We start from the raw sequence: 121,505 nt of genomic DNA on the forward strand, positions 1-121,505 counted from the left end.
ACTTTGACTGTGGTGATGGTTTTATGGGTATATACATAGGTCAAAACTTCGCAAATTGTCCTTTTCAATATGTACGATTTATTGTATGTCTAGTACACCTCAACAAAGCAGTTGCAATTTTTAAAATTAAGATTTGTGTATTGTGCAGTTTTTTTAAATTAATTAATTAATTTGTTTATATTTTTGGCTGCGTTGGGTCTTCGTTGCTGCTCACGGGCTTTCTCTAGATGCGGTGAGCGGGGACTACTCATCTTTGTGGTGCGCAGGCTTCTCCTTGCAGTGGCTTCTCTTGTTGCAGAGCACGGGCTCTAGGTGCGTGGGCTTCAGTAGTTGTGGCACGTGGGCTCAGTAGTTGTGGCTCACAGGCTCTAGAGCGCAGGCTCAGTAGTTGTGGCACACAGGCTTAGTTGCTCCGTGGCATGTGGGATCTTCCTGGACCAGGGCTCGAACCCGTGTCCCCTGCACTGGCAGGCGGATTCTTAACTACTGCGCCACGAGGGAAGTCCCTGTACTGTGTATTGAGAATATTTTTCCCTGGCCCAATTTTCTATGTGAGGATTATAACCATAGTCATGCTTGACCAGGCACTCGCCATTTATTAGTTATCAGAGGCAGAAAAACAGGGATTCAAAGGCTAAGATATTTTTCTCCTCTTTGAAAATTATTCATCTTTTATTTGCAGAATTAAACTTCTTCAATCAATGCACTTCAACATTTGGCTAAAATGTGAAACATTTTAGTAAAGTCAGGAAGGAAATAAATGAAAGATAAAACTTAAATTTGAAAAATTTTACCATACTGCTTTGTCCATTATCACTGTTGATCTCTCATCTCAATCTGACCAAAATACTATTAAAGTATTATTAATTTCACTAGCATGGAGCTTCAAGTCTAGAATCAAATGATAGAAAAAAATAGAGTTCTGTCAGAAAAGGAATGTGACGCTATAATTCAGCCCCTGTTCCAGTTATTCTTCATGTGCAAAGGCAAACATTTCAGACATTTAAGGAGTCATGTCCCTTTCTGAAAAGACAACTGGAAGCAATAATACTGGCATATGAAAAATTAATCAGAGTAAAGCAAGCTCGAAATATGGGAAACATTGATGTGAGGTTCAAGTTAACGTTCTTCTATTTTTGCTTATGGATGTCCAATTGTTCAAGCACCATTTGTTGAGATGACTATTCTTCCTCTATTGAATTGCTTTTGCATGTTCGTAAAAAATCAATTTGTGTATTTATTTTTGTTTATTTCTGGGTTCTATTTTGTTCTATTGATCTATGTGTCTTTTCCTTCACCAATATCACACTGCCTTGATTACTGTAGCTATATAGTATGTTAACATCAGGTAGAGTGATTATTGCCACTTTATACCTGTTTTTCAAAATGTCGTAGCTATTTCAGTTCCTTTGCCTTTCCATATAACTTTTATTTTTATTTTTTTAAAAATAAATTTATTTATTTATTTTTGGCTGCATTGGGTCTTCGTTGCTGCGCGCAGGCTTTCTCTAGTTGCGGCGAGCGGGGGCTACTCTTCGTTGGGGTGCGCGGGCTTCTCACTGCGGTGGCTTCTCTTGTTGCGGAGCACAGGCTTTAGAGCACAGCCTCAGTAGTTGTGGCGCACGGGCTTAGTTGCTCCGAGGCATGTGGGATCTTCCCGGACCAGAGCTCGAACCCACGTCCCCTGCGTTGGCAGACGGATTCTTAACCACTGTGCCACCAGGGAAGTCCCATATAACTTTTAGAATAAGCTTTTCCATATCTACAAAAAAGTCTTACTGGGAGTTTGACAGGAATTGTGTTAAATCTGTATATCAATTTAGAGATAATTAACACCTTTACTATATTGTCTGCCCATTCATGAACACAGTATGTCTCTCCATTTATTTAAATCTTTGGTTTCTTTCATCCATATTTAAAAATTTTCAGCATACATATGTTTTACATGATTGTTTAGATTTGCACCTGGGTGGGGGTGTTTTCGGTAATGATATGAGACGGTATTCTTTTTCAGTTTCCACATGTTTCTTGCTAGTATATAGGAATAGATTGATTTCAGGGTATTTACCTTGTACTCTGCAACCTTGTTGAACTCATTATTTCTATAAGTTTTTGTGGTAGATTCCTTGGGATTTTTTATGTAGACAATCAAGCCATCTGCAAATAGGAATAGTTTTCAGTCTTTCTTTCTGATATGTATGCATCTTATTTCCTTTTATCGTTTTATTGCACTGGCTGGGACTCACAGTGCTGCGTTGAATGAGAGTGGTGAGAGTGGACATCCTTGCCTTGTTCCTGATCCTAGGGAGAAAGCACTCAGTTTTTTACTGTTATGTATGAAAAAAACCCTTTAGGGGTTTTTTTCAATGCTCTTTATCAGGTGAGGAAGTTCCCCTATATTCCTAATTTGCTGAGTGTTTATTATGAATGAGTGTTTAATTTTGTTAAATGATTTTTCTGCATCAGTTATATTATCATGTGATTATTCTACTTTAGCCTGTTCATATGATTTTTTAATATTTGACCTTTACATCCTGGAATAAACCCCACTTGATTATGGTGTATATACTTCTTTTTATGTATTGCAGGATTTGATTTGCTAAAAAATTTTTTTGAGAATTTTTGTGTCTAAGTTCATGCGTGATATTATTCAATAGTTTTCTTTTTGCGCTGCTTTTATCTGGTTTGGGTATTATTATATTGTCCTCAAAACGAGCTGGGAAGCATTCCATCCTCTTCAACTTTGTGGAAGAGTTTCTGTAGAATTGGTGCTAAAACTCACAGAATTTTAAAGCTGGAAGGCACCTTTGAAATCGAGTACTGACTAGGACCTTGATTTGACTATAGGGACACCAGAGACCCCATTTTTTCTCTCCAGGTAGCCAAATTTAATTGTAGATTTCTATACCTTGGAGGATTAGCAAAGGAATTAAAATGACTATTCTTGACACAGAATAGAAAGAAGATAGTATGTTCAGAAGGAGCTGAAAAGTCATTTCCTAACAAAGGTGATATTTGTTCTCTTCATTGCACTATAAAACCAGGAAATGACAAATAAATTCAAATGTTGAGGAAAGAATGAACCAAAGCAGTAAGGGCTGGTCTTTCGTTGGTTTTCCCCAGAAGCTGACTCTGAGGCAAGGATTCCAGCGCAGGTAGCTTATTTAGAAGGTAGAAAAACAAACAAACAAACACCTCAGTAGGAGAATGAGGAAGTTATTGGGAAAGTAAGACAAGGAAGGCAGGGCAGCCAATAGAGTGAATTATTAAGTCCATTGCCACTATGGGTGACTGGAAATTAATCGTGCTGGTGAAATTCTGAGAACCAGTGTAAGGCACACACACACCTCAGTTACTCCACCAAAGACAGAAGGAGCTGGGATAATTATACACCAAGTTCTTTCAGGCATTGCATTAGAGTCACTCTTGAGGGGCATTAATTCCCTGGCACTTTTGGCCTGCTATGTAAAAACCAGCAGCAGAATGCCCTAAACAAAGATCAGTCTGCTTACCAAACAAAAAGCCAAGCACACACAAAACAAAAACAAAAGCAACGGTTTTACCTGCTGGTCCCAATATTTATTATTGTTCCAGGTTTTGCATTCCTTTCTTAATCCACTCCTCTTCTTTTTGTGGTTCTTCATCTCTCTATACTGACAATTCTCAAATACATTCTCCCAGGCTTAAATTTAAAAAGTTGTTTACCATTAGTACATTGCAGTGGTCTTCCTAATGATGATATTAAATATGAATACAGAATTTTATGAATAAGAGGAAAAAAGGTGATCAGGGGTTGGTAAGTTGGAAGTTAGGCTGTGTGCACGGAAGTGGAAAAGGGGAAGGGATACACACAACACATCTACAGCATCTGCCATAGCTGGGAAGGGGAATCGCATTTTGGAGACAGTGAAATTACCTTGCAGAGAAAGATTTGTGTGATTTTAGAAGGAAAATATGAATATCATGATTTAATTTATTCCAAAATTACTCAAACTATAGGAACATATTCCTGGGTGTGACACTATAAAATTTTTGTCAAAAATAATAGCCCTTTGATGCTATGCCTTCAGAAATAATCTGTGAAGGCAATAAGGGACTGGCAATGCATAGTCTTTGCATAGAGCATTTTTATTCACTTTAAATTAATGCAAACCTGAATATCATCATCTGATCCTATTTAGCATGTTAAAAGAATTACATCAACTGATGTGCACTAAATGAGAAAGTACTCTGAATGAGGAAAAAAAGTAATGGATTCCATGCTGAGAATAACCTATAGATTAATATTTAAAGTTTCTCAAGAGATGATGTCATAATAAAACTCCCTGGGACAGATAGTATAATGGCATTAGTCATAGATGTCCAGAAATGCTGATCCAACGTCTTTTAACACTGGAGGATTTTTATTTATAGAAACTTGTAATAATTATTGATCCAAAATAAGCTCAGGTTGTGTTTGATTCTTTCTTAATGTTTCATGACGGAATGGTATAATTTTTGGTATTTATTTTTTTAGTCTGGTCCATAACCATCATGGATATTTTCACTTTTAGAAGTTTCTCATATCTCTGCAAATGTTGGAGAGTATAATTTGACAGGTTAATTTTAATGCCAAAGATTGTCAAAATTTAATATTACCATGGAGAAATGAATATTCACTTTTCCAAAAATACAGAAGGAATGACTTACTCTTGGAGAACTTTAAAAAATGATACACATGAATATTTTAAACTTAATGTCATTCCTATGAATCATAGCTGAATATAATACTGTAAATTTACAGAATAGGGTTGAAATTTTTTGGTATTTGGGCAATCTTCATTCTTTCTTATCTTTCTGGTCCACAAATCTGAGCATCTCACCTTACTTCCAAGCAAAGATTGAATAGTAGAGGTGAAGTAAATTCTTCTTACTAAAACTTCATTAATTTTATCAGCATAATATACATATGTAAAACATTCACTAGTACACTATGAAAATAAGCCACAAAACTATTCTAAATTAAACCACACTTTAAATAATTTAGCCTAGTACTGTTTATGAACAGGAAGCCTTGATGTTTGATTTAAAGCAAATCAACAGTTCTTCAAATTTCAACATTATTCTAGAAATAATTAGTATTAGTTAAGGAGACTGTATTTTGGTTCATCATGGGAAAAAGTTACAGAGAGCATCAAGTTATAGAATCTTACTGTTCTGTGTCCTATTTTAAACTTAAGGTTCTGATTTTTTATTTTATTTTATTTTTTGGCCATGCCGCACTGCTTGCAGGGTCTTAGTTCCCCGACCAGGGATCGAACCTGGGCCCTGGCAGTGAAAGGTCCGAGTCCTAACCACTGGACCGCCAGGGAATTCCCAGGTTCTGATTACTTAGAACTATGTAAACAAATTTCCTCCTTTTCTTTTAAAAAGTCCTTTACTGCTGAGTTCCTACAAACTTGTTTCTATAAAATTTGCAGTCATTGTCAGTGGTGTCTGGTAAATGTACTAGCCTTGAAAAAACAGACAGAGGTTTCTATACAAGTGGTTATGCAGTTAATAATTTCTTCAGGAAGGCATTGTTGCACTACTGCTATGCTATTATCAGGAGTCCCTCTGTCAGTTAATAAACATTTCACATATAAAGCCTCACACTTTTGGAGATGCATCCTGAGCTGACGACCAAGCTAATGCTATAGAGTGAAGTATAACAACTTGTCCCTCAAGAAGATTCTGTCAGTTACCTGAAAATAATGAAAGTCCTTAAAAATTACTTCGTATTTTTATAGCATCCCATTAAGGCATGTAATAAATGTTCAATATATATTTACTGAATTACTATTTTTGTTGTTGTCATTGTTGTTAATAATAAAGAGTGAGTCTCTAGATCCACCTACCAATTTATAGGAAATACACAGAACAGAAGAACATGTTAAGCTACCCCATGGGAATTCAATCAGCAAAATCCAGATCATGGGAGATGCTAGAGATAAATGATCCAGTTTTATCAACAAATTGGAAGGGGGAGAAAAAGAGGTGGATGGGGAACCTACAGGTTAAAAAGAGGTAAAAGCCATATAAAAATAATAGTTGAAACTAAACCGTAGTGTTTATGGATGCATGCTTAGGTGATGAAACTATAAAGTAATAAAGTGACTAACGTAAAAGTCAGAAGTATGGTTACTCTTAGAAGGGGAGCAGCTGGAGAGCTTCTGGGGTGGTTAGCCATGGTTCCTTTTCTGACATGGATCGTAGTCACAAAGGTGTTTTGGCTTCCAATAATTCATTAAACTATATATTAGTCTTATATAGTTTTCTATAGATGTGTTATATTTAACAATAAAAAAGTTTAAGAAGTAAACAAGAAATACATATATTTTCAAGTTACTGTCCAACATGATACGACAACACGGAGTTCAGAAGAGATGTCCAGTAGCACAACATTATATAGCATTTCTACCAGACAAAGTAGATATAAATAACAGCAAGGTCATAGATCATAGTAAAATGTAGTAAGATAAATAGGAAGTGATGAGTTTCGAGTAACTAACTGTGCTTTTAATATAATAGTCTATTTAATTGTAAGCATATCTAATTTAATTTTTAATAATAGCTATATTCAACAACTGGTTTATGAAATTCCTGGAAATTTAACAACCAGCTTGAGCAAGATAAGTATGAGCTGCTCTGACACACTACTGTCTGCATCCCAACAATTCTCTTGCTTTCTTGTATCTTTTAAAAATTTTAGTTTTTAAAGTCAAATGCGTACTTGCACAGAGTCTTAAAAGTCAAAGAGTTCTACAATGATTGCTCTAAAATCCACTAGACTGCTCCTCTTTCTTCCATTTTCTCATCCTTACAGGCAACCATTTCAATTCTTTTAACTGATTCTGTCTTCACATGGCTGTCTTCCTATAAAGACACCCCGTCTTATTGGATTAGGGGCCCACCCTATTCTAGGATGACCTCATCTTAAATAATTACATCTGCAACAACTCTGTTTCCAAATAAGGTCACATTCTGAGGTACTAGGGGTTAGGACTTCAACATATATTTTCTGTGGAAGAGGATGGGACACAATTCAACGCATAACAGTGGGAAAGGGATTTGGTGTTTTAATTGCTTCTTTAACAGATTTTCAGCCAGTTCTTTCTCGTTCACTTCACCCCTCACTTCCAAAAATAACCTGTTAGTTGTTGCCAATTCCTGAGTCTTCTGGGGGGGGGGGGTCACACGGTGTAAATTGGTTTGCTTCTTAGCTTTCCTTAGCCAGTTTCAGATACAGTTTTCTCAGACATGCTACATCAACTATGCCAAAAACTTGTAAGTTTCCCAACTGACAAAATTTTGCCACTGTTTTCTCTGAAATCTCTTTATCATTGAAAGTTTATGCTTTAAAAAAATCTTTTTACTGTTATTTTAGTGGGTTTTGGCGGGGGAGAAGAGACTACGATAGATATTCAAGCCAGCATTTTTAGTCAGAAGCTCTTCTACACATATCTTAATTCTCTCCTTTTCAAAGGGAAGAATTAATTAATTCTTTCTTAATTCTCTTGCATCTCAAACCACAACAAAACTTTTTAGGGAAAGAGTTTCTCTAATCTGTATATGTGTGAATAGTGCCAGGATAGAGAGAGATGGGGTAGGGAGAGAGAAGCAGATTTGGGTGATTTAAACCAATACTCTGTGATACTACTCTGCCTCCATGAAGTGGATAAACAAACATCAATATAGTACTCACCACTCAAAATATGAACAGCTATAAAAATATTTAAAATCTCTGACGCAGTAAGTAGTACCACTCTCAACATTTTATCCTAAGGATGTAATTCAACAGAATTAAATGACAATGTGAACTTTCACTTATGAGAAAATGGTAGACTAAATATTCTGAAAAAACATCCCACTGCAAAAGCCACAGAAACCATAGATAAAATAAAATTTAAAATCTTTCAAAAGGTATAGTTGAGGAACTTCCCTGGTGGTCCAGTGGTTAAGACTCTGAGCTTCCACTGCTGGGGTGGGGGGCGCAGGTTTGATCCCTGGTGGAGGAACTAAGATCCCACATGCCGCGTGGTACGGCCAAAAAAAAAAAAAAGAAAAGAGAAAAAAAAGGTATAGTTGAGCTTGTAAGAATGAAAATCCTCAGGAGTGAAAAATAAAGAGGGAGCTACACACTAGCACATTTGTCACTCCCTGGAACCTAAAGTCTCAGGTTTTAATTTTATTTGTTTACTTATTTATTTTTTGCCACATCTCATGGCATGTGGGATCAAACCCCCTGCAGTGGAAGTGGGGAGTCTTAACCACTGGACCACCGGGGAAGTCCCTGAAGTCTCAGGTTTTAATGATCTCATGTATGTGAGAGACAAAATCGTGGGCTCAGGTAAGGTTGGAACTGAGACCTCCGCATAAAGCCAGACTCTCAAATAACAGTGAGGTGAAACAAAACGGAGATGGAAGAGAGAGAATGTGGGACAATCTTCTTCAGTACAACTGAAGAGCACAAAATACAAAGAGAAAAGAGAGAGCATCTAAAAGGCACAACATAGGCACAAATAGACTGGCAGCAACAGGGGAACAATAACTTCAGATTGCTGAGAGAAAACCATTGTCAATGTAGAATTTGATACCTACTGAAATTATGTATTTAAGAATAAGGGTGAAACAAAGACATTTTCAGAAAACCAAAAACAGAGTTCTCACCAAATGATGCTCATTAAAGAAGTTTTCAAGCTTGTTCATCAGGATAAAGAAAAATAATCTTAGAAAAAAGTCTGAGATTTATAAAACAACAATAATGTCTAATTTGGAGGTTGAAAAAAGGTGGTGCTAAAATATTGGATAACAATAACTTTTAAGACAAGGGGATGGTGATTAGCATTCTAAGACCCTTGGATAAATTTGGAGGGGGGGAACTATTGATTTAGATTTCAAGTACACATGCTAAACTTTAAGAGTAATCACTAAGAAAAAAATAGAGTTATAACTTCCAAAATAATAGAGGGAAAAATGTGGAATCAAAAGAACAATCTGAAAGAAAACAGGAAATGGGAGAAAAGACAGAAAAAATCAGGACAGATAGCACAAAATAAAATGGTAAAGATAATTGAACACATCAACAATTAATTAAAATCACAATAAAGTGTAAATGGTCTAAACTCACCAGTTAAAAGAAAGATATCCTCAGCCTGGACTAAAACAAAACAAAACAAAACAATCCAGATATTTCCTGTTATCCTAGAGAAAACCTAAAACACAAAGACATGATATATCAGAATAATTAATGTTAGCTGCTGTAACAAACCACCCCTAAGATCCCTGGGGCTTAACACAACAAAGTTTATTTCTTGCTCACATCACAGTTCATCAGGTCAGGGTGCTGCTTCGACTGTTGCGCCTTCAATCGGTGACATAGGAATCTAAGATCTTTCAATCCTAGTTCTACCATTTTGGAGTTTTTTTGCCTTGAGCCATGTGAGCAGCTGAAAGAGTACATCAAAGACCATGTATAACGTTTTAGGGGTCAAGCCTAGAAGGGGTATACATCACTTCTGCCCACATTCCTCTGGTGGTCCCAACATAACTGCAAAAAGAGCTGGGAAATGTAGTCTTGTGTTCCCAGGAAGAGGAAATGGAATTAGTGAACATCTAGCCAGTCTCTGGCACATAAAAATGTTGCAAATAAGAAAAGATGCAAAAGGATATGCCAGGCAGACACTAACCAGAAGAATGCTAGAGTAGCTCTGTTCATAATGGACAAGTCTTCAAAGAAAAATGTACTATTAGGAATAAAGATAGTAACTATAATACATAATGATAACAGATTCAATTCGCCAGGAAGAGATGCAGTTTCTGAAATTATATATGTACCTAATGATATTTTCAAATAACATAAAGCAAAAATTCACAGACTTATGAGGAGAAACCAACAAGTCCACCACCATCATAGGATATAACATATATCTTTCTCAGTAACTGATAGCATACAGACCAAAAATTAGTAGCATAGTATAGAAAATATAAATAATAAAATTAACAAGCTTGATCTAAAGGACATGTACAGAATGTTGGACCTAACTATAGAGAATGTACATTTTTCTTAAGAGTACAAGAAAGACTTATAAAAACTGACCATATACTTGGCTATAAAGTCAGTCTCAACAAGTTTCCCAGGATCAGTATCATACAAATCATATTCTCTGATTACAGTGCAATTGGGTTAAAAATAAATAACAGAAAGATAACCAAAAGGGAGAAGACTGTGTATGAAGATGTTCACTCTAGTGTTAATTACCTACAATAGTGAAAAATTAGAATCACTGAAATATCCAGTGATATGGATATGGTTAAGTAAATTATGCCTCATCAACCCAATGGGGTATCATGTGGCTATTAAAAATTATTTTTTTAAAATAGACTATCTTCAAGATGTAATATTAAGTGAAAATTTAGAATCTATATGTTACTTATGATTACAACCATGTGAAAATGTGTGTATTTAGACACATTAGAACAATATGAGCAAATGGAAACAGTTGTTATATTAGAGTAATGAGATTATATGTAATTCTACTTTCTAATTTTTTTTTCCATGTGGCTTGCAGAATCTTAGTTCCCCAAGAAGGGATTGAACCCGTGCTCTCAGCAGTGAAAGCACGGAGTCCTAACCACTGGACCACCAGTGAATTCCCAAAATTTTTTTATTTTTTATTTTTTGTGTTAGTTTCAGGTGTACAGCAAAGTGATTCAGTTATCCATTATAGGTTATTACAAGATATTGAATATAGTTCCCTGTGCTATACAGTAGGTCCTTGTTGTTTATTTTATATATAGTAGTGTGTATATGTTAATTCCAAACTCCTAATTTATTTTAAAATAGACTATATTTAAGATAGAGTCTAAATTTTCACTTAATATTATATGATTACAACTACAGTAAGTTCCCTACATACGAACGAGTTCTGTTCCGAGAGCACGTTCATAAGTTCAATTTGTTTATAAGTCCAACAAAGTTAGCCTAGGTACCCAACTAACCCAATCGGCTATATAGTACTGTACTGTAACAGGTTTATAATACTTTTCTCACAAATAATACATAAAAAACAAACACACAAAATAAAGAAAACATTTTTAATCTTACAGCACAGTACCTTGAAAAGTACAGTAGTACAGTACAACAGCTGGCATACAGGGGCTGGCATTGAGTGAACAGGCAAGAAGAGTTACTGACTGGAGGAGGGAGAGGAGGTGGGAGATGGTAGAGCTGAAGGATCGTCAGTAATAGAAGATGAAGGGCAAGCTGCAGTTTCACTCATGCCTGACGTTTGTGGCACAGGTTCTGGTTCCTTGCTGGACTCAATTCTATCTACCCTCTTGAAAAAACGATCCAGTGATGTCTGGGTAGTAGCTCTTTTTTTCTCATCACAGATGACACGGTAGCACCGGATTGCATTCTGAATGGCTGCTGCGACCTTCATGTACTGTTCTACATTCAGGTCCTATGCCTCAAAAACTAACAGTGCCTCCTCAGATAAAGAAAATCCCCTTGCTATTTCCTGTGTCATGAATATCTTCGGTTCTTCAGTTACTTCTTTTTTTTTTTTTTTTTTTTTTTTTAACATCTTTATTGGAGTATAATTGCTTTACAATGGTATGTTAGTTTCAGCTTCACAACAAAATGAATCAGTTATATATATACATATATTCCCATATCTCTTCCCGCTTGCATCTCCCTCCCTCCCACCCTCCCTATCCCACCCCTCCAGGCGGTCACAAAGCACCGAGCTGATCTCCCTGCGCTATGCGGCTGCTTCCCACTAGCTATCTACCTTACGTTTGGTAGTGTATATATGTCCATGCCTCTCTATCGCTTTGTCACCGTTTACACTTCCCCTCCCCATAGCCTCAAGTCCATTCTCTACTAAGTCTGTGTCTTTATTCCTGTTTCACCCCTAGGTTTTTCATGACATTTTTTTTTTTAAATTCCATATATATGTGTTAGCATACGGTATTTGTCTCTCTCTTTCTGACTTACTTCACTCTGTATGACAGACTCTAGGTCTATCCACCTCATTACAAATAGCTCAATTTCATCTCTTTTTATGGCTGAGTAATATTCCATTGTATATATGTGCCACATCTTCTTTATCCATTCATCCGATGATGGACACTTAGGTTGTTTCCATCTCTGGGCTATTGTAAATAGAGCTGCAATGAACATTTTGGTACATGACTCTTTTTGAATTATGGTTTTCTCAGGGTATATGCCCAGTAGTGGGATTGCTGGGTCATATGGTAGTTCTATTTGTAGCTTTTTAAGGAACCTCCATACTGTTCTCCACAGTGGCTGTATCAATTTACATTCCCACCAACAGTGTAAGAGGGTTCCCTTTTCTCCACACCCTCTCCAGCATTTATTGTTTCTAGATTTTTTGATGATAGCCATTCTGACTGGTGTGAGATGATATCTCATTGTAGTTTTGATTTGCATTTCTCTCATGATTAGTGATGTTGAGCATACTTTCATGTGTTTGTTGGCACTCTGTATATCTTCTTTGGAGAAATGTCTATTTAGGTCTTCTGCCCATTTTTGGATTGGGTTGTTTGTTTTTTTGTTATTAAGCTGCATGAGCTGCTTATAAATTTTGGAGATCAATCCTTTGTCAGTTGCTTCATTTGCAAATATTTTCTCCCATTCTGAGGGTTGTCTTTTGGTCTTCTTTATGGTTTCCTTTGCTGCGCAAAAGCTTTTAAGTTTCATTAGGTCCCATTTGTTTACTCTTGTTTTTATTTCCATTACTCTAGGAGGTGGGTCAGAAAGAATCTTGCTGTGATTTATGTCATAGAGTGTTCTGCCTATGTTTTCCTCTAAGAGTTTGATAGTTTCTGGCCTTACATTTAGGTCTTTAATCCATTTTGAGCTTATTTTTGTGTATGGTGTTAGGGAGTGATCTAACTTCATACTTTTACATGTAGCTGTCCAGTTTTCCCAGCACCACTTATTGAATAGGCTGTCCTTTCTCCACGGTACATTTCTGCCTCCTTTGTCAAAGATAAGGTGACCATATGTGCGTGGGTTTATCTCTGGGCTTTCTATCCTGTTCCATTGATCTATCTTTCTGTTTTCGTGCCAGTACCATACCGTTTTGATAACTGTAGCTTTGTAGTATAGTCTGAAGTCTGGGAGCCTGATTCCTCCAGTTCCTTCTTTCGTTCTCAAGATTGCTTTGGCTATTCGGGGTCTTTTGTGTTTCCATACAAATTGCAAAATTTTTTGTTCTAGTTCTGTGAAAAATGCCAGTGGTAGTTTGATAGGGATTGCATTGAATTTATAGATTGCTTTCGGTAGTAGAGTCATTTTCACAATGTTGATTCTTCCAATCCAAGAACATGGTATATGTCTCCATCTATTTGTATCATCTTTAATTTCTTTCATCAGTGTCTTATAATTTTCTGCATACAGATCTTTTGTCTCCTTAGGTAGGTTTATTCCTAGATATTTTATTCTTTTTGTTGCAATGGTAAATGGGAGTGTTTTCTTGATTTCACTTTCAGATTTTTCATCATTAGTATATAGGAATGCCAGAGATTTCTGTGCATTAATTTTGTATCCTGCCACTTTACCAAATTCATTGATTAGCTCTAGTAGTTTTCTGGTAGCATCTTTAGGGTTCTCTATGTATAGGATCATGTCATCTGCAAACAGTGACAGCTTTACTTCTTCTTTTCCGATTTGGATTCCTTTTATTTCCTTTTCTTCTCTGATTGCTGTGGCTAAAACTTCCAAAACTATGTTGAATAAGAGTGGTGAGAGTGGGCAACCTTGTCTTGTTCCTGATCTTAGTGGAAATGCTTTCAGTTTTTCACCATTGAGGATGATGTTTGCTGTGGGCTTGTCATATATGGCCTTTATTATGTTGAGGAAAGTTCCCTCTATGCCTACTTTCTGCAGGGTTTTTATCATAAATGGGTGTTGAATTTTGTCAAAAGCTTTCTCTGCATCTATTGAGATGATCATATGGTTTTTCTCCTTCAGTTTGTTAATATGGTTTATCACATTGATAGATTTGCGTATATTGAAGAATCCTTGCATTCCTGGAATAAACCCCACTTGATCATGGTGTATGATCCTTTTAATGTGCTGTTGGATTCTGTTTGCTAGTATTTTGTTGAGGATTTTTGCATCTATGTTCATCAGTGATATTGGCCTGTAGTTTTCTTTCTTTGTGACATCCTTGTCTGGTTTTGGTATCAAGGTGATGGTGGCCTCGTAGAAGGAGTTTGGGAGTGTTCCTCCCTCTGCTATATTTTGGAAGAGTTTGAGAAGGATAGGTGTTAGCTCTTCTCTAAATGTTTGATAGAATTCGCCTGTGAAGCCATCTGGTCCTGGGCTTTTCTTTGTTGGAAGATTTTTAATCACAGTTTCAATTTCAGTGCTTGTGATTGGTCTGTTCATATTTTCTATTTCTTCCTGATTCAGTCTTGGCAGGTTGTGCATTTCTAAGAATTTGTCCATTTCTTCCAGATTGTCCATTTTATTGGCATAGAGTTGCTTGTAGTAATCTCTCATGATCTCTTTTATTTCTGCAGTGTCAGTTGTTACCTCTCCTTTTTCATTTCTAATTCTATTGATTTGAGTCTTCTCCCTTTTTTTCTTAATGAGTCTGGCTAGTGGTTTATCTATTTTGTTTATCTTCTCAAAGAACCAGCTTTTAGTTTTATTGATCTTTGCTATTGTTTCCTTCATTTCTTTTTCATTTATTTCTGATCTGATTTTTATGATTTCTTTCCTTCTGCTAGCTTTGGGGTTTTCTTGTTCTTCTTTCTCTAATTGCTTGAGGTGCAAGGTTAGGTTGTTTATTCGAGATGTTTCCTGCTTCTTAAGGTGGGCTTGTATTGCTATAAACTTCCCCCTTAGAACTGCTTTTGCTGCATCCCACAGGTTTTGGGTCGTTGTGTCTCCATTGTCATTTGTTTCTAGGTATTTTTTGATTTCCTCTTTGATTTCTTCAGTGATCACTTCATTATTAAGTAGTGTATTGTTTAGCCTCCATGTGTTTGTATTTTTTACAGATCTTTTCCTGTAATTGATATGTAGTCTCATGGCGTTGTGGTCAGAAAAGATACTTGATACAATTTCAATTTTCTTAAATTTACCAAGGCTTGATTTGTGACCCAAGATATGATCTATCCTGGAGAATGTTCCATGAGCACTTGAGAAAAATGTGTATTCTGTTGTTTTTGGATGGAATGTCCTATAAATATCAATTAACTCCATCTCGTTTAATGTATCATTTAAAGCTTGTATTTCCTTATTTATTTTCATTTTGGATGATCTGTCCATTGGTGAAAGTGGGGTGTTAAAGTCCCCTACTATGAATGTGTTACTGTCGATTTCCCCTTTTATGGTTGTCAGTATTTGCCTTATGTATTGAGGTGCACCTATGTTGGGTGCATAAATATTTACAATTGTTATATCTTCCTCTTGGATCGATCCCTTGATCATTATGTAGTGTCCTTCTTTGTCTCTTCTAATAGTCTTTGTTTTAAAGTCTATTTTGTCTGATATGAGAATTGCTACTCCAGCTTTCTTTTGGTTTCCATTTGCATGAAATACCTTTTTCCATCCCCTTACTTTCAGTCTGTATGTGTCTCTAGGTCTGAAGTGGGTCTCTTGTAGACAGCAAATATATGGGTCTTGTTTTTGTATCCATTCAGCCAATCTGTGTCTTTTGGTTGGAGCATTTAGTCCATTTACATTTAAGGTAATTATCGATATGTGTGTTCCTATTCCCATTTTCTTAATTGTTTTGGGTTCGTTATTGTAGGTCCTTTCCTTCTTTTGTGTTTCTTGCCTAGAGAAGTTCCTTTAGCAGTTGTTGTAGAGCTGGTTTGGTGGTGCTGAACTCTCTCAGCTTTTGCTTGTCTGTAAAGGTTTTAATTTCTCCATCAAATCTGAATGAGATCCTTGCTGGGTAGAGTAATCTTGGTTGCAGGTTTTTCTCCTTCAACACTTTCAATATGTCCTGCCACTCCCTTCTGGCTTGCAGAGTTTCTGCTGAAAGATCAGCTGTTAACCTTATGGGGATTCCCTTGTGTGTTATTTGTTGTTTTTCCCTTGCTGCTTTTAATATGTTTTCTTTGTATTTAATTTTTGACAATTTGATTAATATGTGTCTTGGCGTATTTCTCCTTGGATTTATCCTGTATGGGACTCTCTGTGCTTCCTGGACTTGATTAACGATTTCTTTTCCCATATTAGGGAAGTTTTCAACTATAATCTCTTCAAATATTTTCTCAGTCCCTTTCTTTTTCTCTTCTTCTTCTGGAACCCCTATAATTCGAATGTTGGTGCGTTTAATGTTGTCCCAGAGGTCTCTGAGACTGTCCTCAGTTCTTTTCATTCTTTTTTCTTTATTCTGCTCTGCAGTAGTTATTTCCACTATTTTATCTTCCAGGTCACTTATCCGTTCTTCTGCCTCAGTTATTCTGCTATTGATCCCATCTAGAGTACTTTTAATTTCATTTATTGTGTTGTTCATCGTTGCTTGCTTCATCTTTAGTTCTTCTAGGTCCTTGTTAACTGATTCTTGCAATTTGTCCATTCTATTGTCCATTCTATCTCCAAGATTTCGGATCAACCTTACTATCATTATTCTGAATTCTTTTTCAGGTAGACTGCCTATTTCCTCTTCATTTGTTAGGTCTGGTGGGTTTTTATCTTGCTCCTTCATCTGCTGTGTGTTTTTCTGTCTTTTCATTTTGCTTATCTTACTGTGTTTGGGGTCTCCTTTTTTGCAGGCTGAAGGTTCGTAGTTCCTGTTGTTTTTTGTGTCTGTCCCCAGTGGCTAATGTTGGTTCAGTGGGTTGTGTAGGCTTCCTGGTGGAGGGTACTAGTGCCTGTGTTCTGGTGTATGAGGCTGGATCTTGTCTTTCTGGTGGGCAGGTCCACGTCTGGTGGTGTGTTTTGGGGTGTCTGTAGACTTACTATGATTTTGGGCAGCCTCTCTGCTAATGGGTGGGGTTGTGTTCCTGTCTTGCTAGTTGTTTGGCATAGGATGTCCAGCACTGTAGCTTGCTGGTCGTTGAGTGAAGCTGGGTGCTGGCGTTGAGATGGAGATCTCTCGGAGATTTTTGCTGTTTGATATTATGTGGAGCTGGGAGGCCTCTTGTGGACCAGTGTCCTGAAGTTGGCTCTCCCACCTCAGAGGCACAGCACTGACTCCTGGCTGCAGCACCAAGAGCCTTTCATCCACAGGGCTCCTTAATTTGGGATGATTCGTTGTCTATTCAGGTATTCCACAGATGCAGGGTATATCAAGTTGATTGTGGAGCTTTAATCCGCTGCTTCTGAGGCTGCTGGGAGAGATTTCCCTTTCTCTTCTTTGTTCTGACAGATCCCAGGGGCTCAGCTTTGGATTTGGCCCCGCCTGTGCGTGTAGGTCGCCGGAGGGCGTCTGTTCTTTGCTCAGACAGGACGAGGTTAAAGGAGCCGCTGATTCGGAGGCTCTGGCTCACCCAGGCCGGGGGGTAGGGAGGGTCACGGAGTGCGGGGGCGGGCCTGCAGCGGCAGAGGCCGGCGTGACGCTGCAGTCTGAGGCGCACCGTGCGCTCTCCCGGGGAGCCGTCCCTGGATCCCGGGACCCTGGCAGTGGCGGGCTGCACAGGCTCCCCGGAAGGGCGTGTGGCTAGTGACCCGTGTTCGCACACAGGCCTCCTGGCGGCGGCAGCAGCGGCCTTAGCGTCCCATGTCCGTCTCTGGGCTCCGCACTCTTAGCCGCGGCTCGCGCCCGTCCCTGGAGCTCTCTCAAGCAGTGTTCTTAATCCCCTCTCCTCGTGCACCAGGAAACAAAGAGGGATGTAAAAGTCTCTTGCCTCTTCGGCAGGTCCAGACCCCTCCCCGGACTTTCTCCCGGCCAGCCGCGGCGCACCAACGCCCTGCAGGCTGTGTTCACGCCGCCAACCTCAGTCCTCTCCCGGCGCTCCGACAAAAGCCGGAGCCTCAGCTCCCAGTCCCGCCTGCCCCGCGGGCGAGCAGACAAGCCTCTCGGCTGGTGAGTGCCGGTCGGCCCGATCCTCTGCGCTGGAGTCTGTCCGCTTTGCCCTCCGCACCCCTGTTGCTGTGCTCTCCTCCGCGGCTCCCAAGCTCCCCCACTCCGCCTCCCGAAGTCTCCACCCGCGAAGGGGCTTCCTAGTGTGTGGACACTTTTCCTCCTTCACAGCTCTCTCCCGCTGATGCAGGACCCGTCCCTATCCTTTTGTCTCTGTTTAGTTTTTTCTTTTGCCCTAACCAGGTACGTGGGGGGTTCCTTGCCTTTTGGGAGGTCTGAGGTCTTCTGCCAGCGTTCAGTAGGTGTTCTGTAGGAGTTGTTCCACGCGTAGATGTATTTCTGGTGTATCTGTGGAGAGGAAGGTGATCTCCGCGTCTTACTCCTTCAGTTACTTCTTCTTCCTCTTGTCTCTCTTCGTCCTTTCTCTGGGCCTCCAATTCCATCAGGTCTTCATTAGTAAGCTCCTCGTGTTGCACAGCCAGGAGTTCAATGAAGTTGCCTTCTTGCAGATCTAGCTCCAGCTTCTCGCTGAGGGTCACTAAGTTGTTGAAGACCTCTTTGGGCTCCTCATCCACCTTCTCAAATCCATGAAAATCATGAACAAACTTTGGGCAAAGTTTCCTCCAAACCCTATTCATGGTGACAGCCATAACCTCACACCAAGCAAAGTCTATTTTTTATGGCCTTGTAGATGTTATAGACCTTCCAAAATTGTCACAAGGTTGTTCTTGATTTGTCACTCGCCTTTACTACCTGACGAAAAGTGTGATGTAAATAATATTTCTTGACAGTCGCTATAACTCCCTGGTCCATATGTAAAGGATGTACACACGTGACAAAGTACGCCAGACACGTGAACTAACTTATGTGATTGGACATCTGAATGCACATTTGCATCTTTGAAAGTTCGCAACTTGGACGTTCATATGTAGAGGACTTACTGTATGTGAAAATATGTGTGCATTTAGACAGATCAGAAAGATATGAGGGACTTCCCTGGTGGTGCAGTGGTTAAGAATCCACCTGCCAATGCAAGGGACATGGGTTCGAGCCCTGGTCCAGGAAGATCCCACATGCCGTGGAGCAACAAAGTCCGTGCACCACAACTACTGAGCCTGCGCTCTAGAGCCCACGAGCCACAACTACTGAGCACGCACGCCACAACTACTGAGGCCTGCGTGCCTAGAGCCCGTGCTCCAAAACAAGAGGAGCCACTGCAATGAGAAGACCACCACCGCAATGAAGAGTAGCCCCCGATTGCTGCAACTAGAGAAAGCCCATGTGCAGCAACGAAGACCCAACACAGCCAAAAAAAAAAGAAAGAAAGAAAGAAAGAAAAATATGAGCAAATGAAAACAGTTACTATATTATAGTGATGGGATTATATGTAATTCTACTTTTTTAAAAAAATTTTATTTATTTATTTTTGGCTGCGTTCGGTCTTCCTTGCGCACATGGTCTCTCTATTTGCGGTGAGCGGGGGTTACTCTTTGTTGCTGTGCACGGGCTTCTCAATGTGTTGGCTTTTCTTGTGGAGCACGGGCTCTAGTCACGCGGGCTTCAGTAGTTGTGGTTTGCGGGCTCTAGAGTGCAGGCTCAGTAGTTGTGGCACATGGGCTTAGTTGCTTTGCACCATGTGGGATCTTCCTGGACCAGGGCTTGAACCCATCTCCCCTGCATTGGCAGGCGGATTCTTAACCACTGAGCCACCAGGGAAACCCCGTAATTCTACTTTTAAAAGGTACTTTTTTTTTGCGGTAAGCGGGCCTCTCACCGTTGTGGCCTCTCCCGTTGCAGAGCACAGGCTCCGGATGCTCAGGCTCAGCGGCCATGGCTCACAGGCCCAGCCGCTCCGCGGCATGTGGGATCTTCCCGAACCGGGGCACGAACCCATGTCCCCTGCATCGGCAGGCGGACTCTCAACCACTGCGCCACCAGGGAAGCCCGAAAAGGTACTTTTTTTGTGATGTGGTTTCATTGTTTAATGTGAGTTAAAAGAATAATAGAAGGCACATTTCTGTCTGGCAGCTGATGTTAGTTATGCCTTTTTTTTAAAAAAATTATTTATTTTATTGATTGATTTTTGCCTGCATTGGGTCTTCGTTGCTGTGTGCAGGCTTTCTCTAGTTGCAGCGAGCAGGGGCTGCTCTTCGTTGCAGTGCGCGGGCTTCTCATTGCGGTGGCTTCTCTTGTTGCAGAGCACAGGCTCTAGGCACTCGGGCTTCAGTATTTGTAGCATGCGGGCTCAGTAGTTGTGGCTCACGGGCTCTAGAGCACAGGCTCAGTAGTTGTGGTGCACGGGCTTAGTTGCTCTGCAGCATGTGGGATCTTCCCAGACCAGGGCTCGAACCCGCGTCCCCTGCATTGGCAGGCAGATTCTTAACCACTGCGCCACCAGGGAAGCCCCTAGTTATGCCTTAATATCCATTATCCCTTTCTTTTATAACAGCAGAATTTTAGTTGGGTACATAACTGCCCAAAACAGGAGTACATTTCTCAGCCTCCCCTGTAGTCAGGCATTATGATGGGACAAAGTCATAGCTAATAAAATATGAGAAGTGTGTGCCCTTAAACGTAAAGAGTCTATCCTTTCTTTGACCTTCTCCTTCATCTCGTTACCTGAAATCTTCCTTAGTTTTGTTATTGCACATACTATGGGTGGACTAGATCTGATATGCATTTGATTAGATGAGGGACTGCTTCCCAACTTAATGAATGAGAATATGTGTGACTCATGAGGACAAATATGTATTTTCTATTCAACCGGTGTCCAGTACAAGCTCTGAAAACAACAGGATTATCCATCCTATTTTTGGAAATCTAATGAGGATATATTAATATTGAAGAGTACACATTTATGTAAAATATATTCTAGTGGGAATTATGTACATTTACTCCAATATTCTTTATCATTTAAGACAATGTTTTAGCAGAGGATGAGATCCATTTATAGGCTGCTTTGCCTAAGTTAAATCAGGAATCAACCTCTACATTTTAAATGTCAAGCAAAATCAAAAAAAGAAAGCCCAGAGATAAATCCACGCACCTATGGTCAACTAATCTATGACAAAGGAGGCAAGGATATACAATGGAGAAAAGAATGTCTCTTCAATAAGTGGTGCTGGGAAAACTGGACAGCTACATGTAAAAGAATGAAATTAGAACACTCCCTAACACCATACTCAAAAATAAACTCAAAATGGGTTAAAGACCTAAATGTAAGGCTAGACACTATAAAACTCTTAGAGGAAAACACAGGAAGAACACTCTTTGACATAAATCACAGCAAGATCTTTTTTGATCCACCTCCTAGAGTAATGGAAATAAAAACAAAAATAAACAAATGGAACCTAATGCAACTTAAAAGCTTTTGCACAGCAAAGGAAACTACAAACAAGACGAAAAGACAACCCTCAGAATGGGAGAAAATATTTGCCAATGAATCAACGGACAAAGGATTAATCTCCAAAATACATAAACAGCTCATGCAGCTCAATATTAATAAAACAAACAACCCAATCCAAAAATGGGCAGAAGACCTAAATAGACATTTCTCCAAAGAAGACATACAGATGGCCAAGAAGCACATGAAAAGCTGCTCAACATCTCTAATCATTAGGGAAATGCAAATCAAAACTACAATGAGGTATCATCTCATACCAGTCAGAATGGCCATCATCAAAAATCTACAAACAACAAATGCTGGAGAGGGTGTGGAGAAAAGGGAACCCTCTTGCAGTGTTGATGGGAATGTAAATTGATACAGCCACTATGGAGAACAGTAAGGAGGCTCCTTAAAAAACTAAAAATAGAATTACCATATGACCCAGCAATCCCACTACTGGGCATATACCCAGAGAAAACCATAGTTCAAAAAGACACATGCACCCCAATGTTCACTGCAGCACTGTTTACAATAGCCAGGTCATGGCTAAATAGCAACCTAAATGCCCATCAACAGATGAATGGATAAAGAAGATGTGGTACATATATACAATGGAATATTACTCAGCCATAAAAAGGAATGAAATTGGGTCATTTGTAGAGACGTGGATGGATCTAGAGACTGTCATACAGAGTGTAGTAAGTCAGAAAGAGAAAAACAAATATTGTATATTATCACATATATGTGGAATCTAGAAAAATGGTACAGATGAACCAGTTTGCAAGGCAGAAATAGAGACACAGATATAGAGAACAAATGCATGGACACCAAGGGGGGAAAGTGGCAGGGGCAGATGGTGGTGGTGAGATGAATTGGGAGATTGGGATTGACATATATACACTAATATGCATAAAATAGATAATTAATAAGAACCTGCTGTATAAAAATAAAATAAAGTAAAATTCAAAAAAATTGTATTTTTAAAGTTCAATAAATAATGTACTTTGTTTAATTATCACAGCCTCAAGTAAGGTTTGATATAATCTAATAGCCTGGATCAAAAAAAATATCAATAATTTGTACTACATCAGGAATGAGAATTTATCAATTTAAAAGGAAATTGATAAATATTACTCAAAACAGTCTTTACACTTAAAAAAGTACAACATTGAAGCAGATGCAACATTCTGCCCCAGGTGCTTACAATGCTCAGTAATGACTAGGTATGCTATGTCATGCCTACTGTAGCAACAAATTCATTATTATTTTTATTATAACTCAGAATAGGTCAATCACAAGCTGTTCTGTAAAAAACAACATGCTACAAAAAAAAAAAAGACACTGGAGGCTGACTCAAGAGCAGCCTTTTATTCTGTGAATTCTAATATTTATGCTAAGCATGGCCTGTTCGATACTTTTTTTAAATGAAGGAAAATCACAATTGAATAAAAGTTCCAGGGACGAAATACCATTTCTTGAACAAAACCATATACAGCTAGTTTGAGGGCATCTAGTTGATTTAATTTAATTTATTTAGATTAAAATTCTGTTAGTAAAAAATACTTGTACCTATGGTAATACTAAAAGGGCTTTAAAATCTGTCACACATTTGGTTAAGAGAGCATACTGAGTGCTTGTTTATGTTTTGTTTTCCTTTAACGCATACACTCATCATTTATAGACAGACAAGCAGGTTGTTGAATAACCTGGTTTTCTGTCAATTAGCCGTGCTTTAACATGATGGAGAATTATTAATATACAAGTCTTGACACCAGGCAAATAATTCCTTTTCCTCTTCTTCCAATTCGTCATCTGACATGAGCTCATTAACTTTTACAATGTCAAAGAATGGGGTGGAGAAGACCATCGTCTCGTTTTGCTTTGTACCCGGTGTGTCCATTTTCAGTTGCTAGGTAGAATTATAAATAAAAGCGAAAAGTGTTTTATATTTGGCTTTTACTATTTTATGTTTTTTATATTTGACTGTTCACACTTAGCCTCATCTCAAAAAATATATAGCAGATTTTTTAAAAATTACAAAGTAAAACATGAATACATGTTCATTGTAAATATTCCTGCAATGTAGTATACTGAAGCCGACTTTCCACACTACAGGTCTTAATAAGTGTAAATAGAAATGACTTCCACTTTGAGAAAAGCACTATTAGCGATGTGCTGAATCAACAGTGCCAATATACAGAAACAATAGGGTTTTTGCCAACTCATGCTCATGTGGAGTCAAAATGGCTGGTATTTATCAGAATAGCTACTCATATTGTTTAAGAATGTTTAAAATATGCGTTACCAAGAGGAATGTAGCTTTATACTATCCAAGGTATATACCAAATGTATGTGTTTCATCCTTGAACTTGTAGATTAGGAAAATTCTACTTAAGGAAGTAGAATTACTTACAGTTTGAATATTGTCCAAAACAATGAATTCAGTACAAGTTAAACTTACAGTTCCCGCAGAAGCAATTTTTTCTTTAGCCATCTTATAAGCTTTTTTCATTTTTTCAACTTTCATTTGAGCTTGCTCGGATCGACGTCCCAGGTGTTTAATTTGACTTTGCTGTTGGTAGGGCCGATATAAAGGTTGAAGATTTGGTAAGGATGAAGGGCACCTAGAAAATATTTGTAGTATAGACAGAAAAATTGTACAAAATAAAATTTTAAATTTAAGCAAGTTCCAAATTTTATTAAAGCATCCTCTGGTAAATATATCCTAGACCTCAGTGCTTGGAGCAATACTGCACGTAAGTTTTTAGGCCAAAGTTATCATTTCTGCTTGAGTTACATAGCATAGTTCTTTGCCACTTATGAAGGTGTATAGATGATGTTTACAACAATGATAGTGAAAATTATAAAATGTTATATCAATTTAAAATCAGTCTTCCGGGAAAATACCGTGTAGTAGCCATTTGAATCTTTTTAAAAGATATACTATATACTAACACCAACAAGTATTAAATTTCATAATGGCTGAAACAGGTTGTTTTTATCAGTGTTGGGACCAGACACAGTTGGTGCCATGCTCATAGTCCCCTTGGGCCATAGCGCACACTGGCCTCACTTAGCCTGAGAGCTTTCTTATGAAAACAAGAGCCCTTGTGCAGGGAAAGGGCCCCAGAATTAATACCTCCCCTCCTAAGCTACCCTTAACCAGTGACTGATGGGTGTTGGTGTATAAATATCCCAACTCCCTTCCCCTCTGTGGGATAGCTTGAGTTGTGTGTTCTACACTGGCCAGGACATTCCCAGGAGAGATTAAGCTCCAGTTACCCACAGTGACAACCTGCTTGCTAACATACACTGTTCTGGCTGCCTGCTCTTCCCTGTTTCACTTCTCTACCCCTCTCATCAGTGGTTCCTGGGATCACCTCCCAAATAAACTACTCATACTCAAATACTTACCTCAGGGTTTGCTTCTGAGAGATCCCAAACTTTGAACTGCCTTCAAAGGAGCCGTTAAGAAAGTACTTTTCCCTCTTCAGTTGATTTAGAATTTGGCTACTTATTTGGTTCTTTAAGTGACTCATTCTAGGATAATCAGTAGCATGAGTCTAAATAGCAGGGAGCCTACAGTTATATATGGTGGCAGAGAAAATTACATCATTTATTTGACCTTGGTGGTAACAGAGTTAAGTTCCATATTCAGTGCTTAGACGGATGAGTTAGAGAAAATCTATTTCATGATGACAGACTGCGCCCTACACTAGGCCATCTGTCTGGCAAATGTATAGCCTTGATCATAAAATAAATGGGCTAAATTATGTTATTGGGTCAGCACCCACTCATCTCTACTCCTGAAAAAAAAACAACCAGTGTGTTTGCCTGACAGTGGGTCACCAGTGTCTTTTCATGTACTAAAGGAGTATTTTTCATTTCAAATATGACTGTGTGAAAATAGACTACCAACAGGTCCTCTTCAGTCTTATTATCTCTTTCTTTTTCTTAAGAAAAAAAGCTTAATTTGTAAATAAGATGGGCTAGGTGAGACTTGGTAATGGAAAGAAAAAAGGAAGATAACTGGTGCAGTCATAGTCTGTCCATGTTGTTTCAAATCATAATACAGTCTATTTTGCTACAACATGTTCTTTTATAATGTGAAATGGCACACATGTTATTGGTAAAGAAGGGAATAATGTCACTGTAATTTATATGCAATTTATCCTCTGCAAAGGGAGCCAGAATATCAAGACTAGAATTATAACCTTCAGCAGAAAAGGAAAAAGTTCTCCTCTGTGCAGCATGGGCAAAGGGAGCCCTTTTGGCTGCATTCATGAAAACAAGAATGAGCACCGGCACCTAGGGCTCTCTCCGCAGAGAGGCACTCCCCCGCACACACACACGATCCACCCTTACTGCCCTCTTCCCTACTCCCTGCCTTGAGCGGTTCATGGTTCCTGGCAGGTCACACTGCCTCTCATGTCCACTTAAAAGGCCACCACATTGGCCCAGGGCTCCACTTCCATCTGCACTGTCTCGGTGCCCACTACCTGCTCTAATGAAAGAGCCGCCAGCATTTTCACTCTATTGTACATTTTTTATATTTGCTGTGGCGGCCTGTCTGGTGGTACAAGGTATCTTCCCAGGTACCAATTGTCCTTTTCGTTAGTGCTCTGTTTGCAAAGTTGCATAAGTCTTGAGCAATCTGCCCCAACCCCTTTTTCCCCATATGCTCTGTTATTATTTTTCATGAGCTATTTGGCAGAATGTGAACATTTCCAGAAATGCCCCTAGTATTGTAACCCCAGTGAAGGATCACTTTTTACCTAACTTGAGAAACAATCTGTAGCTGGTGCTGACGCATCTCTTCTGTTTTTGGTCTTTGTAATAGATACTTCATTTCTTTTTTTAGACGGTTTGAGATTATTCCAGACTCCGCATAATAAACTATGTCATACATTATCATTGTCCTAGGAATGTTTTCGAGATTTAATCTTCGCCAGTAGTTATTTCTGCCACCAGAAGATGCAGGGATCTTATCCAGAAGACTGGAATACTATATAGAAAAAATAACTAAGCATGATTGGCTGTGGTGTTCTCGAATGTTTTTGACACATTTCCCAAGGATCCACTCAAATATTACTTCATGCAAAAGCATTCCTTGATCCCATCTCTGAACTGTATTGGTATCTCACTTCTATGACTCTTATTACTGACTACTTGATGTTCTAGCTATCTGTGTATGTTTTAGCTCCCCTACTGTGACAAGGCAGGATCCTTATCACACAGTATCATGCACATAGTACCACGCTCATTAAATATTTATTTAATGCATAAACACTACATCTTTAAGGCAAATATAACTCAGATAAATTAAACTCAGGATGGGCCTGAAAATTGAAAATAGCTATGTGATCTACATACCTGGCAATACTTATTCATGACATGCTTGCATTGAAAGGACATTTGCACAAACCTTTTTAGAAATAATTAGTTCACCTCTGGTGCTAAGTGGCAAATTTCACTATTTTCATTTGGAGTATTTGTAGAAATCCCACCTTTTTTTTTTTTTTTTTTTTTTTTTTTTGCAGTACGCAGGCCTCTCATTGCTGTGGCCTCTCCTGCTGCGGAGCACAGGCTCGGGATGCACAGGCTCAGCGGCCATGGCTCACGGGCCCAGCCGCTCCGTGGCATGCGGGATCCTCCCGGACCAGGGCACAAACCTGTGTCCCCTGCGTCAGCAGGCGGACTCTCAACCACTGCGCCACCAGGGAAGCCCTCTTTTTGTTTTCAATTTAAAATATCAAATTAGGAATTTAAAAATATAAATATATATAATCAGTTCAACCTTATAAATGTTCAATTAAGAGATAGGAATAGGGCAGGAGGAGCTACAATCCTGGCATTTAGGGTATAACACACGTACACTCTCTCTCTCTCCCTCTTGTGCTCTCGCACTCACACACATACAGGCAGTGCTCCCTTTGTATCATTTAGGCATGCACGAATTTCAATCAATCACCACCATTTAGTCAAATAAGCTCAGTCCTTCAATAACACAGTTCAAATTTCAGTTACCACAGTAAAACTGAGTTAAATGCATAAAGTACAAACTCTGCTGCTAGCTCTTCAGTCCATAGATTACTACATAAATAACAGATGTGCATGGTGATAAATGACAAATCACGTCAGTTCTTTCGAAGTGTGTCAGTGATTGGTCACTGTAGATCTGCTTTTTAGTTCACTCACAGACAGCAAAGTGTGTAATTGTGTTACCTCTTTGTCTCCCAGTGATAAACCCATATGACATTTTACAAATAAAGATAATCAAAAGAGGGAAAGGTCAGGGCTTCCCTGGTGGCGCAGTGGTTGAGAGTCCGCCTGCCCCGGTCCGGGAAGATCCCACATGCCGCGGAGTGGCTGGGCCCGTGAGCCATGGCTGCTGAGCCTGCGCGTTCGGAGCCTGTGCTCCGCAACGGGAGAGGCCGCAACAGTGAGAGGCCCGCGTACCACAAAAAAAAAAAAAAAAAAAAAGAGGGAAAGGTCAAACAAAGAAAGAAAAAGTGGTAAAGCTGGAAGTGAAATTCAAATCAAAGGTAAATAGAGTTCTAGAAGAAATAGGTGACCATGGGGATGCTGACACTGCCATCATTCAAGACACTGCAGCGAGGCTGCTAGACGAATTTGGTGAAGGTGAACTTATCAACATAAATGGGGAAAATGGCACTGCTGAAAAGGGTAAAGTTTTCTCAGAGGAAGTAATGTTGGCAAAAAAGAAGCTTCATATTAAAGGAGCTCTGAAACATTTCATAACATTTAAAGTACAAAGGATAGGGAATTCCTTGGTGGTCCGATGGTTATGACTCGGTGCCCTTACTCCCAGGGCCCTGGGTTTGATCCCTGGTGAGGGAACTAAGATCCTGCAAGCTGCGTGGTGCGGCCAATAAAAGTACAGAGGATAAAATGTTGGCGGGTGATCCAAACTTAGAAAGGAGTATGACAATTTGCCAGGGCATGGAGAAGATGCTCACTCCTTATTGTAAATTATATGAGAACAAGAAGGTAAGCACTGATTAAACTACTCTTGATAAAACGATTTTTTTACAGATTTATTGAGATTCATGTCTCATATAATTCACCTATTTAAAGTATATAATTCAATATTTTCTAGTATATTCACAGTTGATAAGCTTTTTACAAAGAAATAAAACATTTTAAATTCTGAATGTTTCTAATGTTTTAAATTATAGTGTACTAAATAAATGTTTTGCTTTTTTCCATTTTCCTATATATTTATAACAGAGTAAGAGAGTTTTTAATGTTTTGATAAGATTTTTTTAAAGGCACGGAACAATCACGATTTTTCCCATTGATGATTAAGTTTGCTCTGCATGGTTTCAGCTTGCATGGTTTCAGCTTTTATGGCCCTGCACTACCATGCAAAGCGAGGACTGCCTGTATATTTTATTTCCCGATAGTGGAATGGTAAAATGGGTAAACATCTCAGAACTGTCTATGATCTGCTCTGCACCTATTAGCTAGCTATACGACCTTGAGTAAGTTTTTAAAAATCTCATTAAGCTCCATTTTCCTCATCTCTTAAAGGGTCACATAATTTACAAACTTGAAGATTAAAGGAGATAATATGCATTTAAAGAGCTAAAAACAATGCTGTGTCCATAAAGGGCTCAATAAATGTCAGCGATCATCAGATCTCTCTCTTCCAATATGTCTATCTGGGAACTTCTTTCTATGACACCAGTCCTTGGCATAGGGACAATCTGGAAGTATGCCACCCATGTCCTTAGCAAAGATAGCTGACATCCCCAAGCTCTACTTATTTCCTGGTTCAGTCCCCAAATCTTCTAGGTTAAGGCTCTAAAAGAAAGATAACACAACTGGGAGTCTCTAAAGCACCGCATTAATTTCATGTTTCACATGCAAGCAACTGGGTGAACAGTTAAGGCCATATATTATTATTATTATTATGAGCTAGAATTTTGGGATCCCTTGTTTCTTTAGAACTTATAAAACAGGGGTAATAATAGTACCTGCTTCTTAGGGTTGTTATGAGAATAAAAGGAGTTATTACACCAGCATTTGCTATTATTACTATTCAGGTATCTAGTTTAAGTTCCCTGATTCAGCACTGCTGTCCGACCAGTTATACAAACCAGAAACCTAGAAGCCATGTTGGACACTTTCTTTTAGCTTACCTCTCTGTCCCCAAGGCCCACTGCTTTTATTCTCTAGTTATCTCTTGCATCTCCAGCCTCACAGCCCTAAACCAAGATACCACCATCTCTCCTAAAATATTGCAGGAACCTCCAAACTAGAAGGAGGCTCTTGCTGTCTTCTAATCCTTTATCTATAATACATTGCAGCCAGATGGGTCCCTTCACATATTAGATTAGGTCACCGCATTTCCCGAAACACTGCACCAGCTTCTCATTGCACACACAATCAAGGAAAAAAATAAACACCTTACTATGGTCAAAAGCCCTGCATCATGATCTCTTACCAGCCCTCTAGCCTGACTGCATACCACACCTTCCGTGCTCTCCCTTCTCCAGGCCCACAAACCTGCTTTCATGCCCTGCAGTTTGTCCTGCCACAGAGCCTTTGCCTGGGGTGCACCACCCATTCAGCCGCAGACCGAGGCTGTGACACATTGTTGATTGCCTGCCTATCACCCATTTCCCTCTTCTCCCTTACTTATGGAGCCCTGATTTTTTTTCACATATGGAACAGACATATGCTCTGGGAAGGAAGGCCCCAGCACATGAACCATGATTGTTCTAAGTCAATCATGGGAAACGATCCCATTTCCCTTTACAGTGATTGGTTTAGGGGGAGCATGTGATCCAGTTCTGACCAATGGGACCTGAGAGGAAGTCTGTTGGGGGCTTCTGGGAAAGATTTTTCTTCTTGAGATTTAGAGAAAAAGATGCTGAGTCCTCTTCTTCCTGCCTTTGAATGTAGTTGAGAATGTGATAGTCATCTTGTTACTATGTGAAGGAAGCTGAGAGGACTGTAGTGAAGCTGACCAACAACCCTGATGTCCTTGAGCTGCGACACTAGCTATCCCAGGACGCACCTGTCCAGGGACTCCCTAACACGGGACAATGTCCTTTATTGTTTAAGCCTCTTGTGGTTGGGGATATTCTGTTCCTTGTAGCAGAAAGCATCAAAACAATAATAGACCCCTTCCTTACTAGGTCAAATCCCCGTCATGTACTCTTTTTAGCACCATGTATTTATTTTTGATTTTTTTATTGAGATAAAATTCACATAATATAAAATTTACCATTTTAAAGTATAAAATTCAGTGTTTTGTTTTTGTTTTTTTTTTTTTTAGTAAATTCACAATATCTATCACTACTAATTCCAAAACGTTTCCATCACCCCTGGAAAAAACCCTACATTCCTTACCTATCACTCCCCAGACACAAAAGGCCACATACTATATGATTCCATTAATAGGAAACGTCCAGAACAGGCAAATTCAGAGAGACAGAAAGCAGATTAGTGGCTGATAGGGGCTGGAGTGACAGAGGAATGGGGAGTGACTGCTTAATGGATGTGAGGTTTCCTCCAGGGTGACGAAAAGGTTCTTAAACTAGACGGTGGTGATGTTTGCACAACACTGTGAAGGTACTTAATGCCACTGAATTGTACACTTTAAAATGATACATTTTATATTGTGTGTATTTCACCACAGTAAACTGATACATGATTCTTCCTGGAGGATAGGGTCACGAAGCTTATTTTGTTGTTTTCAATATCTAAATTGCAATATCTAAATCCAAATCTAAATTCCTTACTTGCATGTAATCTTTCAGGGTGACAATATCTATTTCATCAGTTATTTTGAACTTCTGGAAAAGACGTTCATCTTCCATAATTTGATGATAAAATTTCTTTTTCCCCATTATTTTACAAGCATCAACCACAGCCTATAAAGAGGAAAAAAATACTTTTAAAATAGTAGTATAATAGCAATAACTATCAGCACACACTTTACATATTTTTTGAGACAAATGCATCAAATATTGTTCCTTTCTTCTAGTAGCTTGCTATTCAATAAAAAGACTGTATTTACAAAGAAAAGATTATATAGATTTTTAAACCACTTAAAATTTGTTTCCATAACCATATCTAAATAGTTTTAAAATGTAGCTAGAGGAGTAGCGGAGTCCACAATCCTCAGAGGACATTATTTTCCTTTAAAAAACAAAACAAACCGCTAACATATTCATGCTGTCAATGCAGAGAAAGCTTATCTGGTTATTAAACAGGTTGCCCTAGGAACCGCAATGAAAGGTACTGGGGCCAGCTCTCTTTTATGTGGCTGTTAATATCTCGCCCTCAAATGGAAACATGTACGTTTCAGAGGGCTGAGACCTCCCTCTCCTTTAGGCTTTTCTCAGTAGCAAAAGAGTAGCAAACAAAGGTTTTTTTTTTTTCTCTCACAAATGTCAACATTTTCTACTCAAGGAAAGCACCTAAGAGGGCAGAGACAGAAGAATCACAGAAAACATGGAGGCTCGAATCCAGTCTGGCTGTATTTGCACCATACCCCTCCACGTATACCTATCCTTGTGCTAAGAGCAATATACATAGACTGTGAATAGAGAATTAAGTGCTTCCCCACCCTCCTTCCCACCCCCCGTAAGTATGTGCTGACTATTCTAATACATATTTATATTACATATCTGTGCTTCTGGCCACAAAGGTTATGCTTATGTGAAGGGAGACTGGCGTAGATGAAAATTCAAGCATCATTTGATTCCAGATCAGTTTCTTTTTTCCTTTGTATCTCAGAATGTGATACTGTGAAAGTATGGGAACTCTGTGTTTTAATGCTGATATAAGACTATAGAATAGTGGTTGAGACAGGACTAAAACTCGGAACCTGTTTTTACTTAACACGCAAAATAATAGCAAGCCTTAATGTACTTCTTATTCCAATTCTCACTTTTCTTATCCAGAATATTTCCTATTTATTTCTTTATTTAAATTCCAAAGCTTAGAACACAGACACATAGGGAAAGTGAAAGAAAATATTCAAATGGTTGTAGTTTGATTCCTAATGCACTAAATCGAAGGGACAGAAACAGTTTACTAAAAATGTGATGGCAGATCATTTTGGCTTTCCGTTTCATTAGTTTCTTTAAACACTATGCATCTTTAGGCAGATCATTTTGGCTTTCCGTTTCATTAGTTTCTTTAAACACTATGCATCTAAAGAAAAGGCAGTATTGGCACATATCTCCATTATGCTTTCTTGCAATTTATTTCCTGTGGGTTCTAATTAACCATCCCCACAGTGACACTAAAGGTAAAAGCAAATAGTTGTACGCAGAACAGGTCTGAAAACCCTATAATTTCTGCCTTGCGAATTTCTTTAGATATAACTATATTTTACTAGCTCAAGTTACTTAGAAAAGGTATTTCTTGTCAGTTCCTACTCTACTCCACTCAGCCACCACCACCAATCTCTCCAAGTCCCAGTTTCCTTATTCATACAGTGCCTCAGCTGCGTGGCTCAGATTTGTCAAGCCCATCTCAGTCTCTCAGCCAAAAAAACCCCATGCCTGGCAGCACAGGGCAGGCTTGTTGCCCACTTGTGACAGGGGTTTGAAAAAAGTTTGCCCTCCAGTGGTCAAGATGTTCTTTCTCAGACATTGGCTGTGTATGGCCAGATTCAGGAAAGTCCTTCTGGATAGGAAGGGATGGGAATAAAGAGCCCAGCCCCAGGAGAAAGGGAAGGGTGAAAACTAGGCAACGATTCCAGGTGAGCAGCCAATCAGACTAGGATTCAAGAGGAAGGTTCCATTCTTGGTGGGCGACTCAAAGGGTCAGAGGCGGGCATCTCTAAATTTGACTCCTCCCCTGATAGCCATCATCACTCCCCCACAGCTCTGCGGCTACCTGCTGGGCAAGATCTACAGTTAGGCTTGTCAAGCAGATATATGTAGAAGTGAAGTCTCAGTTCTGGCCCGGACGAGCCTCTCCAAGTTCCAGCTTCCACACAGGCAAAATGGGAATGACATGTACCTCATCAGAGTTATCAGGGGGTCATATAAGAGAATGTATTTACCAGGGTTCCTGACACAGAAGTAGTTAAGAGCATGGGCTCTGGAGTCAGGCTCACTGGGTCTTCATGTCAGTTCCTTCACTTTGTAGGTGTGAGACCTTAGGCAAGTTACTTAGTCTTTTTAAAATGAAGACAATAACAGAATCTACCTTCTAGAGTTTATGAGAATTAAATGATAATGCACATTAAACGTTTAACATCATACTTGACAGTGCTCAATAAGGGCTGCTATTATTAATAACGTTTTTCCTTTTTACATAAATGCCCAATCCTCAAAAAGAACAGGGATCTTCAATTTAAAATAACAATTACTGGATGTTCATGTTTAAGAATTGTCAATTACCCAGAGGTGTCCAGGTCATGGGGGAGGGCACCTTTAGGACAGTGCTTGTCAGACTATATTGTGCCTAGGATCATCTGGGGGTCTGGTTAAAATGCATAGGCTAATTTAGTGGGTATGAGGTGGGGCCTGACAGCCTGCATTTCTAATAAGCTCCAGGGGATGCCATTGCTGCAGGTCTGCAGACCACACTTTGTTTATTTTATTTTTTATTTATTAAAAAAAATTTTTGTTTAAAATTTTTTTTATTTTTATCTTTGCAGACCACACTTTGAGTAGCAAGGCTTTAGGATATTCTAAATATAGTTGGTGGACTACGATAGTGACAACCCTCTTTAAATAAGCATAGCTCTGAAAATAGATCATCAAAGTAGGTAACTGAATTGAGATCTCTTTTTTATACACATGGCTATCCAATTGTTCTAGCACCATTTAAACTGCCTTCACACCTCTGATGAAAAGCAACTGATCATATATATGTGGGTCTATTTCTGAACTGTCTGTTCTATTTCATTGATCTACATGTTTGCCTTTTTGCCATCACTACACCGCTGGGATTACTATAGCGTTTTTTTTTCTTTATATTTCCATTCAACTTTTATGTATTTTTTTTCTTATTAGTCATCAATTTTATACACATTAGTGTATCCATGTCAATCCCAATCTCCCAATTCATCCCACCACCTCCACTCCCAGCCGCTTTGCCCCCTTGGTGTCCATATGTTTTTCTCTACTTCTGTGTCTCAATTTCTGCTCTGCAAACCGGTTCATCTGTACCATTTTCTAGGTTCCACATATATGCATTAATATATAATATTTGTTTTTCTCTTTCTGACTTATCTCACTCTGTATGACAGTCTCTAGATACATCCACGTCTCTACAAATGACCCAATTTAGTTCCTTTTTATGGCTGAGTAATATTCCATTGTATATATGTACCACATCTTTATCCATTCGTCTGTCGATGGGCACTTAGGTTGCTTCCATGACCTGACTATTGTAAATAGTGCTGCAATGAGCACTGGGGTGCATGTGTCTTTTTGAATTATGGTAATCTATGGGTATATGCCCAGTAGTGGGATTGTTGGGTCATATGGTAATTCTGTTGTTAGTTTTTTAAGGAACCTCCATACTGTTCTCCATAGTGGCTGTATCAATGTACATTCCCACCAACAGTGCAAGAGGGTTCCCTTTTCTCCACACCCTCTCCAGCATTTATTGTTTGTAGATTTTCTGATGATGCCCATTCTAACTGGTGTGAGGTGATACCTCATTGTAGTTTTGATTTGCACTTCTCTAATAATTAGTGATGTTGAGCAGCTTTTCATGTGCTTCTTGGCCGTCTTCTTTGGAGAAATGTCTGTTTAGATCTTCTGCCCATTTTTGGATTGGGTTGTTTATTTTTATAAGACTGAGCTGCATGAGCTGTTTATATATTTTGGAGATTAATCCTTTGTCGGTTGATTCGTTTGCAAATATTTTCTCCCATTCTGAGGGTTGTCTTTTCGTCTTGTTTATGGTTTCCTTTGCTGTGCAAAAGATTTTAAGTTGCATTAGGTCCCATTTGTTTATTTTTGTTTTTATTTCCATTACTGTAGGAGGTGGATCAAAAAAGATCTTGCTGTGATTTATGTCAAAGAGTGTTCTTCCTGTGTTTTCCTCTACGAGTTTTATAGTGCCCGGTCTTACATTTAGATCTCTAATCAATTTTGACTTTAGTGTATGGTGTTAGGGAGTGTTCTAATTTCATTCTTTTACATGTAGCTGTCCAGTTTTCCCAGCAGCACTTATTGAAGAGGCTGCCTTTTCTCCATTGTATATTCTTGCCTCCTTTATCAAAGATAACGTGACCATCTGTGCGTGGGTTTATCTCTGGGCTTTCTATCCTGTTCCATTGATCTATATTTCTGTTTCTGTGCCAGTACAATATTGTCTTGATTACTGTAGCTTTGTAGTATAGTCTGAAGTCAGGGAGTCTGACTCCTCCAGCTCCATTTTTTTCCCTCAAGACTGCTTTGGCTATTTGGGGTCTTTTTTGTCTCCATACAAATTTTAAGATTCTTTGATCTAGTTCTGCAAAAAATGCCATTGGTAATTTGATAGGGATTGCATTGAATCTCTAGATTGCTTTGGTTAGTATAGCTATTTTCACAATATTGATTCTTCCAATCCAAGAACGTGGTATATATCTCTCCATCTGTTGGTATCATCTTTAATTTCTTTCATCAGTGTCATAGTTTTCGGCATACAGGTCTTTTGTCTCTCTAGGTAGGTTTATACCTAGGTATTTTATTCTTTTTGTTGCAATGGTAAATGGGAATGTTTTCTTAGTTTCACTTTCAGATTTTTCATCATTAGTGTATAGGAATGCAAGGGATTTCTGTGCATTAATTTTGTATCCTGCAACTTTACCAAATTCATTGATTAGCTCTAGTAGTTTTCTGGTGGCATCTTTACGATTCTCTATGTACAGTATCATGTCATCTGCAAACAGTGACAGTTTTACTTCTTCTTTTCCAATTTGTATTCCGTTTATTTCTTTTTCTTCTCTGATTGCTGTGGCCAGGACTTCCAAAACTATGTTGAATAATAGTGGTGAGAGTGGACATCCTTGTCTTGTTCCTGATCTTAGAGGAAATACCTTCAGTTTTTCACCATTGAGAATGATGTTTGCTGTGGGTTTGTTGTATATGGCCTTTATTATGTTGAGGTAGGTTCCCTCTATGTCAACTTTCTGGAGAGTTTTTTTCATAAATGGGTGTTGGATTTTGTCAAAAGCTTTCTCTGCATCTATTGAGATGATCATATGGTTTTTCTCCTTCAATTTGTTAATATGGTGTATCACATTGATTGATTTGCGTATATTGAAGAATCCTTGCATCCCTGGGATAAATCCCACTTGATCATGGTGTATGATCCTTTTAATGTGTTGTTGGATTCTGTTTGCTAGTATTTTGTTGAGGATATTTGCATCTACATTCATGAGTGATATTGGTCTGTAATTTTCCTTTTTGTAGTATCTTTGTCTGGTTTTGGTATCAGGGTGATGGTGGCCTCATAGAATGAGTTTGGGAGTGTTCCTTCCTCTGCAATTTTTTAGAAGAGTTTGAGAAGGATGGGTGTTACCTCTTCTCTAAATGTTTGATAGAATTCACCTGTGAAGCCAACTGGTCCTGGACTTTTGTTTGTTGGAAGATTTTTAATCACAGTTTCAATTTCATTGCTTGTGATTGGTTGGTTCATATTTCCTATTTCTTCCTGGTTCAGTCTTGGAAGGTTATACCTGTGTAAGAATTTGTCCATTTCTTCCAGGTTGTCCATTTTACTACAAGCATACAGTTGCTTGTAGTAGTCTCTTAGGATGCTTTGTATCTCTGCGGTGTCTGTTGTAACTTCTCCTTTTTCATTTCTAATTTTATTGATTTGAGTCCTCTCCCTCTTTTTCTTGATGAGTCTGGCTAAAGGTTTATCAATTTTGTTTATCTTCTCAAAGAACCAGCTTTTAGTTTTATTGATCTTTGCTTCTATTTCATTTATTTCTGCTCTGATCGTTATGATTTCTTTCCTTCTGCTAACTTTGGGTTTTGTTTGCTCTTCTTTCTCTAGTTCCTTTAGGTGTAAGGTTAGATTGTTTATTTGAGATTTTTCTTGTTTCTTGAGGTAGGCTTGTATAGCTATAAACTTCCTTCTTAGAACTGCGTTTGCTGCATCCCATAGGTTTTGGATTGTTGTGTTTTCATTCTCATTTGTCTCTAGGTACTTTTTGATTTCCTCTTTGATTTCTTCAGTGATCTCTTGGTTATTTAGTAACATATTATTTAGCCTCCATGTGTTTGTGTGTTCTATGGTTTTTTTCCCTCTAATTGATTTCTAATCTCATAGCGTTGTGGTCAGAAAAGATGCTTGATATGATTTCAGTTTTCTTAAATTTACTGAGGCTTGATTTGTGACCCAAGATGTGATCTATCCAGGGGAATGTTCCATGCACACTTGAGAAGAAAGTGTAATCTGCTCTTTTTGGATGGAATGTCCTATAAATATCAATTAAATCTATCTGGTCTATCGTGTCATTTAAAGCTGTGTTTCCTTATTAATTTTCATTTTGGATGATCTGTCCATTGGTGTGAGGTGTTAAAGCCCCCTACTGTTATTGTGTTACTGTCGATTTCCTGTTTTATAGCTGTTAGCAGTTGCCTTATGTATTGAGGTGTTCCTATGTTGGGTGCATATATATTTATAATTTTTATATCTTCTTCTTGGATTGATCCCTTGATCATTATGTAGTGTCCCTCCTTATCTCTTGTAGCAGTCTTTATTTTAAAGTCTATTTTACCTGATAGGAGTATTGCTACCCCAGCTTTCTTTTGATTTCCATTTGCATGGAATATCTTTTTCCAACCCCTCACTTTCAGTCTGTATGTGTCCCTAGGTCTGAAGTGGGTCTCTTGTAGACAGCATATATATGGGTCTTGTTTTTGTATCCATTCAGCAAGGCTGTGTCTTTTGGTTGGAGTATTTAATCCATTCACCTTTAAGGTAATTATTTATATGTATGTTCCTATGACCATTTTCTTAATTGTTATGGGTTTGTTTTTGTAGGTCCTTTTCTTCTCTTGTGTTTCCCACTTAGAGAAGTTCCTTTAGCATTTGTTGTAGAGCTGGTTTGGTGGTGCTGAATTCTCTTAGCTTTTGCTTGTCTGTAAAGCTTTTGATTTCTCCATCGAATCTGAATGAGATCCTTGCCGGGTAGAGTAATCTTGGTTGTAGGTTCTTCCCTTTCATCACTTTAAGTATATCATGCCACTCCCTTCTGGCTTGTAGCATTTCTGCTGAGAAATCAGCTGTTAACCTTATCGCAGTTCCATTGTAAGTTATTTGTCGTTTTTCCCTTGCTGCTTTCAATAATTTTTCTTTGTCTTATTTTTTGCCCATTTGATTACTACGTGTCTCGGTGTGTTTCTCCTTGTGTTTATCCTGTATGGGACTCTCTGCACTTCCTGGACTTGGGTGGCTATTTCTTTTCCCATGTTAGGGAAGTTTTCAACTATAATCTCTTCAAATATTTCCTCGGGTCCTTTCTCTCTCTCTTCTCCTTCTGGGACCCCTATAATGCAAATGTTGTTGTGTTTAATGTTGTCCCAGAGGTCTCTTAGACTGTTTTCATTTCTTTTCATTCTTTTTTCTTTATTCTGTTCTGCAGCAGTGAATTCCACCATTCTGTCTTCCAGGTCACTTATCTGTTCTTCTGCCTCAGTTATTCTGCTATTGATTCCTTCTAGTGTAGTTTTCATTTCATTTATTGTATTGTTCATCTCTGGTTGTTTGTTCTTTAATTCTTCTAGATCTTTGTTAAACGTTTCTTGCATCTTCTCTATCTTTGCCTCCATTCTTTTTCGTAGGTCCTGAATCATCTTCACTATCATTATTCTGAATTCTTTTTCTGGAAGATTTCCTATCTCCATTTCATTTAGTTGTTTTTCTGAGGTTTTATCTTGTTCCTTTCTCTGGTGCATAGCCCTCTGCCTTTTCATCTTGTCTATCTTTCTGTGAATGTGGTTTTTGTTCCACAGGCTGCAGGATTGTAGTTCTTCTTGCTTCTGCTGTCTGCCCTCTACTATAGCATTTTAAGTCTTGGAATCAGGTAGTGTAAATAGTCTAATTTCGTTCTTCTTCTCCAAAGTTATTCAGGCTATTCTACATCCTTTCACTTGTTTTTGCTTTTGTGTGTGTGTGTGTGTGTGTGTGTGTGTGTGTGTGTTTGTAAATACATGAGAAATGCTGTTGGAAAATGAGAAGGAAATGAAACTAGAATTGGATATAAGAACGAGGGAAAAGATGGAACCAAAAAGAATTGGTGAAACTCCCCTCCTTCATAAATGAACTTAGATTAAACGTCTGAATGGACTACAACTGACTTATTTCTTTCACATGGAGAAATAAATAAACTTAGTAAAGTTGTATCAGTTTGCTAAAGACACAGTGTCTACATTCAAAGAGCAAAAAAGTTGAGTGAACTTAAAGTGAGAAAATTTCCATTTCTACAGGCTTTCTATTAACTATGAATCCAAGAATTGCCAGAATTTGTTTTCAACCTGAACTAAAGGAAAAAGGAATCCTAACCTGTTCTCTCCAAGTTGGGTATGTTCTGATCATTTGTAACCCCTTATAATGTTTAGTGAAAAACTCAAACTGAATAGTATAATCACATTTTAAAAATAAGAATGAAAATATTTAAAATATATTTAAATAAAAATATATTTTATGGAAAAATATGTGCAATAATATGTGTATTTTTATGGAAAAATATGAAGCATACACAATAAACTATTAACAGTGATCACCCAAGGTGAATGAAAGTTGCAGCACAAAGAAGAAAGGCATAAAGGCATATTTTCCTTTAAAAAAAATCTCTGTGCTATTTCTTTTAACAGTTACTTTGTAATTAAAATAAAGTTTAAGTTATTATACAGCATTTTAATGAATTATGATATATACACAGTGCTTTCCAGTCATGGCCTCTAAGGTTCTCATTTGCTCCAGCCTGGGCATAGCAGGGTCTGCCAGGAGCTGTCTTGGGAAAATTTCAGTTCCTAAGAAAGCCACATTATATAACCTCAGAAAAGCAACAGTTGATGAAATTTTATAAGGACAACTATAAGCTTATTCTGTAGATAAATGTGGCATGAATTTATCTCTGGAATGGAGAATAAACATCTACTTTCCCATTTGAAGTCATTCTATACAAATGAACAAATATTAATGTTTCTGAAATACCATATTCCACATGAAACCACTAGTCCTTTTGATACATTTCTGAAACCAAGCTAAATTTTCTCTGATATTGCCTGAGAAGACATAGAAAAGCAGTCTCTTTTCCTTTTCTAATATTCTTCAGAGAATATATGCTGCACATGCTGGATCTGGTCAGAAACTGCCAGGCTGTGTGGTCTTCTATCCTGAATACATGCCATTACTGATGATTTCAGGCGGGTCATACTTTTCATGTAAGATATTTCCAGAAGGCTACAAGAAAACAACCTTTGATATGTGGTTTATAAAAGGCTAAATATGAGAATGTACACATTTTCTCGACTATAGTCATATATAAGGGTCAAAGGAATAAAACCTATGCCGTAGATCCTCATTATTAAAAATGTGGTACATGGATCAGCAGCAGTGGCAGCTGCTGGGAGCTGGTAGAAATGCAGAATCTCAGGACCCGTCCCAGATTTACTGAATCAAAAACTGCATTTTAATAAGATCCTCAGGTGAGTCCTATGCTGTAGACACAATTATGATGAATATTCACGAAAGTTAAAAGTATGAGAACTCATGTAAAAAAGGATAAACGTTTTAAAAGTTCCTTTTCAATACTCTAGCACACTTTTTCTAAACATGCTACCAGAATCAAAGAAACAATGATAAAATACCATTAAAACAAAATTGCATAAATGTTCTGCATAATTAAAAAGCCCTGACCAACAGGCCACTGTAATGCATTATTAGCAAACCAAAATTTTCATACAAAGAAAACTGATGGGTATATTTTAGGGCCTTATATAAAAAATTCATTCCAAATATTTTTTTAGCTAATAAACAGAGTCACTTTGAAACATGATGCTTAAAAAAATACTACCTGCTTGCTGGGCTGTTTAATGGTGAAATAACATAGTCTGTATACTTTGAATGCAATTCAGATACCACATAGATGTTAAAAAGCTAAATTAACACAAACTCTACATCATGAAACATCACCTCACTTGACGGCTTTAATACATTTTTTCCACTGAAATACTTGTAACCAAGGCCTTCAGTATGAAGAAAAATTTTAAACACGATGAAAGGTGGAAATGTTTCACCACTAAATCTGAAATAAAGACCAAAATTAGTCATTTGGCATCAGGTTTGGAGCTGTCACTTCTCCTCCTTGTACTTAAGATCATTCACATATTTTTTGCATGCAGGGTAAAAGCTATACCAGAGCATAAAAAGAACTGGTCATGAAACGGATCACAGAGTATGAAAGAGCCACACTTTGGCATGTGTGCTCACAGTTATTCTCATATGTGTGTCAGACTGAACACATCATGAGAGATGAGAGCTACTTTCAAGGCAACATTTGGCCCAAGAGTCATGCCTCAGTTTCTTCACATAATAAATGTAAATAAGAACAACACATTTACTTTGTAATTACATATGAGGACTTAAGAAAATAAATTTCTAAGATTCCTTCACATTAACGAAGCACTGCTTGAAGTAAATCAGCATAAAAACATTACCTGAATCTAACTTTACACTTCAAGCAAGGATCTTTAACAAGCTCAGCCTCAAAAGGGCTCACTTTCTTCAAAATTTCACGTGTCACATGATGTTCCTGAAAGAGATGATGGTGCTATAAATGGAATGCGGTACCCTGCCCAGGCACAATCTATTGAAAATAACAGAGGGGGCATGGCAAAGTGACAGTACACCAGAAAAACGGAGCTGGAGGAATCAGGCTCCCTGACTTCAGGCTATATTACAAAGCTACAGTAATCAAGACAGTATGGTACTGGCACAAAAACAGAAATATAGATCAATGGAACAGGATAGAAAGCCCAGAGATAAACCCACACACATATGGTCACCTTATCTTTGATAAAGGAGGCAAGAATATACAGTGGAGAAAAGACAGCCTCTTCAATAAGTGGTGCTGGGAAAACTGGACAGCTACATGTAAAAGAATGAAATTAGAACACTCCCTAACACCATACACAGAAATAACCTCAAAATGGATTAAAGACCTAAATGTAAGGCCAGACACCATCAAACTCTTAGAGGAAAACATAGGCAGAACACTCTATGACATAAATCACAGTAAGATCCTTTTTGCCCCACTTCCTAGAGAGATGGAAATAAAACCAAAAATAAACAACTGGGACCTAATGAAACTTCAAAGCTTTTGCACAGCAAAGGAAACCATAAACAAGACGAAAAGACAACCCTCAGAATGGGAGAAAATATTTGCAAACGAATCAACCGACAAAGGATTAATCTCCAAAATTTACAAGCAGCTCATGCAGCTCAATATCAAAAAAACAAACAATCCAATCCAAAAATGGGCAGAAGACCTAAATAGACATTTCTCCAAAGAAGATATACAGACTGCCAACAAACACATGAAAGAATGCTCAACATCATTAATCATTAGAGAAATGCAAATCAAAACTACAATGAGATATCATCTCACACCAGTCAGAATGGCCATCATCAAAAAATCTAGAAACAATAAATGCTGGAGAGGGTGTGGAGAAAAGGGAACCCTCTTGCACTGTTGGTGGGGTAAATTGATACAGCCACTATGGAAAACAGTATGGCGGTTCCTTAAAAAACTAAAAATAGAACTACCATACGACCCAGCAATCCCACTACTGGGCATATACCCTGAGAAAACCATAATTCAAAAAGAGTCATGTACCAAAGTGTTCATTGCAGCTCTATTTACAATAGCCAGGACATGGAAGCAACCTAAATGTCCATCGACAGATGAATGGATAAAGAAGATGTGGCACATATATACAATGGAATATTACCCAGCCATAAAAAGGAACAAAATTGAGTTATTTGTAGTGAGGTGGATGGACCTAGAGTCTGTCATACAGAGTGAAGAAAGTCAGAAAGAGAAAAACAAATACCATATGCTAACACATATATATGGAATCTAAAAAAAAAAAGAAAATGGTCATGAAGAACCTAGGGGCAAGATGGGAATAAAGACGCAGACCTACTAGAGAATGGACTTGAGGACACGGGGAGAGGGAAGGGTAAGCTGGGACAAAGTGAGAGTGGTAGTGTATATATGGACATATATACACTACCAAATGTAAAATAGCTAGCTAGTGGGAAGCAGTCGCATAGCACAGGGAGATCAGCTCGGTGCTTTGTGACCACCTAGAGGGGTGGGATAGGGAGGGTGGGAGGGAGGGAGATGCAAGAGGGAAAAAAATTTTTTTAATAAATAAATTTAAAAAATAAATAAAGCAGTGGGTCTGTGGGTCAGACGGTGAAAAAGTGTACACATTTCTCAGAGTTTATCATTTTTTTCAGAGCTGCTAAAATTCGCTTAATGTGACTATTACTAATTATAGATTACTGTAATCACAGGTGATTTTATTAGGAGAATATTTAGTACTATATGAAAGAAGACTTAATACTCTGCCAGCGTTGCCAGAGTTGTTTGGGGAGTGGGGGGATGTGCACCTTTTTCTTCGTTTCTTTGTTTTTATTCAAATAGGACTATATTATTCATAATGTTCTGCACTTGCCTTTTCACTAATGAGATACTTTAGCTATTTTTCTATTGCAGATTCATATGCAAGGCTGCAAGCCTTAACAGTAGGAAAGCACCAACATTTATTTAACCAGTATCCTATCGATGGACATTATAGGGTTTACTTTCTTTGCTGTTACAAACAATACTGCAATGAAACTGTATATAGATTGTAGAATGGATTCCTACAAGTGAAATTGCTGGGTGGAAGGCAAAGGCACTTTTAATACAGAGATTTTTAGTGCTAGAAGATCACTCTCTCACATCTTCAAATAAGAAATAGATTTTAAAAAATCATATTGGTTTCAGAAAAAGACACAGTAGTTACCCATGTTAAAAGTAAATCCAGGGCTTCCCTGGTGGCACAGTGGTTGAGAGTCCGCCTGCTGATGCAGGGGATGCGGGTTCGTGCCCCGGTCTGGGAAGATCCCACATGCCGCAGAGCGGCTGGGCCCGTGAGCCATGGCCGCTGAGCCTGCGCGTCCGGAGCCTGTGCTCCGCAACGGGAGAGGCCACAACAGCAAGAGGCCCGTGTACCGCAAAAAAAAAAAAAAAAAAAAGTAAATACAGAAATATTCATTTAGAGTCAACCAAAGAAGAAATCCCATAACCCCATGCAATATTATTAGATTCAAATAGACGGGATTTTAAAAGGTTATATATTCTTTCTTTATTTAACACACCTTTTACCTTGATAAGTAATTATATCTGTCAGAGCAAACAAAAAGCAAAATACATACCGCTGCACAAATTGTACACTTAAGGAGTTGAAACATTGACTTGTCAAGATGAGATAACCACACTCTCTGTATCCTGTGAGCTGAAATATCTTTATTATTTCTGAAAGGAATAAAAAGAGCCTAAGATTTGTGAAGTAGTTTTCATTTTCCTAAAATCTTGGGGAACTCTGGATTTATGCTTCCTCCTCTTGCATCTCCCCATCCTCCACCCTAAGACTGACCTAATGAGGAACATTTGGATGTGGTAATTAGAACTGGTCATCTGCCGAATCTAGTCAGAATGAGGATAAGAAATGCTTGAGAATATTTCCCTTGAGACTAAAAAAAATCCTGGCTAAAACTTTATCATCAAAAAAATGTGCTTTCTAAAAACATCCATGACCTAAAATGATTCCATTATAGTTCTTAAAAACACTGTCCAACTAGTTCAAGTGCTAAGAAAATAGAATGTAGAATAGTTGAAGTTACAGTAGGCCCAAATTTTCTTCTGGGACCGGATGACCATGCCCTAGAAAAAGAAACTCCCTTCTCTGATCTTTGTTTGAACCAGGCTCATCCCAGTTAGGTCAGAGCATTATTCTACTTTTGATCATGTCCCAGCCCTGGCAGATAATAGGGATCTCACTCTCCAAGAACTGCCCCCCCACCCCATCATTACCCCTCACAGGGCTACAAAGAGAGGTAGGTACTCCTGTATAATGCCACTGTTGACTGGCAAAGTGCAGACTACAAGATGTAGAGTAGAAAAGGCCTGAAGTATGGAAACAGACCCTTGAATACTAGCTGATGCCATTTATTAGCTGTTTAGCCTTCTGCAAATCAGTTACCTTGTTCCAGTTGCTACTTCCTCACTTATAAGATGTAATAACAAGACTGCATCACAGGGTTGTGTCAGGATCAAAGAGATGTGTGTTAACATGCTTTGTCAATTATGAAATACTATAATTATAATTATTATTCAATTCACAAGTATTTTTAAAACACACAAAAAACCTCTAATTTACAAAACAAGAAGTGTTTGATGTTAGCTGGGTAAATACCATACGGAAACTGTCCAGTTGTGGAAGATGATACCAGGCGAAAAATGGCTACTTACTGTTGTTTTCCCTTTGTCTTTATAGCATTTGACAAATGTACTTTGTGACCTTTTCCCAAGCGTGGACTATCTGATTTGGGGACACCAGTAACTGATGTCTTTGGGGAATGACTCATTTTCCTCACAATGAAGTACTCTGAAATACATAAATTAAACATTTGAGGTCACAATCTATGTTATTACACTGTTTGGATGAGACTCAAGTGCCATTATGATTGTTGTGCTAATTCCAGAACCCCTGAAAAAGGAAGGTTTCATAGATCTCTTTTTTTTTTTGAGTCACTAGTAACACTTCTTTTTTCTTTTTTTTTTTAACATCTTTATTGGAGTATAATTGCTTTACAATGGTGTGTTAGTTTCTGCTTTATAACAAAGTGAATCCGTTATACATATACATATGTCCCCATATCTCTTCCCTCTTGCGTCTCCCTCCCACCCTCCCTATCCCACCCCTCTAGGTGGTCACACAGCACCGAGCTGATCTCCCTGTGCTATGCGGCTGCTTCCCACTAGCTAGCTATTTTACATTTGGTAGTGTATATATGTCCATACCACTCTCTCACTTCGTCCCAGCTTACCCTTCCCCCTCCCCGTGTCCTCAAGTCCATTCTCTATGTCCGCGTCTTTATTCCTAGATCTCTTAATGTTGCTTACATTCTTTGTGTACTACAAATATTATGAGGTATATGGGAAAGACAAGTGGATCTATCCATAGCCTTCTAACTTGTCTCCCTGTCTGCAGTCTCTTCCATCCTCCACACTGCAGCTGGAGTTAACTTTTCAGAGCAATAATCCAACCTTATCACTCTTCAACTTAAAATCTTTCAGGGACACCTCATTTCCTCCAAGCTAAAGTCCAGACTCCTTAGAATTGCATTCAACTCTTTTCACAATCCAGTTCCACTCTTTCTCAAATCTCAAAATATCAACTTTCCACTAGCATTCCTCTCTATACTCTGTGAGAACAAGAACTTCTTGCCAAAATCAATGTTTTACGACTCTGTGCTGCTGATCATGCCATTTCCTCTACCTGGAATGACTTCCCTACCACCAGCAAACATCAATTCATCCTTCAAGACCCCAGCTAATTGATGCCTCTTCCCTGAAGTTTTCCACTATCTTTTTTCCAGAACTACTGACTACTGTCTCCAAGGTCCCATAATACTGTATATGTTTTTCTTTTACAGTACTTCTCGTATTGTATCATAATTTGGTTTCTTGGCTGCCACCCCACAAGCTTGTTGAAGGCAGGAGGCATTTTGCTAACCATGGAATCCCCAGTGCCTATCAGAGTGGAGGGTTTTTACATGCTTTCCAAAAACTTTTCATCCTGGTTTTACCATGGAATAGCTGTGAGACTTTGGGCAAGTCCCTTAACCTTTCAGGAGCTCAGTTCCCTCCCTGATAAAGTGAGAGGACATGTAGTAAGTGATCTGATTTCATTTCTGATTTTCTATCCTTTGACACATTACTCCAATTTGGAAGCAGCTGCCAAATTCTTAGTCACTGCTTAGTATCTTGTACTAAACCAGGTCCTCTTTATCTTTTCTTTTGGTGCCATGGACCCCTATGGACAAACTCCTTCTACGAACTATGTTTTTTAAGACACATAACATAAACTATATGGGATTACAAAAGACTCCAATTATACTGAAATCATTGTCAAAACATTTTCAAAAACAAAATTATAGAAATGTGTCTTCTTTATGCATTAAATAATACGAGAGTGCTAATAATCACTGTACTTGTGAAGTGGTAATGAGCAGAAACGATATTTCAAGAAATCTGCCGTGACTGTAACATGATATGAAAATACTGTGCTTTCTATGGATGACAAAGTCACAGGTGCTGCTGATACTACTGTGTTTTGTTACCTACACTATAATTGAAAGAAATGCTAAAGTTCAGTTAGACGTTAGTGAAAATAAAGTTGCAATTTTTCCCCAAGTTCATGTACCCCCTAAATTAAGAATTCCTGCCTTAATTTATCACTTATAAGTCACACTTTTATATGCATACGACATTTCATTACTGATGCAGAGCCTTCAGAGTCTCCTTAATATTTCTCCTTAGGGATGGGGATGTGGATGGCTTGGAATACACTATTCTCTCGAGAAAGAGAAAAGCATTCCTTAATATTCAGGAGCTGGGGCTTCCCTGGTGGCGCAGTGGTTAAGAATCCACCTGCCAGTGCAGGGGACACGGGTTCAAGCCCTGGTCCAGGAAGATCCCACATGGCACAGAGCAACTAAGCCCATGCACCACAACTACTGAGCCTACGCTCTACAGCCCGCAAGCCACAACTACTGAGCCCGCGAGCCACAACTGCTGAAGCCCGTGTGCCTAGAGCCCGTGGTCCGCAAAAAGAGAAGCCACCACAATGAGAAGCCTGCGCACCGCAATGAAGAGTAGCCCCTGCTCACCACAACTAGAGAAAAGCCCACGTGCAGCAATGAAGACCCAATGCAGCCATAAATAAATAAATCTATATTAAAATAAAAATATCCAGGACCTGGCCTGGCACTCACAGCTGGGCTTTAGTGTTAACCCTGGCTTCCTAACACCACCGAACCCAGAGCAAAGCCCTGCGTCCTTGAACCCGCCCCCAAATCACCCAACCAAAGCCCAAATCCTAGAATAAATCTTTCTAACACCCTCTTACTGAGATTCCCCACTGTTTCCCAAGGTGTGCGTTTTCCTAGCAGCAACAAGAAAAAAACCCAACTTGTTCAACTACAGATGTGTTCTTAGTGGTCTTTGGCTGGAGGGCAGTGACACAGCACCACAAAAATCCCCCCAATCTTCTGGATGCCTGCCTGGATGGGCTTACACTTGCTATAGGGTTAGAATATAAAATACAGAATGAAATATAGAACACTACCCTATTATGAGCCACTGTAACAATTGTTTAGGTGAGATCACAGGCTTTAAAGGCCGACAACTTAGATTGGATCCAGACTTCCCACTTTCCTTCTGTGTGGCCTTGCACATATTACTTGTCTGTGCCTCAGTTTCTTCATCTATTAGATGGGAAGTAATAATCGTGCCCACCTACTTGGGTTGTTGGAAAGAGAAGACGACTATGGACAAGGAGTTTAGGTCAGAGCCTGGCATATAGTAAACGCTATTGGTGGTTGCTACTCTTGTTAATAAGATAATTATTGTCATTACTACTTATTTCTACTAGTATTAAGGGACAAACATTTGATTCCCAGTGAGGGACAGAAGCTTAAGCATTTTCAAGAGGAAAAAAAATGTCAGGTCTTTCGAGATTAAATGACGTGGCAAATTAGTTAAAATTTAAAATCTTAGAAATGTCCAGCCCAGAGTAAAACAACAACAACAACAAAATCCCCACAAAACTAAAAACCTTTTGTGAGGTAAATCCAGGCCCCAGAGGTCGGCGGCTGCGGCTCCTAGGCTTTCGAAGCCGCCCGAGGCCTGCCGAGCGCCCCCGCCCGGCGGCCTCCGCACACACGATTCTCAGCCCACACCACTGGGCGCCCAATCGCAACGGCGAAGGCCGATTCCCAGCGGGGCGCGGGGCCGGGACCTCCCTCCTTTCACCCCCGCGTGCCGCCCACACTGAGGTGGCGCTTTCCCGCCGCCTAGCAACCGCCGGCGCAGGGGTGGAGCCTCTGAGAGGCGGGGCTTGCGTTCGCTCGCCGCTCGAGGCGCGACGCGCTGCAGCTCAACGTCGCGGTTTCCAGCCGAGGCTTCCTAGCTAAGCCTTGGCCGGATCGAATTGGCTGTACGGTCGTCACCCGCACCGCGGCCCGTTTGCGTCGGAGGAATCGGGCCCTAGCCGGCCGCCGTAGCCACCTCTCTGTAGTGGGCGGGGTCAAGGCCGGGTGACCCCCGCCGGAGACGCCGCTGCCAGAGACATGTTCAAGGTGAGAGAGTGGAGCCGGGTCACAGCTGTCACCGCCCCTTCCCGGCCTCCCGGACCCCCCCCCCCCCGCCGCGCTCTAGTGGGCCTCTCCGGGGACCAGGCCCGGCTCGCCCCGAGGTTTTTCCCGCCTCCGGGCCGGCTGCGTCCCGGCCCCGCAGTTCATTCAGCGGTCCGCTTGGAGCGAGGCGCTGCCGGACTGAGGCGTGAGACCCGGGGGTGGGTGGGTGGGGCCCTTTGGGTTGTGCTTTCGTGAATAAAACACTTAAAAAATTAAAGTACAAAGTATCCACCCTCCGTTTGGTGCCCTCTTGGGTTCGTGAGTAGGGTTAGGCCACCTCAGGGCACTGCGGGGTTCGGTTCTGGTTGCCTGACAAGGTCAGGTTTCAGAACCTGGTGTATGAATGGGGGAGGGTCACCTTCAGAGAAGCTGCTGCAGGAGGTCGGGGAGGCTGGCATGGGAATGGCTGGGTGAGAGGGAGAAGTTGGAACTTCTCTGCCATTTCCAGTGAACAGTATATAGTATGGATAGGTCAGCTCCCTTCTTTACATTCTATGAACTCGTGTCCTTTGAAAGAAATACACTTTTACAGGGAAGACTGTTTGGAAAATCTGTACACATGAAGGTGTTATTCTCCTAGTTTTAAAAAAAGTAAATGATATTTTCTATCATGAAAAACAAATCACAGGCTACTAGAAAGGAGTCTACAAATCGAGTCTTGAAGAAGCAGTGCACCCATAAAATATTGCTAATGAAATCTCAGAATTGCACTACTCATTTAAAAGTCTTATTGAGCTTCTGCAATGTGCTTTGGGTGCATTAGGACAGACAATAAAATCAGAACATGGATTTGGCCATCCAATCCTGGCATTGCCACTTTCTAGCTGTGTCACCTTGGACAAGTCACTTAACCTCTCTGAGCCTGTTTTCCCACTGGTGAAGTTGGGGAAATAACATCTACCTCTTAGGGTTGTTATAAGGAATAAGTTAGTATGTGTTAAGCACTTGGAAGAGGTCCTGGCACATAGAAGTGACATCCAAGTATTTGCTTTTATTTTGTTTTCAGGCAGCTCACCGTTTAGTTAGGACAACAGATCCCGTAAGAAACTTGGTTCATTTGATAAATTTTTGTTGAACATCTATTATGTGCTAGGAGCTTGGCGCAGCTTTAAGGTTGGAACAGCAAAGGATATGCTGTGATCAGTTTATATGGTTATCAACGTACTGTGGTAGTAAAAAGAGCAGGAATCTGTCTTACCAGGGGTTTGTGGTTATTGGCCCTTCAGAGGGTCTGTGAATAGCATTCAGGAGGTCCCTGAACTCTGAGGGGAAAAATGCTCTTTTTCACTAATCTTTCACTGCAGTTTAGCATTTCCTTCAGTTATGAATGTAGGTAACTGTTTGTTATCTATTTCCAGATAACGACCTTAAAACAACAATGATTTATTATTTCTCACCATCTATAGGTTGGCTGGGCAGTTCTGCTGGCATCTCCCAGTGGCTGAATTCAGCTGGTGCTAGACTATGAGGTGGACTTAATACCATATCGGTGGGTCTAGGGCCCCTCAGTGTGGCCATCTTGGGCTTCCTAACATGGTTACTGGGTTCCAAGAAGGCTAGTCCTGATGCTAAACACCTGCTTGCACCACATTTGTTGGTGTCATAATGAGTCGTATGACCAAGCCTAGAATCAATGTGGTGGGGGACTACACAGAGCATGGATGTGAGGACATGTGGTTGATTGGGAGCAATTCATTTAATAAGCTACTACAGCAACAAACTACAGTAGTATTAGCAGTACCTGTCACCAGTCGAAGTTAACAGGACCAGTGCATGTCACAGACATTTTCATGTCACATTACGGTTGTTGCAGATCTCCAAATATCATTTATGCTCATCACCACATCAAAGTTATAGTAGTTATGACTCACTACTAGGTCTTTTTAGTATTAATGAGCTAATAAAGAAGCACATATTACTGTATCAGATTTTGGGTCTTAAAAACAATTATATTGCACTATAATTGGCATTTATGCAATTAGAAGCATTATTTTGAGAAGGGGTCCATAGGGCTCACCAGACTGCCAAAGAGGTCTATGGCACAAAAAAGGCAAGGAACCCCTGGGGACTTCAGGGGAGACAAGTTTTGAGAGACAGGAGTTCCTCGGGTGGATGAGCTGGGGAACAGCAGCAGTGGTACTCCATTGAGGAAGTGCCAGTAGCTCAGCTGTGCTGTATCAAGGGAAAGCTAAAGGGAGCTGAAATTGTTGAGATATGTGCTTTGAGTAGAAAAACTCACGACAGACCTTGGTGGATACCAAAATGTAAGGATGAGGAAGAGGAAGAGGGGAGGCCAGAGATTTTCGAGAAGCAACTTTTGATAAGTAGAAGTAGGAGCACAAGAGTGATGTTTAGGAAATTAAGGGAGGAAAGTTTCAAGGACAGGCTTTGTTAGGGTGCTTCCAGTTGGGGAAACCCAGTTGCTTAAATAGTAAGGAAAATTATCTTACAAAGTCCAGAGGAAGGGTGGACTCTGGTGGGTCAACGATGTCCTCAAGGTCCCCATCTCTTTTCTTGGCTTTCCGAAGTAAGATTGGTTCCCCTTATGGTTGCAAGATGACGGCTAGTAACACATGCTTTCCCATCCACTAGAGCAAGAGAAAGAGAGAGGACAAAATTCCCAGACTTGGATTACACTCTTCAGTCTGATTGGACCAGCGCCCCTGACCCAATAGCCAGTGCCAGGGGAATGCCATGCCCTGATTGGCTTAGACTAAACAGAATCAGCTCAGAATGGGATCACTACATTAATCACCTGGGAGAGAAATGAATCCATGAACACAGTGGGGGCATGGAGACTAGATGTGCAACGACAATGTCTATTACAGAAAGATGAGTTAGATGGGTTTGGAGAAGTGTTCACTGCTTTGGGCAATTTGGTTGGAAGGCTTTCACAATGTTTATACATGTAGGTTTACTGATGGAAGTGAAAGCTAGATTAATATGGGTTGGTAGCTGAAATATGAGTAAATGGGATTTATAAGCTTGACTGTCAAGGGAAGGAGGGAGAATATAGTAACTAGAGGGACATGTTTGGTCAAGATTCTAGAGTTGTTTTGTGGTTGTTCCAGTATTCAAGATTTGGCAATGTTTATGGCCTCGGGAGGAATGTAGGGAGGGAACTTTTATAAAAGAGAATTCCTTAGCTTTGAAAAGGAGGAGAGATAGTCCCTTCCACCTGTGAGATGGAAGGGAGCGAAGGATGGCAGTAATTGTAGACTAGTGGTTCTCATCTGGATGGTATCACCTGCCTCGAGCGTGTTTTAGAAACTTGGTTCGTTCTTCACATCTTTAATTTAGTTGTGTTGAACATTCATATGCTGAAATATAATGCTTATAAGTCTCTCCTTTTTGTTCTCCATTGTGTTACCGTCAAATTAATATATGGGTCTCTCTTTTTTTTTGGACTTATGTATGTAGGTGGGTGATGAATTTTACTTCAAGATAGCAAGAGTTACTTAGAAAATTATTTGTCATAAAATGGCGGTGTCAGGTCTAGTAGGTGAGGACCAGTGCTTCTCAAGCTTTCATGTGCATGCGACTCTTGTTAAAATGCAGATTCTGATCCAGGAGGTCTGGGTGGGGGCCTCAGAATCCTCATTTTCTAACAAGCTCCTGGGTGATGTAGATGCTGCTCGTCTCCTGTCATAGTAATATGAATAGTAAGAACTGAGGCAAACTGGTAGATGAATGGTTTCTTGTGTTTTCCAGGTGAGAGATTTTATGAGTGTGGTGGGATTTGGAAGAGGCATTGACCAAAGAACAAAAAAGATAAGTGAGAGGCTTTGAGGGCGCTGCTGAGAACTGCTACTGGCCGTCTTTCATGATCGTAGCCCGGGAGTGGGGCTGAGCACATGGTAGGGCTTGATCAGCTTGGGTCAACTAGGACTGGAGGGCAGAAGAGTTAATAGTATAGGTGTTGGTGGAAAAAGTACAGTTTGTGTGGCTAGTAATATGCATATACAATTAAAATATTTGTTTTAACCATTGTTTTGATTTAGCTGTCCATCTTCAAGTCAGTAGGGGGCACTGGTGGATCACAAAACACATTTGAAAAGCTGCCCAGTGTTTGCATTCTATTGCAGGAAGCAGCTTTTCCAGGTGCTGCTGCAAGAAGCTTGAATACTGACTACATACACCCAGTCTTCAGATTCATGTTACTAGATTTCATTTGTTGCACAAATGTTTATCACAGTTCATCTATGGGCTGGGCACTTTGCGGTACCTTGGCAGGTATAAATGAAAAGACCCATTTTTTACCTAGGAGAGAGTCCCCCAATTTGGCCACATATCAGAATTATTTGTGAGACAGTTTCCAAGGCTCTGACCATGGGTCGGATTTAGTTTTTAAGTGAGGTCCAGGAATCTCTAGTTTTGAGAAAGCCCCCCAGATGACTGTGAAACTTGGGTTTCAGGAGCTCACAATGTAATTAGTGGCACAGACAGGAACAGTTCATTCAGATGCAGTGGGATAAGTGCTCTGATGTAAAAGGGTTGGGGAAATGTAGAGCAGTAGGTCTGAACCTTGCCTGCATATTAGACCCACCTGGGTTGCTTTTATATGTCCCTGTGCCCAGACTGCACCCAGACCAGTGCTATCAGAATCTCTGGGGTTGAGATTTAGGCATCTAGTTTATAGGGCATATAGGGCATGTAGCCAACCTTGAGAACTACTGACTTAGAGGAACAAGCACCAGCAGGGGGCATCAGGAGACTTGATAGAGGAGAACATGCCTTTGAAGCTGAGCAGACATGGTTGAAAGGGCCTTCCAAGCAGAGCAGAAAAGCTCATGCAAGGACACAGAAGTGAGAGTTCAGTGCCAAGTTAAAACTGTGTTACCTAGGGTGAGACACTAAAGTGTCTCTGTAGCCACTCTGTAGCTGTGTCCTCATCTATAAAACAAGGATAAGACTAGTACCGGAAGCAGCCACATAGCACAGGGAGATCACCGCCTGGAGGGGTGGGATAGGGAGGGTGGGAGGGAGGGAGATGCAAGAGGGAAGAGATATGGGAGCATATGTATATGTATAACTGATTCACTTTGTTATAAAGCAGAAACTAACACACCATTGTAAAGCAATTATACTCCAATAAAGATGTAAAAAAAAAAAGACTAGTACCAACCTTAAATTGTTGCGTGGATTAAATTAACTCAGACCCAAAGTTTAGCACAGTGTTTGGTACAAAGTAAGTTCTCTGTAAATGTGAGCTATTAATAACTTTTAGTTGGCGTCTTGTAGGAGGCTGCTATGGTAGTGTTATGGTGGTGCACAGTCTTGGGACTTTCCAAAAGTATTTTTTAGTGTCAAATCTTGGTAGTTCATTGGATGTGGCAGAGTTGGGAGAAGGAGAATTTAAGGATGCTGCCCAGGCTTTTGGCTTGGAAAGTTGAGTGGCTCTTAGAACTGTTGATTGAGATGGGAAAGTGGAAGAAGGCTGAGTTCGGTTTGCGGGGAGGTGATACTTGCTTTTGAATAGGTTGGACTTGGAGAAGTATCTGTGGACATTAAGAGGTGGTAATCAGTTGACATGGAATCCAGGAGTGAGTAGTTTTCCTGAGAGAGATGTGGGCTGGAGATGGAGGAATCATCAGATGCTTCAAGGGCCAAAAGATGGCCTAGTGAAAGCTGGTCGGCATCACTTCCTTCCTGAAGGACGGAAATGTGAGCTTCGTTCAGAGCTCACTGCTCATAGGAGCCTGAGGTGACCGTATCCTTGGCTATAAGGCATTATTACCTATTGTGGCTCTTTGATCTTGATGTAATGCCTTTATTGCCTATCTTTCTGAATTAAATTTTCTTTTTTTTTTTTTTGGCTGCGTTGGGTCTTCCTTGGTGAGCACAGGCTTTCTCTAGTTGCGTCGAGCGGGGGCTGCTCTTCGTTGCGGTGCGCGGGCTTCTCATTGCAGTGGCTTGATGGCTTCTTGTGGCGGAGCACGGACTCTAGACGTGCAGGCTTCAGTAGTTGCAGCACACAGGCTCGGTAGTTGTGGCATGCAGGCCCTAGAGCGCACGGGCTTCAGTAGTTGCGGCCCACGGGCTCTAGAGCACGCAGGCTTCAGTAGTTGTGGCACGTGGGCTCAGTAGTTGTGGCTTGTGGGTTTTAGAGTGTGGACTTCAGTAGTTGTGGTGCACGGGCTTAGTTGCTCCACGACACGTGGGATCTTCCCAGACCAGGGCTCGAACCCATGTCCCCTGCATTGGCAGGCAGATTCTTAACCACCATGCCATCAGGGAAGTCCTGAAATTAATTTTCTTATCGTGAATAGTATGTTACTAGTACAAACTAAGGGGAGAATTACACTGATAACTGGAAAAGGAAAATCATCTGCAAATTGGAAAAGTACTGTAAGTTTATTTTACTTGAATATTATTTTAAATGTCATATATTTTGAAAGATAATAAAGATTTTTTGCCCTTACAGTTAAAACATCTCCGAGGGCATTCTCCTTGAGGAATTATAGTTTGTATCAGTTAATTTTCCCCAGTAATGCTTAAGCGGAAATTTATGGTTAGTGCATACAGCATGAAACTTTATGTGGATATTTTCAGGGGAAAAAAAAACTCAGTCTAGAGGTATATTTTAGAATTTGGAAGCTATTTGTTTTTCACTTTTGCTGAGTTTTTCCTGATTTTTGCATGGCCTTATGCCAGTTTTATTAGAAAACTGGAACAGTGCCAGTTTCTTAATTTAGTGGGTTTTAAAACTTGTGTTCATTGTACACTAAAACTTGTAGAAGGAAGAATTTAGAGCAAGGGTTGTAAAGTTTTCATTATGCCGAGAGCCTATAACTTTGAATATTAAGCTATATTTTCATGATAATGCCATTATAGACAGTAAGTTGTATTTTGAATGAATATTGTTTTAAAGGCACTTTAAATACAGTCACGCTTTGTCTTCCTACTTCTTTCTAAGTCTTTGAAGCAATGCAGCGTGTTTTGTTCAAAGCCCACACTGGCTCCAACTTAAGGACGTCTTTGTTTGCTTGGGTGAGGATGAGGAGCCCTCTGTGGGAGCTAGAGATAGGTTCACAAGTGCATGTTCATTGCTTTAGTTGGGAGCAATACCCAGTGGTTTCTTTTTTTCAGATGTTCCTATTCATTCCTTTGAACAGTCTTTTTAAATAGGATATATGAAAATAATAAAGGTTCATTTTTGTTTTTTCCCCCATTCCATAGACGTCAGTCCTTGTGAAATAACAGCCTGCTTTTCTTTGTGCTTGCTGAAATGAATCTCCTCTCCCATTAGAGGTGCTGCTTCGTGTGTCGTATTATGACATGGGTTAAACTGGTGAGTGAGTAAGAACCAAGTGATACAGGGACTCCAACAAGTTTCCTAAATCGTTTGTTGATGACTTACCTCACTTGGCAAATATTGACTGAGCCTGTGTGTGGAGTCACATCTTTCGGGAGCACTGTTAAAAATTGCTGTGTTTAGTCCAAATATTGACTTCTTTTGTTTTTGTTCCTTATTTTCACAGAGATTTTCATTATGAATCCAGATTGTCATCAGCTGAATTGAGCCTTGCCCATGATTTTTTTTCCAAAAGAATGTTGTAGTTTCCTTTTCCTTAAAGAAGGAAAAGCCTGTGAATAACTGAGATGAGGTTGAAGGCAGTTTGTTGTCAGTGAGTTCGGCATTCTCTGTGCACACAGCGGTCTATTAGGAAACGAAACTTGGGTCTAGATAGACTTTACTTTGACAGAATACCTCTTCCTCTTAGAAAATGGAATTTTTTTTAGTTGTTTGAAAATGTAGAAGCATTTGAAAGGCAAATCTTGAAGTAAATGTTCCTCTGTGACTTTTTTTCCTGCCTATATTTCCTTAACTCATTAAAGATTGAATGGATCTTGGGATGCCATTCCAAAAGAGAAAAGAAATATATATATTTTTTGGAGTTTTAGGTAAGCACTGTTAAGTTTCTGTCTGAATGAGGAAGTTCAAAATAAATTTGCAACATGGTAAATTATGTGTCATCTGTGTTCCAAGACTGTGAAACCAGTACAGCCCAACCAGATGACTCAAAACCTGCCTGAACGAACAATTATCTCACTCTTTGGCTCTGACATTTCCTTCCTGTTTATCAGACAAGTTTATTATTTTTTTGCATGAATTTAACAAAATCCAATGATTATTTTTAAAGGTAAAACAATTGCAAATGAAACATACTTGCTTTGCTTTGTTGACCTAATTTTGGGTGAATTCTGCCCTCCAAAGATAAAATAGAAGCTGGTTTTCTCTTAAAAAAAAAAAAAAGATAATGTTAATCTTGAAAACAGCCTTGGTTTTTTTTCTTCACTTATCTCTTTAGACCACAGTGTGTTTATAGTGGATGAGGAAGAACTAGGAAATATCAGTTACCACAGTACAGAATTACAGAATTGAAAGTTTATCATAAGATAGTTCTATGTTTGTCATAGTTGGAAGACAGTTTTTCTTTTTGTTGGTTGAAGTCTGAACTCTTAAAATATTGGCTTCATAATCCATTCACTATGAAACAGATTAAAATGATTGTGGTTTGTCTTGTTGTTGTTGAAGTGTAAGTGCTCCCAGATTTATACATCCAAATGAGTGCCTGTCAAAACAGTCGTTATTGAGAGGACAGATTTAATTATCTTGTCAATACATCTCTTCCAAACACGCCATCACTGATCAATATATTTGTTCCAGAAATATCATCCCTGATCAGAACATTTTGTCCTTTTTCATTTGGAGTTATCATCATACTCTCTGACAGATTCTTTAGAATATCCTCAGGAGCCAGCTATTTTTGTTTCTTGCATGTTACAAAGCAAATTAATATTCATTGCAAAAACTTCAGGAAATTCAGTTAATACTGAAGAATCACCCTTAATCCTACCACCTGTAGATAACCATTGTTAACATCGTTTTCAGACTCATTTCTGGGCATACTTAAATAGACCTCCTCAGTTTAACATTTTCAAAAACCTCTCAAATCCTCCCCCCTCTTTTTAAAACAATTTAATTTATTTCATTTTCTAATCTGCTTTTATTTTGAATATATTGAGACTGATTTTCTTACAGGCTTAAAATTTGATGTGAAGGCATTTAGAAATGGAAGCTGTATGATCACATATTAAAAGTAAATTTCCTTTATTAATTTGTTGTATAAATAGTTACAGTGGGTTCTGGTATGATCCATCAAGGTTACTGCTTTGGAGAGAAAATACTTATTTTTGAGGAGGAGGAGGCATACTGTTTATTTTTTTTTTCTGGTTGCATTTTTTTTTAAGTTCCCTAGTTTTAAATTATGCTGATAAAACCCACATAACATAAAATTTACCATCTTAACCATTTTTAAGTGTACAGTTCAGTTGTGTTACATATATTCACATTGTTGTGGAAAAGATATCCAGAACTTTTTCATGTTGCCAAACTGAAACTCTGTACCTATTAAACAAAAACTCCCATTTTCTCCTCCCCATTTTCTCCTCCCCCACAGCTTCTGGTAACCACCAGTCTGCTTTCTGTTTCTATGAATTTGACTACTTTAGACACTTCATATAGATGAAATCATACAGTATTTGTCTTTTGTGAGCTGACTTATTTCTCTTAACATAATATCCTCGAGGTTCTATATAATATTTCATTGTATGTATATACATTTTATTTATCCATGCATCTGTCCATGGACACTTGGGTGACTTTTCACCTTTTGGCTGTTGTGAATAATGCTGCTATGAATATGGGTGTGCAGATACATCCCTGAGACCCTGCTTTCAATTCTTTTGGATGTATACCCAAAAGGGGAGTTGCTGAATCATATGGTAATTCTATTTTTAATTTTTTACAGAACCTCCATATTGTTTTCCTTAGTGATTGCACCATTTTATAATCCCACCAACAGTGCACAAGGGTTCCAGTTTCTCTGTATCTTCTCCAACACTTGTTATTTTCTGTATTTTTGATAGTGGCCATCCTGAGGGGTATGAGGTAAGAAAATACCTATTTTAAAAATTGTATAAGTAATGCTGAAATAACTTGTAAAAAGTCAAACAGTACAGTTATGATAATTATATGGTTCCCATCATCTGCTTCCCTCTAATTCTCTTCTCAGAGAAAGCCTCTGTTACCAGTTTGGTGTATGGCCCTACAGATTAGAAAGGATTGCTGTATAAAATGTAGGAACTGTACTGAATGCTCACTCTGGGGGGAGGCATATTCTTTTGATCTTTGGAGATTATGGACTCATTTAGTTTCTCTTTATTAATTCAGTTTGTGACACATTACTAAGGACAGCAATGCAGGCTGATGTGGGCAAAATTGTTGATTGTTTTCATCATTTTGTTTTACCCTAAATTCTTTTACATAATTTATTTTTTGTTTTATGTTCTTTTTTTAGAAGAAGAATAATCTCAAAAGTATTGTCACTTTTCATAGACGTTTAACAATCCCTATCAGATTTTTACCTCTTAAACAACTGAAAAGAATCAGATTAAAAGCATTTTGTTTTTAAATGAAAAATGCTTTCAGATGGAAATTTTTGCAGAAAAGATTGATTGAAGATCAAAGAAGCAGTGTAACATTTAGGGAAAAAATACATAATTGTGTCTCATTTCCTGTAAATAGAGGAATATCTTATTTTATTTTTTCATAATTAAAAAATTTATTTTATTCATTTATTTTTGGCTGCATCGGGTCTTTGTTGCTGCGCACGGGCTTTCTCTAGTTGTGGTGAGTGGGGGCCACTCTTCGTTGTGGTGCGCGGGCTTCTCATTGCGGTGGCTTCTCTTGTTGCAGAGCACGGGCTCTAGGTGCTTGGGCTTCAGTAGTTGTAGCACGTGGGCCCAGTAGTTGTGGCTCGCGGACTGAGTTGCTCCACAGCATGTGTGATCTTCCCAGACCAGGGCTCGAACCCGTGTCCCCTGCATTGGCAGGTGGATTCTTAACCATTGTGCCACCAGGGAAGTCCCACCTCATCTGATCTTGATATTAAAAGGGAACTTGTGGATTGAGAATGTTGATATGTAGCAGTCATGGTTTATGGTTGTCTATATTTGCTCCATCTAGAGATTGTAGCTACTGATGAGTATAGCTGAAAAGATTGTAGTGTGTCAGAAATCATCCTCATGTTCCAGACCTTTGTTTCTTTTGTTACTGCTCTTTACAGAGGCTGTTCCTAGTGACGCTGAGTCTTTACATCAATCTGTTGGGTGACTTTGCTTAAAAGAGAAAGGAAGGGGCTTCCCTGGTGGCGCAGTGGTTGAGAGTCTGCCTGCCAATGCGGGGGACGCAGGATCGTGACCCGGTCTGGGAAGATCCCACATGCCGCGGAGTGGCTGGGCCTGTGAGCCATGGCCGCTGAGCCTGTGTGTCCAGAGCCTGTGCTCCGCCACATGGGGAAAAAAAAAAAAAAAAAGAAAGGGAGGAAGGCAGGCAGAAACGCATAAACTTTGTTGATTCTGCTTCTGTCTACAGTTGTTTCCCAGAATTTCCAGTCGTGGTACATTATTCCTTTTTCTGTGTTACTCCTGTCCTTTTTCTGGTAATGCACTTATTACAAGTGGTGTAATTATTCGTTTATCCGCTTTATTAGATTGTGGAGGCAGCGACCACATCTTATTGTCTTTGAAGTCTATTTTCATTGTTTCGTTAAAGAGTTGCTTTGATGTCCTTTGTGTGGCTTGTAAGGCTATTAAATGAGGTAGGGAAACCCAGAGAAAAAGAGGTTTTTGGAGAAAGAGAATTCATTATGAGGTAGCAATTGAAAAACCTGGTGAAGATGTCCATGGGGAGTTAGACACACAAGCCTGAGCCTTAGGGAGTGGCCAGGCCTGGGAATACTGATTTGGGTATCAATAGCATAGGGCGGGAGTTGAAGAGTTAGATTTTTTTTTTCTTTTTTTTTTCTTTTTTTTTGCGATACGCGGCCCTCTTACTGTTGTGGCCTCTCCCATTGCGGAGCACAGACTCCAGACACGCAGGCTCAGCGGCCATGGCTCACGGGCCCAGCCGCTCCGCGGCATGTGGGATCTTCCCGGACCAGGGCACGATCCCGTGTCCCCTGCATCGGCAGGCGGACTCTCAACCATTGCGCCACCAGGGAAGCCCGAAGGGTTAGATTTAAGTGAAATTGCTCTGGAGTGAGAAGAGGGTTGGTTAAGTACTACTCTGACTCGTCAGCCTTGAAGAGATGGGCAGACAGAGGAAGAGAAGGCCCAAAGAGAGATGGAAGGAGTGCCCTACAAAGCTTATAGAATGGAGCTAGAGTAGAAACTTGGAAACCAAAGGAAGAGAGACTTTGAAGATGGTGGAGTGGTCACCAGTTTCAGGGTACAACTGAGGTGCCAGATGTCCATTGGAGTTTAGTTACTGGGAGGCCATTGGTGGCTTTGGGAAGGCCACTTTTAGATATCTTGAGTAGTGAGGGGAGGAGGGAATAAAGCAGAGAAAGCAGGCAGAATCTATCTTTCTAACTTTGTGTTGACATATAACATACATACAGGAAGGTGCACAGATCACAAGGAATTTTTGCAAACTGACCATACTGGTATATCTTGCACTCGAGAAGCCTTCAGGGCCCTTCCAGTCACTCCCCAGCTTGCTAAGGATATCCATTATTCTGCCTGCTAACCAGTCTTTTTTTAAAAATAATTTTGTCAGTGGAGGGAGATAGAAGAATAGGGTGGTAGTTAGAAAGGGGATTAGGGGTGGAGGGTATTGTTTGTGTTGTGTTTAAGATGGGAAAGATTTTCTTGAATGTAAATAAATCCCATAACTTCTCTAGACTGGTTGACCAGTCACTGTGTCTTTTTATGTTTAGGACAGTTTTCATTTCATTCTTTCAAATGTTTTTAAAAGTAAGTACGATTGAGTGTTTATACAAACTTAAGTTGAATAACTGTTCCCCAAGCATCTGCTTTTAGAATAGTGGTTTTCTAAACTTGGCTGATTATGGGAATAGATTCTTGGGACTCTCTTAGGTTTACTGAGTCAGATACTCTGGGGGAAGGCAATGGAATCTGTGATTCTAAAAAACTCCCCAGGTGATTCTGAAACTTTTTAATGTTACACAGTCCTGGAAAGTGAAGCTTACGTTTTATCAGAAAGGAAACTGGTGTATGTATGTATATATTTTAAATTTATTTTACTGAATTATAGTTGATTTAAAATGTGTTAGGAAACTGGTATATATTTTTAGTGAAAGGTCTAATAAAATAATAGATCTGTAATTGTGGGGGAATAAAAGTGTACCCTTTTTTTGTTTATTTATTTTTGGCTGTGTTGGGTTGTTGCTGCACACGGGCTTTCTCTAGTTGTGGCAAGCGGGGGCTACTCTTCCTTGCAGTGCGCGGGCTTCTCATTGCAGTGGCTTCTCTTGTTGTGGAGCACAGGCTCTAGGCACGCGGGCTTCAGTATTTGTGACTCACGGGCTCTAGAGCGCAGGCTCAGTAGTTGTGGCGCACGGGCTTAGTTGCTCCGTGGCATGTGGGATCTTCCCGGGCCAGGGCTTAAACCCGTGTCCCCTGCATTGGCAGGCGGATTCTTAACCACTGTGCCACCAGGGAAGCCCAAAAGCATACCCTTCTTAATAATGAGAGAGACTATATACTGGGTTTTCCATAAAGTTGATAGAGAAAGCAAATTGTCAGGGCTTTGAGCCCCACCATTCCTGAGCATCCTTGAATAATTCTGAGGGTGGCTTATTCAGTTTGAGAGTTTTATTTGTCCTTGAAGCAGTTTTACTGGGACACAATCAGGAAGTGGTCCTGGAACTAGAGTTCTGAGCAGTACACTTCTTTTGCAAAACAAGGATAGTTTAGTCTTCTGGGTACCCATGATGATCTGAGTGTAACCTCACCCGATTCATATCTTAGTTAACTGTGTACAAGAATCTGCCCTTGCTGCTAGAGCTGAAGGCTAAACTCAATCTTATGCCTCAGTCTTAAAAAACATTTTTTTTTTTAAAGTTGTAACCTGGGGCTTCCCTGATGGCGCAGTGGTTGAGAGTCCGCCTGCCAATGCAGGGGACACGGGTTTGTGCCCCGGTCCGGGAAGATCCCACATGCCGCAGAGCGGCTGGGCCCGTGAGCCATGGCCACTGAGCCTGCACGTCCAGAGCCTGTGCTCCACAACGGGAGAGGCCACAGCAGTGAGAGGCCCGCGTACCGCAAATAAATAAATAAATAAATAAATAATTGTAACCTGAGTTTTTTTTGAGTAAACTCATAAGCTTCCTAGAAACTCTGTAAGGGTAGGGACTATGTCTGCTTAAGTGTTGTGTCCTGTTTAGCATGGTACCTGATGTGGAATAGGTATGTAATAAATATTTGTTTTTGAAATAAAATTCTAGTTGACTGCTTCCAATTGTTATATCATACATAACCCTGCTTTCCTAGCCAGATTTGTTTTGTTCTCATCAGTCCTTGATGAGCTCCAGTGGAGAGAGTAAGAAGCAAAAGCCTTTTAGACAGTGGTGACGTACTCCTTTACAACACTTCTTGTTAGGGCCCCATCCAACCAACTGCCAGTCCTGGTGCTCAGTTTCCGTTGACAGTTAAGCGCTCTGAGGACTCAACAAAAGTTGAGAGCAAAGAGAGTCCAAAGGTCTAAGATGGAGAATGTACCTTGATAGGCAGAGTATATAAGGTATCTTGCTGGGGAATATAATCAGACAGAAAGAAAGAGTGTTTTAACCACATGAGCCAGGGAACTCGGTGACACTCCCTCTGAGGTTTGCAAAGCTCAGGGTCACCAACTCACCTGTTTCCCCTATGACTGTGGGTTTCTTACAGCTATATTTAAAACCTCAAACAAGCCAATACGTTGGGTCCTTAATTTAAGACCCTCACCTAGCTGAATTCCAGGAGGGGCATCTAGTGACTGAAGGGCACACTCCAGAGGATAGGCTGGATGTAAAGCAATGCAGCCTTTGGATCTAGTTAGTCTGTAGCTGTAGCTTAGCACTCATTGAACATACAGCTCTTAACAGAGTGGGCTTGACTTTGATCTAGCAAGCCAAACTCATCTAATCCATAGTAGAGAATGTTTAATCAGCTCTTGGAAGGTGCATGTGTACCCAGCTTCTGAGCCAAGCCATCTGCCCTGGGTGGAGAGTGAGCCTGGCAAACAAGGATTCTCAAGGACTGTCACTTGGGACAGTGAGTGCTCAGGCCATGGGTACACACAGTCTAGAGGTTCCAGCCCCTCATCAGAAGAGGTCCAGGGAGATCTCACTTCCCAGGAGGTATTTTCATTCTGGTTGTACCATAATGGGTCAGGACCCCTCATGGAGAGAGAAAGCCTTTGTGTTCGTGTCTCACAAGGCAACCCAACAGGAGTACCCGTGGGAGAAAAGGTGATAAAGCTAGAGCTTTAGTGATTATGACCCAGTTGGTTAAATCTTTCTTCAGGAGATCTAACTTCCAGATTCATGTTCTTTTTCTTCCTTGGGTAGACAAAAGGTTGAAGAAGAAGATTCTTTGCCCCCTTTATTGCCCTCACACTTTCCTGGGGTGATCTCTGCCCATTTTAACAGACTTTCCTTCTTAAATTCTGATATTGAATGGGTTACCCTGTATAATCAATATGAGCTGTAACAAATTATGATAGCCACCCAGTAGGGACTCGGCATTGAGAAATCCCCGTTTGTGATAACGTCTGGTCAAGGCAGGATGGGGTAGTCTCTCACTATGAGGAGCCCTCTTTGATGCCAGAAAAGAAAGTGAACCACCCAAGATGCTGGGTAGTGCATCAGCGTCAGGCTTGTCTGCCTGTGGATCTTTTACCCAGGCTCTTCCTGTGAGTTTCCATTGCACAGGTCAGTACCACCTAGATCCTTACCATGGTCAGGTGTATGGCTGACTCCTTCCTAAGAATGACCCTTGACCTGCAGTTCCCACCCATATTTTGGCATAAACTTAACATGGTTTAGGTGTGTGTGGATTTTTTTTGACATGTAATTTACATACAGTGAGATGCACAGATTGTACGTTGTACAGATCGTGCAACAATTTGAGTTTTGACAAGTGTATACACCTTCTGTAACTCACACCCAATGAAGATATAGATCATTTCTGTCACTGCAGAAAGTTCCCTTGTGCCCCCTTCTTAGTAAGTCTACCCCATGCAAACTTCACCTCCCAGGCATCGACTATTCTGATTTCTATCACTGTGTATTAGGTTTAAGGCCACAGATCTTAAAATCTAGATGGTGGCTGATTTGCAGACGCCGTAACCCCAGAACCTCCCACGCAGCCCAACCATGGTCGGCCCTACCGTGTTCTTTGTTTTTTTTTTTTTTTTTTTTTTGCGGTACATGGGCCTCTCACTGCTGTGGCCTCTCCCGTTGCGGAGCGCAGGCTCAGCGGCCATGGCTCACGGGCCCAGCCGTTCCACGGCATGTGGGATCTTCCCGGACCGGGGCACGAACCCGTGTCCCCTGCATCGGCAGGCAGACTGTCAACCACTGCGCCACCAGGGAAGCCCCCTACCGTGTTCTTTGACATTGCCATCGATGGTGAGCCCTTGGGCCGTGTCTCCTTCGAGGTAAGGGGCCTGGAAACCAAGAAGTGACTGCTCATCCAATCCATAAAGCTATGTTAACAGATTGGAGCTGTTTGCAGACAAAGTTCAAAGACAGCAGAAAACTTTCATGCTCTGAGCACTGGGGAGAAAGGCTTTGGTTATAAAGGTTCCTGCTTTCACAGAATAATTCCGGGATTTCTGTGCCAGGGTGGTGACTTCACATGCCATAATGGCACTGGTGGCAAGTCCATCTATGGGGAGAAATTTGCTGATGAGAATTTCCTCCTGAAGCATACGGGTCCTGGCATCTTGTCCATGGCAAATGCTGGCCCCAACACAAACGGTTCCCAGTTTTTCATCTGCACTGCCAAGACTGAGTGGTTGGATGGCAAGCATGTGGTCTTTGGCAAGGTGGAAGAGAGCATGAATATTGTGGAAGCCATGGAGCGCTTTGGGTTCAGGAATGGCAAGACCAGCAAGAAGATCACCACTGCTGACTGTGGACAAATCTCACAATAAATTTGACTTGTGTTTTGTCTTAAAAAAAAATCTAGATGGTGAGAGATATCAGAAAATAATAATTATTCATGTAAATTGGTGCTTCTCAAGGCGGGAGGATGCCCGACAGGAGACTTTTGACAATGTCTAGACACATTTTTGACTTATGGCTGGGAGTGGTTGGCAGTGGCATCTAGTGGGTAGAGGCCAGGGATGCTGCTAAGCCTCCTACAGTGCACAGGACAGCCTCCCAACAAAGGATGATCCAGCTCAAAATGTCAACAGTGCTGAGATTGATAAACCCTGAAGCATACCTCTGCAGAGAGAATTGTGGCCCTGGGGAGTGTTAATCTCTGGATCTCCCAAGTCTCTGGGGATGAGGTTTGTTTTATGTTTGGTTTTTGTTTGCTTTGTTTGTTGAGGGCTTGCAGGAAACGGAAAGGGCAACTGCAAGAGGGACCTTTCTTGAGTGCTACCACCCTTGTGGCCACAGTTCTTGCTGTGGAATGGGAGTGACTAACAGGAGAAGAGGGAGATGAAGAAAACAACTTGGGCAATAAAAGGGCAGTCTTAGCATAATATTAAAACTAGAAAAATGGACAAGAGGGAAAAATAAAGTAGAAATTAATGACACCTAAAGTACAAGCAGCAAAATAAAAAATAAACAGGTGAGACTACATCAAACTGAAAAACCTGCACAGCAAAAGAAACCATCAACAAAGCGAAAAGACAACCTACAGAACAGGAAAAAAATATTTGCACACCATATATCTGATAAGGGGTTAATATCTAAAGTATATAAAGAACACATACAACTCAATAGCAAAAAACAAACAAAAAATAACCCAATTAAAAAATGGGCAAAGGACCTGAGTAGACATTTCTCCAAATAAGATATACAAAAGGCCAGAAGGTACATGAAAAGATGCTCAACATCACAAGTCTTTTGGAAAATGCAAATTAAAACCACCATGGGGCTTCCCTGGTGGCGCAGTGGCTGAGAATCTGCCTGCTAATGCGGGGGACACGGGTTCGAGCCCTGGTCTGGGAGGATCCCACATGGCGCGGAGCAACTGGGCCCGTGAGCAACAACAGCTGAGCCTGCGCGTCTGGAGCCTGTGCTCTGCAACAAGAGAGGCCGCCATAGTGAGAGAGACCTGCGCACTGCGATGAAGAGTGGCCCCCGCTTGCCACAACTAGAGAAAGCCCTCTCACAGAAACAGAGACGCAACACAGCAAAAATAAATAAATTAATAAACTCCTACCCGCAACACCTTCTTTAAAAAGAAAAACCACCATGACATACCACCTCACCTCTGTTATAATGGCCATCATCAAAAAGACAAGAGATGAGGGACTTCCCTGGTGGTCCAGTGGTTAAGAATCTGCCTTCCAATGTGGGGACGTGGGTTCGATCCCTGGTCAGGGAACTAAGATCCCTCATGCTGTGGGGCAACTGAGCCCACGCGCCGCAACTACTGTGCATGCATGCTGCAAACTACGGAGCCCACACACTCTGGAGTCTGAGAGCCACAACTAGAGAGAGAAAACCTGCATGCCACAACTAGAGAGAAGCCCACGCCCCGCAACAAAGAGCCTGTGCACTGCAACGAAGATCCTGCATGCTGCAGCTGAGACCCGACACAGCCAAAAATAAATAATAAAATAAGTAGATAAATATATATGTTAAAAAAGAAAAGACGAGATGAATGCTGGCATGGATATGGAGAAAAGGGAACCCTTGTGCGCTGCTGATAGAATTGTAAATTGGTGCGGCTACCATGGAAAACAGTATGGAGGTTCTTCAAAAAAAATTAAAAATAGACCTACCATATGATCCAGCAATTCCACTTCCAGGAATATATCAAAAGGAAACAAAAACACTAACTCAAAAAGGTATCTGGGGACTACCCTGGTGGCGCAGTGGTTAGGAATGCGCCTGCCAGTGCAGGGGACACGAGTTCAATCCCTGGTCCGGGAAGATCCCACATGCAGTGAGCAGCTAAGCCTGTGCATCACACCTACTGAGCCTGCACTCTGGAGCCCACGAGCCACAACTGCTGAAGCTCATACACATAGAGCCCATGCTCCGCAACAAGAGAAGCTACTGCAATGAGAAAGCTGCGCACCGCAACGAAGAGTAGCCCCCACTCGCCACAACCAAAGAGCTCTTGCATGCAGCAACAAAGACCCAACGCAGCCAAAAATAAGTAAATTTATTAAAAAAAGAAAAGAATTTAAAAGGTCAACACAAGGCATTATATCAAATGAGGATGAAAAAGGGGACAACATGAACCCAAAATGCTTGGATGAGGAAATGGGAAAAGGGGTGGGGCACCAGCTATTGACAGTAAGAAAGGGAATCTGAAACAAAGTTGGGGCGGTGCCTGCCAGCTGGCTCAGTGGAAAGTCCCCAGTTTAAGCAGTGTTGTCAGTAGGTTGTGGACAAACCCAGAAGGCAGAGAGCAGTGAGTTGGCACCTGTAGATACCAGCAGCCTCATAGGCCCTCTCCTGGGAAGTAGGGAGGGACCACACTGACTGTCAGCAGTGGCTCACTAACCTTTATCCTGGAGGCAAAAAAAGTTCGTGGCAATATTGCCTGGAAATAAATATCTTTTAAGTATTCCACTTAATGCTTTAGGGTGTGTTATTTTTAAACCAGTTTAAGTAATAACCACTCCTTTTAAAAATAGCTTCTAGCTCTTTATTTGCTTCTGAAATATGGGTATTTCTGTTTTTGTGTGCGACTTCAGGCATACATTTAAAAAAATTTTTTTATTTTATTCATTTTTTTTGGCTGCGTTGGGTCTTCGTTGTTGCGTGCGGGCTTTCTTTAGTTGAGGCGAGTGGGGGTTACTCCTCATTGCAGTGCACGGGCTTCTCACTGCAGTGGCTTCTCTTGTCGCGGAGCACGGGCTCTAGGTGTGCGGGCTTCAGTAGTTGTGGTGCCTGGGCTTAGTAGTTGTGGATCGCGGGCTTTAGAGCTCAGGCTCAGTAGTTGTGGCGCACGGGCTTAGTTGCTCCGTGGCACGTGGGATCTTCCCGGACCAGGGCTTGAACCCATGTGCCCTGCATTAGCAGGTGGATTCTTAACCACTGTGCCACCAGGGAAGCCCAAGGCATACATTTCAACAGACCTTTTTAGGTTTTATCTAGCATTATATGTTTTGTGAGTATTACAGAGTAGCGAAGTCTTTCACATTACGGGCACTGCAGATCTCAGGAATATGATTTCTGTGATGCCAAATCATGCCTAAGTAGTTAGAACAAGTCAACCAGTCATTTATTTTTTGCCTCTCTCTGTCCATTCATGCAAGCATTAAACAGTTCTTGAGCATTTCTTATGTGTTAGGCACAGTTATAGACATGAGGAATACAGGGTAAGACACAGCCCCATCCTGAAAGGGCTTCCAGTTTGGGAGGGAGAACTTGATAGACATAAATAAATGGATAAATAAGAAAAGAAAAGCAATAAGTCTCCATGCTCTTAGGCAATTGTGCAGAAAGGCAAAGCAAATATGGAACATTCTAGGCAGAGGAGCCAGCATGTGTGAACCCATGAGGCTGGGAAGCAGCATGGGAGAAATATAGGGAGTTCAAGTTTTGTGGGAAAAGGCAGAGTGACAGATGAAGTTAAGAAGGTGGTTGGGGTCAGATCATAAATGGGCCTTGTTTGGCTCACATAAAAGTCCTAGGTAATGAATACCAAAGGATCTCAAATAAGGATAGAAGATACTCGGGTTTGCAGTTCAGAAAGATCATTCTTTTGCATTGTGGTGGTTTGAGTCATCAGAGGGCCAGGTGAACGTTTAGAATTAAGCTGTTGAAACAATCCAGGAAAGAAACAAGGGCCCAAGGGAAGATTGTACAGGAGAAGATAAAGAGGAGAGAGTGAATTAAGTATTTAATAGGCAGAATTAACAGGACTTAATGACCAATAGGATGGTGGGGGGAGGCAGTGGAGATGCCCTCAGAGTTTCCGATTGGGTTGTCTAGTTGGATGGCGGCATCATTCCTGAGAGAAGAAGTAGAGGAAGAGGAGGCATTTCTGGGGTAAGGATGCAAGATGGTCAAGTGCTGTGTATTAATTTTTAAAATGTGTCACTTTTAAAACTTTCTAGATTCCACAGCACACATTCACCTATCAGGCCTAGTATAGACTTGGAGGCACAGACAGGATCCTGATGAGTTGGTTTTGGGTGTTCTTGGTGTAGGGAGCTTGTGTCCCATCCAAGTGGAAATGTCCAGAAGTAATAGGATAAATGAGTTGGGAACTCAGGAGAGAGCTCTGGGCTGGAGCTGCATATCTAGGGGTCACGCTTCATGTTGAAGCCATGGGCATGAGTGACCTAGTCAGGGAGAGCAAGGCACAGAAAGAGACTGAGTTTGGGAACTGAGGCTGGGAGAGAGGGGTTCTGAGTGGGAATGGAAAGGGAGAGCTGCTCAAAGTTTGATTATTGGAATTATCAAAAGAATCTTCACCCTGTTCAATGAATTACTAGGTGAGATCATTAAAAACTCCTTCCCGGGCTTCCCTGGTAGCGCAGTGGTTAAAGAATCCACCTGCTAATGCAGGGGACACAGGTTCAAGCCCTGGTCCGGGAAGATCCCACATGCCGCGGAGCAACTAAGCCCGTGTGCCACAACTGCTGAGCCTGTGCTCTAGAGCCCAAGAGCCACAAGTACTGATCCTGTGTGCCACAACTACTGAAGCCTGTGCGCCTAAACCCCATGCTCCACAACAAGAGAAGCCACTGCAATGAGTAGCCCGCGCAGCACAACCAAGAGTAGCCCCCGCTCGCTGCAACTAGAGAAAGTCCGTGCATGGCAACAAAGACCCAATGCAGCCAAAAAAAAAAAATCTCCTTCCCCTGTTGTTATTGGGGAGGGTAGGGGAGGTGTATCTTTTATTTTCCTTGAAAGGCTAAGTAGAAAACTCAGGAACTACTGTTTTGGAAATGAAGATAAAGGTGACCTGGAATTTTAAGTCCACGAGAACATGTTCTTTTTTTTCTGACTTCCATAAAACTTTGGGAATACATTTCTCATAACGCGCAATAAGCCTCTCAGGGCAGGAGTGGCTGAGGTTGCAAATGTGCCCACGTTATGTACCTTCAGTTTGTAGAACTGAGAGAAGGCTTAAGATTGTTTCTGTGTTTCAGGTAATTCAGAGGTCTGTGGGGCCGGCCAGCCTGAGCCTGCTCACCTTCAAAGTCTATGCATCAGCAAAAAAGGACTCATCTCACAAAGCTGCTGTGAAGGTTAATGAGGTAACGTGATACATTTTGAATATGTGATTTGCTTACTATGGGAAGCATACAAATTGAATATCAGGAAGATAGGACAATTCAGAAGATATTTAAAAGGAGGAAATAGTGCTTCCTTGTGGGAAGCTGCTAGACTATGGCTTTTTCAACTTTAATTAATGGTACTTAGCTAAGGGCATAATTAAGGAATATTTCCTAGATTTTTAGTGGGGAATCTGCTCTGTCCCAGTAGATTGCAAGCACAAGTCACTTCTAAGTGATCTGCCTGCTTCCAAACTGCTTATCAAGCCAGGAAAACATTCACATTTTTCCCTCTCCTAAGAAATTAAAGACCAGGGTTCATCCTGCTTCTTGGCTGGATTAGAGGCTCATAAGTAGATGCTTAATAAATACTAAATAAATAAAACAGGAAATCAGGGCTTCCCTGGTGGCGCAGTGGTTAAGAGTCCGCCTGCCGATGCAGGGGACACAGGTTTGTGCCCTGGTCCGGGAAGATCCCACATGCCGCGGAGCAAATGGGCCCATGAGCCATGGCCACTGAGCCTGCGCATCCGGAGCCTGTGCTTCGCAACGGGAGAGGCCACAACAGTGAGAGGCCCGCATACAGCAAAAAAAAAAAAAAAACAAAAAACAAAAAAAAAAAACAGGAAATCATCTCTCCATTGTTTACATTCCTTTTTGTCTATACTTCCCACTGATTATTTTAGATATTTGGTTTCTTTTGACTTTGAGTAAAGTGTCATAAAGATCTACCTTCAGTTATGGTCAGGGTTACTTGAATGGTGTTTACCTAAAGCTAAATAGCTTGTTTTTTTGCCCTTTACTCTCTTCTTCTCAGGCCTTGAGACAGTGGCATTTTTGAGGGTGAAGAAGGCAGCCAATGGTGGCTGTGAAATGTTTCCTCTCTGGTGGGGAACAAACCTGCTATTCTGCTTTGATTAGCACTAGACTGATCACTAGAGCTAAGTCATATGCTATTCAGTTATCCTCAAGCTTTTTTTTCCTATCCCACCTCCGACCCACCATTTATAGTAATAGAATCCTTTTTCCAAACTAAATCTAAGATGAAATAACAAATACTAATATATAAAATGGGTAAAAGGGGACTACTTTATCTGCTATGAGTAGGGTTGGGGGAGGCTAGGACACCTCATAGCCCTGCTCTCTTGGCCTTGTCCTTATTGATTAAGGTGCAAAGATCGTCTGAAGCAAGGTTCAGGGTGCACATAACCCTTATTCACTGTAGTTTGTGAATTATTACAAATTTAATAATTGATTGTTATTTCATTACTGTATACACTTCTTAATTTCTTTTTATTTTGTTTTTCAATCTTTGCAGCTTTCACTCTACTCTGTTCCTGAGGGTCAGTCTAAATATGTGGAAGAGCCAAGGACCCAACTTGAAGAAAGCATCTCCCATCTCCGACATTATTGCGAACCATATACAAGTTGGTGTCAGGTACAGAGAGCTGTTCTGAAAATGGAATGAATGCATTTCTGTTTAGAGTCAGTAGTAAAAAGTCTGTACTGGCTGCATGTTTTCAGAAAAAGGCACAATAAGGGGCCCCAACTTAAGAGTGCCTGACTTAAAAATGTTCATCAGTGCCATCTCTGGAGTGGAGCAGAGAGCCCTAGCTTCCTGGTGGCAGCTGTCGCCATAGCTGCAGAGAGAGTTTCCCTCCCACTGGGCAGCCTGTGTCACGTTGACTAGAGAGCAGAGGCCCATGGTACCTATCTTTTTTTTTTGGGCAGGCCATTTGGCTTGTGGGATCTTAGTTCCCCGACCAGGACTTGAACATGGGCCACGGCAGTGAAAACGCCGAGTCCTAACTACTGGACTGCCAGGGAATTCCCCCATGGTGCCTATCTTGTTGGTTGCGGCTATGAAAACATTATTGTCCAGCAGGGGAGGATATGGGGCTGGAACTATGTAAACATTTATATCAAAATTAGGAAGTTTCTCTCCCCACAGAGATTCTGCAAGTCAGTACCACTTTATTTTATTTTTTAATTAATTATTTATTTATTATTGGCTGTGTTGGGTCTTTGTTGCTGCATGCTGGCTTTCTCTAGTTGAAGCGAGCCGGGGCTACTCTTCGTTGTGGTGCGCAGGTTTCTCATTGAGGTGGCTTCTCTTGTTGCGGAGCACGGGCTCTAGGTGCACGGGCTTCAGTAGTTGTAGCGCGCAGGCTCAATAGTTGTGGCTCACGGGCTCTAGACCGCAGGCTCAGTAGTTGCGGCATACGGCCTTAGTTGCCCTGCGGCATGTGGGATCCTCCTGGACCAGGACTCAAACCCGTGTCCCCTGCATTGGCAGGCAGATTCTTAACAAGTGTGCCACCAGGGAAATCCCAGGATTTCCCTTTAAACAGGAATGGGTACAGAGGATTTTGAATGCTATAATAGGAGGGTAGATAACTACAACAGGGTGGAATTACATACTTGAGTACTTAACTGTTTCCCTTAGTGACCAAAGATCTGCATGTACAGATTGACTTTTACTGCTCAGGTTTTAAATCAGGCATTTGTCATTATGTTCATGAAAGCATGTGTGCAATTTTTAACATTGGAAACCAAAATTTACAGTCTACAGAATGTTTTCGTGGGCTTTGATATGTATATTTGCCACACTTGATCTTGATTTTGAAAACTGATGACAAAGTAAAAGAATGTAGATGTGTGTGACGTGGTCTAGATTTACTTTGCTTGAGATGATAAACTCAATTTTCATCCAGAACTTGTTTTAGAATTTTTAATTTCCACTGTCTGTGCCAATGCTGAACTTTTGTTCACCAATTTAGAAAGAAAATAGCATAAATCAGGCCATTATACTAAAGTACCGTAACCATATTATTGAGTTATGAAATACCTAAAGACTTTATACATAATGTGTTGTAACACACTTAAACTTTATTCTCTTGTTCTAGAAGATTTTTTAATTTTAACATCTTTATTGGAGTATACTTGCTTTACAATTGTGTGTTAGTTTCTGCTTTATAACAAAGTGAATCAGCTATACATATACATATATCCCCATATCTCCTCCATCTTGTGTCTCCTTCCCACCCTCCCTATCCCACCCCTCTACGTGGCCACAAAGCACCGAGCTGATCTCCCTGTGCTATGCGGCTGCTTCCCACTAGCTATCTATTTTACATTTGGTAGTGTATATATGTCCATTGCCACTCTCTCACTTTGTCCCAGCTTACCCTTCCCTCTCCCCGTGTCCTCAAGCCACTATGGAGAATAGTATGGAGGTTCCTTAAAAAACTGAAAATAGGGGCTTCCCTGGTGGTGCAGTGGTTGGGAGTCCGCCTGCTGATGCAGGGGACACAGGTTCGTGACCCGGTCTGGGAAGATCCCACATGCCACGGAGCAGCTGGGCCCGTGAGCCATGGCCGCTGGGCCTGCGCATCCGGAGCCTGTGCACCACAACGGGAGAGGCCACAACAGTGAGAGGCCCATGTACCGCAAAAAAAAAAAACAACAAAAAAAAACCAAACTGAAAATAGAACTACCATACATCCCAGCAATCCCACTCCTGGCCATATACCCTGAGAAAACCATAATTCAAGAAGAGTCATGTACCACAATGTTCATTGCAGCTCTATTTACAATAGCCAGGACATAGTGTCCATCAACAGATGAATGGATAAAGAAGGTGTGGCATATATATACAATGGAATATTACTCAGCCATAAAAAGAAACAAAATTGAGTTATTTGTAGTGGATGGACCTAGAGTCTGTCATACAGAGTGAAGTAAGTCAGAAAGAGAAAAACAAATACTGTATGCTAACACATATATATGGAATATAAAAAAAAAAGGTTCTGAAGAACCTAGGGGCAGGACAGGAATAAAGCCGCAGAGGTAGAGAATGGACTAGAAGATTTTTAAACCATCTGCCGGTGGTTAAGATAAGGTCAGCACATTTGCAAATATTTCTGTATCATGTAGGCATGACTACTGTTATTTCTCTCGCTCTTTTTTTTTTTGTGGTTATAAACGTACTTTATCTCTACCTTTCAACCCAAGGTTGCTTTTTGGTTTTTACATTTTCATCTGTGCATGATGCTTAGTGCAACAAAACCCCTCAGAATAGTTATCAACATGTTTATTTGTACTAGTTATATGTAAAAAAAGCTTTTTTGTGTGATTACACTGGTTTTATTTTCCTATAGATTGAAGTCTTCATGAATGAAAATTTTTCTCATTCCTGGCTCCATTTTCAGGCCTACAAGTTCTAGTCCCTTTCTTCAAGAGCTGATTTAATTTTTCTTCATAGTAAACAGATTATGCTAGCAAAAGAAGTGGGCAGTCAGTCTAGACATTGATCTGTAGTTTTTCTCTTTTCATGTGCAGAAAAAAACTAATAATGGATTTTAATGAAGCAGTACTCAGGTTTTTTTAATGTTCTTTATGTCCTCCGCCAAATTCAGCACTTATTATTTAAGGCCATTTAACAGTATTAGGATAACTTGCTCTGACTTGAACTGAATTAAAATAAACAAATCCTTTTCCATGTGACAGCAGGTTCTGATATCTTCTGATACCCACATATCTCTTTTCCCATCTTTACTGTACACTTTTTGAAGTAGTCCCTTGCTTTCTTTAGGATCATCTGATGTTCATGTACAAAGCCTTTTTACTGTTGTGGTTAAGAGAATGTTAAATACTTCATTTGCTCAATTGGGGTAAATGTTTCTCCAAACCTGGATATAGACTCCTTTGTCCCATTAAAGCTGGTCATTCCTGCTTCAAATGGGCAGTTTTCAGATATAGGCTCTAAAATCATGGCAAATCAGGAAATAGACTTAATATGAATGATTTAATCTCACAGGGAAAGAATATCCACTTTAATTATCAAGGGGATTGATTTTTTTTCGTCCTCCTCAATTTCAATAGAAGAACGAAAAGGCTGGGTTGTTGAAACCACTCTACTTGAAATGTTTGCTTCCTGTGGCAATAATAAGCCATTCTGCTGAGCAATTTGTGGTGAAGGGGAAATTAGAAAAGGAAAAACAACGCAAAAAACCCAGGTAGAGAGTATATCCCTTTGTTCAAAAGTGCTAATAACATGATAATTTATTCAGTAAAGACAAATATATTTATTGCTACTTTCTAATCAGCAAATCCTATTGATTCTTTTTTTTTCTCATCTTTTTAGGAAATGTACTCCCAAACTAAGCCCAAGATGCAAAGTGTGGTTCAGTGGGGGTTAGGTAAGTCGATTTTTAATTAGGCATAATCAGTTTGTTTGACATTGGATTCTTTTTTTTGTTTTTTTTTTGGTTTTTTTGTTTTTTGACATTGGATTCTTTAACTGAGAGGCCATGGATGGGCTCCAGGAGATCTGTGAATTCCTTAAAATTGTATGTAGAATTTTAGAGCTATTTGGATTTTTCTGGAAAGAGAATCTATTTTTTTCATCAGATTTCAGAGAACTAGTGTCCCCAAACACTCAGGTAAGTCTCTTCAAGATCATTAGGATTGTTGGCCTAGCAGATGCAGATACACTGGATTTTCTTTCTTTAAATCTGTCTCCAGGTGCAATGTCCTAACTCATCTATAGGTTTTCAGAATCAGGATAGCTCATTGGCACAGCTATTAATACATGTTACAGAAGTTTAGAGGCAGGAAGGAACTGGGCTGGTGTGCCTAGGAAAGGCTTTATTGCATAATTCATAGTGTTCTTACATGTTTTCATTTGTTCTTTATCGCCTTTGATTGTTTTTCACATTCACTTAACACATACACTCATAAACTGGTTTCACAGTCTATGTTCTAACTAATATCAGGAACTGATAAATTTATAGACATTGATCATATTTCCCTTTATTGGACATCTCAGCCAGTCATCCTCTTGTTTTTACAAGTGTTTCCGTGACGATAAAATAAGCATGAGTACAATTTATTTCTTAGTGAAGATTATCATAGTATTGATGCACTGATACCCCTGAGACTACTATATAAGTAAATTCTTCATTTGAAGACAGACATATTAGTAGCTTACCACTTCTTTAAATTATTCATGTATGTTAATATCTTAATTTTATAAACACTTATTTAGTGCTTATTAGGTGTCAGGAACTAGTCTAAGTGCTTTGAAAGTATTAATTTATGTACAATCCTCATAACAACCTTGGCAGTTAGGTACTTTGCTACCTTCATTTTTTACCTGAGGAAGCTAAAGAACTCCTGATCTTTTATCTATATGTGTGACTGAGGTATCTCTTCATTGTCGCCTATCATTCCCCATTGATTCACAGCAGTAGGCAGTATTTGCAATATGAGTCTTTTTTTCCTTCTCCTGGACTCATAGTTACTGCAAAGACTTAAGAAGAAACGTTCCATTATGAGTTGCATTGTTGTCTGCCAAGGCAACCAGTCCATTTCCCAGGAGTCATAGCCAAGACATGTTGCTAGAAGCTGGGCTTCATATTTAGTGTAGTCTTACAGCATATCTTCTTTCCCATTTCTTTGTGATTTTCCCACTTTGGCTCAGCTCACCAAGGCATCTGGGTATCCTTCTATCACCTGCTCTGTGTGCCTGTCTAGAATTGAAAATACCATGCTGGTAGGCAAAAATAAAGGGAAGCAGAAAATTGCCTCAAATGACCCAGACAAGAGGATGAAAAGTTAAAACCAGGTTAAAGGCAAAATAAGTAAAAGGCCAGACAGGAATTGGTGCAAAGAACACAAGCCCTATAGTAGTATTTAAAATGATCACCACATTTCCCAAAGAAGCCAAGAAAAGGATAACTGGCACATGCCTAGTATTATCTAGACGAGAGAATTATTGAGTATTCCAGTTAATTCAGTTCCATGTACATCTGTTAAGTCACCATCATGGCAGGCATTGAAGAGAGAGGCTGATTGAGCCAGTGGTCACAGCCACTGAGGTGCATATAATAAAGTGTTCAATACTAGCACAAATACAGAGACAGTCGTAGATCACCATTGAAGGTACAGAGGAAAGAAACTAGTTTAACAGAGATTGGGGAGGTGGGAGCAGTCAGGGAAGGAGTTCTGAGATGAGTCTTGAAGGAACAGTTAGCCACACCAAAACATGGGGGTGGGAATTGGGAGGCATTCCACACAGAGGGCACAGCATGACCAAGGCTTGGAGTGCTGACTTAGTGTTGCGTGTGCCGGGAACTGGAAGCAGATCGGGAGTGCTGAAGATGAGGTTGAGAGACCTGCAGGCTTTTCAAGTCGTGACCTAGCTGAAATCCCTTTGTTAATTCATTCAGTATCCATTAACTCCTAGCAGGGCTTCAAATAAGTATCTGTTGAGTGAACATCCACTATTTACCACTGGGGGAAAATGACATAGAAGTCTAAGCAGTCCACCATTAAGGAGCAGATATTCTCTTTGAGGAGACATAAAATATACCCTGAATAATTAAAAACAAGGGCCGTACAATTAGGCACCAAATGACAGTAGAGAAAATAACTATGGTGGGACTTTAGAGGAGAAAGAGAGGTGTGGGCTGATGAGTATAGGAAAGGCTTTTCTGAGGAGGTAGGACTTAAGCTAGCTTTTATTTGGTGGCATTGGCTCAGGGGAGAGGAGAGGCGGCCTCATGCGAATGAGGTCATAATGCATGGTCAGGCGTGGCAAGTAGACTCACATGTTGCATTTATTTGTATTTATCTATCAACAGCGACTATTTCCTGCATATACTTGCACTACAAATTTCCTTCATTATCCAGAGTTATTCTTGAGTTTAAATAATGAATTCAGATGGCAAAAGATACATTTTTTTTCCTGAGTCTAATGTATTTGGTTCCTGAATTTTAGAGAGCAAGCAGCAAAGCTTCAGATAGCAACAGATCTATCCAAAGATTTATCCAAATTTATTCTGTTTCTGTGTTTGGATAGCAAGGGATTCCTGTATTTGTCTTTCTACCCTTATGAATAATTGATTCAGATCTGTTGCCTTCAGGAATATGAAGGTAATCTAACATTACTTTATTGTCAGAATGTCATCAGGCTAAAAAGTGTTTGAAAATTGGATACTTGCGATGTAACTAGTAAATCATGTTTATCTCTTACATAAAAAGAACTTGTTGAAAAGAAGCATATTAACAGAAAGCAAAGAATACATTATTTGAGAAGCATTTGCTACTACATACGCTACTTATATTTGACTTTTTTGTTTTGTTCTTTTTGTTTATGTTTATGTTTAATTGAAGTATAGTTGATGTACATGTTTTGTTTTTTAATGAGCAATTTATAAAACTGTTTCCTGGTCTGATTCTATTATAGACAGCTATGAATATCTCCAAAATGCACCTCCTGGATTTTTTCCAAGACTTGGTGTTATTGGTTTTTCTGGAGTTGTTGGACTCCTTTTGGCTAGAGGTAGGTACAATTTTGTAGTTTTTTTTTTTAAACAGTTCATAAGGGAGACATAACATATACATTTGATTCTTTCTTTTCACTTACCAGTTTTTGGAATAATGAGTTAGTTCCTGAATATGGCCTTCTTGATGTATAATTGATGTGGTTGTCTTCTCCAGTATATTTGATTTTAAACATATATAGAAATTGTAAAAAGATAAAATGAAAGAAATTATATACTTTTGGTTACAAAAAGAAAACTCAAAATGGATTAAAGACCTAAATGTAAGGCCAGACACTATCAAACTCTTAGAGGAAAGCATAAGCAGAACACTCTATGACATAAATCATAGCAAGATCCTTTTTGACCCACCTCCTAGAGAAATGGAAATAAAAACAAAAATAAACAACTGGGACCTAATGAAACTTCAAAGCTTTTGCACAGCAAAGGAAACCATAAACAAGACGAAAAGACAACCCTCAGAATGGGAGAAAATATTTGCAAATGAAGCAACTGACAAAGGATTAATCTCCAAAATTTACAAGCAGCTCATGCAGCTCAATATCAAAAAAACAACCCAATCCAAAAATGGGCAGAAGACCTAAATAGACATTTCTCCAAAGAAGATATACAGATTGCCAACAAACACATGAAAGAATGCTCAACATCATTAATCATTAGAGAAATGCAAATCAAAACTACAATGAGGTATCTCACCTCACACTGGGCAGAATGGCCATCATCAAAAAGTCTACAAACAATAAATGCTAGAGAGGGTGTGGAGAAAAGGGAACCCTCTTGCTTTGTTGGTGGGAATGTAAATTGATACAGCCACTATGGAGAGCAGTATGGAGGTTCCTTAAAAAACTAAAAATAGAACTACCATACGACCCAGCAATCCCACTACTGGGCATATACCCTGAGAAAACCATAATTCAAAAAGAGTCATGTACCAAGATGTTCACTGCAGCTCTATTTACAATAGCCGGGACATGGAAGCAACCTAAGTGTCCATCGACAGATGAATGGATAAAGAAGATGTGGCACATATATACAATGGAATATTAACTCAGCCATAAAAAGAAACGAAATTGAGTTATTTGTAGTGAGGTGGATGGACCTAGAGTCTGTCATACAGAGTGAAGTAAGTCAGAAAGAGAAAAACAAATACTGTATGCTAACACATATATATGGAATCTAAGAAGAAAGAAAAAAGATCGTGAAGAATCTAAGGGCAAGATGGGAATAAAGACACAGACCTACTAGAGAATGGACTTGAGGATATGGGGGGAGGGAAGGGTAAGCTGTGACAAAGTGAGAGAGTGGCATGGACATATATACACTACCAACCGTAAAATAGCTAGCTAGTGGGAAGCAGTCGCATAGCACAGGGAGATCAGCTCAGTGGTTTGTGACCACCTAGAGGGGTGGGATAGGGAGGGTGGGAAGGAGGGAGATGCAAGAGGGAAGAAATATGGGAACATATGTATATGTATAGCTGATTCACTTTGTTATAAAGCAGAAACTAACACACCATTGTAAAGCAATTATACCCCAATAAAGATGTTAAAAAAAAAAAAAAGATCAGGGGCTTCCCTGGTGGCACAGTGGTTGAGAGTCCGCCTGCCGATGCAGGGGAAGCGGGTTCGTGCCCCGGTCCGGGAATATCCCACATACCGTGGAGCGGTTGGGCCCGTGAGCCATGGCCGCTGAGCCTGCGTGTCCGGAGCCTGTGCTCCGCAACGGGAGAGGCCACAGCAGTGAGAGGCCTGCGTACCGGGAAAAAAAAAAAGATCATTTTCTCTAATAAGAACCTACTGAATATCACAGGGAACTCTATTCAATACTCTGTGATGACCTATATGGGAATAGAGTATAGAAAAGAGTGGATATATGTATATGTATAACTGACTCACTTTGCTGTACAGCAGAAACTAACACAGCGTTGTAAATCAACTATACTCCAATAAAAAAATTAATTAGAATAAAAAAAGAAAAAGAAATTAGTTATCCTTTATAGGCACATTTACTTGGTCAAATTCCTGTTGCTCTTTGATACAGAAAGAGTGAACTTTCATTAATGAAGATCTGTCACACCTGAGAAACTGTAAATGTTTCACTATTAAGATTAAGCTAAAAAAAAAAAAAAAAAAAGATTAAGCTATTAGGGCTTCCCTGTTGGTGCAGTGGTTAAAAATCCGCCTGCCAATGCAGGGGATGTGGGTTTGAGCCCTGGCCTGGGAAGATTGCACATGCCACAGAGCGACTGGGCCCGTGCACCACACCTACTGAGCCTGCGCTCTAGAGCCTGCGAGCCACAACTACTGAAGCCCACGTGCCACAACTACTGAAGCCCACGTGCCACAACTACTGAAGCCCATGCGCCTAGAGCCCATGCTCCACAATAAGAGAAGCTACCTCAATGAGAAGTCCACGCACCACAACGAATAGTGGCCCCACTCTCTGCAACTAGAGAAAGCCCATGCACAACACTGAAGACCCAATGCAGCCAAAAATAAATAAAATAAATTTATATTAAAATAAAAGATCAGGCTATTATTCCTAGTAACAGTGATTTAATGGAGAGTTTATTAATTTCTTGATGTCTTGTACCTTCAGTCAGTGATGATAAAAACTTGTAAAAATACTTAAAATTAGGGACTTCCCTGGGGTCCAGTGGTTAAGAATCCACCTTCCAGTGCAGAGGACGCAGGTTCCATTCCTGGTCAGGGAACTAGGATCCCACATGCCACAGGGCAACTAAGCCTGCGTGGCATAACTACTGAGCCCGCACACTCTGGAGCCTTTGCACCACAACTAGAGAGCCTGTGCATCACAGCTACTGAGCCCCTGTGCTCTAGAGCCCACGTGCCATAACTAGAGAGAAGCCCGTGCGCTGCAACAAAGAGCCTGCATGCCACAAGGATCCCGCGTGCTGCAACTAAGACCTAATGCAGCGAAATAAATAAATATTTTTAAAAAATATACTTAAAATTAGGGGCTTCCCTGGTGGTGCAGTGGTTGAGAGTCCGCCTGCTGATGCAGGGGACATGGGTTCGTGCCCTGGTCCGGGAGGATCCCACATGCCATGGAGCGGCTGGGCCCGTGAGCCATGGCCGCTGAGCCTGCGCGTCCGGAGCCTGTGCTCCGCAGCGGGAGAGGCCACAACAGTGGGAGGCCTGCGTACTGCAAAAAAATATATATATACTTAGAATTAAAAGCTAACAAATATCAACTTAAAGATATTACTACACCTTACTGCTGGATTACAAAACATTTATAGGAAATACAGGATGATAAAATACTTCATTATAATTAGATGAATTTATGAGCTACTTGAAGTTTCATTGATTGTAAAATTCAGGCTTCACAAAAATTCCTAAATTATAAAGATTATGAACCCTGTAATCGGTCCCCATAAAAGATAACTATAGAGACTAGTTTGATAACAATTTCTCAATATTAAAAACCTTCCTATACATGCTGGGGCTTCCCTGGTGGCGCAGTGGTTGAGAGTCCGCCTGCCGATTCAGGGGACGCGGGTTCGTGCCCCGGTCCGGGAAGATCCCGCATGCCTCGGAGCGGCTGGGCCCGTGAGCCATGGCCGCTGGGCCTGCGCATCTGGAGCCTGTGCTCCGCAACGGGAGAGGCCACAGCAGTGAGAGGCCCGCGTACCACAAAAGAACAAACAAACAAAAAAACCCTTCCTATACATGCCTTAACCGCACTTTTAGAATCTGGAAGAATGCTGCCCTGGTGCCACTCCCCCAGTGTGTGGAATGAACTCCTGTTGTAGTTTTTGTGTCCTCCTCTCGTCTTGTGCAGAATATATAAGAATTAAATGCAGTTTGTTGTTACTAATCAGCTTGGGCAATAGTTGAACCAGCTTTCTTCCCAAACTTCTTTCCCCTCCTTCTGTAAAGCTGTCTAGGAAAGCATTCCTATGTTATTTAGATAGTGTTTAGAATTTATGAAGATCCCAAGGCCAGGGTGTTGGAATTTGACTGGGTGTTAGGGAGCCAGGAACGTGGAATCAAGTGAGATTAGCTTCCTCCTTCCCTCTCCATGGGTAGAGCACGTGGAGCAGTTTTACAGCCCTAAAGAGAGCTCCCTGTGCCATGTGTGCTCTTTAAACTGTGTTTATCTCCTGCACATCCACTGTGGTAACTGTCCTGCGGACGACTGGGGACTATGCTCTCCTGGGCAGAACAGCAGCAGAAGGACACCACTACTGCGGGTCCTTTGCCTTTGCTTTTGTTTTCTTGCTTGTTCCTCTCTCTTCTTCCTTTTCCTGAGAGGGCTCGGTTGTATTAAAATAATTTAAAACCTTAATTCTTTTTCAGAAAAGTACACATGCACACATACTCATGCGCACGTACCAAACAACAGAACTTTTCCCGTGGGTGCTGGGGTACAAGGGCCTGAGGTAAACAACATTGGGGTGGGGGGGGTCCCTAAGCAAGATGAGTGGGGAGTAGGAGGGTAGGTATGTTCATGGGTGGTCAGAATGATTTTCAGGCCCCTCCTGGTCCCCTATGCTGGCAGCAGTACGATGGGCTCAGAAGGTCCCTCCTGGTGGAGTTTCTTTTCTTCTTTTTTTTCAGTCTAACATTTTATTTATTTTAATTTTATTTTTTGATAAAAATTATATGTATTTATGGTGTACAACATGATGTTTTGATACACGTATACATAGTGAAATTATTACTAGAGTCGAGCTAATTAATATATCTTCTCATATAGTTACCTTTTTTGTGATGAGAGCACTTGAAATCTCCTCTCTTAGTAAATGTCCAGGGTTCAGTATTACTAACTGTAGTCATCATGCCGTTCATTCGATCTCTAGGCTTATTCATCCTACATAGCTGCACCTTTGTACCCTTTGACCAACACCTCCCCATTTCTCCCACTTCCCCACTCCTGATAACCACCCTTCTACTCTCTGCTTCTATGTATTTGACTTTTTTAGATTCTACATATCAGTGAGATCTTGCACTGTTTTTTCTTTCTCTGTCTGGCTTATTTCACTTAGCATAATGTCCTCCAGGTTCATCCATATTTTTGCACATGGTACAATGTCCTTCCTTTTAAAGGCTGAATAATATTCCATGGTAAATATATGCCACAATTTCTTTATCCATTCTTCCATTGAAAGACACTTAGTTTGGTTTCATGTCTTGGCTATTGTGAATAATGCTGCAATGAACATGGGATACTTCAGGATACTGATTTCATTTCCTTTGGGTATATACCCAGAAGAGGGATTGCTGGATCATATGGATAGGTTTCTTGAGCATTCAGCAGATAATGGTGGTGAGGGTGGCCAGGACTGTGGTGAGGACAAGAGGTACTTCTCTGGAAGAGAGATGAGTGGATGATCATTCAGAGGAAGTGGGCCCAACCAGGACACCCAAGGGTGGCAGGTGGTCGTTGCCCACCATTGTTGCCTTCTGGTGGCTCCCTGCAGCACTGGCAGCCAGTGGTTCCCCTCTGGCAATGCTGATGGTTACAGTTTAGACCACTGGCTTCTTGGGAGGTGTGGGTGTGGAGATATGCAGGGAGACAGGGGATTGCACTTCCTTCCAGAAGTTCTGGGGCCCCCAGCTCATTGTGTGAACCACTAGGAGCTAGAAGCTCAAGAGCTGCTGCCTATCAGCTTTCCCTAGAGGAGTGAAAAGTGGCTGGTTGGAGGGTTTGCTGTCCTCCACCTGGTCCTCACCTTCATGAGCTGCCCAGGTGCTTAAAGCTTCAAGTGTACAGGTGGGCTTCCAGGGGTGTAAAAGGCTTTTCTCTTCTGGAGTAATTATAGCCTTTCAGTCAAGGCAATAGGACAGGGAGAGAAACATAATATTAAGAGTGTAGATTGATAGTATTTGTATTCTCTTCTGTAACCCCAGTTCCATTTTGGGGGATTTGTCTGTTTAAAGTTTAAGACCGATAAATAGCACTTACATTCTTCTTTGTAAATGTGAGTAACATACATTGCACTAGCATCTATATGCGTCCCATCTCAAAAACCCCGTGCCTCTGAGTGGAGACTGTTTCTTGTGTCAAGTCCATTTCTAGTGTATTCTCCAGTTTTACCCTCTACCAGTTTTCTTAATCTCATTCTCATTTCTCCCAGCTCTCCATCCTTCTGTCTGTTCATTTCCCCTTTCCCAGGGCTCTACGTATTCTCACAGTCTAGACTGAGACTCAGTCAACACAGCTGTTGTCTTGGGCCATGGCTCCACGCTCTCTTGGGTTTGACCCCCTTTGCCTGGGGTCCATGTTGTCTTCTCCTAGATTTGCTGCCATGTTGTTGAACTACATGCTTAAGTCACTTTCAAAAAAGCCTATGTTGGAGGTAAACTTTCCAAGTTTTTGCAAGTCTGAAAGGACTCATACCTAGTGATCGTTTGGTTGGTTGTAGAATTTGTTCTCCATCAAAACTTTTCTGGCTGCATCTTCTAGCACCCAGCGTTGCAGATGTGAGAGTCAGCAACCAGTCTGCGTTGATTGTTCCTTATGAAGTGATTCATTTTTTTCTTTTTTTCTGGAAGCTTTGAGGATCTTCTCTTAGTCTTCAATGTTCTAAACTTCCATGGTGCTGTGACTACATATAGATGTTTTCATTCTTTGGTTGGGCATTTTGGTAGCTTGCAGCCCTCAGCTGTTGGCAAATATATATCTTGTATTTATTTGAAAATTTCCTCTCATTCTTTTTCTTTCCTGAACTCGAATTCATTTGTGATTGAGCTATTTAAACTGACCCCATGTGTCTCTTGTATTTTCTTGACTATTCTATTCTTTTTGCATTAGTTTACTTTGGTCATTTCCAAGAGCTCTTTTCACAGAACTCATTTTTCTTTTAATGCAGTAGCTTCTTGAATTTATTGATGATACTTAATAACAGGTTTAGTTTTGTTTTTAAGTTCTTCTCTTTCCTTTAGGGTCATTTTTCCTTCTTGCTTGTCTTGATCTTCTCTTGTATGTTGCAGGCTTTCCTCAGCTTTCCTCAGTTGTACAGTCATGTTTAAGAACAAGGCAAAAAACAAAACAAGAAAGAACAAGGCAATTGAAACTCTAATAAGAACATTTTGTGTGTAGATGGGGCTTGCTGGCAAGCAGGTTCTCCCTCAGGGTGAGCCAAAAGGGGACTGCCCTTAGGTGGGGGGGTGACAGTGAAGGCTGGACTCTTCAGCACTAACACGCACATGCACTCACACCAGCTGTCTCGGTTCTCAGCAGCAAATCCATGGCATTTCTTTAGCGATACCCTGCCCCCCTTTTAAGATTTTGTCTGGCGAGATGGCATGGCCACAGGCAGTTTTGCACAGGCATGGCATGGAGGAAGGAGAGGCTCACCTGGTCCACGCACAGGACTTGTATTTCTCCCCCTATTTTGATCCCTGTTTGCCCTCTCCACCCTGCATGGTACCTGACATCTCTGGGCTGCCAGGGACATTCTGCTCCCTCCTCTGCTGTGGCCCCTCCTCAGGATTTAAAGGCTGTCTGTCCTTTTGCTCCCATCCACTCTCCGTTTTCTGAACCTTTGCTGACCCTTCTTAATAGCCAATAGCCCCTCCATACATTTTCTCTTCGTTGTGGGTTTATTATCTGTGTTTTATTCTTTTACTGTTATTTTTATGGGGTATTGGAAAGGAGAGGAGAGGAATGCTTGCATTCAGTATTTAAATAGGAAGCCAGTTTACTATGAAAGAATGTAAACCTTAGAAACCAAAATAATGTGTGGTTTTCTTTTTAAAACAATCTTTTTTTCTGTTTGCTTAGAAATGGTAGTTCTCTTGAAAACACTGTATTGATGAAAAAAGCCAGGTGCAAAAGACTACATATTATATAATTCCATTTATACGAAATGTCCAGAGTAGGCAAATCCATAGAGTTAGAAAGTAGATTAGTGGTTTCCTAGGGCTGGAGGTCATGGAGGAATTGGGGAGTGACTGCTCACAGATGTGGGGATTCTTTTTGGGTGATGACTTCTAAAATTGATTGTGGTGATGGCCTTGTACCTCTGTGAATACACTAAAAGCCATTGAATGGTACAATTTAAGTGGGTGAGTTGTGTGAATTGTATCTTCCTAAAGCTATGAAAATGTGGTGGTCCTTTTTGGTTCATATATTAGGCACATTCTCTGTCAGTCTAAGACCAAAGAAGTCTTACTCAATGTTAGATATATGACACAAACTGTAATGGTAAAGATAATGAATACTCTGATGGTGTCCATAACCTTTTTTTTAATAGGTTCAAAAATAAAGAAGCTGGTGTATCCACCTGTTTTCATGGGATTAGCTGCCTCTCTTTATTATCCACAACAAGCCATTGTATTTGTCCAGGTAAGTTAGATTCAGTAAGCTTGCATGTCCTTTGTTCTTGCTTATGTATGTATGGGTTTACTGCTTAATTTAATTTTATTTTGCAGCCTTTCTAACACCAGACTAAAATTTGTTTGCACATATAAATGAACTACAACAAATTTAAATGTTTTTCTGCGCTATGTACCTCAGTTCTGGCCCTCCTTCCAATGTCAGTATTCAGAGAATGCATGCTAATTTGAATATTAATCAAAGAAAATTTGCTATGCCTTATTTTTTTGCATAATTACATGGAAATCTAGAGACTCAAATTCCAAAGCTGCTAGTTACAGGTCATTCTCAGTTTGGGCTTATCTGGTCACAACCTGCCCTCCTTGGAGTTGCAGGCACGGGCCTGTGCTCTGGCCCTCTGCGCCTTCTCCCTCATCATGGTGCTAGCCTCGCTTTCCTTGCTGGGGACTACAGGGAGTGCAGTCCCTTCTGCTGGGAACGCCTTTCTCAGGTCTGTCAGTTGGCTGCTCCTTTCCTACCCTTCAGGCCTCAGTTTGATGGCATCCTGGCAAGTAGAACACAGTGGCAAGAACACGGGTGAAGCTGATGCCTTAGTCAGCTTGAGCTGTCGTAACAAAATACCACAGACTGTGAGGCTTAAATAACAGAAATTTATTTTCTCACAGTTCTGGAGGCTGGAAGTCCAAGATCAAGGTATCAGCAAGGTTGGTTTCTCCTGAGGCCTCTCTCCGTGACTTGCAGATGGCCACCTTCTCCCTGTGTCCTCACATGGCCTTGTCATTGTGCGTGCACTCCCCTGGTGTATCATCCTTGTCTTATAATGACACTAGTTAGATTAGAGGTCTACCCTTATGATGAACTTGACCTTAATTACCTCTCTAAAGGCCCTGTCTCCAAATACAGTCTACTGTATTAACACTGTGGGTTAGGGCTTCAGTATATGAATTTTGGGGGATACAATTCAGTCCATAACAGCTGGACCAGCAGTTCTCAGAGTGTAGTCCCTGGACCAGCAGCATCAGAATCACCTGGGAACTTGTTAGAAATGCAAATTTTCAGGCCCCAACCCGGACCTACTGACTCAGACACTGAGGGTTAGGGCCAGCAATATGTGGTTTAGCAAGCCCTCCGGGGGATTTTTAGCAAGCCCATAATATTTGAGAACCACTGATAAAGACTAGACTCTCTCAGGGCAGTGGTGTGTGGACTTAGTGCGACTCTACATGTAGAGTCCCTTGGAAAACTGCAAGAGCAAGGCAGACTCGAGGTTTTGAGGTCCTAGACAACTTACGGAGACAAGGACTCATTTGCCAGAATTGCCATCTCACACTGACACTTGGTCCTAGGAGGAATAGCAGTGCCATCACCAGATTTCGGCCCTGAGGGCTCTGAGCCAAAATGACCTGAAACTGTGCCCCCTGCAGTCCTTGTGACAGTATCGAGTCTACATTCCTAGACGGTGCTGCAGTTGCAGGTGGGAGCCCAGTGGCTCCAGCTGCGGGAAATTATTGCCTTTGGTGGCAAATACCAGTAAGATCTTCATAGCATGGCCTTGTCATTGCTTACAGCAGTCCTGGAGGCAGACAGTTACTGATCCTCTGCCTGCTTCAGCCCCAGCTCTGGAACAGTGAATCGTGTCTGCCTGCCCTAGATCATAAAAATAATCAAACATCATCTCAGTCTGTTATGGTTTAAATAGTAAATTGGCTGCTGGCTGAGAAGCATATGTGGCTGCCCTCTGAGTAGAGGCCTTTTTTTATCTTATATGCCACAGCATATGTTGCAAAAGATTTTTTATATTCACAACCAAGATAGTAGCATGCAAATCTGAGTTGTATTCTAATTTATTTTTAAAGTCAGGGGGAAGGAGTTTTGTCTTTTATTTTGTACCTAGGGTAAGCCAGAGCAAAGCAATTAACTAGTTTCACTAGATATAAAACATTAGTGATCTGTTTGGGATGATGAAAACGTTTTGAAAATGGATGGTGGTGATGGCTGCATAGCATTGTGAATGTAATTAATGCCACTGAATTGTACACCTAAAAGTGGTTCAAATGGTAAATGTTATGTGTATTTGCCACAATAAAACAAAACAACATCAGCGACTGAAAGAGAATTTCTGATACCGTTTTAGTGTCATTTAGTTCCTATTTCACAGTTTCTTTTCTACTTCCTCTTCTTTTTTTTCTTTTTTTTTAATGAATGCCATGACCTTGGACAAGCCACTTAATCACTTATATTCTGTTTTCTGTTCAGTAGTGTTTGGAGAAAAGTACTGTAAGAAAACCCTTAAAGTGATGGCAAATATTATTTTTCTCTCAAATTTAAAGCACTGAAAACAGTGCCATACTCATGATAAATGCTTGATATGTCTACCAGTGGGTGTGAGAATCATATCATGTCCTAAGAACAGTTGGAGCAACTGGAAGAATATAACTTCTAAGAAACCAGCATGTTGCAGCAACCCCTGGATTTACTAGCGCTGTGATCTTAGTCACTCGGCCTCTGAATATTTCCTTACAGTCTTTGCCTACTTACCACATAGGGTTGTTATATAGAATAGAGATAAATCATGTGAATGTGCTTTGTAAAGTAAAATGCTATACACAGACAAATTATTATAAAAACTAGGAAGAGAATAATAACTGCTTTCAGAAAATTGAAGTACTGTCATTTAGAAGAATAATCAATATGGTCATAAGTAGGACGAACGAATGCAAATTATTGGAAGCATTTTTTTTTAAGAAAGCTCAATACTTAAAAAAAAAAGTTTCCAACAATTAAAGCCAACAGGCCAAAGTTGGACAAGTGCATTTTAAGGTAGTGAGCTCACTGACCCCAAAATATTCTCTGACCCTGGGGCCTACCTCTCAGGATGTTGTAGAAAGGATTTTGAAACAGGAGGCAAAATCGCTGTAGAAACTGGAAGACTTTATGTTTTGAGGGATCTGGAAAGACTGAGAGTATCTTTACTGGGCTCACCTATTTTTTTTACCTAGCCCCAAAAATGAATGATTGATTTTAAGCTTGATTTTCAGACTTGTTTGGCTGTTACATGCTAGATGTGATAGGTAGAAGCCTTCCTTCTTGTCTGATCTTCAGGCATTTCCCATATCAGTAATGATCTACATTTTTTTTCCTTGAAATTGTGAAAGTTTGAAATATACACCTATAATTTATGGCAAATTATTTTAAACACTAACTATACACTGGGAAGCTATTTTTTCTTTTTATGCTATCATTCTTACTATCTTTTATTTGCTTACATTGCACAGTTTTAATGTGTATGTTCCAAGATTCCTTTGTTTGTCGTATGCTTAAATACAGTTCTTTTGGAAACAGGGCAAAAGAAAACAAAATTCTCTTCCTTACTACTTCATGTATGGAATAGCAATGTATCTTTTATATTTTGTTTCAAGGTCAGTGGGGAGAAATTATATGACTGGGGTTTACGTGGATACATAGTCGTAGAAGATTTGTGGAAGGAGAACATTCAAAAGGTGAGAAAGATCTTTTTCATTATCTTCCTTTTGGTTTAAATATGTGGTTTCTCTCAGGTTTTATAAAATTCTTGATGCCCTGTTGCTTGCTCTTGCTTTTTCTGTTTGTATTTCCTTATGCTTCTAGCTCAGATTCTCTGGTGGCCTTTATTGGAGGAGCAATAGAACCTCTGTGCATTTGATTATTTTCAGCAGGGCTGAATAAGTGGGGGCCATAAAATACATTCCACCCCAGTCTTAGACCATAATTTCCACTGTATTGTATTTACAGTTTGCTCAAAGTGTTGCATATTATCTGAAAGTTTTATCAAAACTAGATTCAGGGCTTCCCTGGTGGCGCAGTGGTTGAGAGTCCGCCTGCCGATGCAGGGGACACGGGTTCGTGCCCCAGTCTGGGAAGATCCCACATGCCGCGGAGCGGCTGGGCCCATGAGCCATGGCCGCTGAGCCTGTGCATCCGGAGCCTGTGCTCCACAACGGGAGAGGCCACAACAGTGAGAGGCCCGCGTACCGCAAAAAAAAAAAAAAAAACAAAAAACTAGATTCAAAGGGAACATGCTATGCTCCCAGCAAAAGACAAATAACCGAGACTCCTCTTGATATTTCATTCACCATAGGCTTTGTTCTTCGCTTTATCAGTACTGTCCAGTTAAGGGCAAATACGGGACCAGCCACCAGTTACAGGCCATTGTGCTGACTGGTGGGCAAACAGCAGAGGGGAAAAGGTTGTGGAATTATAAGGACAGGTCATTTTTTTGTCTCTTCTCACAGCCACTTAGCTGATTAAATGTTGCCTATGTTTGCTGGGACATTCTCTCTTTCCTCTGATAAGGATTAGAGAATATAGAACAAGGCATCATGCCTCCTCCAAGCACTCAGAGGCACAGCTCGATAAGGAAGAATTAGGGTTCTTATTATTAACATACCTTCTGTATCATAGAATACTTTTGACTCCTGTCATCTCAAATCAGAATACCCTTTTAAAAAATATAAATACCTAGGGAATTCCCTGGTGGTCCAGTGGTTAGGCTCCGAGCTTCCACTGCAGGGGGCATGGGTTCGATCCCTGGTCGGGGAACTAAGATCTCGCATGCTATGCGGCATGGCCCATAAATAAATAGATAGATAAATAGATAAATACATACATACCTATCTCAAAACCCAGGATTTCAAACTGGAATTTGGAAGTAACATTAACAGAATAAATTATAAGCCCTCCTCATTAGTTACATAAATAATTTTCCAGTGAAATCTTAAGACTAATGTACTGGTGATTTGTAAATGAATTAGTCTCTGTTGAGCCTGTTTAAACTAGCTCTTGAGTAGGAAGTTCTATATTAATATCAAGTGCCCTTTGGCAATCCCTTTTAAAGAATAAATGCTCATAGTTTTATTTTCATTTCTCTGACATTTTCTTTGGAAGCTTTCTTTCCTGTTTAAAAAATTCCTGAAGTCCACACTGAGTTTAATATGGGAAAGGAAACAGAATGTCAGGAAAACTATACACAGCCTTAGAAAGAAATGTAGAAAATGAAACTCCTCCTCAGTTCTGAGTGCTCACTGTGGTGTCAGTGCAGAACCGATGCACATGAAAGCTATGGTGGAGGGGATCCCCTGGGAGCCTCTGAGCGCTCACTGTGGTGTCAGGCAGACACGTGCACACCAGTGGGACTGTGGTTGGAATGCAAGCTAAGCAGAACAGCATTTTATTGTAATTTGAAAACGTTGGATATTACAGCTACTCGTATTTACATGCAAGTCTTTGGGGAGCGAGATAGTAAAGATGCCTAATTAGCCTGGGGTTGGTCTGCATGTCGTCTCTGGTCTTCCTTCTATGCTCTTGCCCTCTTGAGCGTCACTGAGAGCTTAGTGTTCTTCCATTCACTTACTCTCAAAGCACAGTTGTCCTGACAGCTGTCTGTTGTGAATAGAAGATAATAAAATGGATGTTGACTACTTAAACATTTAGCACAAGTTTTAAATGAAAAATATCAGAAGGCCTTATTAATTCAAGATTTGATATAGTTAGATTTGGGGAATTATTTGATATGTACATACTTTTGGTGGTAAATAGTCAAAGAAATTTGTGGACATTGTGTTTAAAATGGGGCCCTGAGGGACTTCCCTGGTGGTCCAGTGGTTAAGGTTCTGTACTTCCAGTGCAGGGGAACTAGATCCCCGCATTCCACAAATTTCTTTGACTACTTACAACCAAAAGTAGGTTCATCTGTTACATTATTATAGTACAAACAATTATGAATCAGATTGCACCTAATTGAGACTGGTAATTGAAGCCTAACTTGAAAACCAATTTCCAGACATGCTAAGAAACAGACAAATATCTCCTCCATGAGGTGTTCTTCAGTTCCCTTCAAAGAATTCCCGGGCCCCCAAAGATTCCTGTTCCAGGGTAGCTTAAGTCTTTGCTCTCGTTAATAAAGCAAAAACAAACAAAAAATACTGAAACCCACAAAGTCCAACAAGTGGGGGGCAGGGAAATCAATAAAAGACAATGGCATTTCACTATCAAATAATGGGGCCCTGAAATTTTAAGTGGTATGAATGATGGTTCAGTTCTCAATTATATTATTTCCCATGGAGCTGTATTACTCTCAGAAACCATCAGTCTGTGGCATTTTTTGCTCTGCCACATCTCTTTTCCCTTTTAGGAATTAATTCTAAATGTTTGCACTGAGTCTTCTATCAACGAAGTTTGGATGAGGTGGTCTTTCAGTCCTGTCATTGGTCAGTGAAGAGGAATTTATCTGCTTCAGCTAAAATGAATTCTTTGTCTGAACTGTGAAGCAAAGATGGGTGTGTCCAGAAATATTGTCATCATAATGGGTCTAGGTTTTTTTTTCTTTTTTTGAGATAAAAGAACATATAAAATATGTCATAAAATACAACATATATAATATAAAATAACTGCATATATATGTATATTTACAGTTTAAAATCCAACAATATAATGACCATACATACACCAACAAACCATCCATCTTTAAAAATAGGAAATTACCAATGTCTTCCAAGTTCTTCCTGGGCCCTTCCATCTCCCCAGAGAGAACCACTATCCAGAATTTTGTGCTTTTCATTCCATTGTTTTTCTTTAAACTTTTTCTTTTAGTTGAACCACATAACGTATTTATTCTAAAACACTGTAGTTGAGCTTGCCTGTTTTTTGCCTTTATAATATAAATATCAAATATACATATAAATAAATATATAGTTTAGATGGAGTCTTACTATATGTGTTATTTTGCAAGTTGTTTTGTTCCCTAAACATTATGTTAATGGGTTGTGTATGCCCGTAATTTATTAATTTACACTGCTATGGAATATTTCTTTGTGGGAAAATACCCATGTTGATGGCTAACTAGGTGGCTTTCAGTATATTGTCGTTGCACACACAGCTTTGAGCATATTTCTGTACATGTGTCATGGTTTATTAAGAGTTTCTTAGGCCAGGGACTTCCCTGGTGGCACAGTGGTTAAGAATCTGCCTGCCAATGCAGGGGACACGGGTTCGATCCCTGGTCCGGGAAGATCCCACACGCTGCGGAGCAACTAAGCTTGTGCACCACAACTACTGAGCCCACATGCTGCAACTACTTGAGCCTGCGCGCCTAGAGCCCGTGCTCCACAACAAGAGAAGCCACTGCAACGAGAAGCCCGTGCACCGCAACAAAGAGTAGCCCCCACTTGCCATAACTAGAGAGAGCCCGCACTCAGCAACGAAGACCCAACGCAGCCAAAAATTAAATTAAATTAAATTAAATTAAATTAAAAAAAGAGTTTTTCTAGGCCAGGATTCCTAGTTCATAATGTCTGCACATCAATTTTACTAGATGACAAGTTTTCCATTTTTGCCAGTCTGGTGCCTTTGAAATAGTTTTTCACTGTGGGGTGTGTTGGTGTGTTTGTGTGTGTGTGTGTGTGTGTGTGTGTGCGTGTGTATGTCTTTACTTTGTTCCCCAGTTTTTATTTTGAAAAAATATTTCAAAACTACAGAACAGTTGCAGGAATAGTATAATGAATATACCCTTCACATAGATTCACCAATTAACGTTTTGCTACATTTGCTTTGTCTTTTTACACATGCTTGGGTGCTCACACACATGTGTATTTTATTTTTCTGAACCATTTGAGAGTTAGTTGTAGATACTGCGCTTTCTACCCATATCTAATTCAGCATATATTTCTAAAGAACATGGTCATTTACTGATATAATCACAATACCATTATCATGCTCAGGAAAGTTGACATTTCATTGTTCACATAATCATTATCTAATATACAGTCCATAGTCAGATTTCCTCAGTTGCCACAATAATGTGCTTTCCTTCAACAATTTTTAAATTGATTTTTTTATCGCTGAGTGAATTATTATAAGGCACATACCCTTGTAACCATCATCTAGGACAAAAACCCAGAATTTTGCCAGCCTCCCCAGAAGCCCTTCCATGTAGCTCACCCCAATCACATTCCTCTCTTTCCATCCAAAACTACCTACTATCCTGACTTCCATAGTAGGAAGTAACTTCCCTGTTTTTCTTAATGGCTTTATCACCTAAGTCTTTATCCCTGTCACTTTAGTCTTGCCCATGATTATTTCTGACTTGATATTCCTTTTAAGTCTTTTTTTTTCCCTTTTAAGTCACTTAATCTACTGGTTCCCCTTCCATCCTCTTATTTTCCTTACACTGTATCTGTTAAAGGAACCTGGCGTGTCGGACCTGTAGAGTTTCCAACAGTTTGGGTTTTGCGGATTGCACGCTTACGGTGCAGTTGAACGTGTTCCTTTCTTCTCTACGTTTCCTGTAGATTGGCCACTGGATCCAGAGGCTGCCTAATCAAGTTCGTGTTTGATCCTATTGGCAAGGCTATAGGTCTATGTAGGCATCTAAGTTTTTGCTTCACTTTACCATTTTGGTGTTAGTGGCTATTGAGGCTCAATGCCTAGACCTACTGACTCACTGGGAGTTGGAAAATGGTGATATTCTATTTCTGTCATTTCACATAATAGCTAGAACACTTTAATAAGGAACTACTTCCCCTCATATACTATTTAGTTACACAATTATAGGAAAGTTAGGATAAATGCTCAATTTTTGCTCTTGTTTATCTGGTTTTCAAAATAATAAATTGGTTCCCTCTCATCCTCAGAAGGTCACCAATTAGTGGGGTTTTTTTGAGAATCATTTTGAATTTGTAGATTTAAATATATTTGGGTTTGAATGCTTTGTATTTCTTATCCTTGTTGGAGTTCAGATTGTTCCATTTTGGCCAGTAGAAGTTGGCTCTGCGTCCTTTTGACATGACACAAGGACTCTGCAATAGTTTCCTCGCTGTCTGGCATGTCAAAATGGTCTCAGAATCTCTCATTGTTGTTTTAATGTATGTTCCTTTGATTACTAATGAGGTTGAGCATCTTTTCACATGTTTATTGGTTTCTTCTTGAAATGCCTGTTTATGTCTTTTGGCCTTTTTTTTTTTTTTTTCTGGTACGCAGACCTTTCACTGTTGTGGCCTCTCCCGTTGTGGAGCACAGGCTCCGGACGTGCAGGCTCAGCAGCCATGGCTCACGGGCCCAGCCGCTCCGCGGCATGTGGAATCTTCCCGGACCGGGGCACGAACCCGTGTCCCCTGCATCGGCAGGCAGACTCTCAACCACTGCGCCACCAGGGAAGCCCTTTTTGGCCATTTTTCATGTGGGTCATTAGTTCCTTTCTTAATGATTTATAAGAGTTCTTTATTTTTTCCTAGATACTAATATTTTTGGTCACATGTTTGCAGATGTCTTCTCCCAGTTTGAGGCTTGTTTCTTCAGTTTTGGTGCCTTTTGATGATCAGAAGTACTTAATGTAGTTGATTCATAGATCTTTTCCATTACGGTTTTCACTCTTTGACTCTAGATGTTTAATAAAAGCATGAAACTATTGATTGTCCGTTGCTAATCTGAAACCCTTTCAGAATAGTCCCAGCTCAAAGCCTGAGTTTCAGAGATGGAGGCTATTTGTGGGTGTCAGGCTCCAGGGTCACAGATAGCTCTTTTGGAGTTGTCTTCTACATTAGCCAAACACAGCAGTGTGTTTCATTAAAAGTCATGTTTAATTTTCACTAGATTTTTAAAAAATGTGACAAGTTACTATCAAAGAATTGTAGAATGACTGTTAAAGACCAACAATAACTAAAAAGAAAATTCTTAATAATTCTTTGAAGGTAAGGAAAATATAAAAGAAATGTAAACCTGTTACTAACATGAAAACTGAGCAGAACTTCTAAAGCTGAGCTTTTTATAGTTGTATTCAAGCCTTTGCTGGCTCAGCAGGAAATTGAAAGGGAAGCAGCAGCCATCAATCTGAGTAAATGTGTCCTGCTTTCTTTTTCTCCATTCGAAATTCCTTAGCTTTCTAAACACACTCAAGTTTTGCTGTAAGTTATGTGATTTTAAAGTGATCATCTTTGAAATAAGGCAGTCACAGAAGGAGAAATACTTCTGTGAAGTATCTAAAATGAAGTATCTAAATGAAGTATCTAAAATAGTCTAATTTATAGAAGAAGAGAGTAGAGTGGTGGTTGCCAGGGGCTGGGGGGAGTGGAAAATGGGGAGTTGCTAATCAGTGGGTATAAAGTTTCAGTTATGCAAGATGAATACATTCTAGAGACCTGCTGTACAATATAGTGCCTATAGTTAACATTACTGTATTGTACACTTAAAAATTTGTCAGGAGGGCAGATCTCATATTAAGCGTTCTTACCACAATAAAATAAAAATAAGGACAATGTGGTGGGGTTTCCATAAAGCTAAATTTGTTCTGAATTTGTGCCCTTTCTAGTTTTTGCTGTTTAAAATTCTAAGAAATAAAGGTACTAGGCAATGATTTTTCTTTTTTTTTTCTTGGCTGCATTGGGTCTTCATTGCTGTGCGCGGGCTTTCTCTAGTTGTGGGGAGCAGGGGCTACTCTGCGTCGCGGTGCGTGGGCTTCTCATTGCGGTGGCTTCTCTTGTTGCGGAGCACAGGCTCTAGGCGCACAGGCTTCAGTAGTTGTGACACACAGGCTCAGTATTTGTGGCTCGTGGGCTCTGGAGCGCAGGCTCAGTAGTTGTGACGCACGGGCTTAGTTGCTCCGCGGCATGTGAGATCGTCCCGGACCAGGATTGAACCCGTGTCTCCTGCATTGGCAGGCAGATTCCTAACCACTGTGCCACCAGGGAAGTCCCTTTCTTTTTTTTAAAACATCATTACTTAACAAAATAAAAAGTAAGAAATCCTGAAAAAAAAAGTCTGCTTTTTCGAAAGGCATACACTTTTGGTATGAGGAAAGGTAGACAAGGCAGGATGCAGCATGGCCTGGTGGCCAAGAGAGTGGACTCCAGAGTGGGTGCACCGGGCTCTTCCCCCACTCCCACCCCACCCCCACCTCTTACAAGCCTTGAAACCTTGGGAAGTCGCTCTGGTGCTCTTGGGAAATGGGGGTAGTACCTCATGGGGCTGTTTCAAGGATTGAGTTTATCCATGTGAGAAGCTGAGAAAATGGACAGACTTTAGAAATGGTAACCATGATAGATGTCATGTGACATCTGCTTAGGAGAAGGTAACATTTCCTCATGGAAAATGGAGCCCTAGGGCTTATTATACTCCTTAGTCAAAAGTCCTCCTATCTGTTTTAGTTTCCCATTGCAGCCATAACTAATGACCACAAATTTACTGGCTGAAAGTAGTACAAATTTATTATCTTAGACTCTGTAGGTCAGGAGTCCGGTGCTAAATCAAGGTGTCAGCAGGGCTGCATTCCTTTCTGGAGGTTCCAGGGGAGAATCCGCTTCCTGCTCCTTGAGGTTGTTGACAGAATTTAGTTTCTTGGCAGTTATAGGACCAAGGTCTGCTTTGCTAGCTGTCAGCTGAGGGTAGTTCCCAGCTTCTAGAGGCTGCAGCATTCCTTGACTCCCAGCCCTCTTCCTTCGTCTTCAGAGCCAGCTGCTGCAGATGAGTCCTTTTCATGTCCCATTTCTTTGACCCTGTCTTCCATCCTCTTAGACTATAGGAACCCATGTGATTCGATTGGGCCCACCCAGATAATCCAAGATAATCTCCCTATTGTAAGGTCAGCTGGTTAGCAACCTTAACTCCAGTGCCACCGTAATTCTCCTTTGCCATGTATGGTAGCACAGTCACAGGTTCCAGGATTAGGGTGCAAACATCTTTGAAGGGGCCGTTATTCTGCCTACCACATCCAGTGAACTGGAATTTCACTGGGGTCTGTAACAGGTCATTTATGTTTACCTTTTATTTCCTCATCAAAAAAGTTAAGTGACCTACCACATAGGATAGGTAGTTTTTTTTTAACATCTTTATTGGAGTATAATTGCTTTACAATGGTGTGTTAGTTTCTGCTTTATAACAAAGTGAATCAGCTATACATATACAGATATCCCCATATCTCCTCCATCTTGCGTCTCCCTCCCACCCTCCCTATCCCACCCCTCTAGGTGGTCACCAAGCACCGAGCTGATCTCCCTGTGCTATGCGGCTGCTTCCCACTAGCTATCTGTTTTACGTTTGGTAGTGTATATATGTCCATGCCACTCTCTCACTTCGCCCCAGCTTACCCGTCCCCCTCCCTGTGTCCTCAAGTCCATTCTCTACGTCTGTGTCTTTATTCCTGTCCTGCCCCTAGGTTCATCAGAACCTTTTTTTTTTTTTGGATTCCATATATATGTGTTAGCATACGGTATTTATTTTTTCTCTTTCTGACTTACTTCACTCTGTATGACCGTCTCTAGGTCCATCCACGTCACTACAGATAACTCAGTTTCGTTTCTTTTGGGATAGGTCATTTTTATTGAGCACTTGCTGTGAGCTTGGCCCTGTGTGCTAACTGTATGCTCAGGAAGAGTCTGTGAGGCAGGTTCTATTATTATCTCCATGTTATAAACGAGGAAACTGCATTTTGGAGGAGTTAAGTAATTGATCAAAATAATTCAGCTGGTGAGGGGATCAGACATTTCAAGTGGATTGCTGTACCTCAGAGGTTTGGCTAGAAATCCCCCTTCATATGGCAGTGCATACTAATTAGAAATAAATATTTTGATTAAAACAAATGTTTCAATTTTGCTAATAGAAATTATTATTCATGTTCATGGACATGGTAAGAAAATAAAATTTCTACTGTAGCTTAGCCAAGTTGACACATAAAATTAACCATCACAGTGCAGTGCTGTTTAGCTTATTCCTCTAGCCCTTTGCAATCCAATATGGCAGGCACCAGATGTTGACTACATGAAGTGTAGCTAATCTGAACTGAGGTATGCTGTAAGCGCAAATTCACACCAAATTTAGAAGACATGGTACAAATAAAAAGATTGTAAACTATCTCATAATTTTAATGTTGATTGATGTTATATTGATTACATGTTGAAATAATAGTATTTTAGATGTGTTGGGTTAAATAAAATGTATCAATCACTTTAAAAAAACAATGAAACCCAGTATGTATTGAAATTAGATATAAGGAGAATGGTTGCATTGTAAAATATTTTAAATAAAACTGTCCGAAAATGCAAAAAAATTTGATTTCTGGCTTGTGCTAAGTCACAAACTGTCTTTTGAAATCAGAATGTTGTTTTTGCTGAGATGATGATGGTTTCTGCCAAGAGAGATCTGATTTGTAATAGGGTGGATGGGTTCAATACTTCATTAGTGAGATATTTGACTGTCATGTTTTGTTATAAGTGATATGTAGTCAAACAAGAAAAATTTCCTAGCAACAGTTGTTTTCTTCAACCAGAAGAATGTCTTTATGTACTCATTTTCTTAATGTCCAAAGGATAAAAAAGTTTATGAATTTAGCATCTTATATTCTTATCTTATTCTAAGATAGTATATCTTATCTTATATTTTTGATTAACTAAGTAGGGAACCACATGGTTTTTATGACAGACCCAATTGTTGGACATAGTTATCTCACTTGCCTTCATAAGCCTCTTTTTATCTCTTCTTCATTAATTACATACCCAAACTTTTTTTTAAACACTCATCAGGTCTCTAGGTTCTAGCTCATTTCATTTGTTTATTCAGCAACTGTTTGAATACTGTATGCTAGGAGGTCCTAGGAGTGTTGTGCCCTCATGAAACTTAAATATATTTGTGAAGGATTCAAACATGAATGAAAGAATTACACAAATCAGGAAGTACATGGATGCTATCAATGTGAATAAAAGGTTCTTATCTGAATCGAAGGGCAGAGGACAGGGGAAAGCCTTGATCTAAAGGATGAATAGCATTTAGCCAGACCAAAATTGGGATTGACCAGTCTAGGTCAAGGGATTTATTTTGCAAAGGTCCTATCCCAGGAAAGAGCTTGGCAAGTTGGAAGAGCAACAGCAAGAATGCCTCTGGGGTGTGTATGTGTGTGTGTGTGTGTGTGTGTGTGTGTGTGAGTGAAAGTGGCTCTCAAGGAATAGTGTAAGGCATAGGCGCTGAGTCCTGTAGAGCTCTGTTCAGAGCAACAAGTAGACCTGGATATTGTGTGATGATCCACCAAGCAATACGTATGGCCTCTTTCCCCAGAACTCCATCATCAAGGGAATGTGGTCTGTAGATAGGGTGACCATATAATTTATCATCCAAACCAGGATACTCTTGAGAGTGAAACGGGGCACTATTAATTATGCTGGGACAATAAGTATAAACCAGTATGTATAACTTGGGCAAGCCAAGATGTATGATCACTATGCTTAGAGACAGGTTCTCAACCACTTCAGTAAGCCTGAAGTTGCCTAGGAGCCATGCTCTGAAATTACAGGGTTAGGCGTGTGTTCCTGCTTTCTCACATTCCCCCCTCCTTCACCCATGGATAACTCCGAGAGAAGGTCACCGGCAGAACCTGCACCAAGTCTAGACCATAGAGTCACAGCCCTATTGCCCACCCAACTACAGCCTAGTGTTTTTCAGATTGCCATCTCATGAGAGCTCAGATCCTTGACGTACATCAGGTCTTATTAATGTGTTTTCAGAATTAAAGTCTTAAAAACATCTGGGAAAGCAAGTAAGGCCTTAAACATTTAACACGTGAACTTTTCCCACTAGAACCTTTCCTACCTTACTTTTCATTGATGACGTGACCTAATTATATGTTCCCAGATGGTGGCCAGGTGGAATGGGTGCCGTCTGGTTATAACCTCTTCCAGAGTAAACATGTTTTGTGATTTAGCCCCTATGTTGGATGATATACGGAGCAGAGTACCCACAGGAAACCGTCCCATAGGTGTGAAACCTTTTTTTTTTAGTTTCAGATCATGATGACTATTCTTTTTTTTTTTATTGGAGTATAATTGATTTACAGTGTCGTGTTAGTTTCAGGTGTACAGCAAAGTGATTCAGTAACCTTCTTTAACAATTACAGTGGCATGAAGTAGTAAAGAAATCTTTTCACTGTTGATTGGATTTTTTATCAAATCAGCTGTTGGCCGAATCTGTGTAGTGAGGATTAATGGAGCTTTATTTCCTGCTCTCCTCTGTGCCTGAGTCACTTTCTACAGCAGGGCCCTCAGGGAGCCCTAGTAATTCCTTCAGTTTACCGAGACATGGGTCACTTTGCATCAGATAATATTCAGTCACAAGGTGAAGATGTGCACTTTGAAACAGTCTACTATTTCTTTAGAAGTTTTACTATTTCTTTTCAAACTGCATTAATATTCTTACTTTCTGTTTTACAAGTCGGAAAATGTGAAGAATTCACCCGGAAATAAGTAGAATACTCCATGCTCTGCCCATTTTAATCAGGTAAAGAACAAGAAAACTCTGTGGTTATTTTTAGCATTATTAGCACCAATTGAAATGACTTGTCTTTAATTAATTTAATTTGATTAATTATAGCCATTTCAACTTCGTGTGGACACATAAGGGTCAGGATGATATTTCATTCCATCTTTAATTTCTGGGCTTAAGTGCTGTGACTTTTTAATTGTGTTTGTTCCTGAGAAGTACCTGGGTTTTTTATACAAGCTAGAACTCGACATTTGGGATTTGTCTATAAACCTATTTCAAACAATTATTTCCTAGGCTTATTTTTTTTTCAGACAGCATTTCACTATAGTAAGCACAGTTGTATGCATCTAATAATCATTCAATAAACATTTGCTGAATGCATGACTATTGTAGAGAAGCTCAAAATTATATAGAGTAAGTGACATAAGGAATTCATAGGTGTCGCTGTCTTTCTTTGTGGATTTGAGTAACTTGAGTCTAGAGAAATTTAGGATAGTATCTGATAAAGTCAATCAGTGTGATTTCTTCTGGTCGTATACTCAATTCACCATTTGTTTTCATTCATATGTTCAATATTTACCCATTGAGTACTTGCTAAGTAGAAAACACTAGTTATGTTAATATTATTTTGTGTATATATTAAAAATTATATAATAGCACTTATGATTTCATGGTAATTAGATTATATTGAATTTGGAAACAATCTAAATATTCAGCTACAGGAAAATGGTTTAATTATGGTATGTCCATAAAGAGGAATGTTATTATGTTTCAATAATATTTAATTGCATGGGAACATATGCACAATTATTAAATTTAAAAAAAAAAAAGGCTAGTGTGATACATTTTTAGAGAGGATAATGACCAGGAAATACAACAAAAATTTAAGTATGTATCTTCAGATAGTAGGATTATGGATGATTTTTATATTTTTTCTTCTGTATAACTTTATGTATTTTTAAATTTTTTGCAATGAATATGCATTTTCTTTATAATAGAAATTTGTTTAAAAAAATCAGTGTCACATTTATCATAAGGCATGGCTATTTAAAACTATTTAAAACTCATGAAAGCTATTAAAAACTCATGAAAGCTCTGGGTTTGAGGTTTTCTTTCTCAAGTTGTCTCTGTGTTTTCAGAGACCTAGAGAGTCATATAATCTTAGAATTTGAAAAGGATCATCTGGCCCAACCCCCAGCCTCAAGCGTAAATTCTCTGTAGCCCTGTGTGTTCCCACTTTTCACCTCCACTGATAGGAAAAGCACCCCACAGGACAGCCATCTTTGGGCAGTCCTAATTTTTAGGGAGCTGTTTCTTATACTAAGCAAAAATACGTCTCCTTGTAACTCCTACACAATGGTCTGATCTTGCCTTAGCAGTCACAGAAAATAAATCCAGATCCTCTTTCACATCACAGCCTTTCATATAGTAACCCCAAATCAGCATTTCTCAAATTTTGTTATACAAATTACCTGGGAAGTTTGTTAAAAAGCAGAGGCGTAGACCCCACCGCAGAACTGGCATCTCTGGAAAGTGGAGCCCGGTGTGCATCAGATATGCTGTTAGAAAGGCGACTGGTGGGTAAGCAGCCAGGAAGTCACACATGTCCTTCAGAGACTTTACACTGAATATGGTTATATTTCTTTACAGGGGCAACGAGCCACAGAATAAAGGAAAACCATGTACATATCCACTTCATTCTTTCAAAAATATTCTGGGCCAGAGTTCAGCTTACTATATACACAGCCTTGATTTCATTTTTAATTTTCGTTAGCTCTTTATTGGAGACGTAATTTTTAATTATAAAAGTGATGCATATTTGTTGTAAAGAGTTTTTTTAGATAAATATTTTTAAAGCTTGTCTTGTCCTCCATTCTTTTCCCAGAGGTAATTTCTGTTGATAGTTTGGTACATCATTCCAGACTTTTTTCTTTATGTGTAATACACACACACACACACACACACACACACACACACACGTGCACATGCACATGCACACGCATCCATACAGGCTTTTGGGTTTTTGATAGAATGAGATCATATTCCTTGTACTGTTTTGCAAGTATACTGAAAGCTCCATGCAGGCACATAGTGCAGTTTTATTATCACACCTGAAGAAATTAACACTAATTCCGTAATATCATCTAATATTCAGGTAGTTTGCAGATTTCCCTGATTGTCTCGTTAATAACTTTTTACAGTTATTTTGTTTGAGTCAGGATCCAAACAAGATCTGCCACTGCATTTGACTGATGAGTCTCTTAAGTCCCTTTTATTTTTTTGTTTTTTAATTTTTTTACAAAGATATAAACTGTCTTTATTTTCAGATGTCTTAAGTCCCTTTTAAACTGTAATAGTTCCTTCTCCCTCATTTTTCTCTTATCATTTATTTGTTGAAAAACTGGGCTTATTTTTCCTTTAAATTTCCCATGCTCTGGCTGTGGCTGAGTGCATCCATTTAGTGTCATTCTGTTTATCTCTTGGTTCCTCTCCTCTCTGCATTTCCCATAAACTGATAGTTGGATCTGAAGGCTAAATCAGATTTAGGTTCAATTTTTTGGTAAGAGTACTTTGTAGACAGTGTCATGTTTAGTTATATTGAATGAACTTGCTTTTTTTTTCACTTAATATGTTGTGTACATCTTTCCCTGTTGGTACTTATAGATCTATCTCATTCCTCCTTTAGCTGCTTCATAATTTCCTAGTATGGACTACCATGATCTATTGAATCCTTATTAATATAGATTACTGGCAGTTTGTAGTTTTTTTTTAACAATGCAGTAAATCTATTGAATTCTTAGAGAAGTTCAAACAGGTTAATAAACAGAGATAGAAAAGGTAAGTTAGTGGTTTAGATGTTTAAGAATTTTTAGTTTTATATTAAAACTGAAATATTTATAAACCTCTAATTGCTAAGTAGGTTCATTATGTATTAGGAAAAAGGCAATCTGGAGAAGAGTTGGTTTGTCTTTGGTGTCTTTGGATTTGATGTGTGTTTCATTCCAGAAAAGAATGATGGGGTGATGTGAGGAAAGGTATGCGTCAGACTAGCAATGATGTAATCATGCTCTCCTCCAGCAGATGGATGGAAATGTGGTTGTTTGGTTTTCAGAAGGGGAGCGATGTAGTGTGTCCTGTGCCATTTAAGCGTTTATTTTTAATTTATTCACCCATCCATCTGTTTATCTCAGATACCCAGCTAGCTGAGAATCTGCATGTAGTATTGATGTAACACAAAACCTTTCTGGTTTTTAGTGTACCCATTTATAAAATGGGAATAATTACAGATTTCTCTGGCTCATTGTCATCCTCATGGTCATATAATGGTATTATAAGTATTTGATGTGATCACTTAAACCTAAAGAATTTTCAAACTGCAAAACCTTAGAGCTGTTTTCATTTTGGGGGGAACTGTTTATTTATGGTTTTCTTTTTCTTTTATTTATAGGTAAACATTGGAAACTCCATATGATAAACCAGTATTTCTACAGAAAAATGGCAGAGAAGTCAGTCCTGAATGTAGTAAGTTGGCATTCTTCTTCAGGAAAAACTATACTAGGCCTCTTTGTTATCTTGGGTGATGCCATACTCCAAGTGGACTAATCTGAAATTCTTTCACCTAGAGATAATGTATAAGTCTTAGAACTCCTCATTCTCATGTTGCTATTTATGTACATAATTAAAATTCTAAGTTAAAAAAAAAGTTGTCCTGCTTTTTTTTCTCTTATTATTTATTGAGTGACAGTTTAAGTGTATCTGATGTCCCTGTGTGTGTCTCTGAGTGTACCTGTATGTGTGTGGGGGGGTATGCGTGTGTGCATGGTGTGTGTGTATGTTAAAACCATTCACTCTGCTTCTTAGCATCAGCTGTCAGGCAGTCTCCAAAGGTCAAGTTGAGAAAAGTGGCTCTGGAGCAGAGAGACGATGCTTCTGTTGCCAGCACAAGGAGCAAAACTTGTAAGTAAAAGTTTGCCTGACCCTGATGAGAAGACATACAAAAGAACAATGACCGTGACCCCTTATTGTGTGCCATTGCCTCCCAGCTTGTACAGATCTTCCGGTTCTTGACTGCCAGCGGGAGATGCATAATGACGTAGTCTCTGTCCTCTGCCAGCGGAGGAATGGTATGTGGTTGTGTGTGTTGGTTCTCTGTATGTAGGCCTTGTATTTGCCTTTGTGGCCTCTAAGTGCACAGCTCATTGAACTCCGTCTTCCCGGTGCTGGTGGGAACAGCAGGAGTTTCTTTTGACTTGTCAGCCAGCCAGGAAGGATGGGTGGGGAAACTATATGAAAGAGGATTGAGAATTTCCAAATTTCAGTCAAGCTTAGAAATTATAAGTCATCTTTGTATTCTTATAGTGTCAATTTAATTCCTAAATTGTTGACCTTCCAGAACTGATAGCAGTTGGTAGGATAGCAATACACAAATGGAACATGCACATGTTAATGTTAAATACATTTGACAGAGCCAAGATGACAGGAACGGTGCCAGCATTGTTACTGGATTAATGAGCCGAAGCATATTTGTCTCCAGAATAATCCCCCTAGTGACCCAGAAATCTTTTATTTCCTGCTATACTGAAATACTTTCGTGTTACTATACCAGTCAACCAAATACATTAAAGCTGTGCCTAAATTATAATATCTCACTATAAATATACTATTATTGTTTCAGGCTTTTCCCGTTGCCTTGGCTTCCTCTGTCACCTCCAGAAAGTAGAGAATCCACAGGTTTCCTCACTCTTGATCTAGAGAAGATGAAGGAATGGCCCCCACCGCAGTGTGCTCTGGAGATCATCAATCAAAAGGTGTTTCAGAGTCTCCTAATTGGAAGGTATTACTTCCATTTTTAACACTTTAGTCGTGTTGAAACACTGCCTTAAAATCTCTTAACTCCTCCAAGGACGGTGGGTCTCACAGAGCTGGCACCCAGTAGTATCTGGCCCATATTTAGGATAACAAGTGAATCACCTCCCACCCAGGGCAACTCAGTTGCTTTTATGCTATGATCTTTTCCTTTCATGGCTGTTTGTATCCAGTGCTGCCTTTTTTTGTATTTAATACTTTTTGCATGCCTTCCATGAGCTTTGAACTGCAGGGAATATAAATTTTTCATATTATAGTATCTTACATTTCCCTAGCTGTTTATACTTTTCTAATGCTATTTTCTATCTTTCCTTTTTGGCTTATTTCCTGACCTCAGTGCATTTGTACTCTGTTTTTCTCTGTCCTGAGGTAATACTCTCTACTTACATTTACACTCTTTACTCTGTTTCTTATGACCATTTTTTCTTAATAATAAGACTGACTCTCAATCCAGTTTATCTCTAACTTAATCAGGATGGTTCTATTTGAATAACTTTAGGGCTTTGGAGACAACGTTCTCTACCATACAGAGTGATTTAAGCTTCTCTGAAGAGACAGATGTGGCATGTTTTATTCTGTAATAATGTGTCCTAAGAAAGATTGCTTTGTCAAAAATCAAGATTTAAAAGCAATTGTTTCAGTGGGAAAGAAAGAGACTAGTGGCGCTAAAGAATGCCTTCATCAATCTTATCACCTATGTCACGCCTTGGGACAGAGTCACAATAATAGTAGTAGATAGAAGAATCGAGGCCCGCTGAGGGACCACCCACCCAGGCAGTGGACTAGCAGGTGCCTGGGCTGCTGGGTCAGCAGCTTTTGTGCTAAGTGCAGTGCTGGATCCCAGCCCAGTAGAGGCCTGTGTGATGCAAAGCACTTCCCTAAATGGATCAATGACATTATATCTAAATGGCTCAAAGAAAATTCAGAATATATGTAAAATGCCTGTGTTCACATATAGAGATAGAAAAATGCAACTAGCTTGTGGTTAAATAGCAAATCTGTGACAGTTAAAATTAGACCAAGTAATGAGTAATGATGATTTTCATTAGTTTAAAGATAAAATTCAGAATGCTTGAGCTCAGCAAAAAAAAGAGATTATGTTTTCCTCATTCTCCTATCTTGATGAACACACTTGGCACAATCTTTTGGAAAAGGCTAGGTATTTAGAGGAACATTTTCGTCTGTGACCAGCACTATTCATGATTATTTATAGGAGCTGAGGAATTTACTGTGAGTGTACGTTTTCACTTTTTATTTAATTCATTGCACCCACCCAAGTTAATGCAAAAACCACTGTCAGAGGGACCAGCAGTATATTTGTGGGACTACACCCTCATCCGAGGCTTAATTTTAATTAAAAGTAAATATTTGCAATAATGGTTTTGTTCACCACTGGTTGAAAGAAACTTGCTTGAGGTTTTGGTTTTCACCCTGTCTACCTCCTGTCTGATGTTTTGTTTCCCTTCTGAGAGGTTCAGATTTCAAGTCAATAATTAGCCAGCACATAGTTCTAAAGGTACAATTAGGTCAAACTCCAGATATAACCGAAGTTCAGGCTTATTTAAGTTTATGAAATGATAGCCAAGCACATTTCTCAGTGGGAGAAAAGTTTGTTTTCATAAACAAGCATTTCACTATTTCACATTTTGTTCAGTGCTGAGTCACCTGTATTTCACATTTAAGGGCCTTTATCATCTTAATCAGCTCTAGAACTTAGTTGTTCAACTTTAGCTGTGACTCTTGAAGGCAAAAGAAAAGCGAAGGAAGTGACTCTTCTCCCTGCCCACCCTCCCACCTGTGACGTAGTCTTCAGGCTCAGCATTGGCAAAGTCACTCCGTAAATTCTCTCTCCTCTCAGGTACACCCTGAAGGTACACACTGAAGACTCACTTCAGTGCTGGCCTGTTTTGGGAGTGTACAGGACAGGTGGAACAAAAAACAAATGCAAAGATGGAGGAAAATCCAGGATGCGAAGACTGCTCCCCACACTCAAAAGTGAAGTCATTAGTGAGTCCTTTAAATGCTTATTTGACACAATACTGGGATTTTGTTAGTGACCCCAAATTTGAGTGTGGTTGGAGGAATGATTTTTTTAAAATAAATTTATTTATTTTATTTTTGGCTGCACTGGGTATTTGCTGCTTTCTCTAGTTGCGGTGAGCGGGGGCTACTCTTCATTGCGGTGCACGGGCTTCTCATCATGGTGGCCTCTCTTGTTGCGGAGCACGGGCTCTAGGCACGTGGGCTTCAGTAGTTGCAGCATGCGGGCTTAGTAGTTGTGGTGCGCGGGCTCTAGAGTGCGGGCTAAGTAGTTATGGCGCACGGTCTTAGTTATTCCAAGGCATGTGGCATCTTCCCGGACCAGGGATCGAACCCATGTCCCCTGCATTGGCAGGCGGATACTTAACCACTGCACCACCAGGGAAGTCCTAGACAAGATTTAATGTCTTATTACTTTCAGTATGAATAGGAATTTTAATGTCTGGCTAAGAGTAGTACCAGCTGAGATCCTGCAAGTCGTGCTTTAATGGATAGATATGTTTAATTTAAAATTAATATCTGTTTGCATAGTAAGGTATGCCACTGTCCTTTAAAAATCTCTTAGCTTAAACATGCACCATACAATATCTACTGTTGTAATATACTTTTTAAAATTCATTGATAGTATAAACTTCATCTCACTAAAATGATGACAAAATCAGAATATCATTAGACACCAAATTTGAATGTTTCCTTAAGTAAATTTCAAATTAGAGCTTAAGTGAATGCGATGGCCTCTGTGCAGAAGAGAGTTAACATAGCAGGCCTGAGACTGCCATCTTTAGAAAGACTTTCTTGCAGGGTTGGCCCTTAGGAAACTCAGCTTCTCAGAAGTTCCCCAAGCTGATAAAGGCTGAGGCACCAGACTTTGCTCTGTCAGGTCACATAGATTGTTTGTGCAAATGATGTGATTTATGGCAAACACCTGATTTCCTTCTGGGGCTCGTGAATTTTGGTAGTTGCTAGGCAGGGGCTGCTTCTGCGACCAGCCCCTAGTAAAAACCTTGGGTGCTGAGTCTCTTTAATGGGCTTCCCTGCGGCAGAAGCATTGCACGTGTGTGGCGGCAGTTTTTCTGCTGGAGAAGGGAAGACACTCATGTATCCCTGTTAGGCTGGGCGGGAGAGAGCCTCTGAAGCTTATGCGTGCATTTCTCCAGATTCTGCCCTTGTCTTTTTCTCTCGCTGGTCTTGTTGTGTACCCTTTGCCGTGATAAACCTAAGCCACGAGGACAACCGTATGCTGTCCTGTGAGTCATTTCAGCGAATTGCCGAATGTGTGGGTAATCTTGGGGACACGCAAAACAGCATGTTGAGATGCTATTTGTCTCATTTATGTTGTGCCATCTTCCCCTCTGCTTTAGAGGAAAAACATAAATATAAAAGGACTATTATATTTACATTAAATATTTCCAGGTCACAAGACATTAAAAAACAGTTTTTATTCGTCTTCCTCAAGCAACAAGAAAGTAGTTTTTGAAAGCCACCAAAAACTAAGCTCCCTTATTTAGACCAAATTAGTGATTGGATTTTTTTTTTCTGATTCTTACAATAGAGTCTTTCTTCCTTCCCTCACGCTATGGAGGCAAGCTGTTTGGGCTAGTTCATAAGTAAATAGGTCATAAACTGCACTCCATTCAAAAGTGACGTACTTATGAAAGCATTTATTTGTCCTACAGAGAGAGCACTAGCTCATTTCAAATATTGTTCTCAGCCCAGATCAGAATGCTAAAGAGCACACATTGCACATTTTGTTTTAAACACAATAGTTTGTTTGTTTTTTGATGGTGCCATAAATACTTCCCTGGGAAAGCACTACCAAATAGGTAAGATTTTAGACTGTGTGGGATCATAGACCTAAATGTAAGAGCTAAAACCAGAACTCTCAGAAGATGACATAGGAGTAACTCTTGGTAAAGGAGTAAATCATGACCTTGGGTTGGGCAATGGTTCCTCTGATACAACACCAAAAGTACAAGCGACAGGATAGATAAATTGGGCTATCTCAAAATTTAAAAGCTTTAGTGCTATAAACAATACTATCAAGAAAATTAAAAGACAACCCATTGAGTGCAGAAAATATTTGTATAATAAGACGTATATCTGATAAGAGTCGGTGTCCAGATATATGAAGAACTTTTACAACTCAACAATAGAAAGACAAATAACCCAGTTAAAACTGGGCAAAGGATTTGAACAGACATTTTTCCAAAGAAGGTATACAAATGGCCAATAAATACATGAAAAAGATGTTCAACATCCTTAGTCATTAGGGCAATACAAGTGAAGACCACAGTGAGATACCACATCACATCTACTAGGATGGCTATAATAGAATAGGCAGACAATAACAAGCATTGATGAGAATGTGAAGAAAACAGTCCAGCAGTTCCTCAAAATATTGAGCCTAGAGTATTCATATGACCCAGAAATTCCATTCCTAGGTATATACCCAAGAGAAATGAAAACATGGTCTTCATGAAAACTTGTACACACATGTCCATAGCATCATTATTCATAACAGCCAAACAGTGGAAACAACTGAATGTCCATCAACAGATGAATAGGTAAACAAAATGTATTTTCACACAATGGAATATTATTCAGCCATGGAAGGAATGATGTACTGATAAATGCTACATCGATGACACTTTGAAACCTTATGCTAAGTGAAAGAAACCAGTCACATATTGTATTGTAAGATCACATATGGTATGATTCCATTTACTTGAGATGTCTAGAATAGGCAAATCCATAGAGACAGAAAGTAGATTAGTGGTTGCTTAGGGCTGTGTAGGGTGGGAGTGTTATCAGTCAGGGTTCAACTAGAGAAACAGAACAAGTAGGAGATATATACTGAGAGGTTTATTGCAAGGAATTTGCTTAGGTGATTGTGGGGGTTAGCTAGGCAAGTCCAGAATCCATAGGACATCAGGAAGGGCAGGCTCTCAGGTGTGAGCTGAAGCTATAGTCCATAAGTGGAATTTCTTCTTCAGGGAAACCTCAGTTCTGCTTTTAGGCCTTTCAGCTGATTGAATCAGGCCCACTTAGATTTAAGTCAACTGATTATGGACTTAATCACATCTAGAAAATAACTTTCACAGCAGTACCTAGATTAGTGTTTGATTGGACACCTAGGGACTGTAGTCTAGCCAAGTTGATACATAAAACTGACCATCATGGGCAGGGGCATGGAGGGAAAGTGACTGCTAATGGTTTTCTTTTTGAGGTAATGAGTATGTTCTAAAATTGAGGTGATGGTTGCACAACTCTGAATATATGGAAAACTATTGAACTGTACACTTTAAATGGGTGAATTGTATGGTTTGTGAATTATATCTCAATAAAGATGTTTTTTAAAAGACTGTGTATGTATTTGCATACCTGTGTTTATAGCAACACTATTCACAATAGCTGGGGGGTGGAAGCAACCCAAATGCCCATCGACAGATAAATAAAATGTAATATATCCATAAATGGAATATTACTCAGCCTTAAAAATGAAGGAAATCTAAAACCCAAAAAGTTTTTTTAAAAAGGAAAGAAATCCTGTCAACATGCTACAATGTAGATGAAACTTGAGGACATTATTCTAATTGAAATAAGTCACAAAAGGACAAATACTGTGTGATTCCACTGATATGGTATCTAAAGTACAGTGGTCCCCCCTTATCCATGGTTTTGCTTTCTGCAGTTTCAGTTACCCAGTTTCAGCTACCCATAGTCAACCAAGTTCCCAATATATTAAATGGAAAATTCCAGAAATAAACAATTTGTAAGTTTTAAATTACCATTATGAGTAGTGTGATGAAATCTTGCACCATCCCACCTGGGACATATAAAAGTTATGTTTATATTGTATTGTAGTTTATTGTGTGCAATAGCATTTTGTCTAAAAAAGCAATGTATGTACCTTAAGTAAAAATACTTTATTACTGGGCTTCCCTGGTGGCGCAGTGGTTGAGAGTCTGCCTGCCGATGCAGGGGACGCGGGTTCGTGCCCTGGTCCAGGAAGATGCCACATGCTGCGGAGCGGCTGGGCCCGTGAGCCGTGGCCGCTGGGCCTGCGCGTCCGGAGCCTGTGCTCCGCAATGGGAGAGGCCACAACAGTGAGAGGCCCGCGTACCGCAAAAAAAAAAAACAAAACTTTATTACTAAAAAAATGCTGACCATCATCAGCCTTTAGCAAGTCATAATCTTTTTGTAATAGTAACATCAAAGATCACAGATCACCATAACAAGTATAATAATAATGAAGAAGTTTAAAATACTGCAAGAATTACCAAAATGTGACACAGAGACCTGAAATGAGCAAATGTTTGGAAAAATCGTACCAAAAGACTTGCTTGACACAGAGTTGCCACAAACCTTCAATTTGTAAAAAATGCGGTGTCTACAAGGTACAATAAAGTGAAATGCAATAAAGTGAGGTATGCCTGTATGTATATAGGGTTCGGTATTATCTGTGGTTTCAGGCATCCACTGGGGGTCTTGGAACAATGTATCCCCCATGGTTAAGGGGGTATTACTATAGTCAAATTCATAGAAACAGAAAGAATGGTAGTTGCCAGGAACTAGGGTGAGTTCTTGTTTAATGGGTACAGTTTCAGATTTGCAAAATGAAAGGGTTCTGGAGTTCTGGAGTTTCAGATTTGCAAAATGAAAAAGTTCAAGATGGAAAAGTTCTTTTGCATAGCAATGTAAATATACTTAACAGTACTGAACTTAAAAATAGCATACTTAAAAATGGTTAAGATGGTAGGTTTTATGTTGTTTTTTTAAATCACAATTTTAAAAATGAAAAAAAAAGACCTTGTGTCCTGCATTGCCCAAGCAACACCCCTATTACCGGAACTCTGCCCCAACACCCTGTTCTGTCCCATATCGTGTTATACATAGTCTCTGAAATGAAAATGAGGGAATTTCTCAAAATGTAATAAAAGTATACTTAGGAAGTTCAAGTGATATTAGCTCAGTTACTTCTATTTGTGGCTTATTTCTAGGAAGCTGATGATATTTAGAGATGGTGAGTTTACATGATAAAATTTGAGGTAGAGTTGTTTACATTTATTTTTTCCAGTTAACTAAGACAACTGCTAAAAGCAACTAAAAATCCAGTCTTAAATGATAGAAATGTGGCTGCCTGGCCCTCCTCTAAGTTTGATGGACTGCTGGGGGGTCCTCTTCAGGGGAGTGATGCAGAACCCAGTCCCATGGTACCCGCCTGACTGTGTACTCTGTGGTATTCTGATACTATTTCACCCCAGTTTCAGGCTGCAAGTGGGGAAGAAGAGCAGCCCATGAAGAAGGGTTGAACCAGGAAGTATTCTCACTTCATGGTTTACCTCTTTCATCTTCAAGATCTATTGCCAGTTGTCACAGTTGACAGATTCACTGAGAGGGAGAGGCAGCTGGAACTGGTGAGGCCAAGCAGGCTGGGCCCAGTGGTTCTCAATCAGGCAATTCTGCCCCCCAGGTGACACTTGGACAATGTCTGGAGACATTTCTGGCTGTCTCAACTTAGGAGAGTGGGTGCCATTGGCATCTTGTGGGCAGAGGCCAGGGATGCTACTGAACTTCTGGCAATGCACAGGACAGTCTCACAACAAAGAATGATCCATCCGCAAATGTCAGTAGTGCTGGGGGTTAGCAGCCCTGCCCTGGATCTTTGCAAGCCTAGCTCCTTGACATCCAGGTCTTGACCTAAATCGATCTTCAGTTGGGTGGGTTCCAATCAACCAGTGTAAGGTAGTTTTATTTTCCTTCTTGCACTATCACTATGTTTTGTTTGTCTATCTTTTGTCTACACCATCTTTTCCCCACATAGAATATACTAATGACTAGTATAAATTCCAAAAGTCTGCAAAGATTAGATAGAGACCTTGTTCTTCCTCATTGCTGTATCCCCAGCTTCTTGCATAGTCTTTAGGACCTAGTGAGATGGAATCAATATTTATTTCATCAATGAATGAAATGGATTTAACTTGCTCTAGCAACTGGGCTTCCTCCCTGCTCCCCAAGGCATGCCAGCTCCTCTTTCTTATTCCTAAAGCCCCTGGTCCCTTCCTGCCTCCCAACTCCTCCTATCATTGTGGGAATTGGGGAACCTTTTTTTTTTTTTTTTTTTTTTTGCGGTACGCGGGCCTCTCATTGTTGTGGCCTCTCCCGTTGCAGAGCACAGGCTCCAGACGCGCAGGCTCAGCGGCCTTGGCTCACGGGCCCAGCCGCTCCACGGCACGTGGGATCTTCCCGGACCGGGGCACGAACCCGTGTCCCCTGCATCGGCAGGCAGACTCTCAACCACTGCGCCACCAGGGAAGCCCCTGACCATACATTTTTGAGTGGGAAAGAAAGAAACTAATATTTATTGGCTGCCTTCTTGGTGCAGGGCAAAATAATGTCATTGAATCATTTTAATAATTCTGAGATGAGGATCCTTAAGTCTGGCATAATCAAGTCCACACAGCTAGCACGTGGCAGAGTTGAGATTTAAATCAAGAATTGTGTGATTCCACCATACACAAAAATAAACTCAAAATGGATTAAAGACCTAAACATAAGGCCAGACACTATAAAACTCTTAGAGGAAAACACAGGCAGAACACTCTATGACATACATCACAGCAAGATCCTTTTTGACCCACCTCCTAGAGAAATGGAAATAAAAACAAAAACAAATGGGACCTAATGAAACTTAAAAGCTTTTGCACAGCAAAGGAAACCATAAACAGGACGAAAAGACAACCCTCAGAATGGGAGAAAATATTTGTAAATGAAGCAACTGACAAAGGATTCATCTCCAAAATTTACAAGCAGCTCTTGCAGCTCAATATCAAAAAAACAAACAACCCAATCCAAAAATGGGCAGAAGACCTAAATAGACATTTCTCCAAAGAAGATTTACAGATTGCCAACAAACACATGAAAGGATGCTGAACATCACTAATCATTAGAGAAATGCAAGTCAGCACTACAATGAGGTATCACCTCACACCCGTCAGAATGGCCATCATCAAAAAATCTACAAACAATAAATGCTGGAGAGGGTCTGGAGAAAAGGGAACCCTCTTGCACTGTTGGTGGGAATGTAAATTGGTGCAGCCACTATGGAGAACAGTATGGAGGTTCCCTAAAAAACTAAAAATAGAACTACCATACGACCCAGCAATCCCACTACTGGGCATATACCCTGAGAAAACCATAATTCAAAAAGAGTCATGTACCAAAATGTTCATTGCAGCTCTATTTACAATAGCCAGGACATGGAAGCACCCTAAGTGTCCATCGACAGATGAATGGATAAAGAAGATGTGGCACATATATACAATGGAATATTACTCAGCCATAAAAAGAAATGAAATTGAGTTATTTGTAGTGAGGTGGATGGACCTAGAGTCTGTCATACAGAGTGAAGTAAGTCAGAAAGAGAAAAACAAATACTGTATGCTAACACATGCATATGGAATCTAAAAAAAATGGTTCTGAAGAACCTAGGGACAGGACAGGAATAAAGACGAAGACATAGAGAATGGACTTGACGATACGGGGAGGGGGAAGGGTAAGCTGGGACGAAGTGAGAGAGTGGCATGGAGATATATACACTACCAAATGTGAAATAGCTAGCTAGTGGGAAACAGCTGCATAACACAGGGAGATCAGCTTGGTGCTCTGTGACCACCTAGAGGGGTAGGAGGGAGATGCAAGAGGGAGGGGATATGGGGATATATGTATATGTATAGCTGATCACTTTGTTATATAGCAGAAACTAACACACCATTGTAAAGCAATTATACTCCAATAAAAATGTTAAAAAAGAAAGAATTGTGTAATTCCAAAGGCCAAGCTTGTTATTAAATCCTTTGGGGAGACCATGTAAGATGGGTCCTGTCCTTAAAAGAGCTTCTAATCTGGTGGGAGGGGCAGGTAGGCCTACAAATTAGCATATGAAAGTTGTAGTAGGTATGACCTTTTCACCAGCTTGGAGGTACAAATGTCACTTCCCTGTAACCAAGTTAATTGCTCAAACACCCACATACCCAAATTAGTAGCCAATCCAATATTGCACTCTCTCTCTCAAGCCCCCCCCCATTGTAGTCAAGAACCCTAGGGGCTTAGTAGGTCTGAATCGGTCAGTCCTAAATGAAAGATAGACACATGGCCATTACTACCTGCTCACTACTGAAATTAGTCATTGCAAGGGCTGGAATGGTGGCCTAAGATTACCACTCTTTATATTCCTGTAGCTGATTTGTACTCGTGGACTCGGCCTTTGTCGCACAGGGAGTCCCCATGCCAAGATAGTTCCAGCCTCTGGCATGTACCACCAAACCTGCTATGATCAAATATGGCCATAGCAGTATTTCTGGTTCCACATGTTCTTGTAGAACCTGGCCATACCTCCCACCAAAAGGAGGAATCTAATTCTCCTCCCTTTGAGTGCGGGCCGACCTTAGTGATTTCCTCATATCAAATTGGATGCAGCAGAAGTGAGCTGCATGACTTTTGAGGTTAGGTCAGAAAAGGCAATGTGACTTCCACCTGGTTGCCTCACTAAGCTTGCCCTCAGAACCCAGGCGCCATGCTGTGAGGAAGCCCGGGTCACACGGAGAGGCCAAGTGTAGGTGTTCCACTGATGGTTCCAGCTATGATCTTGGCAGACTGTCAGACATGCGACTGAGCCAGGCTTCAGGTCTTCCAGCCGAGATGCAGTGGAGCAGCAACCTTCTGTGTCTGCTGAGCCGTGATGGAATTGACAACTCACAGAATCCATGAGCATAAATAAAGGGCTGTTTTTCCGCTTCCAAGTTTGGGTATAATTTGTTTCACCACCATCGCAACAGGAACCCCACATAACACCTGTGAGAGTTTCAGTCCTGACATTGAGATCGCCAGTCCAGATACTCCCGTCTTCGTTGTTCTCAAAGGCCTAGTCAAAGGTCACGCTGAAAAAAAAGGTCACCCTGTAATCATTCTGACGCCTCCTAGGGAGAATTCATATGTTTCACCTCTATTTTGATGTAACGTTTGTCATATTGTATTAAAGCTACTTGTGTCTGCCTCCCAGGTTGACTGTGAGCTGTCTTGAAGGACGGGCCCACATTGTATTGTCTCTCTTCACTGGCACCTAATATGTGGCAAGGCTACCAGCTCCTTCTATACTCACCGCACGAAGCATAGACTCAAAATTCAACCCCTTTGTACAGTATCAGATAACTTCAGTGTCTTTGTTTATGTACACATGTATGTATCTTTTCTTTAAAAATAATTCCTATATCTCTCCATACAATGAAACATAATTCAGCCCTGGAAGGAATAAAATTCTGACACATGCTACCACGTGGATGAGCCTTGAAGACGTTAAGGTAAGTGAAATAAGCCTAACACAAAAGGACAAATGCTGTATGATTTTACTTATATGAGGCACCTAGAGTAGTCAAATTCATAGAGACGGAAAGTTGGATGGTGATTGTTGAGGGCTGCAGAGAAAGGAACAGGGGCTTAGTGTTTAATGAGGAGAGAGTTTCAGTTGGGGAAGATGAAAAGAGTCCTGTGGATGGATGGTTGTGATGGTAGCACAACAATGTGAATGTATTTAATGACACCGAGCTGTATGCTTAAAAATGGTTAAGATGGTAAATTTTACATTATGTTAATTTTACAACTTAAAAAAAAGATTTCTCTATAGCCTGTTTTCTGAATATCACCAAGAAGATACGAGACCCATACCACAAATTTAGCCCTGGAAGAAGCAATAGAGATGCCTTCTGGGCAGTTTCATCTATTCCTCGCAAGCCTTCCATGAAAGAGCCACACGAGAGAAGTCACATGCACACCGTGGGAGCCTCTTCCCTTTCCCATCATGTGCCGCTCAGAGCCTTGGGGTTAAAAGTTCAGCCTGTGATCCTCCCCATGTGCTTCCCACTCCTGTGGCTTCAGCTCTGCCAACAGATTATAACTTGGCAGAGCTCATAAGGCACTCGTCTCACCCTCCACATGCTCTTCCTGGACATGGCAACACCAGTTTTGAAGTGGAGTGCCTAATGTGCCTGACTCCTTGGCTTGAAGGAAAGAACACTGAACCAGGAGGTAGAAGGCCTGGATTCGTGTCCCAGACCTGTGCCTCACCGCCTTTGTGACCTCACAAATCATTTTACAACCATGTTCCACTCTCACTCTCCCCAAGTGACAAATGCATTCTGAATTATACACCCATAGAATGTGTGCTCGCCTACCCTTCTCCCTAGATGAAGACTATTATTCATTCTCACTGTGAATCAGTTTAATCAGATTGCAAGAGGGTGTTGGACAGTTTTGCCGTAGGGAGAAGGCAGGCCTAGAAGAGGTCACAAGGGAAGGCGGCAGAGAGGCCAAGGGGAGTCTTTGGTAAGCACCGTGGCACTGAACTGTCTTCTAGCAATACGGAAGAGGAGTCAGGAGCCAGGAGACTGCCAGTCAAATTAAACTACCTTTGCAGTAATACAGGAATATATCAT

At 40.2% G+C, this 121,505-nt stretch overlaps 2 protein-coding genes and 1 pseudogene across 6 annotated transcripts; 2 read left to right on the top strand and 1 right to left on the bottom strand.

The window, feature by feature from the left end:
- Positions 1-22,442: 22,442 nt before the first annotated feature.
- On the bottom strand, positions 22,443-49,596 carry CXHXorf58 (chromosome X CXorf58 homolog). Of its 3 annotated transcripts, XM_073799476.1 has the most exons (10): positions 49,326-49,596; positions 45,956-46,091; positions 44,860-44,959; positions 44,448-44,609; positions 42,090-42,184; positions 41,566-41,677; positions 31,194-31,325; positions 26,196-26,425; positions 23,882-24,044; positions 22,443-23,329 (listed from the first exon to the last, which is right to left on the bottom strand). In XM_073799476.1, the coding sequence occupies exons 2-10, from the start codon at positions 46,069-46,071 to the stop codon at positions 23,153-23,155; spliced, it is 1,287 nt and encodes a 428-aa protein (XP_073655577.1). In that variant the 5' UTR covers positions 46,072-46,091; positions 49,326-49,596; the 3' UTR covers positions 22,443-23,152. The 3 variants fall into 3 exon arrangements, with proteins under 3 accessions (XP_073655577.1, XP_019783270.2, XP_073655578.1); XM_019927711.3 differs by lacking the exon at positions 44,448-44,609; XM_073799477.1 differs by lacking the exon at positions 49,326-49,596 and having other exon boundaries at positions 44,860-46,064.
- Positions 49,597-49,696: 100 nt separating this feature from the next.
- On the top strand, positions 49,697-107,812 carry APOO (apolipoprotein O). 3 transcript variants are annotated; one of them, XM_019927708.3, is made up of 9 exons: positions 49,699-49,848; positions 72,056-72,163; positions 73,500-73,619; positions 77,328-77,382; positions 80,433-80,528; positions 88,754-88,845; positions 92,256-92,336; positions 104,059-104,124; positions 107,558-107,812. In XM_019927708.3, the coding sequence occupies exons 1-8, from the start codon at positions 49,840-49,842 to the stop codon at positions 104,092-104,094; spliced, it is 597 nt and encodes a 198-aa protein (XP_019783267.1). In that variant the 5' UTR covers positions 49,699-49,839; the 3' UTR covers positions 104,095-104,124; positions 107,558-107,812. The 3 variants fall into 3 exon arrangements, with proteins under 3 accessions (XP_019783269.1, XP_019783267.1, XP_019783268.1); XM_019927709.3 differs by lacking the exon at positions 49,699-49,848 and adding an exon at positions 53,744-53,762; XM_019927710.3 differs by lacking the exon at positions 80,433-80,528 and having other exon boundaries at positions 49,697-49,848.
- LOC101338900 (peptidyl-prolyl cis-trans isomerase A-like) lies at positions 65,140-66,928 on the top strand (annotated as a pseudogene).
- Positions 107,813-121,505: the final 13,693 nt, after the last annotated feature.

This window comes from Tursiops truncatus, chromosome X (genome assembly GCF_011762595.2).
Source record: "Tursiops truncatus isolate mTurTru1 chromosome X, mTurTru1.mat.Y, whole genome shotgun sequence".
Classification (NCBI taxonomy): Eukaryota; Metazoa; Chordata; class Mammalia; order Artiodactyla; family Delphinidae; genus Tursiops; species Tursiops truncatus.

Coding starts and splice junctions, on each gene's coding strand:
- CXHXorf58 (XM_073799476.1), bottom strand. CDS start 46,071: ATGAGTCATTCCCCAAAGACATCAGTTACTGGTGTCCCCAAATCAGAT. Junction 24,045..26,195: donor CAGATTGTTTCTCAAGTTAG/GTAAAAAGTGAT, acceptor AATATTTTCTAG/GTGCCCTTCATCCTTACCAA. Junction 23,330..23,881: donor AAATTGCTTCTGCGGGAACT/GTAAGTTTAACT, acceptor AATTCTACCTAG/CAACTGAAAATGGACACACC.
- APOO (XM_019927708.3), top strand. Junction 72,164..73,499: donor CTGCTGTGAAGGTTAATGAG/GTAACGTGATAC, acceptor CAATCTTTGCAG/CTTTCACTCTACTCTGTTCC. Junction 92,337..104,058: donor GGAAGGAGAACATTCAAAAG/GTGAGAAAGATC, acceptor CTGTTTTACAAG/TCGGAAAATGTGAAGAATTC.